At 39.1% G+C, this 144,179-nt stretch overlaps 1 protein-coding gene and 1 pseudogene across 1 annotated transcript; both read left to right on the top strand.

The window, feature by feature from the left end:
• The first annotated feature begins 68,386 nt into the window (after nucleotides 1-68,386).
• LOC138080174 (ankyrin repeat domain-containing protein 26-like) lies at nucleotides 68,387-138,771 on the top strand (annotated as a pseudogene).
• LOC138079886 (serine/threonine-protein kinase 24) lies at nucleotides 138,757-140,052 on the top strand. Its single transcript, XM_068972648.1, has one exon. It carries the CDS (start codon nucleotides 138,787-138,789, stop codon nucleotides 140,050-140,052), a length of 1,266 nt encoding a protein of 421 aa, XP_068828749.1. The 5' UTR covers nucleotides 138,757-138,786.
• Nucleotides 140,053-144,179: the final 4,127 nt, after the last annotated feature.

Below are 144,179 nucleotides of genomic sequence, written 5' to 3'. Positions count from 1 at the left end.
CACACCTCGTCCTTTTCTTGGGCTGCCCTTCGCAGAATCTCCCTCACACCCCGGCTCTGTACTCTGTCTTCTGAGACACAGCCCTTTGTCACAGCGTTCCTTCAGCTTCACGGGCTCACCTGCCTCCTCTCTCCTTTGTGTCCTTCCTGTGCTTGGTCCACTTCAGTTGCAGAGCTGTTGAAGGACGCTTTTCTGTCCTCTTGTTTGTTTTTACATGTCTCTGCCTTGCCTAGAACACAGAACAGAATCGCTCTTTTCTTTACATTTCTAACTTCTCTGAGGACAGCATCTATAATTTCTTAGACAACAGTGAATGTCATCTTACTGATTGACTGAATGACCAAATAAATGAATATGTTTTCTGAAGTTGGGTTTTTGTTTTATTTTGTCTTGTTTTTATTTTATTTTGTCTTGTTTTTATTGAAAGGAGCCACAAAGCCAGAGATTGTAGACAAAGAAAGTGATACAGGTATTGAAAGGGCTCCACAAGAGCAAATAAATCATGACCATCTGAGTTTTGTTGATGGAACACACAAAAATAATAGAAGTGGTAAGTTCGTGAATGTCTGTGGATTTTTTTCTATCCTTAAAAGCTCAGATAAAAACCTTTAAAATGTTTCGATGCAAATATGGCATCCATTTCTTTTTAAGTGTGTTTCTTTTGCTCTCTTTCTTCAGAAGTGTCCCAAGTACTACCAACTTTTTCTTTCTGAAAGTGCTTCAACCCTTTGAAACTCTTTTCCACTAGTTCATTTTATTGAACAATTTATGGATAGAGATAGACATATACGTATTAATTCATAGTAGTATCTGTGATTCTATTTTACAGATATGACGTAAGAGAAGAGGAAGATATAGAATCACCTTGGGATTCTGAGGTACTGTCTTCTGTTATTATTTTGAAATGTAAACAACCGAGTGATGTAAAAACGTAAAAGCAAAAGATGCTGTGACTTTCTCACCTTTGGATTTGCCCGTCAGAAATTTTTTATTTTATTTTTAATCTGATTTTAATCTTTATTTTTAATTATTGATTTTTAACCAAGAAGATAATTCTGTGCTAAATACTACCACATAGTACACTTTAGCTGATTGTCAAGGTTTACCTAATGAAATCAGTGTAATACAGAAATCAAGGCTTAGAAGTCATAAGGAATCTGTTTGTGTTCTGAAGTTACATTTATCTGAAAACTGAAGCATTGTTCCAGGTGAGTCTATGATCAAATGTTCCTTTCTTTCTTTCTTCCTCTCTTCCTTCGATTTTTGTTGGAGTACAGTTGATTTACAATACTGTGTTAGGTTCAGGTGTGCAGCAAAGTGAATCAGTTATATCTCTCTATATGTATATCGCCTCTGTTTTAGATTCTTTTCCTGCATGGGCCAGTACAGAATGTTGAGTGGAGTTCCCTATACTATACAGTAGGTTCTTACTAGTTATCTGTTTTATACACTGTAGTGTGTAATGTGTTTGTGTCATCCCCAATCTTCCAAGCAAATGTATATTTCTTTGGCACATGTGCATGTGTAAAACTGCTAGAGAGGGCCAGAGAGAAATGGGTTGAATTGTGGTTTTTTACCATGTCAACACTGAAAAGATAGTGCTTGAAACTTGAAGGTATTATTACGTTTGGATTGTCAAGTTAATCTGTAAGGAACATTTCTAGAGAAGCAAAAACATAGGGAATAGTAAGAAATATGTGGCATAATAACAGCAGTTAGCTTTGCTTTGTGATGTTTTAGTAAGTACAAACCATTTTGGATAGTTTAACCAGCATGTGCAGAGAACCTTTATGGCAGCCGTCCTTGAAGTAGCATGAAGTAGCAGTGCTCTGTTTGAAGGCGGCAGCTATGGAAGGAGATGAGAAGGGCCTGATCTCTTGGGTGCAGGTAGCTGCTGCCTGCTGATACAGCACCGTGTTTGAAGTCAGCATCCTGAATCTGTCACTTAGCAGCTGTGGATCTTGGCAAACCTGTCTTAACTGGGTTAAATGTAGGCAGTTTTTAAAAGTAAGATATTTTCTTCAAAAGGAATTAGGAAATCTTCCTGCAATTCAGTATTAATTTTAACAGAGTATCTCTGAGAGCCTTCCATGGAAGTATGTGGATCTTTTATCTGGAGATGCTGGTCAAAGAGGGAAAATTACATTAAATGGACAAGTAGAAGGTAGGAACTATATTTTATAGAAAAGTCATTTGACAGAATGTTGATTTAAAATGGAAATGCTGATATATTCTAATAGGCAAAGAAAATCACCTGTCAGAAGTGTAGTGAGGTAAAAGACGAGAAAAGGAGGGAAATAGTGTATCTTATCAGGTGTCAGCCACAGATTAAATTGAGAATCCAGTTTAAGGAGCTAAGTTATTTAGCTCCTGGACTTCCTTGGCAGCCCAGTGGTTAGGACTTTGTGCAGTTAAGAGTCTCCAATGCAGGGGGTGCTGGTTCAATCCCTATTCAGGGAACTAAGATTCCATTTGACACATGGGCCAAAAAAATTAAAAAAAAAATTAATTCTGTTTCAAGATACTCTATGACCTAAGGAAGGTTGAGAAACAAGAGGAAAGGGAATGAGGGATTAGAGAGGCAGAGGGTGTAGGGAGGAAATGAAGGAAAGGAAGCACAGGTCTGTGGGGGAAGGGGGCAATAAGAAAGATAACGCTTTAGAAAAAGGGAGAGTATTTGATATATATGGACGATGCATTTGAAGTGAGCGTCCAGCACCAAAATGTGTCAGAAAAGAACAACAAAGCTTTCCCCTCTTCCTGTTTTTCTCATTGTTAGGAAGGCACTCAGGATTGTGGGCCCTCGGCATGCAGAGCTGTGCGTTATCCTCTGTGGAGGAGCACTGGCATAGGTGCTCAGCTGTAAATGTTTGAAAATTGGTGTCATACAAAATGTTGGTGCTTTATAGGATGGTGTCACATAGGCCAACAAAAGAGAACTAGAAAGAAGGAGCAAACAGGGGGCGTGATAACGAGATCAAAGAACCTACAGCCTGATAGAGAGTCCACTGGAAAGTTTCCAACATGTAATGCAGTTTCACTTTGGGGGGAAGTGTTAGAGTGAGGAAGTTGAGGCTAAGATTTCCAGAGAATAAATTAAGTTGAAGTAATGTAGAAGCAATCTCAGTATAGACCAGAGTTTCTTGGATTTTAACTAGTAGCCTGGGGACCTTGTGTGAAGTGCACATGCTGAGCAGGAAGTCTGAGAATCTGTGTTTCTAACAGGCTCTGCAAGTAGCAAGGGTGTAGCCTTACATTTAGAGAAATCTGGAAGTAGAGCTTTGGAGAGTTCAGGACAAGGAAAGGCATTATTTTGTTTTCTTTCTAAACGTGTCTGTAGCCAGAGGGAAGCAAAGAGTTGAAGTAGCAATTACAGGTGTAAGATGCCATTGCTAAGCAAAGAGGGAAAAAGAAGTGGTGGGGATGATCCATAGAAAGAATGTAAAGGGGGAAGAATTAGGACCACAGATCCAGAGATTACCCTTTATAGAGGAAAGAATCTAGTGAAAGGACAAAGAGAGGAAAGTAAGGCCTTAGGGAGGTGAGTTGGGATTTGAGGAATCTTGAAGGAACTCCTTCTAGATGGCTTCAGTGTATTTGCAATGAGAAGAAGTAAGATCATTGTTGCTCCAGAGAAAACTGGAGTGGGAGGGGGTGCTAGAAGTGGGGGAAATTCCAGCCACTCCAAATACCTATCAGGCATCAAAGATATATGTTGTATCAGTATTTGTTATTCAAATTAGATTAATGTGACTATGGGGGCATGGAGTTTTTTTGACAGTTGTTCCACAGAAATCCTTTGAAGCAGTAACATGGTGCACCAAACCAAACTAAATTTTGAAACAAAACAGATTAATAGGGTTCATTCCCTAAATACTCAGTGCAGTTCTGTTGCTCAGTCGTGTCCGACTCTTTGCAACCCCATGATAGGCAGCATGCCAGGCCTGCCTGTCCATCACCAACTCCCGGAGTTAACTCAGACTCACGTCCATTGAGTCAGTGATGCCATCCAGTCATCTCACCCTCAGTCGTCCCCTTCTCCTCCTACCCCCAATACCTCCCAGCATCAAAGTCTTTTCCAGTGAGTCAACTCTTTGCATGAGGTGGCCTAAGTACTGGAGTTTCAGCTTTAGCATCATTCCTTCCAAAGAAGTCCCAGAGTTGATCTCCTTTAGAATGGATTGGCTGGATCTCCTTGCAGTCCAGGGGACTCTCAAGAGTCTTCTCCAACACCACAGGTCAAAAGCATCAATTCTTTGGCTTTCTTCACAGTCCAACTCTCACGTCCATACAGGACTACTGGAAAAACCATAGCCTTGACTAGGCGGACCTTAGTCGGCAAAGTAATGTCTCTGCTTTTGAATATGTTATCTAGGTTGATCATGACTTTTCTTCAAAGGAGTAAGCGTCTTTTAATTTCATGGCTGCAGTCAACATCTGCAGTGACTTTGGAGCCTCAAAAAATAAAGTCTGACACTGTTTCCACTGTTTCTCCATCTATTTGCCATGAAGTGATGGGGCTGGATGCCATGATCTTCGTTTTCTGAATGTTGAGGTTTAAGCCAACTTTTTCACTCTCCTCTTTCACTTTCATCAAGAGGCTTTTTAGCTCCTCTTCACTTTCTGCCATAAGGGTGGTGTCATCTGCATATCTGAGGTGATTGATATTTCTCCCAGCAATCTTGATTCCAGCTTGTGTTTCTTCCATTCCAGCGTTTCTCATGATGTAGTCTGCATAGAAGTTAAATAAGCAGGGTGACAATATACAGCCTTGACATACTCCTTTTCCTATTTGGAACCAGTCTGTTGTTCCATGTCCAGTTCTAACTATTGCTTCCTGACCTGCATACAGATTTCTCAAGAGGCAGGTTAGGTGGTCTGGTATTCTTATCTCTCTCAGAATTTTCCACAGTTTATTGTGATCCACACAGTCAAAAGCTTTGGCATAGTCAATAAAGCAGAAATAGATGTTTTTCTGGAATTCTCTTGCTTTTTCCATGAACCAGCAGATGTTGGCAAATTGATCTCTGGTTCTTCTGCCTTTTCTAAAACCAGCTTGAACATCAGGGAGTTCACAGTTCACTTATTGCTAAAGTCTGGCTTGGAGAATTTTGAGTATTACTTTACTAGCATGTGAGATGAGTGCAATTGTGTGGTAGTTTGAGCATTCTTTGGCATTGGCTTTCTTTGTGATTGGAATGAAAACTGACTTTTTCCAGTCCTGTGGCCACTGCTGAGTTTTCCAAACTTGCTGGCATATTGAGTGCAGCACTTTAACAGGATCATCTTTCAGATTTGAAATAGCTCCACTGGAATGCCATCACCTCCAATAGCTTTGTTTGTAGTGATGCGTTCTAAGGCTCAGTTGACTTCGCATTCCAGGATGTCTGGCTCTAGATGAGTGATCACACCATCGTGATTATCCGGGTTGTGGAGATCTTTTTTGTACAGTTCTTCTCTGTATTCTTACCACCTCTTCTTAATATCTTCTGCTTCTGTTAGGTCCATACCATTTCTGTCCTTTATCAAGCCCATCTTGGCATGAAATGTTCCCTTGGTATCTCTAATTTTCTTGAAGAGATCTCTAGTCTTTCCCATTCTGCTGTTTTCCTCGATTTCTTTGCATTGATCCCTGAAGAAGGCTTTCTTATCTCTTCTTGCTATTCTTTGGAACTCTGCATTCAGATGCTTATATCTTTCCTTTTCTCCTTTGCTTTTCCCCTCTCTTCTTTTCACAGCTATTTTTAAGGTCTCCCAGACAGCCATTTTGCTTTTTTGCATTTCTTTTCCATGGGGATGGTCTTGATCCCTGTCTCCTGTACAATGTCAAGAACCTCCGTCCATAGTTCATCAGGCACTCTATCTATCAGATCTAGGCCCTTAAATCTATTTCTCACTTCCACTGTATAATCATAAGGAATTTGACTTAGGTCATACCTGAATGGTCCAGCGGTTTTCCCTAGTTTCTTCAATTTGAGTCTTAATTTAGTAATAAGGAGTTCATGATCTGAGCCACAGTCAGCTCCTGGTCTTGTTTTTGTTGACTGTATAGAGCTTCTCCATCTTTGGCTGCAAAGAATATAATCAATCTGATTTCGGTGTTGATCATCTGGTGATGTCCATGTGTAGAGTCTTCTCTTGTGTTGCTGGAAGAGGGTGTTTGCTATGACCAGTGTATTTTCTTGGCAAAACTCTATTAGTCTTTGTCCTGCTTCATTCCACATTCCAAGGCCAAATTTACCTGTTACTCTAGGTGTTTCTTGACTTCCTACTTTTGCATTCCAGTTCAGTTCAGTTCAGTTCAGTCGGTCAGTCGTGTCCGACTCTTTGCAACCCCATGAATCACAGCATGCCAGGCCTCCCTGTCCATCACCATCTCCCGGAGTTCACTCAGACTCACATCCATTGAGTCCGTAAAGCCATCCAGCCATCTCATCCTGGGTTGTCCCCTTCTCCTCCTACCCCCGATCTCTCCCAGCATCAGAGTCTTTTCCAATGAGTCAATTGTTCGCATGAGGTGTCCCAAGTACTGGAGTTTCAGCTTTAGCATCATTCCTTCCAAAGAAATCCCAGGGTTGATCTCCTTCAGAATGGACTGGATGGATCCCCTTGCAGTCCAAGGGACTCTCAAGAGTCTTCTCCAACACCACAGTTCAGAAGCATCAATTCTTTGGCACTCAGCCTTCTTCACAGTCCAACTCTCACATCCATACATGACCACAGGAAAAACCATAGCCTTGACTAGGTGGACCTTAGTCGGCAAAGTAATGTCTCTGCTTTTGAATATACTATCTAGTTTGGTCATAACTTTTCTTCCAAGGAGTAGGCGTCTTTTAATTTCATGGCTGTAGTCACCATCTGCAGTGACTTTGGAGCCCCCCAAAATAAAGTCTGACACTGTTTCCACTGTTTCTCCATCTATTTGCCATGAAGTGATGGGGCTGGATGCCATGATCTTTGTTTTCTGAATGTTGAGGTTTAAGCCAACTTTTTCACTCTCCTCTTTCACTTTCATCAAGAGGCTTTTTAGTTCCTCTTCACTTTCTGCCATAAGGGTGGTGTCATCTGCATATCTGAGGTGATTGATATTTCTCCCAGCAATCTTGATTCCAGCTTGTGTTTCTTCCATTCCAGCATTTCTCATGATGTAGTCTGCATAGAAGTTAAATAAGCAGGGTGACAATATACAGCCTTGACATACTCCTTTTCCTATTTGGAACCAGTCTGTTGTTCCATGTCCAGTTCTAACTGTTGCTTCCTGACCTGCATACAGATTTCTCAAGAGGCAGGTTAGGTGGTCTGGTATTCCCATCTCTTTCAGAATTTTCCACAGTTTATTGTGATCCACACAGTCAAAAGCTTTGGCATAGTCAATAAAGCAGAAACAGATGTTTTTCTGGAAGTCTCTTGCTTTTTCCATGAACCAGCGGATGTTGGTAATTTGATCTCTGGTTCTTCTGCCTTTTCTAAAACCAGCTTGAACATCAGGGAGTTCACGGTTCACTTATTGCTGAAGTCTGGCTTGGAGAATTTTGAGCATTACTTCAGACTTAAATTGTAGAAAGTAGGGAAAACCACTACACTATTCACGTATAACCTGAATCAAATCCCTTATGATTATACGGTGGAAGTGAGAAATAGATTTAAGGGTCTAGATCTGATAGATAGAGTGCCTGAAGAACTATGGAATGAGGTTCATGACATTTTACAGGAGACAGGGATCAAGACCATCCCCATGGAAAAGAAATGCAAAAAAGCAAAGTGGCTGTGTGCAGAGGCCTTACAAATAGCTGTGAAAAGGAGAGAGGGGAAAAGCAAAGGAGAAAAGGAAAGATATAAGCATCTGAATGCAGAGTTCCAAAGAATAGCAAGAAGAGATAGGAAAGACTTCTTCAGTTATCAATGCAAAGAAATCGAGGAAAACAGCAGAATGGGAAAGACTAGAGATCTCTTCAAGAAAATTAGAGATACCAAGGGAATATTTCATGCAAAGATGGGCTCAATAAAGTTCAGAAATGGTCTGGACCTAAAAGAAGCAGAAGATATTAAGAAGAGGTGGCACGAATACACGGAAAAATTGTACAAAAAATATCTTCACGACCCATATAATCATGATGTATTCACTCATCTAGAGCCAGACATCTTGGAATGTGAAGTCAAGTGGGCTTTAGGAAGCATCACTACAAACAAGCTAGTGGAAGTGATGGAATTCCAGTTGAGCTGTCTCAAATCCTGAAAGATGATGCTGTGAAAGTGCTGCACTCAATATGCCAGCATATTTGGAAAACTCAGCAGTGGCCACAGGGCTGGAAACATTCTGTCTTCATTCCAGTCCCCTATAATGAAAAAGACATCTTTTTTGGGTGTTAGTTATAAAAGGTCTTGTAGGTCTTCATATACCGTTCAACTTCAGCTGCTTCAACGCTACTGGTTGGGGCATAGACTTGGATAACTGTGATATTGAACGGTTTGCCTTGGAGACGAACAGAGATCATTCTGTTGCTTTTGAGACTGCATCCAAGTACTGCATTTCAGACTTTTGTTGACCTTGATGGTATTCCATTTCTTCTGAGGCATTCCTGCCTACAGTAGTAGATATAATGGTCATCTGAGTTAAATTCACCCATTTCAGTCCATTTTAGTTCGCTGATTCCTAGAATGTCGATGTTCACCCTTGCCATCTCTTGTTTGACCACTTCCAATTTGCCTTGATTCATGGACCTGACATTCCAGGTTCCTATGCAATATCACTCTTTACAGCATCAGACCTTGCTTCTATCACCAGTCACATCCACAGCTGGGTGTTGTTTTTTCTTTGGCTCCATCTCTTCATTCTTTCTAGAGTTATTTCTCCACTGATCTCTAGTAGCAGTTTGGGCACCTACTGAGCTGGGGAGCTCCTCTCTCAGTATCCTATCATTTTGCCTTTTCATACTGTTCACGGGGTTCTCAAGGCAAGTATACTGATGTGGTTTGCCATTCCTTTCTCCAGTGGACCACATAAATACTAGAATTGTTAATTTTTGCTAAGTACTACACTGATTTTGAAACATGCAAGATTTTTAATATCTAATAATTGTGTGACAGTTAAATTTATTATTTCCTTTTTGATGATTATATTTCAATATTGAGAATTCATTATACATTATTTTCTAGATGTGTCTTATAAAGCTTCTTGCATGATTGGATCGAGAAACTTTAAAATGGCTAACCTAGAGGAGCCAAGACATGTAGGCATACCAGTAGCCCACATGGGTATGACAAAAAGTGAATATTTTTATGAACCATTATCCTACAAGTGTGTATCCCAGCTAATCAGTTCATTATTCTTTCTCTGATGAGCAATGAATTATGCATTCAGTTGAACTATCATCCCAGCTGTGCACTTCTTAAATGACTGGACAGATTGAAGAACATGATAAATACTTGTAGTAAAATGGTGTAAATGATACTGCTGTACTGCATTCTAGATAATGCTGTTGCATTTTACCATCTACTTTCACATTTATCTCTTTAAGGTCATGATTTGTTCCTCTGATTTTGATCACTTTTCTCCTCATCATTTGGCATGTTCACATTGGTCTGTGTGCACTTTAATATTTTATAAAGTCATTGAAAATGTAATGTTACTTTTGAAATCTTAACTGCATGTTTTATTAAACCTTTTAGTTCTATTTTTTATTCACTATGTATACTGGATTCATAGTCTGTCTTGCTGGTGTCCTAACATCCCCCTGAAAACAAGACACTGAAACCGAATGTATTCACTGCCAAGGCCGAGCACAAGGATATCTGCTCAGTACTAACTCTGCATGAATGTAGAGCTGGCTTTCATGTTTACATGTAATTAACTATATGTCCCTTTTGCCTTTTAGATTCTCCTGAGAAATATCCTAATATGAAGGTAAAATCGTTTATGTTTTTATCTTGAATTATGAACTGTGGATTGTATCAAAGGTACATTATTTATTAACCATCTTGTTTCCAAACCCATTCAGCTTGCAGTCTTAGTGAAAGATTCTGTTCCTAGTAAAACGGTCAGAATGAAGGATTTACAAACATCCGCTTCAGGAAAATTTTGCAATACATACATAACTCTGAAAAGAGGGACACTGAAGTATTTGAAATGCTCAGTCTTCATACTGCTAACTTTTTTTTTTTTTTTTGCAAACTTAATTGAAGCATTTGACATACATAAGGCAAACGTTATTGTTGGTATCCATGTTTTGAAAAACAGATAAGTACAAGCATAAGAACAAGAAATTTTAAAAATGTAAACTTGAACTCAATATGTTTCTGTATATGTTTCGATACCCTGAAGTTCTCAGTTTGCAATCTGTATACTTCTTAGGGAATTCTCAGAAATTAATTATTAGATACTAAGATTTTTCCCGTGTCCAAAAATGCTTATTTGAACTCTGACCTTTACCTAGAGTAAAGCTTCTCTTGCTAATATATCAGTTGTATTTCAGCTTATAATTATTTCATTTTAGTGTTGTTATACAGATTAATGTAGGCCAACCAAATGTTTTGTTTTGCAGACTTTGTGTGTGTGTTGTGTTTGTAGTGTCTTTGATTATTGGAAGTAGCAGAAGTACTCATAGTTTAATGACTTTTTGGTAGACATAATCTTTTAAAACAGTGATTCTGAAAGTTTTGGCTTTAGGATCCTTTAGTACTTCTAAAAATTATTAGAATGCCATGGAACTTTTGTTTAAATCAGTTGTATTTATTGATGTTCACCGTATTGGAAAACAAAGCTGAAAAACTTAAAATGCAAGAACACAGAACCATAATGGCTAATTCAATTTGTCATTAGAGTTATAATATCACATATCTTGTCTCTGAAGAACTCCACTGTGCACTCAGAAGAGAATGAGAATGGAAGTAACATTTAGTGTTGTTATGAAAATAGCTCTGACCTCATGGACCCCCTGACCTGATGGTTTCTGAACTTCAGGGATTCTCAGGGCACACTTGAGAACCACAGTTTTAAACTGTTGAAGTGGTTAGATGTGAAATGATAAAGGGGGCCCTGAGTTGAAACGGGGTTTAAAGTTTCACTTATACATTTCTTGCTTGTTTCTTTGACTTCTCTTAAGAAATTTAGTCCTGACAGGTGTGTGTGTGTGTGTGTGTGTGTGTGTGTTTTTTTAAGCAAACATTTTTGTGTTGTATTCATTCTTGTCTCATAGTGCTCTGTGCTGTTTGGATCCAGTGTTGTCCTCGACTTATCCTATTTTCACATGGAAACAATTAGTCACACACAAGCTTATCATTTGTTATATGTTTGTGATGTTTATCCAAGGCTTAAAAAATGGGTTCTGAAGATACTGATAGGTTGAAAAAAGGCTGTCTATTTGTAATTAAAGTAGTTGTTGGTGGTGATGTTCAGTCGCTAAATCGTGTCCAACTCTTTGTGACCCTATGGACTTTAGCATGCCAGACCTCCCTGTCCCTCACCATCTCCCTGACTTTGCCTAGTCATGTCCACTGAATCAGTGATGCTATCCAACCTTCTCATCCTCTGCTGTCCCCCTCTCCTCCCCTCAGTCTTTTCCATCATCAGGGTCTTTTCCAGTGAGTTGGCTCTTCACATCAAGTGTCCAAAGTATTGGAGCTTCAGTTTCAGCATCAGTCCTTCCAGTGTGTATTCAGGGTTCATTCCTCTTAGAACTGACTGGTTTGATCTCTTTGCTCTCCAGGGACTCTCAAGAGTCTTCTCTAGCATCAGTTCTTTGATACTCAGCCTTCTTTATGGTCCAACTCTCACATCCTTTTGTGACTACTGCAAAATCCGTAGCTTTGACTGTATAGACCTTTGTTGGCAAAGTGATGTCTTTGCTTTTTAATATGTTGTCTTGGTTTGTACCATTAATTAAGGTAGTACCTCACACTAAACTAAACTGTGGAAAATTCTGAAAGAGATGGGAATACCAGACCACCTGACCTGCCTCTTGAGAAATCTGTATGCAGGTCAGGAAGCAACAGTTAGAACTGGACATGGCACCAGTCAGAATGTCTGCGATCCAAAAATCTGCAGGCAATAAATGCTGGAGAGGGTGTGGAAAAAAGGGAATCCTCCTACACTGTTGGTGGTAATGCAAACTAGTACAAACACTATGGAGAACAGTGTGGAGCTTCCTTAAAAAATTGCAAATAGAACTGCCATATGACCCAGCAATCCCACTGCTGGGCATACACACCAAGGAAACCAGAATTGAAAGAGACACATGTACCCCAATGTTCATCGCAGAACTGTTTATAATAGCCAGGACATGGAAACAACCTAGATGTCCCTCAGCAGATGAATGGATAAGAAAGCTGTGGTACATATACTCAATGGAGTATTACTCAGCCATTAAAAAGAATACATTTGAATCAGTTCTGATGAGATGGATGAAACTGGAGCCGATTATACAGAGTGAAGTCAGTCAGAAAGAAAAACACCAATACAGTATACTAGCACATATATATGGAATTTAGAAAGATGGCAATGATGACCCTGTATGCAAGACAGCAAAAAAGATACAGATGTGTGTAGCAGACTTTTTGACTCAGAGGGAGAGGGAGAGGGTGGGATGATTTGGGAGAATGGTATTGAAGCATGTATACTATCATGTAAGAATCGAATCGTCAGTCTATGTCTGATGCAGGATACAGCATGCTTGGTGCTGGTGCACGGGGATGACCCAGAGGGATGTTGTGGGGAGGGAGGTGGGAGGGGGGTTCATGTTTGGGATCGCATGTACACCCGTGGTGGATTCATGTCAATGTATGGCAAAACCGATACAGTATTGTAAAGTAAAATAAAATAAAATTAAATTAAAAATTAAAAAAATAAATAAACATAAAAAAATAAAAATGCAAGTTAAAAAAAAAAACCCAAAAACTGGACATGGAACAACAGACTGGTTCCAAATAGGAAAAGGAGTACATCAAGGCTGTATATTGTCACCCTGCTTATTTAACTTCTATGCAGACTACATCATGAGAAACGCTGGACTGGAAGAAACACAAGCTGGAATGAAGATTGCCGGGAGCAATATCAATAACCTCAGATATGCAGATGACACCACCCTTATGGCAGAAAGTGAAGAGGAACTAAAAAGCCTCTTGATGAACGTGAAAGAGTAGTGAAAAAGTTGGCTTAAAGCTCAACATTCAGAAAACGAAGATCATGGCATCTGGTCCCATCACTTCATGGTAAATAGATGGGGAAACAGTGGAAACAGTGTCAGACTTTATTTTTTGGGGCTCCAGAATCACTGCAGATGATGACTGCAGCCATGAAATTAAAAGACGCTTACTCCTTGAAAGAAAAGTTATGACCAATGTACATAGTATATTCAAAAGCAGAGACATTACTTTGCTGATGAAAGTTCGTCTAGTCAAGGCTATGGTTTTTCCTGTGGTCATGTATGGATGTGAGAGTTAGACTGTGAAGAAGGTTGAGTGCTGAAGTGATGCTTTTGGACTGTGGTGTTAGAGAAGACTCTTGAGAGTCCCCTGGACTGCAAGGAGACCCAACCAGTCCATTCTGAAGGAGATCAGCCCTGGGATTTCTTTGGAAGGAATGATGCTAAAGCTGAAACTCCAGTACTTTGGCCACCTCATGTGAAGAGTTGACTCATTGGAAAAGACTCTGATGCTGGGAGGGATTGGGGGCAGGAGGAGAAGGGCACGAGGGAGGATGAGATGGCTTGATGGCATCACTGACTCGATGGACGTGAGTCTGAGTGAACTCTGGGAGTTGGTGATGGACAGGGAGGCATGGCATGCTGCGATTCATGCAGTCGCAAAGAGTCGGACACGACTGAGTGACTGAACTGAACTATTCAATAAAAGTGTTTTTAAAAGCATGGTCTCTAGAACACACAATATTGTCATGCATAATTCAATGTAAAATAAATGCCATAAATTTTGGTAATAAAATATTTGTATGTTGAGGAAAAATAATTATTAATAACATTCTTATGGAATACAGAATATGTAGTAGAGATTGAGTGAATCAAAGTAAGTAATACTAGAAAATTAGCAAGTAGAAAAAATGAGACATTAGTTAACATCACTTCATGAATGGCAGTGAAGTGTAAGATATAATAAGCTCTGAAGGACTAGTGAGTGAGGGGAGAGGAGGGCATGGAACTGATCTCTGAAGTAAGACTGTACAAGTTAGTCAGAGTAGTATTCTTACTGACATTCTAATAAACGGAAACTGTTTTCAGATTCCTATTCTCCTAGTTTGAGCCTCAATAATGAGACTTATCAAAGAGCGGGGAAGGGGGCATTTAAAAGTTGATCAGTGTCCACTGGTGTCACAATCAATGAGCAAAAATCAGTCAGCATCCATAAAATTTGGACAGATGACTGTAATAGATAAAAGATGACTATTGGAGTGGTGTTTCTGGGGAATTACACACTCCATGACCTGTGCCAGTTTCAGCTGCCAGGAAACAGAAAAAGCAAACAAGGTAATGCAGAAGCCCTGGGCACTCAGCTGTGGGCCACCTGGGCACGACCTAACTGTTATTCTGATGCTTCCAAATTAGATTTTGTGGCAAAACCTACCTTGTGCTGACTCCTTTTATGCAACTTACAGCCAGGCAATACCTCTTAGCAAGGTGTTTGCATTCTCTGACCATAGTAATACAATAAATACTAAAAGAGTTAGGACAAAGTAAGTTTTTTTAGCCTAGTATTTAGCATACAGCTGAGAGTGGGTAGCAGGATTATATTTAGACCTCTGGGACTAGTTGGGAGACTTAGGTAGACATCTAGAGATTGCCTTTTCAAAATGTAACTTCATAGCAATATTAAAGGAGTACTGTATCATTTAAAAGCAGTATCAGTTCAGTTCAGTCGCTCAGTCATGTCCGACTCTTTGCGACCCCATGAATCGCAGCACGCCAGGCCTCCCTGTCCATCACCAACTCCCAGAGTTCACTCAGACTCACGTCCATCGAGTCAGTGATGCCATCCAGCCATCTCATCCTCTGTTGTCCCCTTCTCCTCCTGCCCCCAATCCATCCCAGCATCAGAGTCTTTTCCAATGAGTCAACTCTTCACATGAGGTGGCCAAAGTACTGGAGTTTCAGCTTTAGCATCATTCCCTCCAAAGAAATCCCACGGTTGATCTCCTTCAGAATGGACTGGTTGGATCTCCTGGCATTCCAAGGGACTCTCAAGAGTTTTCTCCAACACCACAGTTCAAAAGCAGTATATACAAAGTCAATTCTGATTCTACCCAGTCTGTTGAGTAACCATGTCTAATATATGTTGTCCATAAATACCAACTAATTTAGCACCTTTAATCAGTCATATGGTCAGAGCTATAGTAAGAAATCATATACTGTTTCTTTTTTTTCACTCCTAGTTTTTTCTTTTCTATCCTCACCTATAGGGTTAACTTTGCATTTACAAAAGATTCTCAGTTATTTCCTAGAATAGTGACTACAAGCTATAAATGCAAAGTGTGTTTTCTTTTAATCTATAGAAGTGACTTGTTTGCCCTTGTTTCTCCATTAGCTTGCTATGTCCACGAAACACAAATTTAGATAAAACCTATCCAGTCCCTTCAACAGAGGAAGATGTGAAATAGGAAAACTACAAAATAAATAGAAGCAACTTCAGACCATTCATGTAGATCATTTCTCATCTCAGTCAATACCATTTATAAAGTAACCAGCAGAGTCTACTCCTTCAGGGTCCCTGGATTTGTACATTTACTCATTTCATAAAGATTTATTCTATACTGGACTCAGAAAATTTTATATCCTAAATATTTCTGGAAATGCTCCCCCTGTTCAGTCCTGCATCACCTTTTTTTTTTTTTCATTAATAATGCCTTCAGATCCATCTCCCTCCATTTGTTTGTATGCCCTTCAAATTCATTCCTATTGTAGCATTTAGAGTCACCTCTCTCAAAAGCAAGTGTGACTGTGAACCACTCTTCAAATCACATTAATGTCCAAGCATCATAAAGTGACACATGAGGCTTTCATAATCTGACTTCTGCCTGACTCTTCGTCTCTTGCCCTTTCTGTCGTTTGCTATGGAATTCTGAATTGCTGGTGACGCCCTCCTGACCTGTCTCTGTACTTTCTCAGATATTTACCCTGTTGTGTGTGTGCTTCTCTCCCCGTCTTGTTACAGCCTTGCATGCCTTCCCTCTCCTTCCCTTGGACTGTGTAAGTCTCCTCTCAGGGATTATCTCTAGAAAAGCATTCCCTGACATGTTTTATCTACATTTTTCTTTAAATTCCATTGTCTAGTACAGATCAGAAAGCTGATGAATAATTATTGAATAAAATAAATAAGGGCTAAAAAGTGATTTTTAAGAGCTTGTCTTGTGCAGTTTAGAAGCCAAGAAGATAGACATGTGAAAAAATAATTTACAATTCAGGTGATGAAGATACACTAGAAAAATCTATAAAATACTACGGTAGCTACAAGGAAAGGGATACCTGTTTATCTGAGGAAAGATAGCTGTAATCAAGGACAACTTCACAAAGCAGGTTGAGTCTTAAAAGATGAAAAGTAATTTGTCAGAAGAGTAGAGGGTAGCATTTCAGAATTGATAAAAGCATAAAAAGTAAGGAGAATTTTGTAAACCATGAATAATGTTGCAGTTGAAGCTTGGCATGTTGTTAAAAAGGTACTGTTATGAAGTAGAGAAGAGAATGTATTGTGACTTTATATGTCTGTCCTGTATTTTGAAATTTTGTTTTGTTTCTGATTGTTTTGTTCACTGATGTTTGGATGATTTTGTGAATGAATCTTTGAGCTGTTTGTGTGCCCGTATCCTGGTGACATCTGGTATTTTCCAAATTGTTTGTTGAAATTTTAGATCATTGAAAGTATGTCTTAAAGAAGTAAATATTCAGCTGAGGATTAAGATTGATTTAAGATGTCATTTGATATCGTATTTTAAATACATGTTTTAAATAAAGATTATGTCTTTTATCTAAATATTCTAAGTAATTTTAACTAAACATACAGATTTGTCAGCAGAACTGGACTTAGAAATGACATCAGAGGAAGAAGAAGAAAAACCTGTTGGAGATGAAAATAGCCATTCCCAGGTGTGTAAAAATGCAAATTTAAATTTCTGTTTTAATACTGTTTCTTATGCTTCAACAGCATAATACAGTGTGTAGCAGAGGTCATAACAAATAAAATTACCTTTCAAAATTAGCCTTTTAGAATCAATAGATAATAATTTAATAGTTTTTATGGCACCTTAATTATTAAACTTCACATATTGTTAGAATCTATTATATTTATTGTTTGTTTTTAGAATTGAGAGAAAACAATTCCTGACTATTGTTTACTTCTTCCAGTGTTATAACATCATTACATGATTAAGAAGGTGATATCAAATACTGAATTGTAAGAGTAAACAGTTGCAATTATGAACAATATGACAATGATGATCCCTGACCTAGATACATGTAGAGAGAAATCATTCCCAGTGGTTCAGGGTTTTCCATTGAAATTGCCAGTCAGTGATGCCAAGATGAAAGAGTCATTCTGTCTGTGATCTTGGCATAATTGATTAGGGATGTACATTCAGGGAGAGAGTGGGGTCATAGAATCAACCCAGTTACCTATTAAGAGAATCAAAGCTTCCAGATTGGACCTTTGTTGTTAGGACACAAATAATAACTTTCTATTTTATCTCATTTTGGGGTGAGAAATCAATAAATATTACTAAAAATGCTTTACCCACTTTCATTGGTAGATATTAGAATAGAAATGAATGTAGGGGCTTCTTTGGTAGCTCAGCTGGTAAAGAATCCACCTGCAATGCAGGAGACCCCAGTTCATTTTCTGGGTCAGGAAATTCCCCTGGAGAAGGGTTCGGCTACCCACTCCAGTATTGTTGGGCTTCCCTGGTGGCTCAGATGGTAAAGAATCCACCTGTAATGTGTGAGACCTAGGTTTAATCCCTGGGTTGGGAAGATCCCCTGGAGGAGGATGTGGCAACCTATTCCAGGATTCTTGCCTGGAGAATCCCCATGGACAGAGGAGCCTGGCGGGCTACAGTCCTTAGGGATGGAAAGAGCCAGACATGACTGAGCACACACATAACTGAATGTAAGCAGGTAATATGTATTGATGAGTAACACTATCATAATATATAATTTGCATTAAAATTTAGGGATTCTTTCCTCTTTCTGATTGTTGTTAATTTGATTTTGTGTTAAATTTTAATAATTTTAGATTTCCAACATGGACACTTCAGGATATTTTTAATGACAAATACATGTACTTCCTTCCTTTTATGTATTTAATAACAATAAAAATAAAATTAAAAATAGAATAAACAATATAAAATAAATTAAAAAAATAAAAAATTTAATAACAAATACATGTACTGCCTTCCCAATATATGTATAAGGCTTCCCTTGTGGCTCAGCTGGAAAAGAATTTGGCTGCAGTGCAGGAGACCTGGGCTCAATTCCTGGGTTGGGAAGATCCCCTAGAGAAAGAAAAGACTATCCATTCCAGTATTCTAGCCTGGGGAACTCCATGGTCTGTATAGTCCATAGGGTTGCAAACAGTCAGACACAACGGAGTGGGTTTCACTTTAACTTTCACATGTACTCCCACATATTCTTTAATCTTCACTTGCAGATGTTTCTTTTGAGACAGACTTTTACATTATGTTGTTTAGTAAAATGTAGTAAGTTTTGACACCTGTGATTTTGTCACATAGGTAGTATAAACTCCCACCCCCCAAAAATTATCTCCAAAGAAGAAAACTGAGTTTTGAGATGCTGTGTGATTTTTCTTCCTTCCGGTAATAGATTTTTAAATTTCTTTGCTTGCTTGCTCTTTTGTGTAAGAGGTGCCTTGACTGAGTTTTAACAACGGACAAAAATCTGTGGGTATTGTCCTTTAAAAGGAAAAGGAGATCAGCCCTATCCCCAGCTAAGGCATTAAATTACTTGGGCAGTCATGTTTTTAACTTATCTGATTCATTTGATTAATTCATTTGATAACTTATCAGATTCAAGGTTACAGAATTTTATCATCTCTTTTGGTGCCATAAAATGCTAGGGAATGCCACTTTAGGGGCTTTGAAGAAATCATTTAGTTTATCTTTGTGTATGATGTTAAGAAGGGTTCTAATTTCATTCTTTTACATGTAGCTGTCCAGTTTTCCCAGCACCATTTATTGAAGAGGCTGTCTTTTCCCCATTGTATATTCTTGCCTCCTTTGTCAAAACTAAGGTACCCATAGGTGCATGGGTTTATTTCTGGGCTTTCAGACTTGTTCCATTGGTCTATATTTCTGTTTTTGTGCCAGTACCATAATGTCTTTATGACTGTAGCTTTGTAGTATAATCTGAAGTCAAGAAGGTTGATTTCTCTGGCTTGATTGGACTAAAATGGATTAAAGACCTAAATGTAAGACTAGAAACTATAAAACTCTTAGAGGAAAACATAGGCAGAACACTCGATGACATAAATCAAAGCAAGACCATCTGTGACCCACCTCCTAGAGTAATGGAAATAAAAACAAAAGTAAACATGTGGGACCTGATTAAACTTAAAAGCTTTTGCACAGCAAGGAAACTATAAGCAAGGTGAAAAAACAATCCTAAGAATGGGAGAAAATAATAGCAAATGAAACAACTGACAAAGGATTAATTTCCAAAATATACAAGCAGCTCATACAACTCAGTATCAGAAAAACAGTCCAATCAAAAAGTGGGGAAAATACCTAAATAGACATTTCTCCAAAGATGATATACAGATGGCTAACAAACACATGAAAAGATGCTCAACATCGTTCATTATTAGAGAAATACAAATCAAAACTACAATGAGAGATAACTGCACACCAGTCAGAATGGCCATCATCAGCAATAAATGCTGGAGAGGGTGTGGAGAAAAGGGAACACTCTTGCACTGTTGGTGGGAATGTAAATTGATCCATCACTATGAAAGGCTATATGGAGATTCCTTTAAAAACTAGGAATAAAACTACCATATGACCCAGCAATCCCAATCCTAGGCATATACCCTGAGGAAACCAAAACTGAAAAAGACACATGTATCCCATCATTCATTGCAGCACTGTTGCTATAGTTAGAACATGGAAGCAACCTAGATGTCCTTCGATAGATGAATGGATAAAAAAGTTGTGGTTCATCACACAATGGAATATTACTCAGCCATAAAAAGGTATGCACTTGAGTCAGTTCTAATGAGGTGAATAAACCTAGAACCTATTATACAGAGTGAAGTAAGTCAGAAAGAGAAAGATAAATATTGTATTCTGACACATATATATGGAATCTAGGAAAATGTTACTTACGAATTTATTTACAGGGCAGCAGTGGAGATTCAGACATGGAGAATAGACTTATGGACTTGGACCAAGGGGAAGAGAGGTTGAGATGCATGGAAAGAGTAACATGGAAACTTACATTACCATATGTAAAAAGATAGCCAACAGGAATTTGCTGTATGGCTCAGAAAACTCAAACAGGGGCTCTGTATCAACCTAGAAGGGTGGGATGGGGGAAGGGGAGATGGGAGGCAGGTTCAAAAGGCAGGGGATATAGTATAACTTTGGCTGATTTATGTTGAGGTTTGACAAAAAACAACAAAATTTTGTAAAGCAATTTTGTTCAATTAAAAAATAATTTGAAAAAAAGAAAAAAAATCATTTAACCTTTCTTAGTTTTACTCCTATTTCTAGTAAATAATGGGGCTACAATAGGTAATTATTTCTATACCCTTTAGCTATAAAGTTTGATGGTTATTGAATGTGGAATTGGGAAGCATTATTTATATTCCAGAATTCCACACTAACAACTCATCAGTTTCACTCTACTCCTTGTGTTTTGATAAACTTTGGTTCATATATTTTAGTGAACACCATCACTTTTTTGTTATATCCTGGATCCAAATGAACAAAGAAATGTAAAAGGCAGTGGGGAAAGAATAGCTTTAGTGCTTTTGAGGCACTAAGGTGTCAGATCCTCTAAATCTGTCTGTTTGATGGAAAATCCAGGTGGTAAAGACTGAAGAGGACAGATTTTGTGTGTTTTGTCTTTTTATTTCTGTCTCTGACAGTTAGATTGGGAAGACTGGGGATGAATAATTGCATCATCTTAAGGAAGCCTTTTTGGAAATTTTGTTTCTTTTCGTCAAACAAGAAGAAGTAGGATTTACAAATATTTCAGTGACTTGTTAATGATAAAATTAAAGTAAGCACAAAAATATTTTTTTATCACTTAAAATCAGGCCAAACCCTGAGTCAAATAATAAAATTAATGAAAACAACAACAAAAAAAGATGTTTATAATTAAGTAACAGAATTTCTTAGTGTCAAACTTTCATTAAAGGTTGAAGAAGAAAAGAAGAAGCACAAAAGTAGTGAAGTGGAAGTATCAGACAATGTATGTGATACTGCTGATGAGAGTGGATTGATTCAGCAGGGAAAGAGTGGAGGAAACAGCAATCAGGAGTTTGCTGCTATGGAGAATGAAGGTTCTGATCTGTTCAGTTCAGTCACTCAGTCGTGTCCAACTCTTTGTGACCCCATTAATCGCAGCGCGCCAGGCCTCCCTGTCCATCACCAACTCCCGGACTTCACACAGACTCATGTCCGTCGAGTCAGTGTTGCCATCCGGCCATCTCATCCTCTGTCGTCCCCTTCTCCTCCTGCCCCCAATCCCTCCCAGCATCAGAGTCTTTTCCAATGAGTCAACTCTTCGAATGAGGTGACCAAAGTACTAGAGTTTCAGCTTTAGCATCATTCCTTCCAAAGAAATCCCAGGGCTAATCTCCTTCAGAATAACAGCAGGTCATTTGTTATTTTTCTGTGAAATAAGTTTGGATGTGAGAGTTGGACTATAAAGAAAGCTGAGTGCTGAAGAATTGATGCTTTTGAACTGTGGTGTTGGAGAAGACTCTTGAGAGTCCCTTGGACTGCAAGGAAATCCAACAAGTCCATCCTAAAGGAAATCAGTCCTGGTTGTTCATTGGATGGACTGATGTTGAAGCTGAAACTCCAATACTTTGGCCACATGATGCGAAGAGCTGAGTCATTGGAAAAGACCCTGATGCTGGAAAAGATTGAGGGCAGGAGGAGAAGGGGACAACAGAGGAGAAAATGGTTGGATGGCATCACTGACTCAATGGACATGGCTTTGGGTAAACTCCGGCAGTTGGTGATGGACAGGGAGGTCTGGCGTGTTGCAGTCCATTGGGTTGCTAAGAGTCAGATACGACTGAGTGACTAAACTGAGCTGAACTGAACTGAGCTAATGGTTGTGATGATCACATTTTACATTTTGCTAGGGATATAGTTATTTTTATTTTTTGTCCTTTAGACATAATACTAAAGTTAATTTAACATACCACCATATTACAGTATTAGAGTATTCTGAATTTGACTGCCTACTTGCCTTTACCAGTGTTTGGTATATTTAAATATATTTTATGTCACTACTTAACATCTTTTCATTTCAGTTTGAGGACTTCTTTCAGCATTTCTTATGAAACAGGTCTAGTGGTGAGGAACTCCCTCACCTCTGATTTTTCTGGGAAAGTTTTTATTTCTCCCTCATTTCTGAAACATAACTTTTCTGGATAAAGTATTCTTGGTTGGCAGGTTTTTTTTTTTTTTTCTCATATCACTTTGAGTATGTTCATGGATGGAAGCCAAATTGTTGTTGATGGTGGGGGAACTGATGAGGTACTGGTCTTTCAGCCATAATGCTGAAATCACCCCATCATGTGGGTGGTTTAAAAGTAAACTGCCTTGCCACCCCTCCACCCCAAATATTTCCTTGATTTTTTCTTTCATGGTGTATGTGCCTCATGTCATTTAAAAAGTCACCCAAATTAAGCATTACTTTTTTTTTAAGTTTTTTTTTTTTTCCCCTTTTTGGCTGTGCTGGGTCTTTGCAGCTGCAGTGCTTGGGCTCCTCAGTGTGGTGGTTTCTCTTGATGCTGAGCATGGGCTCAAGGGTGCTGGCTTCAGTAGTTGTGCAGCATGGGTTTAGTTGCCCCATGCCATGTGGGGTCTTCCTGGACCAGGGATCGAACCAGTGCCCCCTCACTGGCAGGCAGACTCCTAAGTACTGGACCATCAGGGAAACCCCTAAATTAAGCATTATTGTATTTAAAAGCAAAACAGAAAATAAAGTGTAAATCTAATTGTGACTCCCATGGGTAAGAGTCGTTGTGTTAGGCAGTGAACTCTAGGTTTCCAGTGTAGCCCTTGAGGTTCTTCCCAATGTCTCTCCAAAGATGCACCTCTCTGCTTTCTATCATGTGTTTCGTACCTTTCCTTCCAGGTTCCTAGGAAACAGACTAGATGCCACGTGCCTGATCTTTGTGCTCCATATTCTAATCTCCAAGTAGAATGATTTTCTCCATTTTTTCTTCTTTGTAACCTTCTCTCTTCACTTCTTCTGTAAAGCCTTCCTTATTTCACTGATCACTTTCATATATTAACTCTTACATATCACATCATATCATAATTGTATATCTGTCTTTGAGGCAAGAATTTGTGTTTTCTTGCATTTGGTTGGTACTTAATAACTATTTTGTGAATTAATCAATGATTTAAGATGGGTAAGAGTAGGAATTTCACAAGAATTGCTTCTTTATTCTTTATCAGTTGAATTATTAGAAAATATTGGCTTTTTGTGGATTTTTTAAAAAGTGATCCTGGCATGCATAGGAAGGAAGTAAAGAAAAAGGACAATAGCAAATGGACACCAGAAGAATGTGTGATTGCACCAATATTTGAAAAGACCGATTCACTGACTGGAGGTCTGCTGCATGTTAATGATGACAGCATTTTAAGTGAAGTGGATCAGGATGATGACAGGTAATATCTACAAATTCTTTATTTCTAGAGGAAGAAATAAGCACTGACTACTTCTTCTGGAAATAGAGCAGCATAATATAGTGTATAGGCCAAGACAACAGATTCCTCAACTATAGTGGACAAACACTGCTGAAAGATTAAAGTGAAGACTGATGCCTTTGGCCAGAAATCGTTTCAGTAAATAGTCTCCTTGAAAGCTGGACTGTACTGAATACATGTAAACATCCCTGTAGGGAATATTTGCTGGGACAGGCAATAGAGAACTAGATGGTAACTGAAGAGGAATGTGGAGTTCAAAGGAGTTTCTTGTTTTATGTTAGATGGGAGCTTTTAGAGTATGTATGCTGTTAGAAATGAGCCAGCAGAGAACGTGTTTATTGAGTTTAATCTTGTTTGCATTTCCAGTATTAGAAAGCTTATTGATTGTATGGCATTATCTTTAAACTATTACAGTAAACTAATTTACATAATACTTCTGTTATATATAGTTTTATGGTAAGGGCTTGTTTGTTGGTTCTGAAGTGTAATATTCCTAAGTAATTGCATGTGTGGATGATTAGTTCAGCTAATTCTATCCTACATAGATTTTAATTGCAAATAGAACTGCATTATGACCCAGCAATCCCACTGCTGGGCATACACACCAAGGAAACCAGAATTGAAAGAGACGCATATACCCCAATGTTCATCGCAGCACTGTTTATAATAGCCAGGACATGGAAACAACCTAGATGTCAATCAGTAGATGAATGGTTAAGAAAGCTGTGGTACATATACACAATGGAGTATTACTCAGCCATTAAAAAGAAAACATTTGAATCAGTTCTAATGAGATGGATGAAACTGGAGCCGATTATACAAAGAGAAGTAAGCCAGAAAGAAAAACACCAATACAGTATACTAACACATATATATGGAATTTAGAAAGATGGCAAAGATGACCCTGTATGCCCGACAGCAAATGAGACACAGATGTGTAGAGCGGACTTTTGGACTCTGAAGAAGAGGGAGAGGGTGGGATGATTTGGGAGAATGGCATTGAAACATGTATACTATCATGTAAGAAATGAATCGCCAGTCTATGTCCAACGCAGGATACAGGATGCTTGGGGCTGGTGCACGGGGATGACCCAGAGAGATGTTATAGGGAGGGAGGTGGGAGGGGGGTTCATGTTTGGGAATGCATGTACACCCGTGGTGGATTCATGTCAATGTATGGCAAAACCAATACAGTATTGTAAAGTAAAATAAAGTAAAAATAAAAATTAAAAAAAATAAATAAAATAAAAAATTATGTAATCATGAACTTACAAACCCTTAGGCTATACTGAATAGGATTTGATCATTCCTTGATGATTCTATTTGATAGTAACATCGTGAGTAACTATGATTTTGTAAGGTACACTGAACCATTACATCATATCAACATCATAGTTGTTTGTAGATTCTAAGGAAGAGGGAAATTTTTTGTTTATATTCAGCAGAAAAAAAAAAACTACTAACAATCTTTCACAAAATAATTAATTTTGGTTTATAAAGTTCTAAATTAGAAAAACTATGCTTCCCATAATAAGAGTATTATCAAAATGATTGTGTCCTCAATAAGTGTATATCAGATTCATGAATAAAGAGCAGAATGGTTGAATGAATGCCTACTGATAAATTTCTTTACAAAAGCACATGTTTAGTGAAAGTAGATTTCCAGCATTGCCTATCACTAAAGTCTTTTTATTTTTTGAGAAACGTGTGAAAATTCAGAAATTATTATTTACGGTTATAACTGGACATGGAATAATAATATAGACTCATTTGCTATCATATTACTTAAGAAGACTTATTTAAATATTACTTTCTCAGCATATTTTTGAACTGCAGTGTTGAAGCCAGATTTCCTGAGTTTGAACTCTGGGACTGTTGGTGACCTGCTGTGTGGGCTTGGGCAACTTACTCAGCCTTTCTGAGCTCCGTTTCTTCCTATGTAGAGGACCTAATGTATTACCTATCTCCCAGAATATTTGTGAGGATTAAAATGCCATTAAGACATATAAAGTGCTTATAATAATGCATAGCAGTTGCATAGGATGTCCTCAGAAGGCTAATATCATGGTTATTAAAACTGGGCTTCTTTCTTATAAGAACTTAAGGAATACTTCCCAGATAGGTTTTATTGCTGTGAAACATAGTTCTTTGAAAATAATTATTGCAAGAAATCCTGGTATACTGGTTCCCTTCACATAATGCAAGTAATATTATGTTTTTCCTTTTCTTTGATCTAAATTAAATGCTTTATTAATATTATAAATGCATTTTGTTTGTCCTTTAATGTTACTCTTCTTTATTGTTTTAATCCTTTTATAAAAATATTACTTACCAATGCAAATGCAAAGATTTTATATAAAAAACAAAGTTTAAGTATTTGTATTTTTAAGTATTTAATATTAGCCTGAAAAGAATCATTTGTTTTTTTAGGCCTGCAAAGATAAAATCTAATGAAAATAACAAGGTATAGTGAAAAAGTTAACTATAAAAAATATTTTCCTAGTAAAAAATACTTTGTAAAAGGAATAGTAGCGAAATATAAAATCTTGCTTTGTTGTAGAGACATATACTTTGACAACTTAATTTAGAAACACATTGATAAAGTTATCCTTTTAATAAAGAAAACCTGTCCTTTTAAAAAGTGTCTGTTTTTGCTTTAATGAAGAGATATTTATCACCTTTGTGCGATTAGTATGTTCTATAAATATTTTAAGGACATTATGAAATAGTATTATTTATGTATAGGTGAAAGAACAAATTAATTCTGTGGATGACCTTAATGACTTAACTCAGTCATCTGAAACAGCTTCTGGGGATGGTGAGTTGCTTTACTATGAGAATTCCATGTTGCTAATTGAACAACTTGACACAGGTATACAGGTAGGACTGCAGTGTAAATATAAATACAATGTCTGTTTGTGTATGCTCTAGTAGCAATACATGTACACCTTGTCTAGTGCTGCTCTAGAGCCAGGGATATGTTACAGTGCTGTGCATCTCAGAAGTAGGTTCTGTATTAAAAGAACATGAACGTGAGTGTATACTCTGTGCCACAGGCCTATGATCATTCTCACTCACTGTACCTTCTGTTGACTCTTCTTTCCTGTGCCTTCACCCAAGGTCAGATTAGCATCACTTTCCTTCTGGAATAACTGAAATAATCTCAGAACTTCTTTCCCTGCCATTCTATCTCCTGGAAGCTCAGTCCACACAGCAACTACAATTATTATCTATTTTTAAAAGTTCAGATCTCTTCATGTTACCCCTTTGCTTAAAGCCCAACTGTTGCTTCTCTTTGCATCATGGTTAAAGGTCACAATTGTCTAGCTTCATCTTGTTTTATTTTTTACCCTTCTTTCCACATGAATTTTAGGATCAGCGTGTCAATTTCCTAAAATGTCTGCTGGTCTTATGTTTTCATTTTCATTCAGTTCAAAATATTTTGTAATTCTTCTTTTCATTACCTCTTTGATCCAAGGGTTATTTAGATCTGTGTGATTTAGTTTCCAAATATTGAGAGTTTTTCAGAGATCCTTCTGTGCTCTTGCTTCTTATGATTTGTTAGGTGCATCCAGAAGGACCCTGGGGCTAGGGCTGATTATTTCCTGCCTTGAAGGCAAGACCCTGCTGACTACCCTGTTCATTCTGCTGGTACCTAGGAGTTTTTCCAGCCTGGCTCATGAGAATAGATAGAATTCCTGGGACTGAGTGAGCACCAGTCACAGGTTCCTGTAGTCTTTTCAGGTGGTTTCTCCCTGGTCTTAGGTGGTTTCTCCTAGATGGGCGCTGTTCGTTCCTCTGCTGAATCCCAAGTGGCTCCTCCTCAGATCTCCAGGGTCCTTTTCCTCTCTGTTCCACTCTCTCCTCTCCGCGGTTCTGCTCTGTGATCTCTGCCCACTTTGGTTTCACCAGACTGTCAGCTTCATCACCTCCTGTCAGGGAGTCTGGTTGACTCAGCTTCCATTCTTCTCTCCGTGTCGGGGCCTGGAAATTCTGTCCAGGCAGTGAGCTGGGGCTTTCCTTAGGCTAATCTCCTGTGTTTCCAGGATCATTGTCTTTCATTCCCTGAAGTCCTTTGTCATGAAAATCATTGTTTAATGTGTTTTGTGGCGTCGTTTTTGCTTTCTCCACTCAGGAAGGTAAATCAGTAGCTGTTCACTCTGTCTTGGTTAAAAACATTTGGCAGCTGGAGACTGTCCACAGGGTTGTTCCTCCTACTCTAGTTACTATTTCCTGCTCATCCTTCATTTCTCAATGTGACAACTCTTCCCCAGGGAAATCTTTCCTGTACCCAATCTATGTCAAGTTCTGTTATGTGATTATAGAACTCTCTTTTCTTAGAGTATCCTTCTGAATTCATAATTATTTTATTTATCCTTCTGTTCTACTATACTTCAAGCTAAACAAGAGCCAGGGGAGTCTGTTTTAATTGCCGAGCTTAGAATAATGTCTTCCACATTATAGACACTTAATATTTTTTCAATGCCTGGATGCGTGAATGTGAAAGGCACAGTCCATTATACTCAAAAATTACTCACATAATTTTTTTGTTTGTTTTTATCTTTTTTCTTTATCATGCAGATTCTGTTAGCTTGTTGAAAATTTGGGATACGATTCTTGCGTATGAAAGATTCACTTCAGTTCAGTTCAGTCGCTCAGTCATGTCCGACTCTTTGGGACCCCATGAATCGCAGCACTCCAGGCCTCCCTGTCCATCACCAACTCCCAGAGTTCACTCAGATTCACGTCCATTGAGTCAGTGATGACATCCAGCCATCTCATCCTCTGTCGTCCCTTTCTCCTCCTGCCCCTAATCCCTCCCAGCATCAAAGTCTTTTCCAAAGAGTCAACTCTTCGCATGAGGTGGCCAAAGTACTGGAGTTTCAGCTTTAGCATCATTCCTTCCAAAGAAATGCCAGGGCTGATCTCCTTCAGAATGGACTGGTTGGATCTCCTTGCAGTCCAAGGGACTCTCAAGAGTCTTCTCCAACACCACAGTTCAAAAGCATCAATTCTTCGGTGCTCAGCCTTCTTCACAGTCCAACTCTCACATCCATTCATGACTACTGGAAAAACCATAAGTGAAGTAAGTGAAGTCGCTCAGTCGTGTCTGACTCTTTGCAACCCCATGGACTGTAGCTTACTAGGCTCCTCTGTCCATGGGATTTTCCAGGCAATAGTACTGGAGTGGATTGCCATTTCCTTCTCCAGCAGATCTTCCCTACCCAGGGATTGAACCCAAGTCTCCTGCATTGTAGACCGACTCTTTACCATCTGAGCCACTGGGGAAGTCCTGGAAAAACCATAGCCTTGACTAAATGGACCTTCATCAGCAAAGTAATGTCTCTGCTTTTCAATATGCTATCTAGGTTGGTCATAACTTTTCTTCCAAGGAGTAAGCGTCTTTTAATTTCATGGCTGCAGTCACCATCTGCAGTGATTTTGGAGCCTCAAAAAATAAAGTCTGACACTGTTTCCACTGTTTCCTCATCTATTTCCCTTGAAGTGATGGGACTGGATGCCATGATCTTCGTTTTCTGAATGTTGAGCTTTAAGCCAACTTTTTCACTCTCCTCTTTCACTTTCATCAAGTGGCTTTTTAGCTCCTCTTCACTTTCTGCCATAAGGGTGGTGTCATCTGCATATCTGAGGTTATTGATATTTCTCCCGCAGTCTTGATTCCAGCTTGTGTTTCTTCCAGTCCAGCATTTCTCATGATGTAATCTGCATAGAAGTTAAATAAGTAGGGTGGCAATATACAGCCTTGGCGTACTCCTTTTCCTATTTGGAACCAGTCTGTTATTCCATGTCCAGTTTTAACTGTTGCTTCCTGACCTGCATACAGATTTCTCAAGAGGCAGGTCAGGTGGTCTGGTATTCCCATCTCTTTCAGAATTTTTCACAGTTTATTGTGATCCACACAGTCAAAGGCTTTGGCATAGTCAATAAAGCAGAAATAGATGTTTTTCTGGAACTCTTTTGCTTTTTTGATGATCCAGTGGATTTTGGCAATTTGATCTCTGGTTCCTCTGCCTTTTCTAAAACCAGCTTGAACATCAGGGAGTTCACGGTTCATGTATTGCTGAAGCCTGGCTTGGAGAATTTTGAGCATTACTTTACTAGCATGTGAGATAAGTGCAATTGTGTGGTAGTTTGAGCAACCTAGATAGCATATTGAAAAGCAGATACATTACTTTGCCAGTAAAGGTCTGTCTAGTCAAGGCTTTGGTTTTTCCAGTGGTCATGTATGGATGTGAGAGTTGGACTGTGAGGAAAGCTGAGCGCTGAAGAATTGATGCTTTTGAACTGTGGTGTTGGAGAAGACTCTTGAAAGTCCCTTGGACTGCAATGAGATCCAACCAGTCCATTCTGAAGCCCTGGATGTTCTTTGGAAGGAATGATGCTAAAGCTGAACTCCAGTTCTTTGGCCACCTCATGTGAAAAGTTGACTCATTGGAAAAGTCTCTAATGCTGGGAGGGATTGAGGGCAGGAGGAGAAGGGGACGAGGGAGGATGAGATGGCTGGATGGCATCATCGACTCAAAGGACGTGAGTCTGAGTGAACTCCCGGAGTTGGTAATGCACAGAGGACCCTGGCATGCTGCAATTCATGGGATCGCAAAGAGTCAGACACGACTGAGTGACTGAACTGATCTGAATATTGAACAGGACCTTAAACGGCCAAAAAGACTCTGACAAAGATGAACACAGCTAGAGGCATCTTCCTCTTCGACTTCAAAGTACATCAAGGAGGTGTAGTAACCATCCCAGTGAGGAACTGGCAGGAACACAGACACATGGACTCCAGGAAAGAATAGAGCCCAGGGATGAAGCCACATGTATGTGGTCAGTTCATGAAAATCAAACCAGGAGCGAGCGAAGAGGAAATGGCAGTCTTCTCAAGAAACAGTGACAGGAAAACTGGTCACCTACATGGAAGAACATCAGTGAAGATCATCCTCTAGATCATCTAACCAAAATCGAACTGAAAACCTGCCATTTTGCACATGTATGAAAGATTAGTGAGACTTAAAAAAGAGCCACTGTGAACTGCTTAACAGAAAGATTAAAAAAGTGGAAAGTAAGGTTTGTGGGCTACAGAAAGAGCTGTTAGAAACCAAAGAAGTGAAATCACAGTTAGAACATCAGATAAGTGGAGTGAGAACGAGAGCTCGGCAGCTTGAGGTACTATATATCTCGCTTTTAAAGAAATATTTGAACTATTGTTTCCTTTAATACTGCAGAGATGTAGACGTGTTATAAGGACTAGCTTATCCTCCAGGATTTTACAGAGGAGAAAGTGTTACTAGTATTGTGGAGTGTGAAATTCTTGGAAATAATATAGCAGGTTCTTAACAGTGAATGCTTCTAATAACTTAATGTATGTTTTTCCTAATCATCATTTTCATGACCATATAGAAGTCCACCATAATAGAAACCTTATTAATTATTTAGCACATTGACTTTTGATTGTTTTTCACTTTCTGTATTATATGTAATACTACAAGAAATGTTTTTTTCTATAAATTCATTTCTACCTTTCTAATTATTTTGAATACGTTTTCTTTAATAATATTGTATTATTTGGTCAAAGTATGAGGACTTAAAAGAGGTCTGTGATCTATATTTCTAAACTATTCTTTAAGAAGTTTATATTACTTTACATTCCCATGCACAGATGTATACAGTAGTCATTTTTCTCAAGACAGAAAAAAAAAAAAAAGGATGGAGTTTTATTCTTAACCCTCTGCATGAAAACTGTGAGAATTATTAAGTGTTTTTCATTATATTTTCCCCCATTTTACTGTTTTAAACATTATGTAGAGGGAATGAAAGTTATTGTAGCAATGAATAATCTCATGATTTTCTAAGAAAAGCTGTATAAATTTTGCAGGTTCAGCTTAAAGCAAGAAGAGCAGAGAAGAAATGCTGATATGTTGTATGAAAAAATTAGGGAGCAGTACTGCAATTCATGGGGTCGCCATGCCCCGTTATCTAGGAGCCCGAGTCCTGACGGCCCCGAGGAGACAAAGCTCCCGCCAGCTGGTCACTGAGCCCAGTCTGAAGGCAAAGCGTCCTATGCCCGCGGGTCAGAGGGGGTTTGGTGCCTCCTGCGGGCCGCCAGAGAAGAGCAGGCAGCCCTGTGCTCACAAACCTCAGAGGGCTCACCCAGAAGCAACTCTGCCTTGAGCACTCAGACTGGAGGCCCAGAATGAAATGGAGCAGAATAGCTCCATGACCCTCCTCAAAACATGGCTAAGGAACAATCCGAGCCTGTGTGCAATGCAGCCATAAAAAGGAACACATTTGAGTCCGTTCTAATGAAGGGGATGAACCTAGAGCATATTAAACAGCGAAGTCAGTCAGAAAGAGAAAAACATGGAATCTAGAAGGATGGGTCTGACGCATCTGTTCACATAGCAGCAATGGAGATGCAGACGTAGAGAACATACTTACGGACAAGGGTGGGGAACAAGAGGGAGAGGGTGAGATGGATGGAGAGAGCAACATGGATGCATGTATACTGACATTTGTAAATAGACAACCAGTGGGAATTTGCTGTATTACTCAGGGAACTCAAACTATGGAAAACAGTGTGGAGATTCCTTAAAAAACTGGAAATAGAACTGCCTTATGACCCAGCAATCCCACTGCTGGGCATACACACAGAGGAAACCAGAATTGAAAGAGACACATGTACTCCAGTGTTCATCGCAGCACTGTTTATAATAGCCAGGACCTGGAAGCAACCTAGGTGTCCACCAGCAGATGAATGGATAAGAAAGCTGTGGTAGATATACACAACGGAGTATTAGCCATGAAAAAGAATACATTTGAATCAGTTCTAATGAGGTGGCTGAAACTGGAGCCGATTATACAGAGTGAAGTCAGCCAGAAAGAAAAACACCAATACAGTATACTAACACATATATATGAAATTTAGAAAGATGGTAACAATAACCCACTATGCAAGACAGCAAAAGAAACACAGATGTATAGGACAGTCTGCTGGACTCTGTGGGAGAGGGAGAGGGTGGGATTGTTTGGGAGAATGGCATTGGGGTTGCAAAGAGTTGCACAGGACTGAGCAACTGAACTGAACTAAAGAGGAAGACCAATATAATAAAGAAGTTGAAATGAAACAGCAACTTGAACTCACTCTCAGAGCACTGGAAATGGAACTGAAGACTGTGAGAAATGATCTGAATCAGGTAGAGCAATCTTTGGTGAAACTTTCAAATTTCTGACACTATGTCATCAATATTATTTATAGCATCCCTTTAATTTAATATGTATTTTTAGGTTTAGAACAGAATTGTTATCTGAAGAATGAACTGTGACATTTAGCGCTTGAGTTATTAATTTCTTGCCATTCTTGGCTTCTCATAGATGGTCTGTGTATGTTTTCTGAGTGGAGGAATGGGCATAAATCAAGCTTAATCATTAACATAATGGTTGGCATTTTTGATAAATTAGACAAAGTAATATTCTTAATTCCAATCCATGTATTAATTTTGGCTTTTTTTATGTTAAAATACAAGCTAACTTGCTTTGACACTGTGAAGAAACTAGTTAAGTGCTTTGTAAAGAAATTTTCCTTCACAATACTATGTCTGCCTATGTTTTTGCTCTGTGATAAATTTAACATGCATTTAAATTAAGATCTGAGTTACTCATCTGGGAATCCTTGTGCTTAAAAAGGCTACTTCCTTTAAACAGTTTTTTTTTTTTTCATTCTAGATTCTTCTCCTAAGCTTTTAACTTTTTTTTTTTTTTTAATGGTATAGGCCCAAAACTTCATATAATCTCTCCCCAGGTTATAGAAGAGTGAAATGACACTCAGAAGCAGCTTTCTCTAGAATGGAATGCCAGAATGTTACAGGATGGAATTCTGGCCAATAACCTTGCCTATATATATATAGAGAGAGATATAGAAATGGCTAATAAGGAAATGAACTGAGGTATTTTCTATAGTCATTTTCAAATATGTGTATATGTCTCTGTGTATGTATATATTTTAGAAACCCACACTATACATCATAGAAAGTGTAGAGGATTTTGAAAGCCTATATATCTATATTTTGAGGAGGGAAACATTTTCCATCTGTTGGATAAAGTAATATTTGTAATTCAAATCCGTTTGTCTGCTGCAGATAGGTAGTGACACACAATGGCCTCATCCAAGGAGAGGCTTTTAATATTTTCCATAGGAATTGATCTCAAAGTTTTTGCAACTATCTTGGAAGAGCTGGCACCCTGATTGTGGTTTAGGCAAGGAAGAGCGTGTGTGGTCCACCATCGACTGCACTACCCGACCAAGTCCCTCTGACTTGGAGTGAACGTGTCATTCACTCATGCACGACAACATCTTCAGTGTCTAAATCAGAGTCCGTTCTTGGCTTCACTGTCATTTCTTTAACCAATACCCTATCAATGACCTTTTCACATCATTTACAGGTTTTCAATTTGTAAAAACTGTGCCATCAGTTGTTAAACCACTTTTGAACACCTTAAAAAGTTGTTTCTATAGAACAAACTTATAAAAGGCCTCCCTCCTCCTCTAAGGAAAACACACTTTGCTACTGACAGTAGATATTCTGATTGTTGGTAGTGATGTCATTTCCTCGAAAGATCACTAGGTTAGTTTATCACTTCCTTGATGGTAAGGAGGAATCTATAGGCAGTTCTGAGACCACATTTTGGATGTCATTCTTCTACTTGTGAGAAGATGAGCACTCTGCTCTGTGTGTCCTGTTTCAGTACAGGGAATTTTGAAAACAGTGATAGATATGCCATAATATATATTAGTGATGATTATTGTGTTTTTCATTGTGTTTCCCCCATGTTGCTATTTTAAACATTATGAAGAGATAATGAAAGTTATTGCTGTAGCAAATAATCTCATGATATTTTAAGAGGAGCTTTCTACATTTTACCTTATTTACCATTAGTGTGTGTACCATGAGTGAAATAAGAGGCTTACTTTGTATGTTTGTACTAAAGAAGTAACTGTGGTTTGATGTAAGAGGACTACTAGAGTCAGAAAACCTGGTGAAAAGCCTGCAGCTTATTTATATTTTTAACTTCTTCCTTTCCAGAATTATAGCTAATGAGTTAATTGATGTTTGTAGAAGTGCTTATTACAGTTATCAATAGGGATAATTCTTCTAATTGACTGTAAAAATGTTAGAAAGATAGCATAGTCTCACAAAAGTTTTTTTTTTTTAATGAAATTTAGTCTATTTAAATATATAGAGAGCTAAGCTGTTACTGTGAGGTAGCTGTATAGGTTAGGTATCAGATGCAGTGTTTTTAAAGCTAGCAAGTAGTGCTCTTCATTGAATTATAGTTGATTTACAGTATTGTGTTGTTTCAGGTATTCAGCACAGTGGTTCAGCTATATATGTATATATATAGGGCTTCCCTGCTGGCTCATACTGTAAAGAATCGGCATGCAATACAGGAGACCTGGGTTTGATCCTTGGGTTGGGAAGGTCCTCTGGAGAAGGAAATGACTACCCACTCCAGTATTCTTGCCTGGAGAATGCCATGGGCAGAGGAGTCTGATGGGCTACAGTCCATGGGGGTTAAAAAGAGTCAGACATGACTGAGTGACTAACACACATGCACACTAACACAAACACACACATATTCCTTTTCAGATTTTTCTTGTAGAATATTAAGTGTAGTTCCTTATGTTGATCCTTGTTGGTTATTTTATATATCAGTTCAGTTTCAGTTGAGTCGTGTCTGACTCTTTGCGACCCCATGGACTGCAGCACACCAGGCCTCCCTGTCCATCACCAACTCCTGGAGTTGACTCAAACCATGTCCACTGAATTGGTGATATCATTCCAACCATCTCATCCTCTGTTATCCTCTTCTCCTCCCACCTTCAGTCTTTCCCAGCTTCAGGGACTTTTCAAATAAGTCAGTTTTTCCCATCAGGTGGCCAAAGTATTGGAGTTTCAGCTTTACCATCAGTCCTTCCAATGAACATTCAGAACTGATTTCCTTTAAGATGGACTTGTTGGATCTCCTTGCAGTCCAAGGGACTCTCAAGAGTCTTCTCCAACACTACAGTTAGAAAGTATCAATTCATATATTTCATATTTACTGGTGTGTATATGTTAATCCCAACATCCTAATTTCTCCCTTCCTATACCTCCCTTTCACCTATGGTGACCGTAAGTTTGTTTTCTGTGTCTGTGAAGCTCTTTCTGTTTGTAAATAAGTTCATTTTTAGATTCCATATGTAAGCAGTGTGATATAATATTTGTCTTTGTCTGACTTACTTCACTTAGTGTGATAATGTCTAGGTCCAACATCCCTGTTGTTACAAATAGCATTTCATTTTTATATGACGTAGTAGTATTCCATTGTACAAATATACCACAGCAGATGCAATTTTTAAGTGTAGTCAGATCTATACATCTTTTGTTTAAGCCTTCCCAAGTTCATTGTAATTCAAAGAAAAGCCTTTCCAGTTCTGAGCTTCTTGAAAAGTCTCTTTGGGGTTTCTTTTTTACTTTCACAGATTCATTGTCTTCAATTAAATTTTTGAACTTTTGGGTATTTGTGCATGTATAAAGTCTGAGTTTGAACCTTATTTTTTCCATTTGGAGACACACTTCGTGTAGTCTTTTCATTGTATAAACATAGAGGTTAGTTTTTCATTTGAGAGGAAATCAGGAAATGTCACTTTCAGTTCAGTTCAGTTGCTCTGTCATGTCCGACTCTTGGCGACCCCGTGAATAGCAGCATGCCAGGCCTCCCTGTCCATCACCAACTCCCAGAGTTCACTCAGACTCACATCCATTGAGTCAGTGATACCATACAGCCATCTCATCCTCGGTCGTCCCCTGTTCCTCCTGCCCCCAATCCCTCCCAGCATCAAAGTTTTTCCCAATGAGTCAACTCTTCACATGAGGTGGCCAAAGTACTGGGGTTTCAGCATTAGCATCATTCCTTCCAAAGAAACCCCATGGCTGATCTCCTTCAGAATGGACTGGTTGGATCTCCTTGCAGTCCAAGGGACTCTCAAGAGTCTTCTCCAACACCACAGTTCAAAAGCACCAATTATTCGGCACTCAGTCTTCTTCACAGTCCAACTCTCACATCCATACATGACTACAGGAAAAACCATAGCCTGGACTAGACGGACCATCATTGGCAAAGTAATGTTTCTGCTTTTGAATATGCTATCTAGGTTGGTCATAACTTTTCTTCCAAGGAGTAAGCATCTATTAATTTCATGGCTGCAGTCACCATCTGCAGCGATTTTGGAGCCCCAAAAAATAAAGTCTGACAGTGTTTCCACTGTTGCCCCATCTATTTCCCACGAAGTGATGGGACCAGATGCCATGATCTTCACTTTCTGAATGTTGAGCTTTAAGCCAACTTTTTCACTCTCCTCTTTCACTTTCATCAAGTGGCTTTTTAGCTCCTCTTCACTTTCTGCCATAAGGGTGGTGTCATCTGCATATCTGAGGTGATTGATATTTCTCCCAGCAATCTTGATTCCAGCTTGTGTTTCTTCCATTCCAGCGTTTCTCATGATGTACTCTGCATAGAAGTTAAATAAGCAGGGTGACAATATACAGCCTTGACGTACTCCTTTTCCTACTTGGAACCAGTCTGTTCTTCCATGTCCAGTTCTAACTGTTGCTTCCTGACCTGCATACAGATTTCTCAAGAGGCAGGTCAGGTGGTCTGGTATTCCCATCTCTCTCAGAATTTTCCATGGTTTATTGTGATCCACACAGTCAAAAGATTTGGGATAGTCAATAAAGCAGAAATAGATGTTTTTCTGGAAATCTCTTGCTTTTTTGATGATCCAGCAGATGTTGGCAATTTGATCTCTGGTTCCTCTGCCTTTTCTGAAACCAGCTTGAACATCAGGAAGTTCACGGTTCATGTATTGCTGAAGCCTGGCTTGGAGAATTTTGAGTATTACTTTACTAGCATGTGAGATGAGTGCAATTGTGTGGTAGTTTGAGCATTCATTGGCATTGTCTTTCTTTGGAATTGGAATGAAAACTGACCTTTTCCAGTCCTGTGGCCACTGCTGAGTTTTCCGAATTTGCTAGCATATTGAGTGCAGCACTTTCACAGCATCATCTTTCAGGATTTAAAATAGCTCCACTGGAATTCCATCACTTCTTTATTGAGTCCTAATTAAAGTCTCCTTTGCTTCACTTAGATTTCTGATAGTTGTGAAGAAGCAAAAGACCTGTTGCCCAAGATCCACATGCTGCAGGATGAAATTGCCATGCTAAGACTGGAGATAGATGCAGTGAAAATTCAGCACTGGGAAAAGGAAAATAAATATTTCGATGACATTGAAATTGTAAAAGGAAAGAATTATGATCTTCAAAAGGCAATAAAACTGAATGAGGAAACGTCAACAAAGACTATATCCCCGTATATTAAGTCAGCTTAATGCTCCAACAGCTGAGAATACAATGCTAAACTCTAAGCTGGAGAATGAAAAAGAAAGCAAGTGAAGACTGGAAACGGAAGTGGAATCCTACCGCTCTAGACTGGCTGCTGCCTCACATGATCATGATCAATGTCAGGCATCAGAAAGAGACCTGGAACTTACCTTCCAGAGAGCAAGAGATGGGTGGTTACATTTGCAGGACAAAATGAAGACCAATGTGGCTAACCTGAAAGATAACAACGAGATGCTTTCCCAGCAACTTTCTGGAGAAGAAAGTAAGTTCAATAACCTAGAAATTAAGCTACATCACACGAGAGATTCTCTCAGAGAAAAGATTTTGGTGTTAGAACATGTCCAGAGAGACCTAAGCCAAACAGAGTGTCAGAAGCAGGAAATTGAACACACGTATCAGAACGAACAAGGCAAAGTGAATAAATATATTGGAAAGCAGGAATCTTTAGAGGAGAGATTATCTCGACTCCAGAGTGAAAACATCCCACAGCAACTGGATGATGCACAAAACAGAGCCGACAGTAAAGAGAAAATGGTCATTAGCATCCAAGACCAGTTTCAGCAGATCGTGAGAAAACTTCAGGCCGAACGTGAGAAACAAGTTCTGATGCTGGAGGAAAGAAACAAGGAGTTAATCAAGGAATGCAATCATTTGAAAGAGAGAATGTGTCAGTACGAAAATGAGAAAGCAGAAAGAGAAGTGAGTATCCAGAAGAAGAAATTCTCAGACTTCCTGAAATAAAGTTCACAGTGATTCTTGATTCTGGCTAAATGTTGAATCTAGTTGAACATAAATAATACATAGGCTGTGAATCTGTGGTCTCTAAACCAGCCTAAAAGTATACCTTGTATCCAGCAAATAAAAATTAGACCCAAGAGATGCTTTACTTTGAGTAGAGACATCGTATTGGTTATGAAATGTTAAGAGATTCAGTTCTAAATTATTAATATAGATAGTGTTAGTAATTTACTCTTTTACTATTAGGATAAGAATTTTAATCTTTATGTTACCACATTTCAGTATCATGATGAAGCAGAGAAATGAAATGCTCAAACCTAAAATGAATATTTCAAAATTAAGTTTCAGTTACATGAATTACCTTGACAGTCAATTCCAGGTTTCCCAGATGCTATATTTTATATATTGTACTTTGCCTTCAGTAGCTTGTCATACTTTTTTTGTCATATTTGTTGGTATAATTTTAATTTTATTTATATAAATTTGAATTAATTGGGGAAAATTTCAGCCTTGAATCATTTTTTATTATGGCCTCTCAATGCTTTAAAGGCATCTATTTGTCATTGACTCATAATTTGGGACTCGAGTGGTGAGCTTTAGCCAAACTATTCCTGATTTAATCTTCCCACTGCTATTTATGTTATTTACTTAGAGCAGTTTTACAAACAATTTGCTCGTAATTCTCGTTTTAAGGATCAATTAGTATCATTTGAATACAAGTTTATCCACTAAAAATGAAGGATGACAGGATTTGTGAGCAGCAGGAATAGAGTGAGTCAGGGAGAAGGTCGTAGGGGCTGCAGTCTGGAGGCAGGTGGAGGCCAGGATATCGAGGCTCCTTGAAGGCCATGGAGCAACCTCATTTTTTAAATTTCATTTTTCTTTTATATTGGAATATGGTTGATTTACAATTTTGTGTTAGTTTCAGATGTACAGGAAATTGATTCCGTTATTCCTACACATATATCCATTATTTTTCAGTTCCTTTTCCCAGGTAGGTGACTACAGAATATTGAGTAGAGTTCCCTGTGCTCTCCAGTAGGTCCTTATGGTTAGCCAAGGACAAAGTTGAAGAAGAGGGATAAATTAGGAGTTTGGGATTAATATCGACATACTACTAGATATAAAATAGATAAGCAACAAGGAAATGGCCTCATTTTTCTGCTGAGGTAGGAATCTATTGGAAAGATCTGAGCACTGGTTGGAATATGTGAAGATCTCCGAGTTAATGAAAGCTTCTAATAAAAAGGAAAGGAAAATGTTTCCACAGTGTGGAATTTTCCATCACTTTTCCTACGTACACATTCATTTCTTTCCGGACGTGAGGTGGTGAAGCTGTGCACATTTATTGTGAGGGGCAGGGCATGGACAGTGGGGTCACATCCTTTGTCTGAGTAACTTAATATCAGGAAGGCTGGAGGGTGGCCCCTTCTGTGTTTGTAACCTAACTCAGTGAGGAGGATAAAGAAGGTGAGTTGCTGTCTGTGGTGATAATTTTCAAAGTACATATGTTGGAGTTATCTATTATTAACATAATATAATAGTAAAGTGATTTGATAAACTCAATGACAGAGCATCTTATTAGGCAGTTGTGAGACGACTTCAACAAGAACTGGCTGATACCCTCAGAAAGCCTCAGAGGCGTCACTGGAGGTTGTCACATTATCGTGCCAACTTAGAAGTTGAGGCACAAGATTTAAAGAAGAAGTCATGTCAACTCACAAGTCAGGTATGTATGAAAGTGAATATGTTGACTGTTTATATGTAGGACAAAGTGTTTTAGGACACTCGTTTTCATGGACAGCTTTCTTTTGTATTTTCATTGCAAGTAATTTACTGCAATTTTATTATCTTTATAATGCACTCATTTCTAAAACTTGACTTTCATTCTGCCATTTGCATTATATATTTTTCTTATATTATTTATCCTTAGGAAAGTTAAGAATTGTGCAGCATTCTTCACAGAAGTTGAGAGACTGTTTCTTTGAAACAATACTTTTTTGTGTGTGTGATACCTGTATTGCCATGATAAGGCAAGCCAGATAAAATCAGAGGATGTTTAATGGAATGTTTCAGGAAATTATCTTTTCTCATCTTCACTTATGTCAATGATTGTAGAGTTATATATATATATATATATATATCACAATTTCAGAATAACTTGTGTGGAAAGGGTATTATACAAACTAGTTGAAGTTAAACATTGCCTTCCTTTCATTTTAGATATATTATAAAAGCCTGGAGGTACTCAGATGGTGTATAGTATGTACATCCAAGATAGAGAATTAAGAAGATTATTTAGACCCTGCCATTGGATTTTTTAAAAAAAGCTATGGAAATATAATTCATGTAGCATATAATTCACCCGCTGAAAATGTGTAGTTCACTATCTCTTAGTGTAGAAAGGTGTCACCTGTGACCAATTTTAGATCCTTTCCATCACCCCGAAAAGGAAACCCTGCATCCCTTAGCCACCCCTCATGGCCCCTGATCTCCCTCAGCTCCAGGCAAACACCAGTTTAGTATTTGTCTCGGGCTTTCTTATAAATGGAATCACACAGTGTGTGCTCCTTTGTGATGAGCTTTTCTCATTTGATGTCATGTTTTTGAGTTTCATCCATGTTATAGAACGTTATCAGTTCTTCTATTTCTGTCAATTGTCAAACAATAAACAGTATGTGGCTAAGCTGTTTATCCATTCACCAGTTGATGAAGCTTTGGGTTGTTTCCACTTTGAGGCTATTAATAATGCTGCTGTGAACACTGATTTACAAGTTTCTGTGTGGACACGGTTTTCTTTTCCTGCGGTTGGATTTTATCCTCAGAGTTAACTGGCTGATTTCACCTTTTCTTGGCCTTTGCTCAGACTGTCCTTTTGGTGTTCACAGTTTTGTTTTCTCTTGGGTAGTCCTCCATTTATTCAGACCTGGTGCCCAGTCTCTTCTCATCCATGGAGCTTTCCTGACTGTCCAGTTCTCATTAAGCCTTTTCTATTCAGCCTTTCTCATCTAGACTGTGAAGAATATTTTAGCCCTTAATTTTATATTGTTGTCTTTTTTTGCATGAGGGAGAATTTTGTCCAAGTATACATTGGTTTAACAGGGAATATTTATTGATATGCACAATACTTGTCTGCATAAATGGAAAACATTTTAGCTTAACAATTGTTAGGATACAACTAAGTACTTTTTACCATACCAATAATTTCTTCTTGGAGATACTGGTATAGTAAAACTTTTATTAAGAAACTAAATTCTATTAGTCTAATAGAATAGAGTTGTTCAATTAAATGCTCATTTTTTTCCCCCTGACTCTGCAATAAAAATGTAAATTTTCCTTCCTTCATTATACAGCCAGAAGTGGGATTTATGGATTTCTAGCCTTTCACCAACTGTGAGGTTCTGGAGTTGGCTTCTCTGGTATCCATAGCTTGTAACCTTAATTTTCTCATCTGAGTACTTGCTATACATTAACAGTTCCTGGGAATGAATTGATTCAGAACTTTGATTTAGCAGTAGGGTAATATTTCTATAGCAGTGACTTCACCCTTCCTCTGATGGTCAAGTTAAGTTCTGTACCACGCCATCCAGGAGGTGCTCTTTGCATATTAACCCATGGTCATTGTCCACTGAGTAGTACAGAGAAGAAGTAAGTTACAAATTATTATAAGTGGAGAATACTGCTAGTTGGTTAGTGGAGTCAGTGAACATTTTTGAAGTATTGGATGCATATGTTCTGGGCCTCGTGCTCACCCTTACTGCCACTTGGTATGGAGAGAGATTTCAGTGTGACTTGTGTTGAAAATGACTTTTGTTGGCATGACATCTGCCTGATATATCAAATTGTTTTGCAGATAAAATACAGTGACCGTAAAAACACCAATTACAAACAGTTCTTATTCTATGCCACTTCCTCCTTTAAATAGTTTATGTATGTGGTTAGTCACTCAGTCATGTCCAATTCTTTGTGACCTCATGAACAGTAGCACACCAGGCTCCTCTGCCCATGGGATTCTCCAGACAAGAATACTGGAGAAGGTTTCCTTCTGGCAATACTGGAGCCATTTCCTTCTCTCAAGTACATTATGTAAACTCCTCAATATAATCTTCCAAACATCCCACTGAGGTTGATGGAATACTGGAACAGGTTTCCTTCTGGCAATACTAGAGCCATTTCCTTCTCTCAAGTACATTATGTAAACTCCACAATATAATCTTCCAAACATCCCACTGAGGTTATCTCTATTTTATGGATGGAGAAACTGAGATACAGAAAGGTTAAGTGACTTGCTCTAGGACACGCAGCTCAGAACTGATGGAACTGTGACAGAGGCCCACACATTTTGGCTCCTGTGTAGCTACTGCCTCTCACACTAGGTTGTCACTAGCAGCAGTGTTAGTTGTCATAACCACTGGAAGATCTGTGGTCATTTACATATATGGATATTTAAAGTGATGGCCGATGTGGAGCCTGGATTAAAAATTTATATATATATATTTGTTTACCATCAGGCAGTTTTCTGTCTTTCTGCATTTGAGTAGTTTATAAATTTGTGTGTAATTTGAGAAAATCTGATTTAAAACATGGATGATGTTGTGTTTGAGTGCTGGAAGAGAGGTCAGTAACCTGCAGAGGGCAGACAGGAAATATTTTCACTTTGTGCACTGTAAGGTGTCTGTTGTAACAACTCATCTCTGCTGTATGGCAGGAAAACAGCTGTTAACAGTATGCAGACAAAAGAGACAAAAACCAATGATGGCGGGTTTACTAGGTTATTAGTAGTTGAAACAGTTGTTTTTTCTTTTTTTTTTTGTTTTGTTGCAAGAAGCACAGGATCAACTTTCAGAGGCTGTGAGATGTGCTGGAAAACACAGGATCACGTCAAGAAGTACGATTTAAAGCAGCACAGAAAATAAGTATAAAGCAGATAAACAGTATAATCTAAGAATAGATCAATAGTGATAATAAACACATTATCATGAAGCTGTGTAACATTTCAGCTTTGAGCTGTTTTGAGATGCATAATTTTCCCCCATTATTTCCATATTTTGCACATTATCCACAAGTGAAAAGTGAAAGTTTTAATCGCTCAGTCATGTCTGACTCTTAGCAACCCGTGGACTCTAGCCGTCCAGGCTCATTTGTCCGTGGAATTCTCCAGGCAAGAATCCTGGAGTGGGTTGCCATTCCCTTCTCCAGGGGATCTTCCTGACTCAAGGATCGAACCTGGGTCACCTGTGGTGCCAGAAGATTCTTTACCATGTGAGCCACCAGGGAAGGTGATTAGTCACAAATAGAAAAACAATACAGTTGCCAAATCATCTACTTTTCAAAATTCTAAGAACCTATGTAATTGAACCTGCAGATGTTTGTTCAAAAACAGTGTGATATGTTAAAAATTTATGTGTGAAAAAATGGCGTGACAGTCCAAGTGTTACAACTATGCCTTCCAAGGCATGGGGTGTGGGTTTGATCCCTGGTTGGGGAGCTAGGACCCCACGTGCCTCACAGCCAAAAAACCAAAACATAAAACAGAAGCAATATTGCAGTCAATTCAATAAAGACTTTAAAAATGGTCTATGTCAAAAAAAAAATCTTAAAAAAAAAACCTATGTGTGAGAATAATTATTTTAAAATCTGCATTTTAGGCTTGAAATTGAAAATGCTGAGTTACAAACTACAGTCAAAAAGCAAGCAGGCAAAAATGAACAGCTTCAGAAAAAGCTGTCAAGTACAAGATCATAAAGTTAACTTCTTAATTTCTGTCATACTGAGAAAGGATTTTAATTTTAATTTTTACTAATAATAAGAATATTTTGGACAATGTGAAAAGTTTCATTGATTAACTTATTGTATTTTTATTGGCACTGCTTGCTACTAGTACTGTGATTCCTCTATAGAAGTCGACTGAATTCATAAAATTAATGATTTTTATAGTAAGATTTTAATTAAAAATTTGTGACAGTCCAAAAGCAATATTTTGTACAGACCACATTTTGTTTGTTCATTCATCTGTCAATTAAATCCCACCTTCTGACTATTGTTAATAATGCTGCTTTGAACATTAGTACATAAACATCTATTTGAGTCCAGAAATTTGAGTAATGATTTGATTGAGAATTTTGAGTTTCTTTTGTAATCCAGATCTTTCTGTGAGATTTTTGAGAATGAATCATTTTAAATATTGTAGTTTGTTCTCTTCATTAAGAATGAATGCTATGTCTGTATAGAACCATTTTTCTGAACGAATGTATTTTTCATTTGTTGGATTTTTTTTTTTTTTAAGAGATGGGGGTTGCATGGGAATTTTTCAAAGATTGTTTTAGTAAGGTGTGACTTAACAAAACCTGGAATATCTTGAACCATTGATGAAAATAATTTTAGAGCATCTCTAGAAAGTAAAATGTAATATAGGCAGTCTTTAAAAAAACTTTCATTAACATTTAGTATTTTATGTTTAAAAGCTTCAATTTCTAACAAATAAATGTTGGCAATTTAAATTCCAGAAAAATGATGAAATGAAAAATCATTTTAAGTTGTTTTAAGAAAAGTCATCATTTTGAAATCTGTTATTGGCATCAGTCAGGTTTAAAAACTGTGTTTACTATAAATTCATGTTAACTTGTGAACCCATGAGAAACAATATTCTTAAGAAAGAATGAGTCTCTCCTGGTGTTTAAAAATAATTTTCTTAAATTGTTTTTTTCTAAGTCTGAGGATAAAAAGGAACAATTAAATACACTGAATTAAAACAATCTCTGGAAAATAGCTTGGACCAAGAAAAGAAGAAAAACAGTAAGTTAGAAAAAGAGATTACTAGGTACGATTTTAATATTTCTGATAATCTCAACTATTAATAAAAGTATAATTTAATTTTATTTAAAACCTTAGACACAAATTCATTTTCACGTGTATTTTCATAATTAAACACATTATCCTATTTCAAAGTTTACTGTGGAAAATCAGCACAATCTGAAATGGTTTTGAGTGAAGCAGTGTTGTACTTATCTGTAATGATTTCTAAAACAGTAACAACCGTGACTCTGCATATAGTAATGTCACTCTCTTCCTCATCATCTATGCTGAATTTTTACTTCTGCAAAGTATCTTTGTTCTTTTTGGTAATCCTGCCTTCTTTTAACTGTGTTCCTTCCCTTCATCATTCAAGTAATTTATTTTCTAAAAACCTACCTATGTTATTGTTGAACAACAGTAAAAAGTATCTTGATTTGGGTTATATTTTCTTTTTGCCCCAAAATTTTAGTTATAAAATGTACATAAAAAAATCTATGTGTAACTTAAAGAACAATAAAATTAGTGACTATGTTTTGATCAGTAAGATAAAACACTGCTTCTGTTATTTTTGCTGAGTACAGTTAACCCTCATCATCTACAGATTCAGCCAACCCAAGACCAAAAGTATTCAGAGAAAAAAATTTGACAAGTTCCAAAAAGCAAAACTTGGATTGGTCTCAAGCTGGCAACTATTTCCATAGTGTTTACACTGTATTTATAACTATTTACAAAGTGTTTACATTATATTACATAATGTAAGTGATCTAGGGATGACTGAAAGTATAGGGAAGATGTGCTTAGGGAGACTTGAGCATCCATCGATTTTGTATCCACGGAGTGTTGGGGGATTTTTGAACCAGTCCTCTGTGGATACCAAGTGATGATTGTACAAAGGGTTCTTCTCTGATTCTTATTAATATTTTTCTCTTTTAATTTTTTCTACATTGCCTTGCATTTTGTTAACAATGTGCTGGGCAAGATTTCTACATCTCTTAAAACAGTCTTGAAGAGACTGGTACACTGTCTCTCTCTTCTGATTTCCTTTCTTCTAAAACTCTCAGCCTGGGTTATTTCCTGCTTAACTCAGGCACCAAAGATTTTTTTTTTTTCAATTTTAAATGAGAATCTTGTTGTTGTTTTTTTTTTTTTAATCTATATTCTTTTCTTTTTGTAGAGCCTGTGGTCAGTAGGAACAAACATGTCTTGTGTCTTTTCAAAAAACATTCATATATCATATCTCTTCATCTTTAGCTTGAATACTGATCTCTGATTTATAACTAATATTTAATAATAAATTAATATTTCACACTAGCTTTCTAAAAATTGACTTTAATTTATTTATAAGAACTCATATATTACATATATCACACACAGTATATTTAGATGTGACAATTTTTTTTCATAATATTTATCTAAGATTAGAATTTAGTTATTATGCTTTCAAGGAATATTAAATTTGAACAGTGACAAAGGATTCTAATTTATAGATTTGTTTGTTTTATCTGATAGAACATATATCTGTTTAATTATTAAATATCTGCTCTTAAAGAACTTACTCATTCTATACATTCCATCACCTTCTCCGCTACAGATTTAAGAAACTCTTAAAAGTTACAAGAAGGAAGTTAAATGAATATGAAAATGGAGAGCTTAGTTTCCATGGAGCTTTGAAAACCAGTCAAACTGAAATGGATATTCAAATTAATATGTAAAACATAAGGTAATTTTTAGTCAGTTTTAGAACCCCAAAATCACTTATTTTGGGGAAATATAAATCATTCCATGCTTTGAGCAGTGAAACACAGATTGGTCTATTAATTTTTTAGGTTGGACACCAGTAAAAAAGACAGCTTTTCCATATATCATTTTTAGATAAAAATGGCACACTGTTGACTCTCTCTGTCTTGAACCCTGGCTGGTGATCTGAAGCTGAGCAGCACAGCATTAATGACCCCAAAGCACCCGTTGTTTTTGGTGACAAGTTTGTGGAAATCTAATGATCACAGCATGCAGTTCATTCATTGAAACTGTACAGTTCAGTAACTTTATTGTGTTTAAAGAGTTATACAGGCATTACCACGTTAGAACATTTTCATCACCTTCCAAAGAAATCACCCTGTGCCACTTTTCCCTTCCCGGTCTCCCAGCCTGAGGGAACCACGACTCCACTCCCTGACTGTGGAGCTGTCCCTTTTCTGGACATTTCGTGTCAGTGGAATCACACAATATGGGATCCTTTGTGACTGCCTTCTTTCATTTAGCATAATATTTTCAAGGTACATCTGACATGTATCAGTATTTCCTTGCCTTTATTGCTCAAAAATATTCTATTGCATGGACGTACCACATTTTATTTATCCATTCATCATCTGATAGACCTTTGGGGTTGTTTCTACTTTTTGGCTAATGTCAGTAATGTTGCTGTGAACATTAATGTCTAAGTTTTGGTGTGAACATATTTTTTCACTTCTTTTGGGAATACAGTTATGAACAGAATTGCTGTATTACACAGCAACTCTGTTTAACCTTTTGAGGACCTGCCATACTGTTTTCCAGCATGGCGGTATCATTTTATATTTTTATCCAAAGTATGTAAAACGTTCCCATTTCTATATATTCCTGTCAACATTAGTTATTACCTGTCTCTGTGAGTATAGCCATCCTAGCAAGTATGAAGTGGTATCTTGTGGTGTTTTATTTCTCTCTCTGAGGAGAGGACAATGAAGATTGAGTTCTAGATTAGTAACCACTCAAAGCTACCCATCTCTTTTAGAATTTCATTAAATTGAGATGAGGTCAAAAGTCTGATTTTGGTAATTAAACTATTTCTAGTTATTTCTTATAGTTCAAATCATAGGTCTCATTGCTTACTAGTCTTCATTGTTTTCAAACTTGAGCAGAAATTCTAAAGAGTCACACCTGCCTATTTGTAAGAAATTGTAATTGAATGGCACCTTGATAAAAAACTTCTTCGTGAATAGTTCTTAAGTCTTTCTTCTAGTTATTTGCTTCTTCTCATCAACATTGTCATAAAAAATTTCACCCTTTATTATATTCCAGTTTATAGGAGATCAGTTTCTACCTGCATGTAAGTTATGCTTTTATTTTCTTTTTCAAAAATCCATTTTTCTGTTTTTTCCTAATCAGCTTTAAGTTTAGTGGCTTCAATAAACAACATTGGTTTTGTTCAAAATCTACACTTAGGAAAAGGTGGCCAGGACGGCTGGCTTCTCGTCCCCTCGGCTTCAGGTGGGTCAGCTCGAGGGCTGGGTCTGGAATTGGGTGAAGGTGTGTTCATTCCCATGCTTGATAGTTGGTATCTGTGGTTGGCTGGACTTTGGTGAAGGCAGACAAGTGAAACACCTACCCTGAACACCTAGGCTCTCTTTGCAGCCTGGGATTACTCGCAGCATGGAGCCTGGTTTCCAGGTTGAGAGCCAGGCAGAAGCTCTGCCGCCTTGTCTAACCTTGCTTTGCAGTTCACATAGCATCACTTTCATCATCTTCCATTCAATAGGATCAAGTCAGTTATACTTGGCCTATATTCTACCTTTTTTACCGAATAAAGATTTTAAAACTGGTGTGTACATTTAAAAACTAGCACAGTTACTCACTGGCCACAATTTTTTCATATTCCTTCCACTGAAAAATACCCTTTTCCCTACTCATTCCCTCACAAGTCTCAGTTGTTAAATGTCAGGCCCAGGCTCAAGTCGAGGTCTTACCATCTTCATCAGGTACAGATGGCACATGGGGATGGGGTTTCTGGGTGTGATTTCTAGAGTGTGACCCTGTGAGCACAACCCTCTCAGTACTAAGACTTGAGAACTAAAGGGGCAAGTTATCTGCCACCCACACCCCCACCATTCTGCTGAATGACTAGACTCTCCCGTCCAGAAATGCGAAACGGGAGGCACCATAGTTCATGGCACCTCGAGGTCCAGTTTGGTGCTGCCAGCTCTTTGATGAGGACTTGGTCCTGCCCATAGGAGTGCTTCTCCTTTGCTCTACCCTCTGAGCTCTGTGTGCTGTCCTTTTCATAAGAAATGACCTCTGTCTGTAGCTGAGTCATGTTTCTTAAGCCAGCTTCCTCTTTATTGAACTTCTAAGAAAATCCCAAAGGCCTATTCTCATTTGTATGTCTTGGTCTCTGTTAAGCCAAGCACTATTTTTTGCTGCCAACGTTATCTTTAAAGCTTTTAGTGTCCTGTGAATTGGATTGGGGTTCACATCATTGGAGAAGCTACCCTCACAAATCTTTTTTGAGAGAAGCTCTGCACCTTGGGCTTCTTGTGAAGCTTTGTAGGATGATGCCTTTAAAATTCTTATGCCTTTAAGATCTTTATAGGAATTTGAGGCACCACCTTAAGTCTTTCCAAAGTCTTAATGAAGGCTTTTACAGTCTACATGCTTCACCTTTAGACCATGTTTTTCTGGCAGCACCCTAGATTTGATCTTAGCCTAGAAGCTGTTTCTCTATTTTAGCATCATGTGACCACTGGACATGTGGAGATGCTGTAAAGGAGATAACAGATATTGAACCCAAATATAATTGAGCCTGGAAGCTTTATATTTAATAGTCCCCTTACCTTTTTATGATAGCTTCTCCCTCTCATTGATGTTACTTTCAGCTGGTTCGTAGCAAGAGTCTCCTTTCTACTGTGTTTCAGTGTCATTTTCTTCTCTTGCCTAGAAGCTGTCACCAGCAGCCTCTTTAAGGGGCATCAGGGTTCAGTTTACAATGTCATGAAGCCCTTTGTGTTTTCATTTCTTTCTCTGCATCCATTCAGACCTCACCTACCTCCAGGTTGAAAGGCATTCTCACATCTTTTAGTTCTTTTCTGTGAAGAAAGCTGAGCACCGAAGAATTGATGCTTTTAAACTGTGGTGTTGGAGAAGACTCTTGAGAGTCCCTTGGGCTACAAGGAGATCCAACCAATCCATTCTAAAGGAGATCAGCCCTGGGTGTTCTTTGGAAGAAATGATGCTAAAGCCAAAACTCCAGTACTTTGGACACCTCATGCGAAGAGTTGACTCACTGGAAAAGTCTCTGATGCTGGGAGAGATTGGAGGCAGGAGGAAAAGGGGACGACAGAGGATGAGATGGCTGGATGGCATCACCGACTCGATGGGTGTGAGTTTGAGTGAACTCCGGGAGTTGGTGATGGACAGGGAGGCCTGGAGTGCTGCAATTCATGGGGTCGCAAAGAGTTGGACAAGATTGAGTGACTGAACTGAACTGAATGGCATTTTTAATAACCGTATCTGTGCCAGGTATTTATTGCCAGCAAATTGTATAATAAACCACATCAAAGCCTAGTGGCTCAAGGCAGCATTTCCTTTGTTCACAAATTTGTGTTGGGGCAAGGCTCAGTGAGTGAGGCCAGCACGTTTCTTTTCCAGTTATCAGCAGCTGGGATGTCGGGAAGGTGGGGAGCAGAGTCATCTGATGATTAGTTCATGCACATGTCTGGCAGTTGGAGGTGGCTTTTGGTTGGGACATTAGTTGGGGGTGGTCAGTGGGGGCACTGACAAGGTGCTCAGTATGTGGTCTGGGTTTCGCAACATAGTGACTGATGCTAAGGGTGGGCTTTCCCACAGAGCAAAAGTCAGTTTCCCCAGACTCTGTCCAGTAGAAATCAGTTACTGAGGCCAGCACATATGTAAGGGGAGGCAATTTCAGAGAAAAGTGTCAAAGAATTTGTAGACAGTTTCAATACCACCACCTCCACTCACCTCGACTTACCGAGTAATCATTCTGTCTAAAGGAAAGTTCTTTGCAACTCGGTGTCACTGAAATTCCCCGCAAAATTTGTTTGTTATTTTGTTTGGTATGTTCTGTTTTGTGAAAAGTAACAAATGGTTACAAAAATGAGGCTTTGTTGTTGTTGTTGTTGTTGTTCAGAAAAATGTATAGGTCATCTCACTAAGCTATTAGGAGATGGGATTTCTTTAACCTTTTGAATTACTTTTCTTTGGAATACAGTTCAAATTAGCAAAAGCTATTCATAGTTCAGAAAAATACTTATGGGATTAGAATCCATGTTTATAAGATTTATCAATGAGAGTCTTATTTTCACAATTTTCTTTTGGGAAACGTTTATTAACTCAGCCCTAGATAACTAAATACAGTATCCCTCAAACTTCTTTAACACATAGGGCATTAATATGGGGGGAAGGAGTAATAGACATTCTGCTAAGAGGTGACTTGTAGTCATTTTATAGAGAAAAAAATAGAAAAGAGTGTAAAATCAAGTGCAAATGTTGTGTGACAAAGATGATGACGGTGAAGAATATATTTTGTGACTCTTGGTGGTTTGAACTTCTTTCTTGATTCTCTGAGTAATCCCTGGTCCCATTCTACAATACAGATACCATCATATCTATCTGATCCTCGGTTTGAGTTAGGCTGTGCTCAATCCACTTGCCTCATTACCAAACAGTATAATTTTATTCTTGCAGATTGATGATCTTACAGCAGAGCTGGAAACTGCATCTTCAAAATGTCTGCACCTGGATGCAAAAAATCAAGTTCTTCGAGAGGAGTTATTATCTATGAAAGGAATGCAAAAGAAATGTGAAAAACTAGATAAGAATAAAAAGAAGTTGGGGCAAGAAGTAGTAAACCTCAGAGGTCATATAGAAATGAACATGGTAGAACACAGTCAAGTAGAGCAGTATAAACGGGAGACTGAAGAAAGGGCGAGACAGGTCTCGTAGAGAAATTAAAGGAAGTCAACATATTTTTGCAGGTTAATTTGTTCATCTGTCATGTGCTTGAGTTCACCTCATTGTAAATTATGTTTTGGATCTATACAGCTTATGTGTTTCCTCTACTTCCCTTAGAGCAGTTGGTTTGGTAGTTTTCTGGAAAAAGGGGGCTACTTGTTTCTCCCTTTAAATATTTCTGTTTCCATCACAGTTATCACCAAATTGACCTATCAGAATGATTCTCACTAGAGAATCCTTTCATTTATAAGACCATTTGGTATAAAACAAGACTACTAGGAGGAAAAGAAAATACTGTGGTTTAGAACTGTTACCATCCTCTTGAATTATTTTTAAGTTGTCTTGTTCAATTTTTAAAATTTTAAGTTGATCCTCTTGTTCTTTGAATTATCAGGTTATATAAGCACCACCATAACAATAATTCCACTTTAATTTTATAATTCATATTTAATTTACTTCACATTGACAATAATTGTTTTAAACTTCTGCTCTTTTTTTTTTTTTACCTTTAAAATTGCTTTCTGAATCATTGACTCAAAACTAAAGGGAGCAAATACCATTTTCCAGGTTAATGATTATTTTAAAAGTGTTATCTTTAAAAATTTGCCTTAGATACAAGCAGCATCTCAGGAGAACTTAGAGCAGTTACAAGAGAAGGGCAATGCTTCCATAAGAAGTCAGATGGAACTCAGAATTAAAGACTTGGAATCTGAACTCTCCAAGGTGAAAACTTTGCAAGAAGATTCTCATAAAGCAGAGTTGGAAAAATATAAGCAACTCTGCCCAGTAGAACTAGAAGTTAGAAAGTGATTGGAAGGTAAACTAGACAAGTAAGTCAAAACATAAAATCACAGAAAGTAAATTTAGTTCGTCAATTTGTCTCTAAAGCCTAATTTTTATAGAGTGCAGTTCCTGAGATTAGTAGAAAGTGAAAGCTAACTAGATGGTCACTGCTAGAGGGCGCCCTAAGACAAACTATTAATACTGTGTACTTTTAAGTTTTACCACAGAATCGGAAACGACTGAAGTGGTTTAGCAGCAGCAGCACACTGCATAAAGGCATGCTTGTGAAATTGGGGGCAATTACCACAGAGGTGAAAGGCAGGATAATTCACAGAGTGGCTAGAAATAGTATGGTGACCTGACTGAGGCGGGGTGTCGAGGATAGAAAGGGCAGGTCCCACCTCCAGTGCCTAGTCCAGGTTTCCCCACTGTCTGAAAGCAGAACACTCCTAGGAAGCCTTTCATAAGCCAAAGCAGCATACAGCAAAGAAGCAGGTACCCGAGCGCACGTTCTGCTAGTTGAAGCCTAAAGTGAATATGCACAAGTGAAGCACAGGTGCTCCCAAATAGGGTTCAGGGTTGTGGTGACTTGACACTGAGATGTGGGGTGTGGCTTCCAGGGAAGGAGCTCAGTGGGGCCAGTCTCCCTGCTTGGGAAGCGTGATGCCTCTCGCTGTAAAACGTACACTGAACCTTTTTATAAATCAAAAAGTCTCTTCAAAAAAAATTTTTTTTTTTCTTTCTAAAACAGATGCTGACATAGGCCTTTCCTAGAAGTGAAGTAACATAAAGTGAACTTTGGAAAAGCAGGGGATGCTTGTAATTGTTCCTGGGGCTGGTTTAGCTCTTTTCAATCACCCATTGACTTTCTTGTCCTCCTCTCTAGATTGTGACTCTAGATGACTCCTCAGAGCCAAAAGCTTAGTTTCTCTGAGGTCATTAGTGAAACCTGTATACAAGGGTGGTGAAAGCAAATGCTTGAATGTGGCTTTGTGGGATGCAGTGTTTCTTCAACCCTGAACTGTTTCCTGGAGGTAGGTGTGTCCCAGAGGGCAGCAGGTGTCACTGTGAGGCCACCTCCCTTTTTCTCTGATGCCCTTTCTCTCCTCTCCCAACTGTGACTTGCTACTTGAAGAGCCCTAAACACATGTGTACTTCTTTAGAGCAAGGATACAACTATCATTGTTTACGGTAGGTCTGCTCTGTGTTTTCAGTGTTCAAACAGTTTATTGGGAATTCCATTTACTATATGGCAGCTTTAAAAATGCAAATCATTAAGCTGGTGTTTTCCATCTTCCTCAGGACTCATGAGAGGCTGGCAGTGATCAGCACCAAGCTTGAGGTGAAGAAAGAGCAGAACAAATCTTTACTCGGCACTCTTAGCACGAGGCCAGTCCTGGAGCCCCCTTGTGTTGGAAATTTCAATAATCCTCTAGTGCCCAACGGAAATCTTACTCTAAGAGCAATCATAGGGTTTCCTACCTCAATTCCACGCCCTTTGAATAACAGCATGGAGACTTACTTGACCAAGGTTAGTTCTATTATCTTTTTTCCACTGGGTTTCAGATTTCTGATATGAATGATCCTTGTTTTTAATTTGGTGAAATTCTGAGTTGTTTATTTGACTTAATGCACACTAAGTAAAAGTCATAATTAGCTGTGCTAATAAAGGAGACAGAAATTTTATGATTATTTTGTCCCAAAGTTCTTGATTTTTAAAGATACTTACTAAATTATTAAATTTCTTGAAAAGCTGCTTTTAAATTCTACTTTAGAAATGAAATCTTATTGCCTAGTATCCAAAAGTATTCTTTCAGATGTTTCACTTCCTTTCTAATTGATTTCAGTTGGCAATGGTTCATAATCATTTCCAAGCTCTGCTGTACCCAACGAAGCTTTTCTACCTCTAAGCATAAGTGAATCACTAACCACATATGGATGCTTTTTGTTTAAAGGAAGCCCAGATAAATCTTTTCTTTGAATTAAATAAACTTACAATACTAAACTAAAACATTAATTTCTAGTTTTAGCTTAACATTTTTTGTCATTTTCTTACATAAATTTTGTCATTTCTTACAAAATGCCATTTTTTGTCATTTTCTTTAATTGCTATTTTACCTATAGCATTTTAATTTAAAATTTAAAAAGACAATTTTGCTGAGCATTTGTAGAATATTTCTAGATATGTAGTTAATTCAAACATTTAAATATTATAAATGAAGCTCACTTTATCTGTATCTTGACATCACCTGGATAAATGGTATCTAACATAGCAATGATGGAGAGTCTTGAAATTGCAACCAGTTTTCATTGTTCAATCATTGTGTTTAAAATATCCATTTTAGTCAGTGCACACAGATTTATAGTTTTAATGGTGTTTTCCTGATGTTTGTGATGCACGGAAAAGTAGCCCTTGTTAAATGCAGCCTCAACCTGTTTTCTCATTTGGTTTCTTGCCATCATAGGAGAGCAATTAAGGTTTCTTTCACAGCACTGCATCTACATTGGGTCTTAGTACTTGAGAGCTGTGAACCTGGAGGACGTGCTTTAGCTGTGCGGTCACAACGGGCCTCCGAACACTTCATCCCAAGTCAGACACTTGCCTACACAGGCCTAAGAGGAGGAAGCAAATGCTTGACCCCCGTCCCAGACACAGGCTGCCTACTGCACACCCAAGTTCATGGTGCTGTAGGCGCATACATCTTTTCAAAGTAGAGATTTGGAGCCAAGCAAGCACTCTCCCAAAACTCAGCCATTAGATAAATCTCCTCACCTCTCATAAGGAGGGTAAGAGTACAAGTCCTCACCTTGAAACTTTTCTCCTTCAAGTTCCCTGATTTATGCTTTATAAATTAATTGTATCACCTGACTGTGACTTTTAGGACTTTAACAATAACTTATTCTTGTTCTTGCCTTTAAAACACGATTTAATTAGAAAGCTACTATGTCATGTCATACCACAAGTATTATTGAACTATGTAAGAAGGTTTTACATATTCATTTTCTCTGCATTATAGTTAAAAATCTATGTGTTTTTCTTAATCTGAGGAAGTAGCTGGCATAGGACTCTGGACTCAGTAAGAAAGTCATTGGTTTTTTTACTTCTTTTGTAGAATTATGAACTTTGCCTAAATCATGACTCTCATACCTTAAAAAAGTTTTTTTTTTTTTTTCCAGAGTAAAAACCTTTCTTAAAAAAAAAAAAAACACAAAAAACAAAAAACTTTTGTGTGGAACCATATTATATAAAATGGAGAAAAGTATAAAGCCTTTTAGCCAAAGGAGTGGCCAGTGGTCCTGTGTTTTTGTTAAATGGAAAAGTTTAAAGAAAACTGCAGATGTGTTCTCCTTAATAACATTCAACTCAAACTACTGCCTCCATTTGAACAGGATCCTCACCTAGAAATCAAAATAAAGGTGTATTTAGGGCAGGAGCTGTTAGGGGGAAAAGATAGTAATCTTGTGGGTCATTCCTAGGATCATGGGTCATTGTCTAATTCTTTGAAATTATGTGTACTCAATAGACTGATATTTATCATACTTTTTACCAGATTAATGTTCCATGTATAGGTTCTCTGTTATTTATAAGCAGAATAAGTAGGAATGCATTTTGTTTTATTTATGTGATTATTTTTCTACTTAAGTAATCTTCAAATTAGGTCTAGTCTATAAAAGTATTATTTAAATGTCACATTTAGTAAGCTATATAACATTCCTATGATAATATATCTTGCCTAACTTAAAGATAAATAATATTTGACTTATTTCAGATGTGGCAGGAGTTGAACAGGAGTATAACTAGAGAACTAAGAGAAGGTATGTTGCCAAAATGTATGAATTAAATTTAGATATTGATTTCTCAAATACACTGTAAATAATAAATGGCATCTCTTTCCATTGTTTGGATAACAGATGCTATGTTAAATGTTTTCTTCTTATACATAGCTAATGAAAAATGTGAAAGCATAAGCAGTCATAGTGAAAAATATTCTTCTTCCTCATTTATTCATCATGTTCCATAATTAAAAAAAATCTCAAAATGTCTCTGTATTTCTATTTATTTCTGGCTGTATCCTTTCTCTACTACTGCCATCACTGTGGAACTGCCCATCTGCACCCTGACACCATTCTCAGAAAGCATGGAGTTCATCAAAGTCTCAAGTGTCTGGCAGTGGTTAAGGCTAGAACACCCAGACTCAAGCAGTCGTGTTTGCGTAGCTGTCACTTGGTGGGTGACTTTATAATTTCTGTGTCATTGACTTTGTCACTAGTTTATCTCTTCCCATCAGGAAAAGCTCCAAACACATGCGTCAATTTGGGTCCTTCCAAAGTAGTTGGCCTTATCTCTTTACCACCTTACTCTGCCCCTTAGCTGTGCATCTAACCAGCCAGACTGTATAGGATCCCACAGATTCGTTTCCTCACCTCTGGTCTTTGTATGTGCTTCTCCCCTCTGACTCTCGTACTTTTTCCTGTCCTTCAGGTAGCTACTTCCATAGCACCTCCACGAAAAAGCTGGCAGTATTGACACAAAGCCGGCTGTCCCTTCTGAGTGTTTCTTGTGCCATCTTGTATACCTGTCTTAGTATTTATGACTCTGTATGGAAATTGTCTATTCATCTATTTTTACAGTTTATTGCATTTATAATTTCCTAGGTAAAGGGTTAATAGGGTAGCAGAGATGTGCCTGCAAACGGGCCTCTTTGCTAGGGCTGGACGTCCTTGCAAACGAGGCATTCTGCCAAAGAGTCTGGACACAGCCTTGAGTTTAATGGTCCCTTGCAAACGAGGGAGCATTCCCTTCTTGTGATAAAGAAGGAATAGAGGGCTTTGTACAGTCTCTGCAGTAGACTAGGATTTTGCTCCCCTTTGCTATACGATAACATGTATGCACCTGCACTGTGCTGAAAAGGCTTATTCATGCAGTCTGGAATTCTGCCTAGGGGGCTTTCATAATAAATGACAATTAGTTTTTTGCCCAGTTGTGTTCCTCCGGCTGGAGTGTGCGTGTTGTCTGTCTTTTGTGTGTCTTGTTCTGTGTCATTTCACTTGTAATCTCCAACATCTGGTGCCCAACGTGGGGCTCGAGTGAAACCAAAAGGGTGAGTAACCCTGGGGGGATTTTAAATCCATAGCAGGGGAACTTTTGGGAAAGTTATGGGGAATTCCTCGCCCTAGCAGAGGGGAGCTTTCAAAAAAAATCATGGGGAATTCCTCATCATCATTACGGGCACAATACATGGAGTTAGTTCAAGGACTTCTCCACTCCATAGGTGTTAAAGCCTCGACTCGTCGGTTGAGTGAGCTCTTCCCCTTGGTGGAGCAATATTGTCATTGGTTTCAATATCAAACTAAGTTGCAGTTAAACTTGAAGGAATGGAAAATAATTCAAAAGGAATTAAGAAAGCAACATCAGAAGGGTAATGTGATCCCTTTGAAGTTGTGGACTTTGTGTAGTACTATAACACAGGCTTTGACCTTGCTCTCTACTGATAATGAAACTAAATCTAATGCTTCAAGGAGGGGAAAAATAATTTATGAGGATGTGTCAGACGTTGGTGGGGCTTCTGCATCACCTGAAGGCAAGGATACAAATAAGCCTCCTCCTGTAAATGGTGAAACATCTGATAGTTCAGAATCAGATTTGGAGGCTTCTTCGGTTTTGTCAGAGGAGGGCAAAGAGATTAAAGAAATGACCTATCTATTCCAGGAATGGTGGAAATCCCATACGGAGGAGAAAAAATCTACACCTTCTGCTCCTCCTTATGCTTCTCTTTTCCCCACTGCGGTTGATCAGCCCGATGTGGGCAGGGAACATTGTCGGTTCTCCTTTCCTTTGTCTATGCTTCATGATGATGACTTGTCTGCTCCCCCTGGTGGGTTTATCAGTCTTCCACAATTGTTTCCCATCCAGAGAAAGCAGGATGGCAATGTGATAAATGTTCAATATGCTCCTTTGGAATATAAATTTTTTAAAGATCTTAAAACTGCAGTAGTGCAGTATGGTCCTCAATCTCCCTTTGTTTTGGCTATGCTGGAATCATTGGGAAAAGGCAAATTAATCATTTCATTAGATTGGGAATCTATTGCCCAAGCTGTCTTGGAGGGCTCTCAATGGTTGCAACTTCATAGCTGGTGGGAAGAAGAAGCTAGAAAGCAGGCTCAGATTAATGAGAGACAGAATCCCCCTGATCCTCTCGAGGACAAGCTAATGGGAGAGGGCCAATATCGGGCTTCAAGAAAACAGACTCAATACTCTGACCAAGACTTACAACAAGTCCGCCAGGTCTTTTTACGAGCATGGCGCCGTGTGGTGCCTACTGGCCACGCCCAGCCCTCCTTTGTTAAAACAATGCAAGGCCCCAATGAGCCATATACTGATTTTCTAGCAAGATTGAGGGTAGCTGTGGAACGGGCTGTAGGGAGGAATGAGATTTCAGAGATATTATTACAAACTGTAGCATTTGAAAATGCAAATCCTGAACTCAAGCGTATACTGGGACCTTTAAAGGGACAGGGTGCATCTATAGCTGAATATATCAGAGCCTGCTCGGGAATAGGAGGGACTGAGCATCAGGCTAATGTCTTTGTAACAGCCTTGGCCAAAGTTATGAGACCACCAAAGGGAGGTAACTGCTTTCATTGTGGAAAACCTGGTCATATGAAAAGAGAGTGTCGGAAATTAAAAGTTGATCAAGGTGCAATTCCTAAAGACAGATCTCTTGCTGGGAAGAATAAGACTCCTCCTGGACTTTGCCATCAGTGCGGGAAGGGGTTTCATTGGGCTAATGAATGCAGATCTAAAACAGAGAAAATGGCCAACCCAATACTGGGAAACTATCCTGCAGGCCTAAGTCCTTGGGGCCCAGGAACAATACCGGGGACTTATCCTCCTTGCCCTCCTCCCATCCCATCTGCCCCAACCCTATTCCCTCCCAACAACCGTTATGAGTCAATGCCCTGTTAAAAGGACCTCAGATGATGATTTTGAACTTATGGTCTGCTACTTCAGGGAGTGCTGCTGCTGATTTGCCACTAGCTGATAATGTTCTTTTGTCACCAGGGGAAAGCATTTATAATTTAAAAACAAATGTATTTGGACCACTGCCTAAAGGCACTTTTGGCTTGATATTAGGCCATAGCAGCGCAGCTTTGAGAGGTTTAACCATAATTCCTGGGGTAATAGACTCTGATTATGTTGGAGAAATTTTAATTATGGTCTCTACTTCTATCACACTTTCATTGTTAGCTGGGGAACATATTGCTCAAATACTTCTCCTACCTTATCACCCCTTTTTGGCTCTTCCTAATGAACAAACAGGAGGATTTGGAAGTACTGGGCGACATATATTTTGGGAAATGCTTGTCAAAGATTCCCGCCCTGTTCTCTCCTTGATTATACAGGGAAACAACTTTGAAGGACTAGTAGACACAGGGGTGGATGTTTCAGCCATTTCTTCTCAACAATGGTCCCAAGATTAGGAAAAAGAAAAAAGCCCTTTAATGCTGACGGGATTGGGCTCCATTGCAGATGTCTGGAAGAGTACCCATCCCTTACAATGCCAATTCCATAATGGAAGATCAGTGTTTGTTACCTTTTATATTGTAAATATACCTATTAATATATGGGGAAGAGATCTTCTCTCTCCTTTGGGGGCTTCTGTAACCATTCTATAGGAAAACTAGTAGCCACTGCTCAAATTCCTCGAGCACTCCCATTAAAATGGTTAACTACTACTCCAAAATGGGTTGAGCAGTGGCCATTACCACAAATGAAGCTCGAGGCATTAGAATAATTAGTACAAGAACAACTCCAACTTGGTCATATAGAGCCCTATACCTCCCCCTGGAATTCTCCTGTTTTTGTTTTAAAAAAGAAATCTAGAAAATGGGAATGTTAACTGATTTACGAAAAGTTAATAAATGTATTGAACCTATGGGAGCCTTGCAATTGGTACTCCCCTCTCCAGCTCTTATTCCTCAGAATTGTTCCTTAGTGGTGTTAGATCTTAAAGACTGTTTTTTTTTTTTTTAACCATTCCCCTACAATTGAAAGATAGAGATAAATTTGCTTTTACAGTTCCTGTTCTTAATCATGCTCAGCCTGTTAAGCATTATCAATGGACAGTCTTACCACAAGGAATGATAAATAGTCCTACCTTATGCCAAGAATTTGTAGCTTGCTCTTTACAATCCCTCCATCAAGAATACCCCAATTATATTATATATCATTATATGGATGATCTCCTATTGGCAGCTCCTAGTATTGCTGAACGTGATGAATTCTTTTTAAAAGTACAGGAGGCTTTAAGACTATACAATTTGCAAATAGCCCCGGAAAAAATTCAAAAGGACTTTCCTATTTCATATTTAGGGACAATATTGGAACAACATAGAATTAGGCCCCAAAAGTTGCAAATTAGAAGAGACCATCTCAAAACCTTAAATGATTTTCAAAAGTTATTGGGAGATATTAATTGGCTACGCCTGGTACTTGGGATTCCTACTTATCAATTACGATATTTGTTTTCTACTTTAGAAGGAGATACAGCTCTGGATAGCCCCCCGGACCTTAACCCCATTGGCTTTACAGGAATTTCAATTTGTTGAGCAACGACTAAATGACGGCTTTTTGACTTACATACATGCATCTCAACCTATTTCTTTTGTAATATTTCATACCCCTTACTCCCTATCTGGTATAATTGTTCAAGAAAAAGGATTAATAGAATGGGTTTTCTTACCTAACTGTTTTTCCAAAAAATTGACTATATATATGGATAATTTAGCCTTCCTTATACAGAAGGGTCACCGTCATATTTTACAATTATCAGGATGTGAACCACACCAGATTGTTACTCAGTTAACAACTGCTCAAATATTTCGATGTTTACAATTTAATGAAAACTAGCAAATTTCTCTTGCCTCATATCCTGGTTCGTTTTCTAATCATTATCCATCATCTAAATTAATTGATTTTCTCCGGACTAACACTATGATATCTCATTCCCTGATTTCAGATGTTCCAGTAAAGGGACCCACTATTTTTACAGATGCAAATAAAAATACTGCTGGATATTGGACCCTGGAAAATTCCAAGGTTCTCCCCCACTCATTTTCTTCTGTACAGCCCACTGAATTGTGGGCTATCTATTTAGTTTTGCAAGATTTTCCCTAACTTCCTATTAACATTGTTTCAGATTCTCAATATGCTGTTCTCTCTTGCCTACAGCTTCCCCATGTCTCCCTTCCATTGACTCTTAAAACAGTTATTGATAAATTGTTTTACCAAGTACAACAGTTGCTCTTGCAGCGTTTAGAGTTAATTTTCTTTACTCACATCCATGCACATTCTGCCCTTCCTGGACCCTTATCATTCGGAAATGCTACAATTGATGTCTTACTTTATCCTATAGAAGCAGCAAAACAAGAACATCTCTTACAACATACCAACTCCAAAGGGTTACAAAAATCTCATGCTATTACTCGAAAACAAGCTCAAAATATTGTTCATTTTTGTTCTATATGTGGACCCTTTGCTTTGTCATTTACCCCACCAGGTGTCAACATAAGAGGACTACAAGCAAATCGGATATGGCAAATGGATGTAATTTACATTTCTTCCTTCGGACAACAAAAATGTGTGCATCATACTATAGATAATTGCACACATTTTCAATGGGCCACTGCATTACATTCTGAAAAGGCTGATGCTGTTATTACTCATTTGTTATCTTGTTTTGCAGTTATGGGATTACCAATAGATTTGAAAACTGCACCTGCTTACCAATCTGCAAAATTAGCTCACTTTTTATCTCAATACCATATAACTCATACTTTTTGTATTCCTTATAATAGTCAAGGGCAAGCTATCATGGAAAGAGCTAATCATAGCTTGCATGATTATCTTGAAAAAATAAAAAAGGGGGAACAAGAGAGATTTATGAAACCTAAAGACATTCTGAATAAAACCTTACTTATCCTAAATTTTTTAAATGTTTGGAGCGAGGGAAATCTATCAGCAGCAGAGTTGCATTTTCAAGGGAAAGAAGAGGATAAGAAGATCTTGAATATGCCTATTTGGTATAAAGATAAAGAGAAAGCTTGGATCCCAGCATCATTAATATATTTGGGACGAGGGTATGCTTTCATTTCTGTTGATAATTACAGGTTTTGGACCCCAGCAAGATTGATCAAAATCAACAGTGGCTGATCCCCTTGTTCAAAAATTCGAAGAGCTTACTATACAGAGAAGCCTTACTTCCCGTACAAGGGATGCAACACCTCCTCCATGGGGTCAAATGAAGAGGTTGACCCAGGAAGCAGAGAAGATGTTAATGAAGGCGGGGCAACCTCTGAATCCTATCAATCTTTTGCTTGCCATGATGGCGGTGGTGACATGTCAGGTAATCGGTGTATCGGCAAGTAATCATACATATTGGGCATATATACCTAAATCCCCCATTAGTAAGAGCAGTTTCCTGGGGGGAACCAGAAGTGCAGGTATGTACTAATGAGACTGCCTTCTTTCCCCCGCTAGCTTGCGGGGGAATAGAACAACTATCTCATCACAAACAACAATATAATATTAGTAATTTGACCATTGCAGTAGAAGGTATTCCTTTATGTATAGGCGGACACCCCTTTTGTCTGTCCACCAAGGAACATTCTCATCATTCTTATAAATACATGGGGGATGAAATATAATAACTACCATTTTGCTACTTTTACTGTGCTTGTTTCCACCAGGGGATTTAGCACCTCGACAGAACTGATAGATATTCATAATGGAAAACACATGTCGCTATGTCCTGTTAACTTTTTTGTTCCTTCTCTAGAATCTTCGGAGGATTGCCGAGGTCATCGACCCTTTAAAGTCATGAGTTATTCTGGGGCCATCATTGTAGATTGGGGTCCAGATCATGGGCAATTCTTAGAAAAATGGTCAAATAAATCTTTTAGGTGGCATCGTGCAAATAGCACTTTGATGGGCGATGGTAATGAAACAGTTAAATGGCAGCAATTTGCACTTGTCCCTCCTCAATTACAATTGCAAGGATATCCGCACATTCAAGGAGATATTTGGAAACTATGGGTGGTTTCTGGTAACCTCACTATCTGGTGAGGAAACTATGCTTTGGACAGTGATGACTCTTCGGGTCCATTCCGTGTTAATTTACATGTTAATAAATCTTATTCTGCAATGGCATGTGTAAAATATCCTTTTGCATTGTTATATGGGAATTGGACCTGGAATGATACTGTGGTGTCTGTGTCATGTGACTATTGTAATCTAACTTAATGTGCAAATCAGTCTTGGTGGGAAGAATTTGAAAGACCAGCCTATAATTCCAAGTTCTCGCTAGTAATTGTTAAGGCTTGGACAGAAGTATGGTTACCTATAAATCGACTCTGCTGTGGTCAGATTCTTTTGCTGTTTCTCATCTAGTAACCGCTGTACAGACTTTGCTACACCGATCTCGAGGTATGCTTGGTGTGGTCATTGCTTCGATTCTAGCAGTCGCGTCAGTAACTGCAACAGCAGCAGTAGCAGGTCTTGTGTTACACCAAGGAATTCAAACAGCTGATTTTATTTGGGACTGGCATAAAGACTCTCATTTGTTATGGCAACAACAGTGAGATTTGGATGCCCAACTTGCTACTGATGTGCTCAGTCTTCAACACACCGTTTCCTGGCTTGGAGATCAATTGGCTGTTTTATCTACACGAAGTGTGTTGAAATGTGATTGAAATTCTTCTCAGTTTTGTATAACACCTGTACCATTTAAGATGAGTGAAGGATGGGATAAAGTAAAACGATCCTTGACTGGGCATCAAAATCTCACTATGGAGATTATGGACCTGGAACGACAAATTTTGTCTACTTTTAGCAGGACTTTATCTGACATTATGGGGTCTAATTTGCTGAAAAGTCTTCAAGAGGGAATGAATAACTTAAATCCATTAGGGCACGTATCCTCACTAATTGGGACTACTTTTGGGAACACTGTGTTTATATTACTTTTATGTTGTGTTGCTTTTCTAGTCTTCCAGCGATGGCGGAAAGGGAAACAACTAAAGCGCAAAGCAGAGAAGATCCAGACCATGCTACAGTTTATAAAAGCAAATACAAAAGGGGGAGATGAAGGGTTATTAAGGTAGCAGAGATGTGCCTGCAAACGGGCCTCTTTGCTAGGGCTGGATGTCCTTGCAAACGAGAAGTTCTGCCAAAGAGTCTGGACACAGCCTTGAGTTTAACGGCCCCTTGCAAACGAGGGAGCATTCCCTTCTTGTGATAAAGAAGGAATAGAGGGCTTTGTACAGACTCTGCAGTAGACTAGGATTTTACTCCCCTTTGCTATACGATAACATGTATGCACCTGCGCTGTGCTGAAAAGGCTTATTCATGCAGTCTGGAATTCTGCCTAGGGGCTTTTATAATAAATGACAATTAGTTTTTTGCCCAGTTCTGTCCCTCTGGCCGGAGTGTGCATTTTGTCTGTCTTTTTTTATGTCTTGTTCTGTGTTATTTCACTTGTAATCTCCAACACTCAGGGTGACTGGGTCACCTTCATCTTGTAATTCCAGTGTTTATCGCAGCACCTTAGCAGATAATTATTGAGTAAATGAATGAAGAATGACAAAGCCAGAATACTCAGCCACATGTGGGACTGTGGGCTGATTATATAATTGTAATCTTGTATTTTGTTTTCTGTCATTTATAGATATGTTTCATTTTTCAGATCACTTAGAAATATCTCAGTTTTTTTTTTTTTTCATGAGTTAACTCAAGTATTTTAGATAAAGAATGTAATCCTTTTTCTTTCCAGCTGCTGCTGAATTTGAATCTGAGTCCTATGGATTGTCTCCCCTAGGAGCTACAGATGGGTCAAATCTTTTCTGATGAGTCAGCTCTTCACATCAAGTGGCTGAAGTACTGGAGCTTCAGCCTCAACATCAGTCCTTCCAATGAGTATTCAGGATTGATTTCCTTTAGGATTGACTGGTTTAATCTCCTTGCAGTCCAAGGACTCTTGAGAGTCTACTCCCAACACCACAGTTCAAAAGCATTAATTCTTTTTCAGTCAGCCTTCTTTATTGTACAACTCTCATATCCATACATGACTACTAGAAAATAGAGTATATATGTTAATATCAATCTCCTAATTTGTCTTTCCCCTCATGTTTCCCCTTTCATAACCATAATTTGATTTTGAGATCTTGTGAGTTGTGTAAATAAGCTTATTTTTATTAAATTCCACATGTAAGTGATGTGATACTTGTTTTTCTCTGTCTGAGTTACTTCACTTATGATTGCAATTTCGAGATCCATCTGTGTTGCTTCTAATGGCATTATTATTTCTTTTTATGGCCTAGTAATATTCCATGTTTGTTGTGTGTGTGTATACTGCATCTTCTTTATCCATTTTTTCTGTTGATGGACACTTAGGTTGCTTCAATATCTTGGCTATTGTAAATAGTTCTGCAGTGAACATTGGGGTGCATGTACCTTTTTGAATTATTGTTTTCTCCAGATATATGCCCAGGACTGAGATTGCTGAATCATATGGCAACTCTATATTTAGTTTTTATAGAAAACTTTATAGAGTTTTCTACAGTGGGTGTACCTGGTTGCATTCCATAAGCAGTGTAGAAGGGTTCCCTTTTCTCCATACTCTCTCCAGCATTTATTGTTTGTATATTTTTTGATGGTGGCTATTCTGATTGGTGTAAAATGATACCTTATTATAGTATTTCTGCATTTCTATAATTAGTGATGGGGAGCTTCCTTTCTGAGCATCCCTCATCTGCTTTTTGGTCATCTGTAGGTGTTCCTTACAGAAATATGTTTTTAGATCTTATACTCATTTTTTGATCAGGTTGTTTGGTTTTTGATATTGAGCTCTTTGAGCTGTTTGAATATGTTGGAGATTAATCCCTTGTCAAATGCATCATTTGCAAATAGTCTGTGGGTTTTCGTCTGTCTTGTTTATGATTTCCTGCACTGTGGAAAAGCTTTTCAGTTTAATTAGATCCCATTTGCTTATTTCTGTTTTTATTTTCATTACTCTAAGGGGTGGATGAAAAAAGATCCTGCTGTAATTTATGTCAGAGTGTGTTCTGCCTATATTCTCCTCTGAGTTTTACAGGACCTGTCTTATATTTAGGTGTTTAGTCCATTTTGAGTTTATTTTTGTGTATGATGTTAAGGAGTGTTCTAATTTCCTTCTTATACGTGCAGCTGTTGAGTTTTCTCAGACCACTTATTGAAGGGCCTGTCTTTTCTCCTTTTATATAATCTTGCCTCCTTTATCCTAGATTAATTGACCACAGATACGTAGGTTTCTCTCTGGACTTTCTGTCTTGCCCCATTGATCATTCAGTATATTTCTGTTTTTTGCTAGTACTCTGTTTTGATTACTGAAGCTTGCAGAGTAGTCTGCAATCAGGGTACCTGATTCTTTCGGCTCTTGCTTTTCTTTCTCAAGATTGCTTTGTCTATTTGGGGTCTTTTGTTTCCATACACAACTGTAAAATTTTTTGTTCCAGTTGTGTGAAAAATGCCATTGGTAATTTGATGGAAATTGCACTGACTCTGTAGATTGCTTTGGATACTATAGTTATTTTGACAGTTATACAGTTATAATGTCACTTACATTTCTGTATTTCAGTTTCCTCTCTTTCCTTCTTAGTTTAGGTAAGGGTTTATTGACATTGTTTGTTTCTTTCAGGAAATGAACTTACAGTTCTTGCATATGAGCACTGGGCTGGCACACCAGGCCTCTGTGCACATGGGCAATGTGTTTAGAGGTGTTGCTTAGCAATGATCATTCTGGGATGAAAGATTCCAAACCGTTGAGCTTCCCAGCTGCGAGGTTGTGGCGGGACGGCTGTGGCTTACCTGTAGTGCTTGTGTTGGGTTTAGGGGACTGTGAAGAGTCTTGGGAGAGGTGAGGTGTGTTTAGAGTCCATAGGCTCTGCGATGAAGGTTTTTGGCTTCGGGAGTAAGAAGGGTGTGTCGCCCTTTGGCTCCTCCACCAACCTGGTGAGAGACAGTGGTCATGGAATCAACTTCCAGCCCAGGTACCACATCCGAGACAAAGACCTCAGAAAGATCCACAAAGCTGCCATTGTGGGCAACGTAGCCAAAGTGCAGCATGTTCTGTTGTTTGGAAAAAATGGCCTGAACGATAGGGGCAAGATGAAGAGGTAAGCGGGGTGGAAGGGCCTGGCAGAGATCCCTCCTGTGAGTTTCCCCTCCAAGGTTCCTGGATACCTTCCTGGGATCCAGCACCCTGCAGACTTTATAGGCAGCAAAAAGCCTTAGCTGGTTTTGGACCCACTTATAATTCCTCTTATAGAGATTTACTGATAGTTTTGAAGTCATTTAACTGCATGTCGGTAATCACAGAAATGAAATAAGCATGAATAGCATCTGTTTTTCCTTTCTTCCTCCTGCTTTTTATTTGCATGGGTTAGCATGATGTACTCATGAGTAAAAGCTCTCAAGTTATATAGCCTTCAAGGAATCTTCTGAACTTTCTGGCTCTCACATTTTTTCTCATGTGATTTATGAAAGCACTTCTTCATGGATCACCTATTGTGGATCATGGCAGTGGAGAGATTTCTGCTGTTGTCAATATCTTATTTTTAATGTATATATTTTTTATACCATAAGGTTATATATTACAGAAAACTGCATAGTGAGCAAAATAATTCCCATGCCAAATCAACTTCTGGATTAAAAATTCTTCAGATAAAATTCAATATCCATTTTATATCAGTGTACATTTATATGTGTTCTTTGATGAAGGACCTTAGAAGACAGCTTTGAAGTTGGAAGCTGGCTGTGTTCTTGCATAGGAAGGCATTTTCTTAGGATGTATGGTCTTTCTATATTTAAAGCAAATCAACATTTCATGGTTTTAAAGATTTGGGGTTACATATACTGTCTTTAATTGTTGTGATGAAATTAAAAGTTTTGTATAATAGAGGAAGATTTGCCCTTCTAGATATCAAAATGTGCTATAAGTGCCCACAAAGTGTTCATTTACTAACGACTGAAAAGATAGATAAATTAATGGAACAGAATGCCCAAACACCCAAATGTATGTAAAACTTTAAAACTTGAAAATGATGACCTTTTCTGTGAGAAATGATAAACTGTGTGTAGATGGTGGAGAAATAACCTGGTAAAAGAGAAAAGTAACTCAATTTTTATCTCACCAAAAAGTTTCAGGTAGAGTATGTATCAAACATTTCAAATATGCACAGTGAGAAATGTATCAGAATAAAACTCAGATTCCTATTTATACATTTTTTATCTGCTGACAGAGACCTTCTGTTTTTTTCTATTTCTGTTTCTTAACCTTATTTTTTTTTAATTGGAGAATAATTGCTTTACAATGTTGTGTTGTGTTCTGCTGTATAATATCATAAATCAGTTGTAAGTATACATATATCCCCTTCCTTGTGAGCCTCCCTCCCACCCCAAAGACCTTTCTAAGAATGATTTCAGAAGGAAGAGTTCTGGAGTTTCCTGGATTTTGGCACACACACACACACAAAGAAACAAAAGAAAAGAAATCTGGATGTTGATTTAACATTTTGACAACACAAACAATTTAAAACTCTCTGTAGATCAAGCTGTCTATAGGCAAGTCAGATTAGCATACAGGGCTTGTCTTTTTGGCACTAATAGGAATGTGGCACAGATAAAAATGATTTCTCACTTTCAATTTTTTTTAAGAATTTTTTTTGAGGATTGATATTTTCTGACAACTTTCAGCCTTTTCAGAAGTCAAGGGAATCTAGGGAGTTCCTCGGTCATCCAGTGGTTAAGACCCACTGCTGTGGGCCCAGGGTTCAATACCTGGTGGGGGAACTAAAATCCTGCCAGCTACTGGGATATATTGTACAACATGGGGAATATAGCAAATGTCATATAATAACTTTAAATGGAATATGACTTATAAAAATTGTGAATCACTATGTTGTGTACCTGTAATATATAATAATATGTAATATGCATCATCTATATTTTAATTAAAAAGAAGAAACCTTAGACAAAAAGATCTTATGGTAATTAGATCAACAGGAAAAATGAGAAATGAGCAAACAAAAATGCTACCAATTATAGTTGTACAGACATTGTGAATTATACATTTCGTTCCAATGTCAGAGACATTAAAATGTCAGAAAATGAATGTATTAGAATTATTGAAGTACAGTGTTGTCTCTAATCCTCAAAATGTATCTGCAAAGGAGGTATGATATCCTTTGACTTCATTGAGATGTTGTCCTTGTGAAATAGTAGTAATAATAATAAGTATGATTATATTACCTAACAGTTACTGAGCTGTTACCTGTGCCAGGAACGGTTCTAAACTCTTTGCATGGATCTCATTTAAGCATCGCAGTGCTGTCCTGTGAGAGAACTACTTCTCTCTCTCCATTTTGTTGTTGAGGAAATTGAGGCACAGAGAGGCTGAGCGACAGGTAAGTGACAGAGTGAAAGTCAAATTCAAACCCAAGTTGAGCTGAATTTCAAGGTCATGGTCATTCAATTCAAGTAAATTGTTCTTTCATTACTGTGTTAAGTGCTAATGCTAATATATAATGTTCTTTCTCCAGAAGGAAATGAAATATTTGTTTTAGAGCGATAAGAATAGCATGCTATTGAATGTTTTCAATCACAAGAACAATTGTTTGTTTTGAAACAGTAACACTACAGTTTCCTGAAAACTCCTCTTGCTTTCATAGGACTGCCCTCCACTTGGCCTGTGCCAATGGCCATTCAGCGGTGGTAACTCTGCTCCTGGAGAGAAAATGCCTGCTTAACCTCTGTGACAATGAAAGCAGAACAGTGCTGATGAAGGTATGGGGCAGCGAACCATGTCCACACGAGGTGGATGTGATTTAACTACTGAGACTAAAGTGAATGCATCTCATTTAGATATAGCAAACCGGTGAAGCTTGTGGACCGTTTACTTTGAATTCCTAGAATTTACACTCTGTTTCTTGGTGCAACACTGACAGGCCATAGAATGCCAAGAAGAGGAGTGTGCAACTCTTCTGCCGGAGCATGGTGCCAACCCAAATGTCACAGATGTCAATGGGAACACCACTCTCCACTATGCGGTCTTTTGCCAGAATATATCACTTGCAGCAAAGCTGCTTTCCTGCAATGCCAATATAGAAGCCAGGAACAAGGTATATCTCAACTAACTTTATTTACAAAATATTTGCAAAGCAGTTTTTTAAACTAGAAGTGTTTTATTTCTAACTATGTAAATAGGTAAACTGAATAGTGCCCATCAAGCCCTGTTACCATGGAAACAACTCCAAAGCCACTGCAGCAGGGTGGGGAAAGATGTTGGAGCTCACAGAGAGGGCAAAGCTTTGTCTCCCAGCCAGCTGTCTATACCGGAAGGAAGATTTCTCGTCAGAACGTGCTGGAGAGTGGGTGGTAGGCTCAGAGCCCACAAATGATGAAGGCCTGGGGTAAGTGAAGTGATGTGAGGAGTGGCTGCTTCCAGGGCCTCAGGGAATGGGTGCCCCTGGAGGTGGGTGCGAGGAGGAAGGAGACCCAGTGCCCATGAGGGGGAGCCGGGTGAGTGCAAGTGGGCCTGGGAGGCAGCAGGCCTAGAGCCCTGAGCCCTCCAAGACCCCGGTTCTGAGATCCAGCCAAGAGGGTCAGGTCATGTTTGACACACAGCAAGGGCGTTCACTTGTGTTGGTGACCGCTTGGTTCACGTTGTACACCTCGGGGTCTCCTGCGTTCAGTCCTGGGGAGCTGCTCGGTGGGGTTGCAGCTGTGCGTGTGGAGCTGGTGGTGGCGAAGCCGCCCTTCTTGCTTTCTCCAGGACACATGTGACGTCCTGCAGCTGCAGCCCCACCAGGAACTCCCTCCACTCTCACAGGTGAGCTCAGTTTTTCGTCTTTGGAAGGTCCAGCCTTCGCTGTGTCAAAGTATTTTGAAGGAACCAAATTGTCTATGATTTCACTTGAAATCATGGTATTTCTCAAGCATTAGAGAGTAAAGCATTCCTTTATGTGTTTATGGCTGGTATTCGTGATAACACTGCACTTTTGTTAAAGGTAAAACATTTTCCAAATATTTTCCCCCACTTAAGGTTTTTTTTTTTTTTTGGTAATCAGTCTAAAATAACACAGTAAAGCAAAATTTGCCTGAGTAGACTTTGTCTTGAAATTCAAACATAATGAAAGCATCTTACAACATATTAGAAATCTTGCTGCTGTTCACAAATTCCCATTTTATGAAAAATGGTTTATATAAACACAGTTTCTCTCTCACTGCCCAAGTCTTAAGAGGGTAAAAGGAAAAGAAAAGGAGCAAGCAAGTGAAAAGTGCAAGCCAAGCTGGAATTTTGACAGTTGGGAAATGCCAAGAGGAGGATTTATTTATTTGACTGAGCTGGGCTTAGTTTCAGCATGTAGGATCTAGTTTCCTGACCAGGGGTCGAACCCAGGCCCTCGTTCCTGGGAGCACTGAGACCCAGCCACGGGGCCACCACGGAAGTCCCGAGATTTTGTTTTGTGTTTTTCATTCCCTTCAGTTTATATATTTCTTATATGCTTTTCAGTTTTCAGGGATAATTGTTGTTATTTTGAAAAAGAGTGTGAGTGAATTGTAAACTTGCCTAGGTGCCAGTTTTAAGAAGACTCTGATCCAAACAGACTGACAGTGAACAGGTGGTGATTAAGTGGGAATTAAGAGAGAAGAGCAAATAACTACCTGATATTACCCTATTCTGGCAGAACCATCCACTTAGGTAAGAGTCTAGACTCTCCTCTCCCATCTAGAATGTCTTGATGGGAAGAAGTAAGGGGTTTATAAATAATGAGATCAGGTGCCTTTTGGTTTTACTAGTCCCTGTTCTACCACTGTTTACCCAGGAAAATTTAAAAAATTGCAGTTTTGATGACTCTTGCCTCTTACACTTTTCTTTTTTATTCAAACCTTTACATAAGAGAAGGAATTGGCCATGTGAGTAAGAGATGATGCTGGAGTGGTTGCTGCACTAATCCTCAACTATATTCTGCTGGTGAGCCACAGTTATTTGGGAAAACATATTTTTAAAATGTATTAGCGTAGGCTGTTCGCTGTAGATTTTGACTGAGTAAATTGAGGAACTCTTGGACGTGTGTGTTTAGTATTATTCCCTTGAGATTCTGATCCAATCCTTGATGAATAACTATGGAGTGAATACATGTAATTTCTAAATGCACCCTTCACAAAAGAAAGTAGTCTCCTGAAGTGTTGGAGTTTTATCAGTGCTAGCTACTTCCATCTGCTCCCTCCTTTCCAACAATATTAGCCTGACTTTTTCTCTGCCCCTGTGTTTGAGACATTAAAAGGAATATCTTTGGCAGTGTATATGGGCTTGAACAATAACTCCTTTTCCTTCCAACCACTCATCATTCAGTGACACTCCGAGAGTCTTTAGCGATTTGCTCATGGCAAAGTCACTTCGTCTGTAGAGTCTGACCCTTTAAGGATTTTGCACCTTCACTTATAGTCCAGGTCATTAGGTCAACGGATGTTTGTTACCAACAGGGTTTTCCTGACTGCAGTAAGAGTAACTCATGAGCCTTTTTTGGTGTCAGCTGCAGGACAGACTCTTGCAGTATGCCTGTTAGAATTGCTGATCCCTGGCATAAGCAGATTAGAGCTTTAAAATCCATGAAGTTAGTAACAGTACAGAGTAGAATTGTTTTAAGCATTTATTTTCAGCAGGCTTGGTAACTCATGATCCATTTTATTAACAATCTAGAAGAATTCTAGAGATAGACTGTAGTTTCAACAGGCAGTGGAAACATTCTTGACTGTGAATTATGAGTCTTTTTAAAATAATTTATGTTTACTTGAATTATGAGTCTTAATAGCCATATTTATTACATACTGGGACCCACACTTTTTGTGAAACATATGATACTAAAGAAAGAAAAGATTTCACATACAAATATTTGCTTTATACCCACCTGTTTGGAAACAGCAAACATAAAACCAAAAGTGGACCATAGACCAAACATGGCCCTTGGATATGTTTAGTTTACCTCCACACATTGAGTCAACATTTCAAATTTAGGAGGCCCATGCAGAAGTTCAGGCTTCTCCAAGGGCCAAATCTAGATCCCCTTGAGCCCATCGTACTGTTTGGTCTGCGTGCAGAGGCTACCCCTTCTGTGTGGAACATGTGTTTTTGGGGTTACCGGTCTCACCTGGCTTTTTCACTTACTCAGGTCATCAGCTTCCCATCCATAAGCATTTGAGTTACCAATTTTTGGTTGACAGTTTATTTTGATAAATATTTGAAGGTTTTTAAAGACAGTCTAATTAATCTATAATTGATTTCATATTTAAAAAAAATCTCTTAAGAATGGGATTGAATTTTTCAAATTAGAATTGTTAAGTTGGTTGTGGCAGTTTTGCACTGAATAACTCTCACAAACACACAGATTATAAGAGACAGTGCAGGGAGAGCTGGTGGAAGAGCAACTCCCCGAGAAAATGTTGAGCATGTATTTATTGGTAATTTTATGCTGCAATCTTTAACTAAGAACAGTAAAGCAAGACAGACACCAGAACTCTAGGATTTTGGAAGCTTCCTCCTGGTCGTCTGGAGGTAAATCACATGAGAGCCATCATGAAGAGTCTTTTAAGATAAGGTGGGGAGGGCACTCATTCTGCATGCAGTTAGCAGGTAGCTAATGCTGACCTCTCAGCCAGAACATCTAACTTAAGGAAGGGCGGTGGAAAGAGCAAGCAAAGAAGAGAGAATGAGTAAGGTTAAATTCCAGGAGACATTTCTGAGAAAGTTGTAAAACAGGGTTCCCACAGTTGATTCTTTGGAAAAAAAAAAAAAGTTTCTCTCTTTGCATGTTCATGTAGAGAGTAACGTTCCCACTGGAATGTCTGTAAACCTTTTGAGTTTACTCATGGTCATCCTTGGATAGGTTATGCATGCTACAGATAGTATTATGTATTTCTGCCTCAGCATTGTCCCTAAAATATGCAGTTGATACAGTAGCTAAATGATACCCATACCGCTTGCACTGGGAGCTTGACACTTAGCCACTGGACCGCCAGGGAATGCCCAGAGGAGGAGCATATTAAAGAGAAAGAAGGTGCACAGGGCAGTGAGGTGGGGGTTCTCTTTCATTTACTTTCTGACTTTTATTCTTAAGTTCAGAGAATCTATTGCACGATTTTAATTTCAACTTAGAAATAGGTTAACTGTGTACATTAGAAATGGTTTTCCCTGTTTTACAGGATGACCTGACACCACTGTTACTTGTGATACATGAAAGGAGAGGGCAAATGGTGGAGTTTTTAGTAAAGAAAGAAGCGAATATACATGCGGTTGATAAGATGAAAAGGTACTGTTCTTTCTCTTTTTAAAACCCTTAGTGCTGTTCTAGGATGGTAATATCAAGATTAAATGAATAAGAGGATTCATTTGTGATCAACACATCATCACTTAGGTAGAAAATCAATTATTCTGACTGGGAATCATGAACAATATATAGCAGGAATGTATAGCAGGTTTCATATTCCTTTATAATATTGACTGATGTCATATGCAACCTCTTTTTGTTTGGTTGGTTGATCTTGTAATAGCTGAGGGATTTCAAATTAGTTTTATTAGCTTTGTGAAATATGGATTCTGCTTTTTAGTTTGCCTCATGACAATATCAAGTTTCTTAATTCTTTAAAAAGAATTCTTTAACCTCTACTTTGTATGTATATATTTTTATAAGATGCATAGTAAACCTAAAAGACTTGATTTTGTCTTTTGGATAACTCTTTGTTTTAAATTACTTTGTTTAAAGAATGCTGATGTTACTAGGTTGCAAAAGAGTCAGATACATCATAATGACTAAATAACAACAGCCACAAAAAGGTGATTATTACTCACTGTCACCAGATCCTGTGGGCTCATCAATTTTTATCCTTTCTCATTTTAGTACATTTTGATATTTTCATTTTTAATGCAGGTAGAAGGAAGAAAGATAGCTTTGATTGGATAAACAGTTCCTTTAACAAAGACAAGTCACAGGTGGACAATATAGATGACAATGATGGGCTTTAGAGTCAGGCTAGGTTCAATTCCTAGGTTTCCTACCGATTAGGGTTATCAGCAAATAAGTTTCCTGATAAAAAAGGCAAATAGTAATGCATCTTTCAAAGGTGCCTGTGTGTAAGAAAGATTTTATATATAGTATTTCATTTTTAATGACTAGCACATTCTTGTCCACATCATTAACTGCCACCATGACTATGTTTATTCTCATTATTATCTATATTTTTTTTATTTAAACCTGCAAGTAGCCTTTCCTTAACCCAACCTCTAACTGACTTTGAGGCTCAATATATCAGACTAAGGAGGAAATGGGGAATTTATCCTTTAAATAGTCACCTGCCTCAGATAAGTGACCTCAGTATCATTTCTTGTCCATCAAGCACTTTATTATTATTTTTAAAAAGCATTTATTTGTTTGGCTGCATGGAGTCCTAGTTGTGGGAACTCTTAGTTGCAGCATATGGGATCAAGTTCCCTGACCAGGGATGGAACCTAGGCCCCCTGCATTGGGAGCCTGGAGTCTTATCCACTGGCCCACCAAGGAAGTCCGCATCACGGACTTTTGAAATAGTAAGTGCTCCTACCTGGCATCCCAGTGGAACAGGAGGCTTCTTTTCTGTCCCTTCATTTTAGCCTTGGAGGTAATTTGCAAAGATGAACACTTGAGCCTGTAAATGGTCAGTACTTCATGAAAGGGCGAGGCGTTCACTTGGTAAAGCATATCAAATTAACTGTTTAAGGAAGTCAACTCAACTTCCTGAGGCTGAAGTCATCTCTCTGTTGTTTTAGAACAGCCCTCATGCTTGCTGTCAAGTATGAATCAGCAAATGTCGTCAGACTTCTTCTTCAGCAAGGTGCTGACATCTTTTCTCAAGATGTTTTTGGATGGACTGTAGAAGAATATGCTGTTATTAGTGGGTTTAATATTAAGTGTTCACATTAAAATGCTAGTTCTCACTAAACTGCAGTCAAAAATAATTTTAACAGTTACTTGCTATGTGACCAGTGAGAGTTCCAGTTTGGTGCAGGCAGTTTGGAGAATGGTGGTGAGATGTTCCCCCTCAAGAGCTGATAGCCAAGCAAAGGCCAATTAGTTACTCTTGGCTGTGGGCTTGGGGTGCTTTATCTCAGGACATGTAGACCTTGATCCTTAGAGAGCTTGACATTAGCCATTTCATTCCGAGTGTGACCTCTCAGTACCGTGTATGAACCGTGTCACAGTTGTGATATTTCTAACTAGTTCTTTGGGTCTCGAAATACTTAGTTTAGCAGCAAATCCTGTTTTCCCTTAAGGACTTGCCTCTCTATACGCTTCCACTTGAATTTTCCAAGATCCTAGAGGATTCCCTAAGGTCAACGAGACAGTCCTGTTCCACAAGTCATTTGGAGGGGAGAAAATAGTTCTTTCTCATCATTCTGTTGCTTGCATTGATTCTACTGCTGCAGCACTGCTGTTCCAGCTGGTCTTGACAGGGTCTACTTGGCAGCTGGATCTGTAGTCTGGATGTGGCTCTATAAAGACCTTTAATAAAATCATTTTAAAAGGAAAAAAAAAAAAAAGAAACTCATCCTGCAGTGGGCTCATGATTGACCTTTGCTCCCAGGCCACCCCTCTGGGTCCAGGTTTCCCAGCCTTTAAGGTGATGCACAAGTCGACTTCAGAGTGAGAGCTCCTTTGTTCTCAAATATATGCTTGTCGCTCAGTCACTGTTGCAAACAAAGCACCAGCACCCAGTTTGGGCAGCTGGGCCGCCTAGCTTCCCCCTTCACTCAGAGACCTTATGTGGAGCCCATGTGGAAGCCTAGATCTTCCCGATGAGGTGCCCTTGAGGCTCTTATTTATCTTTTCCACTAGCAGATGTCAGTGGGGACCATTTTAGGCTGTCAGAGAGGGTCAAGTGCTCCTGCAGAGATTGAGCAGACTACCCTTTCCCCTTTGTATCTAGACTTGAACCTCAAGGCGGCTTTTTGTCCTGTGGGGGCACCTTTTCTTAGGTCACAGGTTCCCTGTCTTCCTTCCCAGAGTAGTGGGTGCCAGCTTGCCTGAGATTCCCTAATTATGCTTGGCCCCTCAAAGGATCTGTTTCCTGTAATAATGAAAATCTTCCAATGGATTTCTCTTTGCCTCAACCTTAAATGTTTTCAGAATCTGCCCCATAAGGAACCCATTCAGCAGAAATCCCTAAATCTCAAGTAAGATAGTTGGAATTCAGAGAGGTAAGCCCTGTCTAGAGCTTGCCAGTACCCACTGTAAGAGTAGGGATATGTCTTCCAAATGAATTGGAGAGGAACATAGAGATTAAAAATCATTGTCAGAAAGATCTGCTGGTTCAGAGTTTGAGTAGGTAGAGAAGGAAGAGTAGTGGTCCAGGGCAGGTCTTGATTGTGATTAGTTTTCTGCCCTTGGTGTAATTAGCTGCAATAATGGGGGATCATTATGTTCTCTAATGTAGTGAATGCCTATGTTATAAATAAATTTAGGTACACATTATCTAACAGCTGAGATTTCTTACATTATAAACCACAAAGAACAGCTAATCACCGGAATTAATAACAGTTTCATGCAACACTTGAATGTTAAACATATGAAAAGGCACACTGAGATTTACTTGGAATTCCAATGTAGTTACAGCAATAAAGTTGAAGATGAAATTACTCCACTCATTGACTGTTTCTGCAAGCATTTTGGGGGTATATTATCTCATTACATCCTGTTAACCCTCTTGTGAAATAAGGTAGTAATATCCCAGTTGTGTAGAGGAAGACTTTGAACTGAAGAGAAACAATTCCTGCAGGAACAAAGAGCAATTGGTTATAGAACTAGGATTTGCAAGCTCGAGAGATTTTTCATATGCCAAGCTAAATCTAGTTAATTATTGGAGCTGTACGGCCCTGAGTTCATGATTATTTCATCTTCCTTTTCTTTCTCCTTTCCGTTCAGTTCAGTTGCTCGGTCGTGTTCAAATCTTTGGGACCCCATGAACCGCAGCATGCCAGGCCTCCCTGTCCATCACCAACTCCCAGAGTTTACCCAAAATCATGTCCACTGAGTCGGTGATGCTATCCAACCATCTCATCTTCTGTCGTCCCCTTCTCCTCCTGCCTTCAGTCTTTCCCAGCATCAGGGTCTTTTCAAATGTCTGCTCTTCGCATCAGGTGGCCAAAATATTGGAGTTTCAGCTTTAACATCAGTCCTTCCAAAGAACACCCAGGACTGATTTCCTTTAGGATGGACTGGTTGGATCTCCTTGCAGTCCAAGGGACTCTCAAGAGTCTTTTCCAAGACCACAGTTCAGAAGCATCAATTCCTCTGTGCTCAGCTTTCTTTACAGTCCAACTCTTACATCCATACATGACTACTGGAAAAACCATAACCTTGACTAGCGGACCTTTGTGGAGAAAGTAATGTCTCTGCTTTTTAATATGCTAAGTTGGTCTAACTTTCTTTCCAAGGAGTAAGTGTCTTTTAATTTCTTGGCTGCAGTCACCATCTGCAGTGATTTTGGAGCCCCAAAAAGACAAAGTCAGTCACTGTTTCCCCATCTATTTGCCATGAAGTTATGTGACCAGATGCCATGATCTTAGTTTTCTGAATGTTGAGCTTTAAGCCAACTTTTTCACTCTCTTCTTTCACTTTCATCAAGAGGCTTTTTAGTTCTTCTTCACTTTCTGCCATAAAGGTGGTGTCATCTGCATATCTGAGGTTATTGATATTTTTCCCGGCAATCTTGATTCCAGCTTGTGCTTCATCCAGCCCAGTGTTCCTCTTGATGTACTCTGCATAAAAGTTAAATAAGCAGGGTAAAAATATACCTTTAGTTTTTCCTTTAGTACATGCTAAATAAAAGTTTATAGAACTTAGAAACTTGAAATGTATGTGACAATTGAAGTTTTAATATTATCTCTGACATTGTCTGAAATGATCTAAGAATTTGGTAGTTGTTTTTCATATCAGTGTTAAAATATAATTTATCGTATCTTTAATACATAGCTTTCGCCAACTGATTTCTGAATATAAAGAAAAGAGATCTAAAATTTCTCCTGAAAATAGCAACCCAGGTACGTCATCTGACACCAAATTACTCTCAGTGATTCTACCATAGATAAAGTAGGAATGAGGAAGTTTTAATAATGAAAGAACTGTGAAAAAAATTAGTGTAAATTGCATGTTAATTTTATTTTTTAAATTAATTTCTTTATACTCTAGTATTCAGAATTCTTTAAGAAGTTAATTGTAGGTCATTTAACATCAAAGACAGTATTTTCTGAAAAGAAATCCATCTCTTTAGTATGACCCCTAAAGTCCTTAGATCTTTGTGTAAATCAGAAAAAAAAAATAAGTGAGTATGATGTATATTTCATCTATAGTCATAGTATAGCAGATTGGACATCTTATGAAAGTGAACTTTCATTTTTAGAAATGGTTTGCATTTAGTGAATGAATAGTTAGTAGTTACTGTGTAGTGATTAGTCTCACTAAAATCGTTACCATCATTAAAACTGGGAACTTGAATAATCCTTTGCTGGTAAGATAAATGATAAACAATAACTGCAAAGCTGAGCCAGTGTGCAGCATAGTAGTGAAAGATTATTTCTGAAAGATACCTACAAATTGTACAGAAGGCAGAAAAGCAATGCCTGGATGAGAACCAGTTATTTTGCCTATTGTACCAAGCAGGTCTAGATTACCAACTTCATTCCTTCAGATTCAGAGATAATGAGATAGGTTGACTTCATTAGGATCAAATATTTTCTTTTGTGTGTTGGACAATTGTCATGAGAATACAGTTTTGTAAGAACAAGATGTTCTCTTGCCATCAGTTAAAAGATTATCATAATAGATATTCAAATAGAACAACTTGGGACTCTGCAGGTTCTAATAAAAGCACAAAAATACTTTGCATTCACAAAAACAGCACTAGGTCCACTGGATGTAGCATCTAGCACATTGTACAAGGTATCCAATGATTCCTTTAACTGAGTCAAGTGAAAGTGAAGTCATTCAGTTGTGTCTGACTGTTCGCGATCCAATCAAAGGGGGCTTCCCAGGTGGCTCTGTAGTAAAGAATCCACCCGCCAATGCAGGAGATACGGTTTGATCCCTGTGTTGGGAAGATCCCCTGGAGAAGAAAATGGCAACCCACTCCAGTACTCTTGCCTGGGAAATCCCATGGACAGAAGGGCCTGGTGAGCTGTAGTCCATGGGGTCACAAGAGTCAGACACGATTTGGTGACTGAACAACAAAAACTGTAGGTTCGTTTATTACACTAGTCAGAGGAGATACAGAGATGACAGTGTCTTGGTCTTCAATACGCTAAGAATAGAGTTCTCTCTGGTTAATTTCTGTATTTTTCTAAAGAAAATTTTCAAAGAAAACATGCTTATTTATTTGTTCATTTGTTCACTAAACAGATAACTTTCAAGTGTCTTTTATGTACTAAGTATTGTTCTGATGTCACAGGGTGCAAACATTGAAAAATAACTGCCCCTGCTTTCCTTGCTCAAGCTTGTAGTGCTCCTCTCCTCGTGGAGTCACTGCATGCGAATTATCCCTCCAGCATCAGATCATGACGACCCCTGGGAAATGTTGTCCAACAGCACCAGAGTCTGTGGCTCCCTCCATCCTTCCCTCCCTCCCCTTGTTCATCAGCTTAGGATGTGATGATGTATGGCTTCCAAGCTGAAAAAGCGTGATTTCTGTAAACATTTGCCATATAATGGGAAGGATTGATATAATGATATCCCTCACTAGTACACACCACTCTTTGGACCATTCTCCTCTGTGTGGTCCAGATACTCTTGAGCAATGGAAGGAGATAGTCTCAAGAGATTCCTTTTAAGCATGGTAGTATATATATATATATATATATATATATATATATATATAGCTGAACTTTTTTAAAGAAGTCCATATATATATATAGTTCTCTCTCTATATGTAGGGAGTCTCTCTCTCCCTCTCTCTCTCTCTATATATATATATATATATAGAGAGAGAGAACTTTTTAAAAAAGTTCAGCTTCTGTGTACCTTACTTCATGCTCACCACTACAAGTCTATTCCCCATTCTCACCACTGAGTTGAGCCCCTTTACCCGTTTGCCCTCCCCCACCTGCCTTTCTAGAGATTATCCTTTCTAAACCTGGAATCACTACATCTTTCATACTTCTCTTGCCTTTGGAAAGAGAGCCAGGAAGAGAAGACTTTTGTTTCCGATGTTTTACCTTGCTCTGAGGTTCAGTGCCTTTGACCAAGCTTCCCTTTGATAGGGCATTTTCATTGTGAACTGAAGAGCCAGAGAAGTTGTCATGTCCCAGCAAGACACCTATAGTCTCTGTTCAGTGCTCCAGGCGATAGAAATCCAGAAATACTGTGCTGTTTAAGCGTGCTATTGTCAGCTTATAGTACTGATTGTATTAATGGTATAATATTTTCTGTTAGTCTCCTGGAATTTGGTTAAGATTATGGTCATTGTAAAGAGCAGTTCTTTCCTTTGTTATTTTGTTTTGCATTTGATGACTCTAAAGGGGAGGAGTGGTTCTAAGGCATTAGTTGCCTACGAGTATAGTACAACCACTGTTCCCTTCCTCTAGTGTGGCCTCTGGGTGTGGTTTGAAAGGAATACGTTTAAACAAAGCCTAAGTCTTGAGGTTTTAATATTCTGTATTTTTCTTCCATTGATTTAAAATGTATCTTGCTTTTTTCTTTAACAGTGGATGAGAGTTCTGAAGAGGACTCTTCAAGGAGGTAGGATTTTATGGATGTTTTAAATTATATGTTTAACTAAGGGAACATGGAGAAGAGAAACTAATGTTTGTTGAGTGTTCTACTCTGGGTTAGACACTGCATTATGTGCTTAACATTTGTGACCTCATAGAGTTATCATCGCAGCTTTGTAAAGTAACTGTGTCCTACTTTTACTTAATTACACAACTGTGGTTTTAGGAGGTTTGACAATTGGCCTTCCTGGCTCTCAGGTCCACTCCCATTGCCCTCAGCAGAGACTGAGAAGTGCCCATGTAGCACATAAGTTAAAGATATGTTAGTTATTTGACTTGAGTACATTTTAAGTTTCGACATTGTGGGGAAACTCCCTGTACTCCCTTAGAGTAAAGGAGAGAAGTGGTGCCATCTCAGTAAGTGGTATCCCTGCTGACGGACCAAGACTCCCATTTTGGATGGACTCAGATTCGTCTCTGAACCTTTAACAGACAATGGAAAAGGAAAAGCCTATTCTTCCGCTTTGTTTTAAGTCATCAGGTTTATTTCAGTTTGGGCAAACAAGAATTACTGCAATCCATCAATTGGATTTTCAGTTCAGCTATTAGAACTTTTAGTGAAAACAAATTATTTCTAGGCTCTGCCGATACATTGGCTGTCACTCTCTGTTATGGAAACTAAGAATGAGTGTTAACTAGATATTTCATAGGTTTGGAGAGATGGATGCAGAAATAGGTAACGGAAAACTTTTTTGGAGACTTCCCTGGGGGTGCAATGGTTAAGATGGTTAGTAAGACATCTTCCAATGTAGGCAGTGTGGGTTCAATACTCTGTCAAAGAAGCTAAGATCTCACATGACCCGGGGTCAGACAGCCAAAAAAAAAAAAAGCACCATTGGAACTAATTCAGTAAAGACTTTAAAAGTGGTCCACATCAAGAAATCTTAAAAAAAAAAAAAAGCTATTTTAAAATAGGGCAAATTTTATTCATGTCAAGAAAGTTCATTTAATATATAGACAAACTTTCACTTTTTTTTTCCTTTTATTCAGGGACATGAGCTCACTCATTTTTATTGTATGTTTTTGCTTTAAATGTTTCCCAACAAACATGGTGTTGATTTAGGGCCTACATCAAATGATGATGTCTTAGATTTTAAAACTAAGGTAAAGTGTTCTGTTGTGAAATTAGTTTTCCTGCTCTGAAATTAGTTTCATGTAGTATTTACTCTTATGATTAGACAGTGGAAGTGACAAATAGATTCAAGGCATTAGATCTGATAAACAGAGTGCCTGAAGAACTATGGATGGAGATTCATGACATTGTACAAGAGGCAGTTCTCAAGACCATCCCCAAGAAAAATAAAAGCAAAGAGGCAAAATGGTTGTCTGAGGAGGCGTTCCAAATAGCTGAGGAAGGAAGAGAAGCAAAAGGCAAAGGAGAAATGGAAATATATACCCATTTGAATGCAGAGTTCCAAAGAATAGCAAAGAGAGATAAGAAAGCCTTTCTCAGTGGTGAATGCAGAGAAATAGAGGAAACAAAAGAATGGGAAAGGCTAGAGATCTCTTGAAGAAAATTAGAGATACCATGGGAACATTTCATGCAAAGATGGACACCATAAAGGATGAAATGGTATGGACCTAAAAGAAGCAGAAGATATTAAGATGAGGTGGCAAGAACACACAGAACTCTACAAAAAAGATCTTTATGACCCAGATAACCAGGATGGTGTGATCACTCACCTAGAGCCAAACATCCTGGAATGCGAAGTCAAGTAGGCCTCGAGAAGCATCACTATGAGCAAAGCTGGTGGAGGTGATGGAATTGCAGTTGAGCTATTTCAAATCCTCAAAGATGATGCTGTGAAAGTGCTGCACTCAATATGCCAGCAAGTCTGGAAAACTCATCAGTGGCCACAGGAGTGGAAAAAGTGTTTTCCTTCCAATCCCAAAGAAAGGAAATGCCAAAGAATGTTCAAACTACCACATAATGGCACACATCTCACATGCTAGCAAAGTAATGCTCAAAATTTTCCAAGCCAGGCTTTAAGAGTACATGAACCATGAACTTCAGATGTTCAAGCTGGATTTAGAAAAGGCAGAGGAAACAAAGATCAAATTGTCAACATCCTCTGGATCATAGAAAAAGCAAGTGAGTTCCAGAAATGCATCTACTTCTGTTTTATTGACTGTGCTAAACCATTTGACTCTGTGGATCACAACAAATTGTAGAAAATTCTTCAAGAGATGGGAATACCAGACTATCTGACCTGCCTCTGGAGAAATCTGTATACAGGACAAGAAGCAACAGTTAGGACTGGATATGGAAAAATAAACTTGTTTCAAATCAGGAAAGGAGTACATCAAGGATGTAAATTGTCACCCAGCTTATTTAACTTATATGCAGAGTACATCATGCGAAATGCCAGGCTGGATGAAGCACAAGCTGGAATCAAGATAGCAAGAAGAAATATCAATAATCTCAGATACTCAGATGACACCACCATGGTGGCAGAAATTGAACAAGGACTAAAGAGCCTCTTGATGAAAGTGAAAGAAGAGAGTGAAAAAGTTGGCTTAAACTCAACATTCAGAAAACTAAGATCATGGTATCTGGTCCCATCACTTCATGGCAAATAGATGGGGAAACAATGGAAACAGTGACAGACTTCTTTTTTGGGGGCTTCAAAATCACTGCAGATGGTGACTGCAGCCATGAAATTAAAAGACTCTTGCTCCTTGGATGAAAAGCTATGCCCAACCTAGACAGCAGATTGAAAAGCAGGGACATTACTTTTCCAGCAAAGTTCTGGCAAAGCTATGGTTTCATATGTTTTTTCTAGTAGTCTAAGCTACGGTTTTTCTAGTAGCCATGTATGGATGTGAGAGTTTGACTATAAAACAGGCTGAGTGCTGAATAATTGCTGCTTTTGAACTGTGGTGTTGGAGAAGACTCTTCAGAGTCCCTTGGACTGCAAGGAGATCCAATCAGTCCATTCTAAAGGAAATCAGTCCTGAATATTCATTGAAAGGACTGATGCTGAAGCTGAAACTCCAATAGTTTGGTCATCTGATGCGAAGAACCGACTCATTGGAAAATACTGGTTCTAGGAAAGTTTGAAGGCGGGAGGAGAAGGGGACGACAGAGGATGAGACGGTTGGATGGCATCACCGACTTAATGGACAAGAGTCTGTAAAATCTCTCGGAGTTGGTGATGAACAGGGAAGCCTGGTGTGCTGCAGTTCATGGGATTGCAAAGAGTTGCACACAACTGAGCAACTGAACTGAGCTGAACTGAGGTTGATATTTTCATAAAATTTGAAGAACAGTGTAGATGCATAAAACTATATTAATAAAATCATATGAAACAGAGGCTTTGCTCATAGTATAAGCATGAGAATACTGAATAGTATAAGGCTTAAGAATACTGATATGTTATTGATTTAATGTATATAAATTCTAAATATATGTTTCTCCACATACATTATTATACTTGTTTTTTTTTTCATAAAGTTTGTTCTTGACTAGAAATGTCTCACTTTTTCCTTTGTTCTTCCTCCTCTACCTTTTTAATTTTTTTTTATAAATATTTACTGTTAACCTAATTTTTCCTTGCAGAATACATTTCTTCAGTGTCTGTTCTTTCAGTCCATCTCTCTCTGTCTCTATTGTGAACATGTTTGCTTATGGCTTTCTATTTAGAGTGTGGCTTTCACTCATGATCATTGCCCTATGGGTTTTACCTTGTTTTTTCCCTGTTTCATGGAAGCAGCTGAATTTTTTTTCCCTGTTTCATTGGTCTCTAGCTGTTTGACAAACAGAATAGAAGTAGCTTATCCTGTTTGCAGTTTTAGCCCATCTAAATAAGGTTCTGTTAAAACCTAAACTTTCATATTTCCCTTCACAAGTGATAATCTATGCATATATTAATCATGGAAGCAAATTTCAAAATACAGCAATTAATTTAAATGTCTTAGTTTTTCAATAGTGCTCTAAACTACCAGGGATAAATTACTACTCTAGAACGTTTTGGAAGAGAAAGTAATCTAGTGGGTGTCCTAGTATTTGTATAGCAGTCAGTTAGGGATAAGGAGGGGAACATCTGGGGCTTCTGATGTCATCTGTCATAATCCTTTCCCCATGAGCAGGTCAGTCAGTGACAGAACTGGGATTTGAATCCACATCTGAATGACTCCAGAGCCTGTGCTCTTTGTGTTAGGTCAGAGAGGAATGGGGGATGTTATAATTCTTTTATTCAGGTTGATACTTGTTACATTCTTCAAGCTCTTATTTTCTTCTCCAGCATGTCCTGAAATCAAAGTTAACGAAACTAATGAAGGCTTCTCAGCAATCCAAGAGAAACAGTAAGTTATTTGAGGACTGTCTTCCTGGTGTTATTCCTTGATTTGAAATGACACATGTTCTCATGTACTCTTTCCTGTTTTCACTGTAGCAGAAGCAAAACGTGGCATTTTGAGACCAGAGAGTACAACTTTGTCTGAGGACAATAATTCTGATAGAAACGTTGAAGATATGGTTGAAACATTTCCCAAATCATCACCCTGGTTGGAGGGCATCTGTCACCCTGCCTTCCCATAGCCTGAACCTGTTTCAAAACTTCTCAAGTCTGTAGCAGGCCTTGGTCGTACCAAGGTAAGTTGTTCTGTTTGTAACTTCTTTCCTTGTATTTGTTCACAAACCAGTCCCCTGATCCTTATGGTGACAAAAAGGATCCCACCACAGAAATAGAAGCCCTCAAAGTCACGATATGAAGTGGTGTGATAATGAGAGCCATACATGTGCGTGATTCAGATTTATAAATATTGTCATACTAACTGGGCTGTTATGAAAGAAGAGAATCGCAAAGCACTGAGGAAAAACAACTAGATGAATATGAAGATGGGGAGGAGGATAAAGGGGAATAATTCCTTTTAGAAGGACAAGATGAATATAAGATGGAATGAGGGTGAAGATGAGACAGATATTATACAAACACAACAGAAATAGTGGGGGTCAGTCAGACCAGGAACTCTATAATATAAATATGCAAGAAATTATTTCAAATTCAACTTAAGAAGAGAAAGTGAGGTTGTAAAAAAACAATGCTCAAACTCTTTTGAATGACATATAGCTGATTTTTATGAAGAACTAAAAAAAAATGTGTTCCTTATTTTTTTTGGTGGTTGTTTTCGAGGTTGGTGGTGGTTCTTGTTTTTTCGTTGAAGTGTAGTCAATTTAAAATACTGTGTAAGTTTCAGATGTACAGGAATGTGATTTGTTTATACTTGTGTATGTGTGTATATATATACATTTTGAATATACTTCCCTCTGGAAGCTCATTTAAATTTGAAGTCATTTCTCTTTTTTTAAAAATTTTCACTTTGAAATTAATGAAGCAATGTCTTCTATTTAACCTAGCAAAACTTTCATTTAGAGATAATTCAAGATGAGTCCTGTTTTAGGCCTTCGGAGATATAGTATGAATTAAGAATTTCTGGCTCTTCTGTTTCTTCTGGTTTCTAACTTCAGTTCAGTTCAGTCGCTCGGTTGTGTCCGACCCTAAATACTTAATGTACTTATCTAATTTATCTTACTGTTTGCTATAACCTTGGGGTTTTTTTTAGATCTTTCTAAAAATAAAGAGGAAGTACATAAGCATTTTATCTATTCTTTTTACTAAAATTATAATTTATAATTTTATAAATGAGATTCTTAATCTCTCTGCATTAAATGAGAAAATTTTCAGCTGCAACAGTCTGAAAGAAGAAATGTAGAAGTATATTTTTTCCTCTGGAGAGATTCTACTTTCTTTTTTCTGAATGTCAGCAAATAATGGGTAATTGCATACATTAAATGAATGAAATCACAATTTATGCTTTTTTCTTAGATAGACTACTTGTTATTATAAAATTATAAGCAAAGAAAAATTACCACCAGAGTTTATAAAGTTATCTGTGGAAGATATTTTTTCTTTTAAAAATATCTCTAGCAACATGTACATTCCACATCATTTTTATTAATTTTTTAATTTAAATGGAGGCTAGTTATTTTACAATATTATAGTGGTTTTGCTGTACACTGACATGAATCAGCCATGGATGTACATGTGTTCCCCATCCTGAACTCCCCTCCCACCTCCCTCCCCATCCCATCCCTCTGGGTCATCCCAGTGTACCAGCCCTGAGCACCCTGTCTCATGCATTGAACTTGGACTGGCGATCTGTTTCACATATGATAATATACATGTTTCAATGCTATTCTCTCAAGTCATCACATCCTTGCCTTCTCCCATAGAGTCCAAAAGACTGTTCTTTACATCTGTGTCTCTTTTGCTGCCTCGCATATAGGGTTATTGTTATCATCTCTCTAAATTCCATATATATGCGTTAGTATACTGTATTGGTATTTTTCTTTCTGGCTGACTTCACTCTGTATAATTGGCTCCAGTTTCATCCACCTCATTAGAACTGATTTAAACGTATTCTTTTTAATGGCTGTGTAATATTCCATTGTGTATATGTACCACAGCTTTCTTATCCATTCATTTGCTGATGGACATCTAGGTTGCTTCCATGTCCTGGCTATTATAAACAGTGCTGTGATGAACATTGGGGTACACGTGTCTCTTTCACTTCTGGTTTCCTCGGTGTGTATGCCCAGCAGTGGGATTGCTGGGTCGTATGGCAGTTCTATTTCCAGGTTTTTAAGGAACCTCCACACTGTTCTCCATATTGGCTGTACTAGTTTGCATTCCCACCAACAATGTAAGAGGATTCCCTTTTCTCCACACTCTCTCCAGCATTTACTGTTTGTAGACTTTTGGATTGCAGCCATTCTGACCAACGTGAGATGGTACCTCATGGTGGTTTTGATTTGCATTTTTCTGATAATGAGTGATGTGGAGCATCTTTTCATGTGTTCGTTAGCCATCTGTATGTCTTCTTTGGAGAAATGTCTGTTTAGTTCTTTGGCCCATTTTTGGATTGGGTCATTTATTTTTCTGGAGTGAGGTGCAGGAGCTGCTTGTATATTTTTGAGATTAATTATTTGACAGTTGCTTCATTTGCTATTATTTTCTCCCATCCTGAAGGCTCTCTCTTCACCATCCTTATAGATTCCTTTGTTGTGCAAAAGCCTTTAAGTTTAATTAGGTCCCTTTTGTTTAATTTTTGTTTTTATTTCCATTACTCTGGGAGGTGGGTCATAGAGGACGCTGCTGTGATTTATATTGGAGAGCATTTCACCTATGTTTTTCTCTAGGAGTTATATAGTTTCTGGTCTTATGTTTAGATCTTTAATCCATTTTGAGTTTATTTTTGTGAATGGTGTTAGAAAGTGTTCTAGTTTCATTCTTTTACAAGTGGTTGACCAGTTTTCCCAGCACCACTTGTTAAAGAGACTGTCTTTTCTCCATTGTATATTCTTGCCTCCTTTGTCATCGATAAGGTGTCCATAGGTGCATGGATTTATCTTTGGGCCTTCTATTTTGTTCTATTGATCTATATTTCTGTCTTTGTGCCAGTACCATACTGTCCTGATGACTGTAGCTTTGTAGTATAGCCTGAAGTCAGGCAGGTTGATTCCTCCACTTCTATTCTTCTTTCACAAGATTGCTTTGGTTATTCAAAGTTTTTTTGCATTTCCATACAAATCGTGATAGTATTTGTTCTAGTTCTGTGAAAAATACCTTCGGTAGCTTGATAGCGATTGCATTGAATCTATAGATTGCTTTGGGTAGTATACTAATTTTCACTGTATTGATTTTTCCAATCCATGAACATGGTATATTTCTCCATCTATTTGTGTCCTCTTTGATTTCTTTCAACAGTGTTTTATAGTTTTATATATATAGGTCCTTTGTTTCTTTAGGTAGGTATAGTCTAAGTATTTTATTCTTTTCATTGCAATGGTGAATGAAATTGTTTCCTTCATTTCCCTTTCTGTTTTCTCATTGTTCATGTATAGGAATGCCAAGGGATTTCTGTGTGTTAATTTTATATCCTGCAACTTTACTATATTCATTGATTAGCTCTAGTAGTTTTCTGGTGGTGTCTTTAGGGTTTTCTAGGTAGAAGATTATGTCATTTGCAAGCAGTCAAAGTTTTACTTCTTCTTTTCCAATCTGGATTCCTTTTATTTTTCTGCTCTGATTGCTGTGGCCAAGACTTCAAAAGCTATGTTGTATAGTAGTGGTGAGATTGGGTACCCTTGTCTTGTTCCTGACTTTAGGGGGAATGCTTTCAATTTTTCACCACTGAGGATAATGTTTGCTGTGAGTTTGTCATATATAACTTTTATTATGTTGAGGTATGTTCCTTCTGTTCCTGCTTTCTGGAAAGTTTTTATCATAAATGGATGTTGAATGGCTTTCTCTGCATCTATTGAGATAATCATATGGTTTTTATCTTTCAGTTTGTTAAGGTGATATATTACATTGGTTGATTTATGGATATTGAAAAATCCTTGCATCCCTGGGATAAAGCCCACTTGGTCATGATGTATGATCTTTTGAATATGTTGTTGGATTCTGTTTGTTAGAAATTTGTTAAGGATCTTTGCATCTATGTTCATCAGTGATATCAGCCTGTAGTTTTCTTTTTTTGTGGCATCTTTGTCTGGTTTTGGTATTAGGGTGATCGTGGCCTCACAGAACGAGTTTGGAAGTTTACCTTCCTCTGCAATTTTCTGGAAGAGTTTGAGTAGGATAGGTGTTAGCTCTTCTCTAAAATTTTGGTAGAATTCAGCTGTGAAGCTGTCTGGTCTTGGGCTTTTGTTTGCTGGAAGATTTCTGATTACAGCTTCGATTTCCATGCTTGTGATGTGTCTGTTAAGATTTTCTATTTCTTCCTGGTTCAGTTTTGGAAAGTTATACTTTTCTAAGAATTTGTCCATTTTGTTGGCATATAGTTTTTGATAGTAGTCTCTTAAGATCCTTTGTATTTCTGTTGTCTGTTGTGATTTCTCCATTTTCATTTCTAATTTTATTGATTTGATTTCCCCCCCTTTGTTTCTTGATGAGTTTGGCAAATGGTTTGTGAATTTTATTTATCTTCTCAAAGAAACAGCTTTTAGCTTTATTATGGTCTCTTTTGTTTCTTTTGCATTTCTTTCTGCGTTAATTTTTTAAGATTTCTTTCCTTCTACTAACCCTGGGGTTCTTCATTTATTCCTTTTCTAGTTGCTTTAGGTGTAGAGTTAGGTTATTTGACTTTTTTTCTTGTTTCTTGAGGTAAGCCTGTATTACTCTGAGCCTTCCCCTTAGCATTGCTTTTATAGTGTCCCATAGGTTTTGGGTTGTTTTGTTTTCATTTTTCTTCATTTCTGTGCATATTTTGATTCCTTTTTTGATTTCTTCTGTGATTTGTTGGTTATTCAGAAGCGTGTTGTACAGCCTCCATATCTTGGAATTTTAAATAGTTTTTCTCCTGTAATTGACATCTAATCTTACCGCATTGTGGTCAGAAAAAAAAAAATGTTTGGAATGATTTCAATTTTTTTGAATTTACCAAGGCTAGATTTATGACCCAGGATGTGATCTATCCTGGAGAAGTTTCCATGTGCACTTGAGAAAAAGGTGAAATTCATTGTTTTGGGGTGAAATGTCCTATAGATATCATTTAAGTCTAACTGGTCCATTGTATCATTTAAAGTTTGTGTTTCCTTGTTAATTTTCTGTTTAGTTGATGTATCCATAGGTGAGAGTGGGGCATTAAAGTCTCCCACTATTATTGTGTTTTTGTTAATTTCCACTTTCATACTTGTTAGCATTTGCGTCACATATTGTGGTGCTCCTGTGTTGGTGCATATATATTTATAATTGTTATATCTTCTTCTTGGATTGATCCATTGGTCATTATGAAGTTTCCTTCTTTGTCTCTTTTCACAGCCTTTATTTTAAAGTCTATTTTATTGAATATGAGTACTGCTACTCCTGCTTTCTTTTGGTCTCTATTTGAATCAAACAACTTTTTCCAGCCCTTCACTTTCAGTCTGTATGTGTCCCCTGTTTTGAAGTGGGTCTTTTATAGACAACATAAAAAGGGTCTAGTTTTTGTATCCATTCAGCCAGTCTTAGTCTTTTGGTTGGGGCATTCAACCAACTTACATTTAAGTTAATTATTGATAAGTATGATCCCGTTGCCATTTACTTTCTTTTGGGTTTGAGTTTATATACCCTTTCTATGTTTCCTGTCTAGAGAAGATCCTTTATCATTTGTTGAAGAGCTGGTTTGGTGGTGCTGTATTCTCTCAGTTTTTGCTTGTCTGTAAAGCTTTTGATCTCTCCTTCATATTTGAATGAGCTCCTTGCTGGATACAGTAATCTGGGTTGTAGGTTTTTCTCTATCATCACTTTAAGTGTGTCCTGCCATTCCCTTCTGGCCTGAAGAGTTTCTAGTGAAAGATCAGCTGTTATCCTTATAGGAATCCTCTTGTGTGTTATTTGTTGTTTTTCCCTTGATGCTTTTAATATTTGTTCTTTGTGTTTGATCTTTGTTAATTTGATTAATATGTGTCTTGGGGTGTTTCACCTTGGATTTATCCTATTTGGGACCCTCTGGATTTCTTGGACTTGGATGACTATTTCTTCCCCATTTTAGGGAAGTTTTCAACTATTATCACCTCAAGTATTTTCTCATGGGCTTTCTTTTTGTCTTCTTCTTCTGGGACTCCTCTGATTTGAATGTGGGAGTGTTTAGCATTGTCCCAGAGGTCTCTGAGGTTGTCCTTATTCCTTTTAATTCTTTTTTCTTTTTTCCACTCTGCTTCATTTATTTCTACCATTCTATCTTCTACCTCACTTATCCTATTTTCTGCCACTGCTATTTGACTTTTGGTTCCCTCCAGAGTGTTTTTGATCTCATTTATTACATTATTTATTATTGACTGACTCTTTTTTTTTTTTTCTTCTAGCTCCTTGTTAAACATGTCTTGAATTTTCTCAATCCTTGTCTCCAGGCTATTTATCTGTAACTCTATTTTGTTTTCAAGATTTTGGATCATTTTTACTATCATTATTCTGAATTCTTTTTCAGGTAGACTCCCTATCTCCTTTTCTTTGGTTTGGTTTGGTGGGCATTTATCATGTTCCTTTACCTGCTGAGTATTTCTCTGCTTTTTAAAACTTGTTTAGATTGCTGTGTTTGAGGTGGCCTTTCAGTATTCTGGCAGTTTGTGGTTCCTCTTTATTGTGGAGGTTCCTCACTGTGGGTGGGGTTGGACGATTGGCTTGTCAAGGTTTCCTGGTTAGGGAAGCTTGTGTCGGTGTTCTGGTGGGTGGAGCTGGATTTCTTCAGTCTGGAGTGCAATGAAGTGTCCAGTAGTGAGTTTGGGATGTCTATGGCTTTGGTGTGACTTTGGGCAGCCTGTATATTGAAGCTCAGGGCTATGTTCCTGCATTGCTGGAGAATTTGCCTGGCTTGTCTTGCTCTGGAACTTGTTGGATATTGGGTGGTGCTTGCTTTCAGTGTAGGTATGGAGGCTTTTCGATGAGCCCTCATCGAGTAATGTTCCCGGGAGTTAGGAGTTCTCTGGTGTTCTCAGGTTTTGGACTTAAGCCTCCTGCCTCTGGTTTTCAGTCTGATTCTTACAGTAGCTTCAGGACTTCTCCATCTATCCAGCACCAATGATAAAACATCTAGGTTAATGATGAAAAGCTCCTCCACAGTGAGTAACACCTTGAGAGGTTCATCGAGTTACATGGAGAAGAGAAGAGGGAGAAGGGAGATAGAAGTGACCAGAAGTAGGAGAGGGGGAATCAAAAGAGGAGAGAGCCAGCTAGCCAGTAATCAATTCCCTATGTGCTCTCCACAGTCTGGATCCCTTGGAGAGGTTCACAGAGTTACAAAGAGAAGAGAAGAGGGAGGAAGGAGACAGAGGTGACCAGGAGGAGAAAAGCGTGAATGAAATGGAGAGAGACAGATCCGGGCACTAATCAGGTCCCTAAGTATTCTCCACAGTCTGGAACACACAAAGAGATTCACAGAGTTGGGTAGAGAAAAGAAGGGGGAGGGAGGAGATAGAGGCGACCTGGTGGAGACAAAGCAGAGTCAAAGAGGGGAGAGAGCAATTAAGCCAGTAATCACACTCCCAAGTAAAAATGGGTACTGAAGATTGGGTTCTTTAAGGTACAAAATTGATAAAAAATACCAAAAAGCAAAGATTAATAATCTAGAGTAGAGGTTAGACTCTGAAAAATACAATATTAGGAAAACAAAACAAACTCATAAAAATTATGAAATATAGATATGAAGTTTGGTTTAAAAACAGGGTCTTTTTTTTGGCAAGGTAATAGTAGGTTATAAAAATGAAAATTAAAGGAGTAATGTCAGGGGATGTTCAGCTTTAAGGAATCCAAATGTTATTCTTTTCTTTTGTGTGCCATTTCTCAAGGATTCTCTATTCCTCATCAGTTGCTGTAGGAACGAGCAGGGCTGCACACAGTTCCCAGGACTGAGATCCTGAGAAAGGGCACCTGCTAGATCCCTTCAGTGACTCCCCCCAGTGACCTCACTCAAACGTGATCTGCTCAGTTATGCCCCTCTCACTCAGGACATGAAATGTTTTCTGGCCCTTTGAAGATTGTTATTTGCTTGGCTTTGTTTTTGTTCAGTTTTTTTTTTTTTTAACTGCCTAAAGCTGCCTTGTATGAAGATATATAAACATGCTTTTCTGCAAACAAAGCACCCTTGTTTCACTCGAAACTTGGGTCCTCTGCATCCCTCTTCTCATAAACTCCAGTCTCCAGGTCCTGGTCTACAAAGACCATGACAGAGTAATGGAGAACTTAAAAAAAAATAAAAATTTAAATAATGATAATAGTAAAACTGTATCTAGGAATTTCTCTGGAGCTGTTGGGCAGTATGGGGTCAGTTCAGTTTTAGATAGTTCCTTTGATCCAGCTTATACTTCTCAAGATCTATAGGCCCCTTCCAATGTAGTTGCTGCTAACTACAGGCTTTTAATCTGTTGCACCTGTCACTTCAAAAGCAGTTCCCTCTGTGTATTTTAGCTTCTTCTGTTTGCTGTTCTCTTCAGTGTCTAATTTCTGTCCTGACACAAGGAGGCAAAGGTGGTCACTTATTTAGGCTCACTTGTTCAGTAATGCTATGGCAACAGAGGAACACTGCAAACAAATATCACTGGGATGTGTGGGGAGTGCTTTCAGTGTCTTGGCCACACTGGGTTTGGCCCTGCTTATGGTGTGTGCACTTTTCCAGTCTACACTTCTCAGGCTCCAGGTTGCTCTGCCAGGGAACTATCTGAGGCAGGCCCTGGGTTGCATGCACTACCGACGTCTAAGCCACTCAGGTTCAGGTTCTCAGGTACCCCACAAAGGGGCAGAACTTGGTTGGGCGTGCCTTTTGTACCCTTCCCAGGTCCGAGCAGCTCAGGCAACCAGGTGCTTGGCGAGCGCTGTCTCCCCAGGTGGGGAGTGTGTCTTATCACCTCCTCGGTCCCAGCTGCTGTTTCCTGGGTGGCAGGGGGGGTGCCATATGTCTCTTCTGGGGAGCTGATCTTTGGCTGTGACCCTCCCGTCAAAAGTCAACCATCCAAAATCCCAAGGGGTTTTGGTTAGCGATTTGGTGCCTGCTTGCTGCTTGGTAGAGGGTGCCTCTCTGGGGCTGAGTTTGCCTCTTTCCAGCTCTGGCTGCCCCCTCCTACCTCCCTGTCTCCAGTGGGGGATGGGACGATCCGCAGCCATCTAGTTCTCCTCTGGTTTTCGCTCAGTCCTTTGTTTTTTGAGTGGGCCTGGCAGTGCCTTAGGTTAGGGGTTTTCGCAGGATAGTTCTCTCTCTCTCTTTTGTTTTTCCTCTCTCTCTCTCTGGCTATCCCACAGTTTGGATAGCTATCTCATGTTAGTTCCCTCAGATTGTCCCCTCAGGGCACTCAGGCCCAGTCTTTACCCTAAGCAGTACAGCCCGCCCCTCCCTGTTCAGCCCCACTTGCTGGTGGTGGATGGAAGCACAGGGAGCTCCGGTTAGGCACGTGATCTGTGGGTTTTATTTATTTATGTATTTATTTTCCCTGCCGGTTGTTGCCCTCTGAGATTCCAAAACTCCCCACAGACCTGCTGGTGAGAGTGTTTCCTGGTGTCTGGAAACTTCTCCCCTTTTAAGACTCCCTCCCTGGGATGGATCTCCATCCTTACCTCTTTTCTCTCTCTTTTTATCTTTTATATTTTGTCCTACCTCCTTTCAAAGACAATGGGCTGCCTTTCTGGGGGCCTGATGTCCTCTGTGAGCATTCAGAAGTTGTTTTGTGGAATTTGCTCAGCGTTCAAATTTTCTTTCACTGAACTTGTGAGGGAGAAAGTGGTCTGCCTTTCCTATTCCTCTGTCATCTTAGGACTGTGTTCCCCCATATTATTATTAGGAAACTTTATTAATTTCAGTGTTTATAGATGTTAAATTACCATGTCAATTCTTTGTTATACATGTGAAACTAACGTGTAAATTTTTCCATATAGAAAAGTTAGTTATTGTGGTTACTTGATTTTTTTAGTTGGTTTTTTCTTTCCCATTGTGAATATTGAGTCTTTGTTGATCATCATAAATGTATTTCAAAACTTTTAAACCACAACTTGGATAATCATAGTTTTACTCCTTTTTTTATATCTAGGTCATTCCTTTAATCTTTACCTGCCACTCCAAAAGACATAGATAAAAAGTTAGAGTCATTAGTGTGCTGTTTACAGGGAAAGAAACAGTAAACCATGTGAATGTTCAAATAGGGTTGTAAAAAAATTTATTCTTAAATGAAGGATAATTGCTTTCCAGAATTTTGTTGTTTTCTGTCAGACATCAGCAAGAATAAGTCTTAGGGACACCCAGGTCCACTCCCTCCCAAACCCCTCTCCAATCTCCCTCTCCATGCCACCCTTCTCAATTGTTGAAGAGCCCCTCTTTGAGTTCCCTGAGTGATAGGGTAAATTCCCATTGGCTATCTATTTTACATATGGAATTGTAAGTTTCCGTGTTACTCTTTCCATCCATCTCACCCTCTCCCCTCTTCCCCTTCACCCACGTCCCTAAGTCTGTTCTCTCTGTCTGTTTCTCCATTGCTGCCCTGCAAATAAATTCGTCAGTACCATCTTTCTAGACTCCATACATATGCGTTAGTATCAGATATTTATATTTCTCTTCCTGACTTACTTCACTATGTATAATAGGCTCCAGGTTCATCCACCTCAATAGAACTGACTCCAATGCGTTCCTTTTTACAGCTGAGTAACATTCCTTTGTATATGTGTGCCACCGCATCTTCATTGGAGAAGGCAATGGCACCCCACTCCAGTACTCTTGCCTGGAAAATCCCATGGATGGAAGAGCCTTGTGGGCTGCAGTCCATGGGATTGTGAAGATTTGGACACGACTGAGTGACTTCACTTTCACTTTTCACTTTCATGCATTGGAGAAGGAAATGGCAACCCACTCCAGTGTTCTTGCCTGGAGAATCCCAGGGATGGCGGAGGCTGGTGGGCTACTGTCTATTGGGTTGCACAGAGTTGGACACGACTGAAGCGACTTAGCAGCAGCAGCAGCATATCTTCATCCATTCATGTGTCGATGGCCATCTAAGTTACTTCCATGTTCTAGCTATCATAAACAGTGCTGCAATGAACATTGGGGTGCATGTGTCTTTTTTCATTTTGGTTTCCTCAGGGTATTCTCCTAGGAGTGGGATTGCTAGGGCATATGGTGGTTTTATTCCTAGTTTCTTAAGCAACCTGCATACCATCTTCCATAGTGGTTGTATCAATTTATCTTGCCACAAGCAGTGCAAGAGTGTTCTCTTTCCCCCCAGACCCTCTCCAGCATTCATTTTTTATAGACTTTTTTATGATGGCCATTCTGACTGGTGTGAGGTGGTAAAGAATTGTGGCTGAGCGGTAAAGAATCTGCTATCAGTGGGAGACCTGGGTTTGATCCCTGAATTGGGAAGACAGGCATGACAACTCACTCCAGTATTCTTGCCTGGAGAATCCAATGGACAGGGGAGCCTGGAAGGCTTCAGTCCTAGGGTGGCAGAGAGTCGGACATGACTGAAGCAACTAAGCAGCAGCAGAGGCAACAGACTTTTGGATGATGGCCATTCTGCCTGGTGTGAGGTGGTATCTCATAGTTTTGATTTTTATTTCTACTGTGGTTTTTTACCAAATCAACATTGACAAGATAGTGCTTGAAGCTTGAAAGTATTACTACATTTGGATTGTCAAGTTGATCTGCAAGGAACATTTCAAGAGAAGCAAAAGCATGTGAAATAGTAATAAATATGTGGGCCTATAATAACAGCAGTTAGCTTTAGTGATGTTTTAGTAAGTGCAAACCATTTTGCATAGCTTAAGTAGCATGTGCATAGTACCTTTATGGCAGCCGTACTTGAAGTAACATAATGTAACAGTGCCCTGTTTGAAGGTGGCAGCTATGGAAGGAGATAAGAAGGGCCTGATCTTTTAGATGTGGCAGCCACTGCTTGGTGATGCAGCACCATGTTTGAATTCAGTATCCTGGTTCTGTCATATAGCAACTGTGGGATCTTGGCAAAACCTGTCTTAACCAGGTTAAAAGTAGGGTATTTCTTCAAAAGTGATTAGGAAAACTGCATGCAACTCATTGTTATCATCCATTCTAGCAGAGTATCTCTGAAAGCCTTCCACAGAAGTATGTGGATCATTTACTTGGAACTGCTGGTCAAAGAGGAAAAGAGACATTAAATGGACAAGTAGAAGGTAAGAACTATATTTTACAGAAAAATAATTTGACAGAATGTTGATTGAAAATGAGAATGCTGATGCATTCTGACAGGCAATGAAAATCACCTGTCGGATGTGTAGTGAGAAAAAGGATGAGAAAAGGAGGGCAATTATGTATCTTATCAGGTGTCTACCACAGATTACATTGATAATCCAGTTTAAGGAGCTAAATTATTAGTTCTTAGACTTACTTTGCGGTCCAATGTTTAAAACTTCGTCCTGTTAAGACTCTCCAATGCAGGTGGTGCAGTTTCGATCCCTGCTCAAGGAATTAAGATTCCATGTGACACATGACCAAAAACAAATTATTAGTTCTGTTTCAAGATACTCTATGACCTAAGGAAGGTCAAGAAATAAGAGGCAAGAGGGAATAAAGGATAAGAGAGGCCAAGGGTACAGGGAGGAAATGAAGAAAAGGAAGCACAGGTCTGTGGGGGAAGGGGGCAATAAGTAATGTAGGTCTTTAGATAAAGGGAGGGTATTTGATATGGACGGTGAATCTGAAGTGAGCTTCTGGCACCAAAACTTGTCAGAGAAGAACAGCAAAGTTCTCTCCTCTTCCTGTTTACTCGTAATTAGGAAGACGTTCAGAACTGTGGTCCCTGAGCGTGCAGAGCGGTGTGTCATCCTCTGGGGGGAGCATGGCCATAGGTGCTCAGCTGTAATGTATGCAAATCGGTGTCATAAGAAATGTTGCTGCTTTCCATCATGGTGTCACATGGGACAAAACAAGAGAGCTGGAAAGAAGGAGAGAGCAGGGGGTGTGATGGGGAGACCAAGGATCCCACAGCCTCATAAAGAGTCCACTGGAAGGTTTCCAACTTCTAATGCCATTTCAGTTCGGGGGGGCGTGTTTGTGTGAGGAAATGGAGGCTGAGATTTCCGGAGAATGAATTAAGTTGAAGTCATGTAGAAGCAGACTCCGTGTAGACCAGAATTTCTGAAATTTTAATTAGTCGCTTGGGGACCATGTGTGAAGTGCACATGCTGAGGAGGAGGTCTGAGGTTCTGTGTTTTTAACAAGCTCTCTGAGTAGCAAGGGTGTAGCCTTGCATAAAGCGAAATCTGGAAGAAGAGCTTTGGATAGTGCAGGACATAACAGGATCAAAGAAAAGCATTATTTTGTGTTTCTTTCCTAGCATGTTTATAGCTAGAAGGAAGCAAAGAGTTAAAGTAGCAGTTATAGGTATAAGATACCATTGCTAAGCAAAGAGGGAGAAAGAAATGGTAGGTGTCAGGGAATGTTTAACTTTAGGACTCCTGTATGTTGTTTTCTGTTTCTCATGAACCCTCTGTTCCTTATCAGTTCCTGGTATACCAGGAACAAGTGGAGCAGCACACTGTTCCCAGGACTGAGGATATGGGATGGAACACATACATGGATTTCCTTCAGTAACTTTTACCCTACAGTAAAACTGTTTAGTCACGACCCTCTTACTCAAGATTTGGATTGTCTTCTGGCCTTGTGATGATTGTTACTCCTAGTTATTCCATTGGTAACTGTTGTTATACGTCTGGCTTTTGTTGTTTTCTTAACTTTATTTTTTTGCCTAAAGCTTCCTTGCATTACAATATATAAACTCACACCAACACGAATAATGCACCCTTGTTCCACTAGAGACTTGGGTCTCCCGTGTCCTTCCTTCTCTCCCTGGCTAGTTCTTTGGAGCATGGAGGCCTGCTGAGCTCACTTTGCCACCCGGGCTGTCAAGACCTCCTTGAGAGGATGCCCTGTGCCTTAGTGAGCAGTGCAAGCCCTATTCTAGGGCTTTATTGGTTTTCCATGTAACCCAGGGAATATTAGTCTCTCTCTTTTGCTTTCTTTTCATCAACTCCGGTCCACCAGGCCCCAGTCTGTAAAGAAGACCACAGGTAGGTATGATCCATAGAAAGGATGTCAATGGGGAAAATTTAAGTCCGCAGATGCAGAGATTACTACCCTTTGGATAGGAGAGAATCTAGTGAAAGGACGAAAGGAGGAAAGGAAGGCCTTAGGGAGGTCAGTTTGGAGTTGATGAGGACACTTGAGAGAACTCCTTCTAGATGACCGCAGTGTATTTGCCCTGAAAAGAGAGAAGATCATTATTGCTGCAGAGAATCTTGGAGGTGGGAGGGGGTGCTAGAAGTGGGGGAAACCACAGCTCCTCCGAGTAACTCTTAGCCATCAAAGGTATATGTTGTGCTGGTATTTGTTATTCAAAGTAGATTAATTTGAAAAAAGAGGGATTGACTGTTGGCTACGGAATGAAACACCAACACTGCAGAGTGGTTTGAATCTTTTTACTTTAACTCTTTGCTTCTTACAGCTGCTTTATTTTATATCTTTTGCACAACAATCTACAGGGCAAGTTGCCAAACACTATGATTTAATGACTATACAGTGCGCAGGCACGGGGCGAGATAACCTTTACCTTAACTTATTTACTGCAGCTAAGACTTTGTTTTGGGGAACTTCCTTATCAACTGAGAATCCGTTTTGTTCCTGGGTCTGTTCCTTTTGAGGAATCAGAGAAACATCCTTGTGTGCAAGAAATGTTATTTTCCCATGGAAACAAACAGAGGATTCTTAGCTGAACATCTCGTTTGCAAGCACTTCTCAACCTTCCTTATACTTTGTTCCCTACAATTGACTTTTTTTTTAAAGATAGCTGATTCTTTGAAAGTTGTTTCATCAAAATCCTTTAAAGCATTAGCATGATGTACCAAACCAAACTAAATTTTGAAGCCAAACAGATTAATAGTGTCCATTCCCTAAATGCTAGAAATACTTCTAATAAATACTACACTGATTTTGAAACATGCAAGATTTTTAATTTCTAATAATTCTATGGCAGTTAAATGTAGTATTTCCTTTTCACTATCTTTAGTGGATTCCTATGTCTGTTTTACCAGTGTCCTAAAATCCCCCTAAAAACAAGACACTAAAACTAAATGTATTCGGTGCCAAGGCTGAGCACAAGGATTCTGCTCGGTACTAACTCTGCATGAATGTACAGCTAGCTTTCATATTTACATGTAATTAACTTTGTGTCCCTTTTTCCTTTTAGATTCTCCTGGGAAATACCCTAACGTGAAGGTAAAAACGTTTATGATTTTATCTTGAATTCTGAACTGTGGATCGTCTCCTATGTGCATAATTTAGTAATCAACTTGTTTCCAAACCCCATTCAGCCAGCAGTCAGAATGAAAGAGTCTGTTGCTAATAAAACAGTCAGAATGAAGGATTTACAAACATCCAGTTCAGATAAATTTTGCAGTACACAGTTTCCTCTGGAAAGAGGGACACTGAACTATTTGAAATGCTCAGTCTTCATACTTCTAATATTTTCTTTGAAAATTTAATTGAAGAATTGGACATACATAAAGCAAATGTCAGTGTTGATACCTGTGTTTTGAAACAAAAGATATTAACAAGGATAAGAACAAGAAAATTTTAAATTGTAAACTTCAACTCAACATGTTTCTGTATATGCTTTGATACTCTGAAGTTCTCAGTTTGGAATCTCTATACTTCTCAGGAACTCTCCGAGATTAAACTTTAGACTCTAAGTTTTTTCTAATGTCCAAAAATGCTTGTTTTAACTCTAGCCTTTCCCTAGAGTAAAACTTCACTTGCTAATATGTCAGTTGTATTTCAGCTCATAATTGTTTCATTATAGTATCATTACACAGATGAATGTAGGCCAATCAGATGTTTTGATGAGCAGACTGTGTGTGTGTTGTATGCGCATGTGTGTGTGTGTGTGTGTGTGTGTGTGTGTGTGTGTGTGAGTTTGTGGTGTCTTTGATTATTAGAAGTAGGGGAAGTAATCATACTTTAATGGCTATTGGATAGATATGATCTTTTGAAGCAGTGATTCTAAAAGTTGTTGGCTTTAGGATCCTATTATACTTCTAAAAACTATTGAGAATTCCAAGGAACTGTTGTTTATGGCTATTGATGTTTACTATATGGGAGTTCAGCTGAGTTCAGTCACTCAGTCGTGTCCGACTCTTCACGACCCCATGGACTGCTGCACACCAGGCTTCACTGTCCATCAGAACTCCTGGAGTTTACTCAGACTCAAGTCCATCGAGTTGGTGATGCCATCCAACCATCTCATCCTCTATCTTCCCCTTCTCCTCCCGTCTCCAGTCTTTGCCAGCATCAGGGTCTTTTCCAGTGAGTCAGTTCTTCACATCAGGTGCCCAGAGTATTGGAGTTTCAGCTTCAGCATCAGTCCTTTCAATGAAAATTCAGGACTGAATTCCCTTCAGATGGAGTGGTTGGATATCCTTGCAGTCCAAGGGGCTCTCAAGAGTCTTCTCCAACACTACAATTCAAAAGCCATCAATTCTTCAATGTGCAGCTTTCTGTACAGTCCAACTCTCACAACCATACATGACTAATGGAAAAACCATAGCTTGGATGAGAGAGATTGATGTTGGAAAAGTAATATCTCTGCTTTTTAATATGCTGTCAAGGTCGGTCATAGCTTTTCTTCCAACGAGCAAATGTGTTTTAATTTCATGGGTGCAGTCACCATCTGCAGTGATTTTTGAGCCCCCCAATATAAAGTCTGTCACTGTTTCCATTCTTTCCCCATCTATTTGCATGAAGGGATGGGACCAGGTGCCATGATCTGAGTTTTTTGAATGTTGAGTTTTAAACCAACCTTTTCACTCTCTTTCACTTTCATCCAAAGGCTCTTTAATTCTTTTTTGATTTCTGCTATAAGGGTGGTGTCATCTGCATATCTGTGGTTATTGATATTTCTTCCAGCTATCTTGATTTCAGCTTGTGCTTCATCCAGCCTGGAATTTTGCATGATGTACTCTGCATATAAGTTAAATAAACAGGGTGACATTATACAGCCTTGATGTTCTCCTTTCCCTATTTGGAATCAGTCTGTTGTTCCATGTCCAGTTCTAAGTGTTGCTTCTTGACCTGCATACAGATTTCTCAGGAGTTAGGTCAGGTGGTCTGGTATTCCCATCTTTTGAATTTTCCAGTTTGTTGTGATCCACACTGTTAAAAGCTTTGGGGGTGGTCAATAAACAGAAGTACATGTTTTTCTGGAACTCTTGCTTTTTCGATGATCCAGTGGATGTTGCCAATTTGATCTCCGGTTCCGTTGCCTTTTCTAAATCCAGCTTGAATGTCTGGAAGTTCATGTTTCATGTGCTGTGGAGGCCTGGCCTGGAGAATTTTGACTATTACTTTGCTAGTATGTGAGATGAATGCAATTGTGCAGTAGTTTGAGCATTCTTTGGCATTGCCTTTCGTTGGGACTAGAATGAAAACTGACCATTTCCATTCCTGTAGCCACTGCTGAGATTTCCAGATTTGCTGACATATTGAGTGCAGCCCTTTCATAGCATCATCTGTTAGGATTTGAAATAGCTCAACTGCAATTCCATCACCTCCACCAGATTTGTTCATAGTGAAGCTTCCTAAGGCTCACTTGACTTCACATTCCAGGATGTCTGGCTCTAAGTAAAGAGTCATCTGCTTATCACACCATCATGCTTATCTGGATCATGAAGATCTTTTCTATACAATTTTTTTGTGTGTGTGTTCTTACCAACTCTTCTTAGTATCTTCTGCATCTGTTAGGTCCATACTATTTCTCTCCTTTATTGTGTCCATTTTTGCATAAAATGGTCCCTTGGTATCTCTTACTCTCTTGAGGAGATCTCTAGTCTTTCCCATTCTATTATTTTCCTCTATTTCTTTGCATTGACCACTGAGAAAGGCTTTCTTATCTCTCCTTGCTATTCTTTGGGACTCTCCACTCAAATGGGTATATCTTTCCTGTTTTCCCTTGCCTTTAGCTTCTCTTCTTTTCTCAGCTATTTGTAAGGCCTTGTCAGACAACCATTTTGCCTTTTTGCATTTCTTTTTCTCTGGGATGTTCTTGATCAATGCCTCCTGTACAATGTCACAAATCTCCATCCATAGTTCTTCAGGCACTCTGTGTATCAAAACTAATCCCTTGAATCTGTTTGTCACATCCACTGTATAATCCTAAGGGATTTGATTTAGGTCATACCTGAATGGTCTAGTGGTTTTCCCTACTTTCTTCAATTTAAGTCTAAATTTGGCAATAAGGAGTTCATGGTCTGAGCCACAGTCAGCTCCCGGTCTTGTTTTTGCTGACTGTATAGCACATCTCCATCTTTAGCTGCAAAGAATAGAATCAGTCTGATTTCGTGATTGACCATCTGGTGATGTCCGTGTGTAGAGTCTTCTCTTGTGTTGTTTGAAGAGGGTGTTTGCTATGACCAGTACGTTCTCTTGGTAAAGCTCTGGTCACCTTTGTCCTGCTTCGTTTTGTACTTGAAGGCCAAATTTACCTGTTACTCCAGGTATCTTGTGAATTCCTACTTGTACATTCCAGTCCCCTATATTGAAAAGAACATCTTTTTTCAGTGTTAGCTCTAGAAGGTCTTGTAGATCATCATAGAGCCGTTCAGCTTCAGCTTGTTCAGCATTGCTGGTCAGAGCACAGACTTGCATTACTGTGATATTGAATGGTTTGCCTTGGAAATGAATAGAGATCATTCTGTCATTTTTGAGATTGCATTCAAGTACTGGATTTGGGACTCTTGTTGACTGTGATGGCTACACCATTTGCTCTAAGGGATTCTTGCCCACAGTAGTAGACATAATGGTCATCTGAGTTAAATTCACCCATTCCAGTCCATTTGGGGTCTTCCCTGGTAGCTCAGTTGGTAAAGAATCTACCTGCTGTGCAGGAGACCCAAGTTTGATGCTGAGGTCTGGAAGATCTCCTGAGGAAGGAAATGGCAAGAGTCACGGGAGTGTATGTTCCTCCGTTCTTTGTCTCGTCACAACAAAGATTTGGAGCGATGGACATTAAAGCCCTTGGCACATCACAGCATCACAGGGTCTTGGACAAACCTTGTTATAGCGCTTAGGCAAATCAGTGTTACAGCTGTTTTATTAGAAGATAGCAGGAGATTCCATCCTCGAAGCATGAGGGCATGCCAACCCAAAGACTTGAAGGGAAGAGAGTGGAGGAGTGCATGGGGGAAGGAGAGAGAGAGAAAGAGCATACGCACGTGGGAGAGAAAGAGAGAGAGAGCACTTTGGCTCCTCCTTTTATATGTTTTTCTTCCACCTGGGCCTGCCCTATGCAAATTGGGCTTAGCAAGGAGTGTTGTTTGTTCTACCTGCAGTCTTCACTCTGGTTCTCGGACTTTCTTTTGTTCTATTTTTGCGGGCTTTTCCCTTCCTTGTCTTTTAGCCACCGCCATTTTGGACTCCTTTTCCCTATTCTACCTACCTAACAGCAACCCACTCCAGCATTCTTGCTTGGAAAATCCTATTGCCAGAGGAGTCTGGCGAGCTACAAATAGCCCACGGGGTCAGAAGCGTCGGATCACGACATATGTCGTAAACCACAAACCAGTCCATTTTAGTTCACTGATTCCTAAAATGTTGATGTTCACTCTTGCCATCTTCTGCTTGACTGCTTCCAATTTGCCTTGATTCATGGACCGAATATTCCAGGTTCCTATGCAGTATTGCTCTTTACAGCCTTGGTCTTGACTCCCATCACCAGTCACATCCATAGCTAGGTGTTGTTTTTGCTTTGGCTCCATCTCTTCATTCTTTCTGGATTTATTTCTCCACCAATCTCTAGTAGCATATTGGACACCTACTCACCTGGGGAGTTCATCTTTCAGTGCCCTGTCTTTTTGCCTTTTCATACTCTTCATGGGGTTCTTAAGGCAAGAATACCAAAGTGGTTTTCCCTTCTCTCCTCCAGTGGACCATGTTTTGTCAGAACGTTCCAGCATGACCTGTCTGTCTTGGAGGGCCCTTCACAGCATGGCTTACTCATAATTTCATTGAGTTAGACAAGTCTGTGGTCCATGTGATCAGTTTGGTTTGTTTTCTCTGATTGAAGTTTTCAGTCTCCCTGCCCTCTGATGGATAAGGATAAGAGGCTTATGGAAACTTCCTAATGGGAAAGACTGACAGAAGGGGAAACTGGATCCTGTTCAGATGGGCAGGGCCATGATCAGTAAATCTTTAATCCAATTTTCTGTTGATGGGTGGGGCTGTGTTCCCTCCTTGTTGTTTGACCTAAGGCCAAACTATGGTGGAGGTAATGAAGATAATGGCACTTCCTTCAACAGGTCCCATACATGCACTGCTGCACTCAGTGACCCTGACCGTGCAGCAAGCCACCTCAAACCCTGGCCTCAGCCAGAGACTCCTGGAAAATAAAACTAAAAATGGTAAAAATATAGGCACACACAATCATAATGGCTAATTCCACTAGTCATTAGAGTTCTGCTGTCACATATCCTGTCTCTGGAGAACTCCTGTGTGCACTCAGAACATAACTGAGCATGGAAGTAACATTTAGAGTTGTTGTGGAAAGAGTTTTGACCCCTTGGATCTTCTGGCCCAGTGGGTCTCTGGACTTCAGGAATTTTCAGGGCACACTACAGAACCACCATTTTAAACCATTGGCATGGTTGGATGTGAAATGATAAAGGGACCTTTGTGTTGACACGGGGTTTAAAGTTTCACTTTTACATTTCTTGCTTGTTTCTTTGATTTCTCTTAAGAAATTTAGACCTGAGAGTTCCCCCCCTTTTTTTTTTGTTAAGCAAATATTTCTGTGTTGCGCTCATTCTTCCCCCATGGTGTTCTGTACTCTTTGGATCCAGTGTGGTCCTAGACTTATCCTATTTTCACGTGGAAACAATTGGTCACCCACAAGAGTATCATGTCTCATATAAGTTTATGATGTCTATCCAGGGTTTAAAAATCAGTTCTGAAGATATTGGTAATCTGAGGAAAGACCATCTCATTGTAATTAAAGAAGTTGTCATTGGTGGTGGTGATCAGTCGCTAAGTCAGGTCCAACTCTTTGTGAGCCCATGGACTGCAGCACACTGGGCCTCCCTGTGCCTCGCCATCTCCCAGAGTTTGCCCAAGTTCATATTCATTGCATCAGTGATGCTATCCCACCATCTCATCCTCTGCCATCCCCTTCTCCTTCTGCCCTCAATCTTTCCCAGCATCAGGGTCTTTTCCAGTGATTCAGCTCTTCACATCAGGTGTCCAAAGTATTGGACCTTTAGTTTCAACATCAATCCTTCCAGTGAATATTCAGCATTGATTTCTCTTAGGATTGACTGGTTTGATCTCTTTGCTGTCCAATGGACTCTCATATGTCTTCTCTAGCACCACTCTTGAAAGCATCAATTCTTTGGCACTTAGCCTTCTTTGTGGTCCAACACTCACATCTGTACGTGACTACTGAAGAAACCATGGCTTTGGCTGTACAGACCTTTGTCAGCAAAGTGATGTATTTGCTTTTTAATGTTGTCTAGGTTTGTAACATTAATTAAAGTAGTAGCATTCATTAAAAGTGTTTTTAAAACCATGGTCTCTAGAGCACACAGTATTATAAGGCATAATTAAGTGTAAAAGAAGGTAGATATACATTTTCTTAAGAATATATTTGTATGTTGAAAAATAGTCATGTATGGATGTGAGAGTTGGACTATAAAGAAAGCTGAACACAGAAGAATTGATGCTTTTGAACTGTAGTGTTGGAGAAGACTCTGTATTGATGTTTTTCTTTCTGGCTTACTTCACTCTGTATAATCGGCTCCAGTTTCATCCATCTCAACAGAACTGATTCAAATGTATTCTTTTTAATGGCTAAGTAATACTCCATTGTGTATATGTACCACAGCTTTCTTATCCATTCACCTGCTGATGGACATCTAGGTTGTTTCCATGTCCTGGCTATTATAAACAGTGCTGCAATGAACATTGGGGTACATGTGTCTCTTTCAGTTCTGGTTTCCTCGGTGTGTATGGGAGGGTGGGATGATTTGGGAGAATGGCATTGAAACATGTCTACTATCATTTAAGAATCGAATCACCAGTCTATGTCTGATGCAGGATACAGCATGCTTGGGGCTGGTGCATGGGGATGACCCAGAGGGATGTTGTGGGGAGGGAGGTGGGAGGGGTGTTCATGTTGGGATCGCATGTACACCCGTGGTGGATTCAGGTCAATGTATGTCAAAACCAATACAGTATTGTAAAGTAAAATAAAGTAAAAATATTAAAAAAAAGGAAATATAGAATATGTAATAGAAGTTGAGTGAATCAAAATCAGTAATACTAGGCAATGAAAAAGTAGAAGAAATGAGACACACTAGTTTACATCTCTTCATGAATGACAGTGACATGTGAGATACTGTAAGTTGTGAAGGACTAGTGAGTTTCAAGGGAGAGGAGGACATGGAACTGATTCTCTGAAGAAAGACTTTGTACAAGTTAGTCAGAGTTGTATTCTCACATTCTAATAAATGGAGACTGTTTTCACATTTTTCAAATTGGGCTTCTGCCGCTCTGAGCCTCAATAATGAGACTTGTCAAAGAGCCAGGCATTTGAAAGCTGATGGTCGGTGTGTGTTTGTGTCCCATTCAATGACCAAAAATCAGTCAGCATCCACAAAATTTGGACAGAAGACTGTAATAGATAAAACGAAGATGAAGACTGCAGCGGTTTTCCCGGTAGGGAATTACTCGCTCCGTCAGCTATGCAAGTCGGAGCTGCCAGGAAACAGAAGAAGCAAAGAAGGCAATGCAGAAGCCCAGAGCACTCAGCTGTGGGCCACCTGGGCACAGCCTTACCATCCTTCTGATGGTTCCAAATTAGATTTTGTGGCAAAGTCTACCTTGTGCTGACTCCTTTTATGCAAGCTGCTGCTGCTGCCACTGCTAAGTTGCTTCAGTCTTGTCCGACTCTGTGCGACCCCATAGACGGCAACCCACCAGGCTCCCCAGTGCCTGGGATTCTCCAGGCAAGAACACTGGAGTGGGTTGCCATTTCCTTCTCCAATTCATGAAAGTGGAAAGTGAAAATTGAAAGTGAAGCCACTCAGTCGTGTCTGACTCTTCGCGACCCCATGGACTGCAGCTTACCAGGCTCCTCCGTCCATGAGATTTTCCAGGCAAGAGTACTGGAGTGAGGTGCCATTGCCTTCTCCGTTTATGCAACCTACAGCCAATCAATACATCTTAGCAAGGTGTTTGCATTCTCCCTCTGACCATAGTAATATAATAAATAACAAAGAGAGTTAGGAAAAAGTAAGTTCGTTCAGGCTGGTATTTAGCATACACCTGAGAGTGGGTAGCAGGATTATGTTTAGAAATCTGAGACTAGTTGGGAGACTAGGTAGCCATCTAGAGACTGCCTTCTCAAAATGGGACTTCGTAGTGATGTTTTTATATGGCCGTCAATTCATAAGTATTAGTTATGATTATATTCAGTATAACTGCAAAATCAACTCTGATACCAAATAGTAAAATATTTCTTGTGTTTTCTGTGACTTAATATTTTTTAGAATTGACTTTCCCAGTGGGAATGGAAGTCATGGGAAATTTGCTATATAGTACCTCCTTCTCAACTGTGTCCACGTAGTATATCAACTTGTTTTAGTATTTGTAATGAATTAAGAGTTCACGAGGTTGGTATAAAGGAGTGGTGTATCACTTAAAAGCAGTATATAGAAAGTCAATTCTGAGTCTACTAGGATGCCCAGTCTATTGAGTAACCATGCCTAAGAATGTATTGTCCATAAATACTAATTAATTTAGCACCCTTAATCAGTCATACGGTCAGGACTATGGTAAGAAATCATCCACTGTTTCTTTTTTCACTCCTGTACTTTTTTCTTTTCTATCCTCACCTTGCATTTACAGAATATTCTCAGTTATCTCCTAGAATAGTGACTACAGGCTCTAAACTCAACGTGTTTGTCTTTTTTTCTTTTAATCTATACAACTGAGTTGTTTGCTTTTGTTTCTCTGTGAGCTTGGTAGTTCCAAGAAAAACAAATTCAAATAAAATGCCTACACGAGTCCCTTCAACACTGGACGATGTGAGATAGGAAAACTACAGAGTAGATAGAAGCCACTTCAGTCAGTTCATGTGGATTATTTTCTTCTCAGTCAATACATTTTATAAAATAACGAGCAGTTATTTTATCCTTCAGGGTCCCTGGATTTGTACATTTATTGGTTTCTTAAAGATTTAGTCTATACTGTACCCTAAAAGTTTTATACCCTAAATATTTCTGTAAACACTCCCTCAGTTCAGGCCTGCATCACCTTGTTATTCCCAGTATTAATGCCTTCAGATTCGCCTTCCTCCGGTTATTCGTATGCCCTTCAGATTCCTCCCTCCTGTGGTGTTTAGAGTCACCAGTCTCAAAAGCACACGTGACCATGAGGCACTCTGAGTCACATTAATGTCTAGACCTCTTAAGGCGCCATTGATGCTCTCATAATCTGCCTTCTGCCTGACCCTTTATCTCTAGCCCTTTCAGTCCTTTGCTCTAGAATTCTGAACTGCTGCTGGCACCCTTGTCACTTGTCCCTGTTGTTGTTCAGTTGCTCAGTGGTGTCTGATTATACGTGGCCCCAGGGATCACAGCACACCAGGCTTCCCTGTCCTTCACCATCTCCCAGCACTTGCTCAATTCACGTTCATGGAGTTGGTGATGCCATCCAAACATCTCATCCTCTGTCATTCCCTTCTGCTCCCGACTTCAACCTTTCCCAGCATCAGAGTCTTTTCTAATGAGTCAGCTCTTCAAATCCGGTGGCCAAAGTACTGGAACTTCAGTGCCAGCGTCAGTTTTTCCAATGAATGTTCAGAACTGATTTTGTTTAGGATTGACTGGTTGGATCTCCTTGCAGTCCAAGGGACTGTCATGAGTCTTTTCGAACACCACCGTTGAAAAGCATCAGTTCTTGGGTGCTCAATCTTCTTTTTGATCCAACTCTCATATCCATACATGACTACTGGAAAAGCCTTTGTTTTGACTAGATGGACCTTTGTCAGCAAAGTAACGTTTCTGCTTTTTAATACGCTAAGTTTGTCATATCTTTTCTTCCAAGGAGCAGGTGTCCTTTAATTTCATGACTGCATTCACCATCTGCATTGATTTTGGAGCCCAAGAAAATAAAGTCTGTTTCTGTTTTCATTGTTTCGCCATCTCTTTGCCACGAAGTGATGGGACTGGATGCCATGACCTTTGTCAGTCCCATCCCTTCACTTTGGACAAATACCTACCCTGTGGTGTGTGTGCTTCTCTCCCCATATTGCTACAGCCTGAAATGCTCTCCCTCTCCTGCCTCTGTTCCCTTGAGCTGTGTAAGTCTTCCCTCAGGCATTATCTCTAGAAAAGCCATCCCTTGCACCTTTTTCTACATTTTTCGTTAACTCCAATGTCTAGTACTGAGCGGAAACCTGAGAAATAATTATTGAATAAAACACAGGCTCTGTATCAACCTAGAGGGGTGGGATGGGGAGGGAGATGAGAAGGAGGTTCAAAAGGGGCAATATACGTGTACCTATGGCTGATTCATGTTGAGGTTTGACAGAAAACAACAAAATTCTGTAAAGCAGTTATCCTTCAATTAAAAAAAAAAATTCTATATATACCGAGATGACTTTTAAGAGCTTGTCCTCTGCATTCTAGGAGCCAAGAAGATAGGCATGTAAAGGAATAATTTACAGTTCAAGTCTATATCTATCACTAGGAAAATTTAGAAAGATACACTAGAAAAATCTTTAAAGGCCTAAGGTAGCCACAAGGAAAGGCATACCTCTTTATCAGAGGAAAGATGGCAGAAATCAAAGACAACTTCACAAAGCAGATTGAGCCTTAACAGATGAAAAGTAATTTGTCAGAAGAGTAGAGGGAAGCATTTCAGATGAAGGAACTGATTAAAGCTAAAAAGCAAGAGGAATTTTGTAAACCCTGAATAATGTTGCAGTTGATGCTTGGCATGTTGTTAAAAAGGTCCTGTTATGAAATAGAGAAGAGAATGTATGGTGACTTTATATGTCTGTCCTGTATTTTGTTTTGTTTCTGATTGTTTTGTTCACTGCTGTTTGGATTGAGAAGGCAATGGCACCCCACTCCAGTACTCTTGCCTGGAAAATCCCATGGATGGAGGAGCCTGGTAGGCTGCAGTCCATGGGATTGCTAGGAGTCGGACATGACTGAGTGACTTCACTTTCACTTTCATGCATTGGAGAAGGAAATGGCAACCCACTCCAGTGTTCTTGCCTGGAGAATCCCAGGGACAGGGGAGCCTGGTGGGCTGCCATCTATGGGGTCGCACAGAGTCGGACACGACTGAAGCTAATTAGCAGCAGCAGCAATGACTGAATCTTTGAGCTGTTTGTGTGCCTGTAACCTGGTGACATCTTGTATTTCTCAAATGGTTTGTTGAAGTTTTTAGGTCATTGGAAGTAGTTCTTAAAGAAGTAAATATTCAGCTGAAGATTAAGATTGATTTAATGTCATTTCACACAATGTTTTAGATCTATGTTTTAAGTGAGGATTATGTCTTTTATCTAAACATTCAAAGTAATTTTAACTAAATATGCAGATCTGTCAAGAGAACTAGACTTGGAAATGATAACAGAGGAAGAACAAGAAAAACTTGATGAAGATGAGAATAACCATGCACAGGTATGTAAAACTGTAAATTTCAATATCTGGTGTAGTACTGTATGAGAAAATGTGTATCAAACAAGGCCAATTAGAATGGAAAGATAAGTTAGAACCCATCACGAATGAGTTAAAGTGGAAGTTCAGTGAAATTTTGTGAGGACTACCAAATTAGCATTTCTCCTGAGGAAGATCCACTACATTGATAACCCTAAAGAAGGGGCAGACCAAAAGGAAATATCTCCTAATCTCAAAAACAATATACCTGATTGTGAGGAAAAAGATGCATTTGGAGTATCTGTCTCTCTAGTATTCCAAGCATTTCCTGAACCAAAAGAACCCAGTCTCAAAAATGTTTTTCTGTGGTCTGTAAAGTCTAGGTCCCTTGGATAGGCTTGTGGGTCATCTTCAAAGCTTTGTGTCCCTGAAAATAAAGTAGACTTTTAAAATTATCAGCTAGACATTGTACATGTGCTTATGAAAATTGAGGAGAGTTTTTGTAATGATACAGAAAATAAAAAAGTAGGGGAGCCGGTAGTTATATTTGAAGTGAAAGACCAAGAGATTGATATGCAGATGTCACAAAAATGAAGCAAGATCCCACTAATCGGAAATTAGACATGGGACAGGCATGTCACTCTAGTCTGTGGCTTGTCTACTCTGGTAAGATGAAACATCGAATTCAAATAAAAATTCACATTCCCCTTGCTGTTGTTAAATACTGATCTAAAAAATAAAGCAATACAGGACTGGTTCCAGAAGCCACTGCATGCAGATAATTGCAGTGCTAGTGACAATAAAAACATGGAACCTGAATTAGAAAATGGGAATTCTTCTCCACCTAATAGTCATAGCGCATCTGAAGTGCATGTAAATGAAGAATTAGAGAAGGATATGCAGAGGTTTAAGAATGAAATAGACATGTTTCAAGTAGAGTTTCTGGCTCTGGAAAAAGAGAAAATTTAACTTCCAAAAGAGTTTCTCATTTTCTCTTGCTTTGGTTTTTCTCTTTCTTGATGATGTGGTCCATTTTGTTTTTCCATTTATGAATAAAGCGGGGTCATCCAAAGAAGTAATTGTGTAGAAATCGATTATTATCTCAATAACAGGAATTCAGGAAACTATTTTCATGGCTTTTGTCCTTCAATCAATTCTAATATCTAATTCTTCTCCATCAGTCTTCATATGGACTGGGAAACTCAGTTAGCTATGTGCTATGTGGTCTTCTGAGCCAGAATAAGCACCAAGGAAATTGCTTAAGAAAAATAATCAGCTAGGGTTTTGTGTCTTTTTTTTCCCCCTTTAACTCTGTTGGGTTAAATATAAGTTATATTTCCACAGAATGGGAAGAATGACTGAGAGATGAGACATGAACATGTGTTCCCTCTAATCTCTTCATTGTGGTTGAATATGTGTGATCTTCTCTGCTTTCTGCAATCGCTGGGCACATAGATTTCTGGCCACTTCAGGATCTTTTAAATAACAAATACATGTGCTCCCACATAGGCTTTAATCAGTATTCTCAGATGTTTCTTTTGAGACAGACCTTTCCATTATGTTGTTTACTAAAATGTAGAACGTTTTGACATGTGTGATTTTGTTACATAGATAGTGTGTATGTGTGTGTGTGTGAAAGTTGCTCAGTCATGTCCAACTCTTTGCAAACCCTTGGACTGTAGCCTGCCAGGCTCCTCTGTCCATGGAATTCCCTAGGCCAGAAAGAAGACCAGAGTGGCTAGCTGTTCCCTTCTGCAGAGGATCTTCCTAATCCAGGGATTGAACCCAGGTCTCCTGCATTGAAGGTGGATTCTTTAATATTTGAGCCACCAGGGAAGACCATAGGTAGTATAAACCCTGAGCAAAAAAGAAAAAAAAAATTAAGGGTTTCTCTACAAAGGAGAAGACTGAGTTCTGAGATGCTATGAGATTTTTTTTTTCAGTAATAAGGTTTTTTAAATTGTTTGTTTGCTCTTTTGTGTAAGAGGTGCTCTGACTGAGTTTGAACAGACAAAAAGACAAAAAAGAAAAGAAAGAAAGAATGAATGAAAGAAAGAAAGAAAGAAAGAAAGAAAGAACTCTATGTATTCTCCTGTTAAAAAAAAAAAAAAAAGGAGATGAGCCCTACTCCCAACTAAGGCATTGAGTTACTGTGCCAAAGTCACGCTTTTAACTTACCTGATTAATCTGATGAATTCAGTTGGTAATATAAAACATTTGACATTCCAGAATTGTATTATCTCTTTTGGTGGCATAAAATGCTTGGGAGTGCCAGTTTAGGGGCCTTAAAGAAAACCTTGAACATTTTTTGATTTTATTGCTGTTTTTGGTAAATAGTGAGGCAATACTAGGTAATTATTTCTATACCCTCTAGCTGTCAGGTTTGATGGTTATTGAATGTGGAATTGGGAAGCATTACTTATATTCCAGGATTCCACACTAACTAACAACTCCTCAGTTTCATTCTGCTCCTTGTGTTTTGGTAAACTTTGGTTCACCGTGACTTTTTTTGCTATCTCCCAGATGGAAGTGAAAAAATAATTGTAAAAGGCAGAGGGGAAAGAATAGCTTTAGTGCAGAGAGAAGAATGTTTCCTTTCTGAGGCATGAAGGTGTCACATCCTCTACATCTGGCTGTTTAATGGAAACTCCAGGTGGTAAAGACCAAAGACGACAGATTCTGTTTCTTTCTCTTTGTATTTCTCTGTCTCTGCCAGTCAGATGGGGAAGACTGAATATGAATAATTGCATCTTATTAAGAAAGCCATTTTTGAAATTTTGGGAATTTTGTTCTTTTCCTCAAACAGAAAGGAGCAGATTTTACAAACATTTCAGTGACTTGCAAGTGATAAAATTAAAATGACGACCCTGTATGCAAGACAGGAAAAAAGACACAGCTGTGTATAACGGACTTTTGGACTCAGAGAGAGAGGGAGAGGGCGGGATGATTTGGGAGAATGGCATTCTATCATGTATACTATCATGTAAGAATTGAATCGCCAGTCTATGTCTGACGCAGGATACAGCATGCTTGGGGCTGGTGCATGGGGATCACCCACAGAGATGTTATGGGGAGGGAGGTGGGAGGGGGTTTCATGTTTGGGAACACATGTAAGAATTAAAGATTTTAAAATTTAATAAAAAAAAAAAAACAAACAAAAAAAAATAAATAAATAAAATAAACACAGAAATATTTTTATCACTTAAATTCAGGGCGAGCACTGAGTCAAATAATAAAATTGAAAATAAAGATCTTTATAATCAGTATATAGCAATTATTCTTAGTGTCAAACTTCCATTAAAGGTTGAAGAAGAAAAGAAACACAAAACTAGTGAAGTGGAAGTATCAGAGAATGTATGCAATGCTGCTGATGAGAGTGGATTGTTTCAGCAGAGAAAGCGTGGAGGAAATAGCAACCAGGAGTTTCCTGCTATCAGAATGAGGGTTCTGATAGGTAATCCTATATCAATATTTAACAGCACGTCCCTTGTTATTTTCCTATAAAATAATTTCTAACTTGAGCTAATGTTTGTGATGTACAGATTTTATATTTTACTAGAGATATAGTTATTTTTTAATACTCTTGGCCTTATTTACTAGAGTTCCTTTGTTAACATACCATCATGTTACATATTGGAATATTCTGGATTTGACTGCATACTTGCCTTAATCAGTGTGTTGTATATTTAAATTTGTTTCATCGCTAATGAACATCCTTTCATTTCAGTTTGAGGACTTTTTTCAGGATTTCTCATGAGGCGGGACTAATGGTGATGAACTCCATCAGGTTTGCTTTGTCTGGGACAGTTTATATTTCTCTTTCATTTCTGAAAGACAACTTTTCTGGAAAGAGTACTCTTGGCTGGCAGGTTTTTCTCTCCTAGCACTTTGAGTGTGTCCATGGATGGAGGCAAGATTGCTGTTGGTGGCGGGAGAATTGATGAGGCATCGGTCTTTCAGCCATGATGCTGCTGTCGCCGCATCATGCGGGTGGTTTACAAGTAAACTCTCCTCCCCTGGCCAAATATTTCCTTGGTTTCTTCTTTCATGGTATATGTGCCTCATGTCATTTAAAATATCACCTAAATTAAGTGTGGCTTTTTTCTGTGAATTCTCTTTTTGACTTATTTTTGGTTGTGCTGGGTCTTTGCTGCCGCAGTTCTTGGGCTTCTCAGTGTGGTGGCTTCTCTGGATGCTGAGTGTGTGCTCTAGGGTGCTGGCTTCAGTAGCTGTGGAGCACGGTTTAGTTGCACCATGGCATGCAGGATCTTCCCTGACCAGGAATGGAACACCTGCCCCCTTTATTGGTAGGTGGACTCCTAAGCACTGGATCACCAGGGAAGTCCCTAAATTCACCATTATTATATTTAGTAGCAAAATAAAAAATATAATGTAAATCTACTTATGACTCCCATGTCTAAGAGTCAAGGTGTTTAGCCAGTGGAATCCAGGTTTTCAGCGTAGCCCTTGAGGTTCTTCTCAGTGTCTTTCCAGATGCATCTCTCTACTTTCTTCCATGTATTTTGTGCTCTTCCTTCCAGGTTTCTTGGAACAACCCAGATGCCCTGTGCCTGATGTTTGTGCTCATATTCGAGTCTCCAAGTAGAATGACTTTCTCCCTTTTCTGTTTCTCATGACCTCCTCTCTTCACTTCTTCTGCAAATCCTTCCTTATTTCACTTATTACTTTCATATGTCAAGTTTTATACATAATATTGTATCATAATCATATCCGTGTTTGAAAGAAGAATTTGTTTTCTTGCATATGGTTGGTACTCTGTAACTGTCTTGTAAATTAATCAATGACTTAAGATGGGTAAGAGTTGGAATATTATAAGAATTGATTGTTTTTTATTCTTTACCAGTTGAATTATTAGAAAACATTGGATTTTTTGTGGACTTTTTAAAGTAGCTATCCTGGTGTGCACAGGAAGGAAGCAAAGAAAAAGAATGATGATAAATGGACACGGGAAGAACGTGTGATTGCACCAATATTTGAAAAGACCGATTCACTGACTGGTGGTCTGCTGCATGTGAATGATGACAGCATTTTAAGGGAAGTGGATCAGGGTGATGACAGGTACATTCTCCAGATTGCTTGTTTGCAGGGGAAGAAATATTAACACTGAATACTTCTTCTGGAAATAGAGCAGCAGTATACAGTGCTCAAGCTAAGACTGCTCAACTCTAGTGGACGAACACTGCTGAAAGGTTAAGGTGAGGACCAGTGCCTTTGGCCAGAAGTCATTTCAGTAAACAGACCCCTTGGAAGCTGGACTGTAATGAATACATGTAAACATTCAGTAGGGGATGTTATTGGGACAGAAAATGAAGAACTGGATGGTAACTGAAGAGGAACGTGGAGTTCACAGGTGTTACTTGTTTTATGTTAAGAAGGGAGCTTTTAGAATATGGATGCTATTGGAAGGAGAAGGCAATGGCAACCCACTCCAGTACTCTTGCCTGGCAAACCCCATAGACGGAGGAGCCTGGTAGGCTGCAGTCCATGGGGTCGCTAGGAGTCGGACTCTACTGAGCGACTTCACTTTCACTTTTCACTTTCATGCATTGGAGAAGGAAATGGCAAACCACTCCAGTGTTCTTGCCTGGAGAATCCCAGAGATGGGGGAGCCTGGTGGGCTGCCGTCTATGGGGTCGCACAGAGTCGGACACAACTGAAGTGACTTAGCAGTAGCAGCAGCATGCTATTGGAAATGAGCCAGCCGAGGGCGTGTTTATTTAGTTTAGTCTTGTTTGCATTTCCAATACTAGAAAGCTTATTGATTGCATGACATTATCTTTAAACTATTACAGTAAACTAATTGTACATAATACTTCTGTTCATGTATAGTTTTATGGTAAGGGCTTGTTCATTGGTTCTGAAGTGTAATATTTCTATGTAATGGAATATGCAGATGATTGCTTAAGTTAATTCTATCATATATAGATTTTCAAAAATTACATAATTGTGAATTTACAAACACTTAGGCTATACTGAATAGGATATGGTCATTCCTTGATGATTCTAGTTGATAGTAACATGGTGAGTAACTATGATTCTGTAAGGTGCTCTGAAACATCACATCATATTAACTTCATAGTTGTTTATAGATTCCAAGGAAAAGGGGAAGATTTTGTTTATATTCAATAGAAAAACATTATTAGCAGTCTTTCACAAATTATTCCTTTTGCATGATAAAGATCTAAATGACAAAACCCGTGCTTCCTTTACTAAGCGTGTCATTAGCACATATTGTGTGCTCAATACATGTATGTCAGATGCATGAAGAAACAGCAGAATGGATGAATGAATGCCTATTGATGAATTTCTTTATAGAAAACAAAACTTTATTGACAGTAATTTGCAGGCTTGCCTACCTCTGAAGTCTTTTTAATTTTTGAGAAATATGTTTTAAGATTCAGAAATCATTACTTATAGCTATAGCTAGACCTGAAATAATACCATAGATTCATTTGCTATCATATTACTTTAAAAGGCATTTCAATATTACTTTCTCAACATATTTTGGAAGAGCAATGTTGAAGCCAGACTTCCTGGGTTTGAATTCTGGGTCTGTTGGTGACATGCTGAGTGGGCTTGGGCAAGTTCCTCAGCCTTTGTGCGCTCCATTTCCTCCTATACCTATCTCCTAGAATGGCTGTGAGGATTAAAATGCCTTTAGGACATGTCAGGTGTTTCTAATAATGCATGGCCGATGCATAGGAAGTCCTCAAAAAGCTAATATCTTGGTTATTCAAATGGATTTCTTTCTTAGAAGGACTGAAGGAATACCTCCCAGATAGGTCGTATTGCCATAAAAGTTAGTTCTTATGGAAAAGGACAGGTGCAGAAAACACTATTATACTGTTTCCTATCACACAACGCAAGTAACTTTATGTTTTTCCTTTCCTTGGATCTAACTTTAATACTTTATTAATATTACTGATATATTTTCTGTGTCCTTTAATGCTGTTTTTATTTATTTCTGCATCCTTTATAGACAATTACTTGCCAATGCAAAGAGTTTATATAAAAAAGAAAAGTTTAGGTATTGTTTGTATTTTTGAATATTTAATATTAGCTGGAAAAGAATCATTTGTTCTTTTAAGCCTGCAAGGAAAACACCGTATGAAAAGACGGTATAGTAAAAAAAAACAATGAACTTTCAAAAATATTATCCTTATTGAAAATACTTTGTCAAAGGAATAGTGGTAAAAAAGAAAATCTTCCTTTGTTGTAGAGAAGTTTACTTTGAACACATCATTTAGAACCACTGTTGATAAAGTTATCCTTTTGATAAAAATCTCTTTTTTTAAGAAATGTCTGTTTTTGTTTTGATACGGAGATTTATCACCTCTGTACACTTGGTGCATTTATACATATTTTAAGGACATTGTGAAACAATATTGTTTATGCGTAGGTCAAAGAATAAATCAATTACGTGAACGAACTGGATGACTTAACTCAGTCGTCTGAGACTGATTCTGAGGATGGTGATGTGCTTTACGAATTCCACGTTGCAAGTAGAACCTCTCGACGTGGTGTGTAAAGGTAGGACCGCAGTGTAAATGTTAACGGAAAGCCTGTCTGTGTATAGAGTAGTGATTTATGCATACCTTGTCAGTACTGCTCTAGAGCCAGGGATATGTTACAGTGCTGTGCATCTCAGAAGTTTCTTTTGCATTAAAAGGACATGAAAGTGAGTGTATACTCTGAGCCACAGGTCTATGATCTTCTCACTCACTGTACCTTCTGTTGACTCTTCTTTCCTATGCCTCCACCCACGGTCAGGTCAGCATCATTTTCCTCCTAGAGTAACTGAAATAATCTCAGGACTTCTTTCCCTGACACTCCACCTGGCAGAACCTTGGTCTGCACAGCAACTGTAATTATTGCCTATTTTTAAACATTCAGGTCTCATCGTGCTACCCCCTTGCTTCAAGCCCAACTGTTGCCTCTCTTTGCTGCCTGGTTAAAGGTCAAAATTATGTGGTTCCATCTGGTTTTAGTTTTCACTCTTCTTTCTACATGAATTCTAGAATCAGCTTGTCAGTTCCCTAAAATGTCTGCTGGTCTTAACGTTTTCATTTTCCTTCAGTTTAAAATACTTTGTACTTTCTCTTTTCATTACCTCTTTGATCCAAGGGTTATTTAGATCCGTGTGATTTAGTTTCCAAATATTTTATTGAGAGTTTTCCAGAGATCCTTCTGTGCTCTTGCTTCTCATGATTCATTAGGTGCATCCAGAGGGGCCTTGGGGCTAGGGCTGATTATTTCCTGCCTTGGAGGCAAGACCTTGCTGACTACCCTGTTCATTCTGCTGGTACCTAGGAGTTTTTCCAGCCTGGCTCATGAGAATAGGTAGAATTCCTGGGACTGAGTGAGCACCAGCCACATGTTCCAATAGTCTTTTCAGATGGTTTCTCCCTGGTCTCAGGTGTTTTCTCCCAGATGAGTGCTGTTCGTTCCTCTGCTGAATGCCCGAGGGGCTCCTCCTCAGGTCTCCAGTGTCCTTTTCCTCTCTGTTCCACTCTCTCCTCTCCACAGTTCTGATCTGTGATCTCTGCCCATTTTGGTTTCACCAGACTATCAGCTTTATTACCTCCTGTCAGGGAGTCTGGCTGACTCAGCTTCCATTCCTTCTCCCCGTGTTGGGGCCTGGAAATTCTCTCAAGGCAGTGAGCTGGGGCATTCCTTAGGCTAACCTCGAGTGTTTCCAGGATCATTGTCTTTCGTTCCCTGAAGTCCTTTGTCATGAAAATCATTGTTTAATGTATTTTGTCGGCATTGTTTTTGCTCGCTCCACTCAGGAAGGTAAATCAGTAGCTGTTCACTCTGTCTTGGTTAAAACATATGGCAGCTGGAGACTGTCCACAGGGTTGTTCCTCCTACTCTACTTACTACTTTCTGCTCATCCTTCATTTCTCAGTGTGACATCTCTTCCCCAGGGAAATCTTTCCTGGACCCAGTCTATGTCAAGTTATGTTATGTGATCATAGAACACTCTTTTCTTAGAATATCTATCTGAGTTCATATTTATTTTATTTGTCTTTGTCTGCTACTATATTTCAAGCTAAACAAGAGCTAGGGGCATGTGTTTTATTTGCAGAGCTTAGAATAATAATGTCTTCCACATTATAGACCCTTAATACTTGTTCAGTGCATGGATGAGTGAACATGAAAGGCACAGTACTTTATACTCAAAAATTACTCACATAATTTTTTGTTTGTTTGTTTCTATCTTTGTTTTCTTCATCATGCAAATTCTGTTAGCTTGTTGAAAATTCAAGATACAATTCTGTCACATGAAAAATTAGTAAATTTTCAAAGAAGCCACTGTGAACTAATTAGAGGAGAATTTTACAGAATGAAAATTAAGGTTCGTGGGCTACAAAAAGAGCTGTCAGAAACCAAAGAAGTGAAATCACAGTTAGAGCATCAGAAAGTGGAGTGGGAACGTGAGCGCAGCAGCTTGAGGTACTGTACACCTCACTTTTAAAGAAATATTTGAACTATTGTTTGTTTTAATACTGCAGAGACATAGACGTGTTATAAGGACTAACTTATCCTCTAGGATTTTACAGAGGAGAAAGTGTTACTTGTATTGTGGAATGTGAAATTCTTGGAAATAATATAGCAGGTTCTTAACACTGAATGATTCTAATACCTTAATGTATATTTTTCCAAATCATCATTTTCATGACCATACAAAAGTCTGCCATAATGGAAACTCCATTAAATATTTACCAAATTGACTTTCAGTTGTTTTTAACTTTTCTGTGTTCTATTTAATACTGCAAGGAACACCTTTCTATAAATCATTTTTACCTTTCTAATTATTTGAACTACATTTTCTTTAATAATATCGTATAATGTGGTCAAAGTATGAGAACTTAAAAAAGGTCTGTGGTCTATATTTCTAAACTATTCTTAGGAAAGTTTTTATTACTTTACATTCCCACCCATAGATTTATGAAGCAGCCATTTTTCTCAAGAGAAAATGAAACAAAATTTTATGCAATTTTTTTCTTAACCCTCTCTCTGAAAACAGTGATCATTATTAGGTGTTTTTCATTGCATTCCCCCTACGTTTACTATTTTAAACATTGTGAAGAGGGAACGGGAGTTATTGCAGCAGTGAATAATCTCATTATTTTCTAAGAAGAGGTTTAAATTTTGCAGATTCAGCTTAAAGCAAGAAGAAGAGAATAGAAGAAATGTCAAGATGTTATATGAAAAAATAAGGGAACATTTAAGAAGAAAAGAAGACAAATATAGTAAAGAAGCTGAAGTGAAACAGCACCTAGAACTCACTCTCCAAGCAGTAGAAATGAAACTGAAGCCTGAGAGAAATAATCTGAATCAGGTAGAGTAATCTTTGGTGAAAATTTCAAATTTCTAACATGATTTTATCAATATTATTTATAATATCCCGTTTTTTAAAAATGCCGTTTATTTAGTGTCATTTTGTTTAGTGTTCTAGGAACTTTTAGGTTAATTGTTAAAAACAAAAGAAAAGAAATTCAAAGTTCCCAAAGAAACAAGGCTAGAAATAAGAATTGTATGATCCTGACATGATGGGTGCACTTTTTCGAGCACAGGGAGGAAGAGGTCACGTCAGTAGCTCACACAATAGATCCTGAGAAACCACAGGGTTGAGAATGGTGTGAAACTGGAGGTTAGGCTCTCAGCTCACCTCAGGCAACCGATCTTTCAGCCTTGACAGACCATTCGTGAGTGAATAGGTCTAGAAGAGAAGGGGTGCTGGGAGGGACCATCATGCCTAATTTTACCTCAGGTTGCCTCTGGCCTTCAATCTGGCAGGTGGCTGAGGGTCGTGGACCCCCCTCCCTCTGTGCCATCACCCTCCAGTCCACCTGCCCCATGAACAGCTCAGAGCTGGCTCCAGCTTCCCCAGCTGCATCCTCCCTCACAGCAGAGTCCTCAAGGACAGGTGTTAACTGGCGTCCTTGAGAGGTGCAGGAATTTTTTTCCAGCAGTTGGTAGAAACCAGACACTCTTGAAGTTGGTTGTCCTTCTTTCTGCAGAGTTCTCAAGTGGCATCTCAGAGCAGAGGAATTTGCTCCCACACCCGATGTCCCTCTCAAACATGGACTGGGTCCCATCCCTGATGTTCTAGCAGCAGATCTCCCACAACGAAAAGCTCTCGGGAAGAGCTCGGGAAAGTAGTATTTGTAATTCAAATCCATTTGTCTAGAGCAGTCAGGTAGTGACATACGATGGCCTCATCCAAGGAGAGGCCTTTAATATTTTCCATAGGAATCGATCTCAAATCTTTTGTGACTATCTTGGAGGAGCCGGGACCCTGATTGTGGTTTAGGCAAGGAAGACCGTGTGTGGTCCACCATTGGCTGCGCTACCCGACCAAGTCCCTCTGCCTTGGAGTGAACGTGTCAGTCACTCCATGCATGTCATCACCTTCAGTGTCTAAATCAGAGTCCATTCCTGGCTCTACTGTCATTTCTTTAACCAATACCCTGTCAGCGATCTCTTCACACCACTTACTGTTTTTCATTTTGTAAAAACTGCAACATCAGTTGTAAAAACACTTTTTAACACTTTAAAAAGTTGTTTCTTTAGAACAACATATAAAAGTGCCTCCCCCACACCACGGGGAGGAAAAAAAAAAAAAGAACTCTTGCTACCAATTAAAGATATTCTGGGTTTAGGTTATGATTTCACTTCCTCGATTGATCATTAGGTTAGTTTATCACTTCCCCTGATGGTAAGGAGGAAACTATAGGCAGTTCAGAGACCACATTCTGAATGTCATTCTTCTGCTTGTGAGAAAATGAGCACTCTGCTCTGTGAGTGTCTTATTTCAGTACAAGGAACTTTTGAAAACAGTGATAGATATGCCATAATATATACTTAGTGATAGTTATTAAGTGTTTTTCATTGTATTTTCCCCATCTTACTATTTTAAACATTATGGACGGATAATAAAAGTTATTGCAGCAGAAGAGAATCTCATAGTTTTCTAAGAGCTTTCTAAATTTTACCTTATTTACCATGAGTGTATGTACCATGAATGAAATAGGAAGCTTATTTTGTATTGATACGTTTGTACTAGAGACATGTGTTTTGACGTAAGAAGACTAGTAGACTCCAAAGACCTGGCAAAAAGGCTGCAGCTTACTCATATTTTTAACTTTTTCCTTTCCAGAATCATTACAGCGAATGAGTTAACTAATGTTTGTACAACTGCCTAGTACAGTTGTTAATAGGTGTAATTCTTGTAATTGCCTATTAAAATGTTAGAAGGTAGCATATTCTCAAGGAAAAACTTTTTGTACAAAATTTAGTCTATTTATACAGAGGTAAGGCTCTTACTGTGAAGTAGATGTATAGGAGGTATCAAATGCAGTGTTTATAAACCTAGCAGGTGGTGTTGTTTATTGAATTATACTTGATTAACAGTATTCTGTTAGTTTTGGGTACACAGCACAGTGATTCAGATACATATGTATATGTGTGTGTATATTATATAAATGAGGCTTCCCTGCTGGCTCAGACTGTAAAGAATCTGCCTGCAGTGCAGGAGACCTGGGTTAAATCCTTGGGTTGGGAAGATCCCCTGGAGAAGGTGGAGAAGGAAATGGCACCCCACTCCAGTATTCTTGCCTGGAAAATCCCATGGGCAGAGGAGCCTGGTAGGCTTCAGTCCATAGGGTTGCTAAGAGTCAGACATGACTGAGCTACTTCACTTTCACTTTTCACTTTCATACATTGGAGAAGGAAATGACAACCCACTACAGTGTTCTTGCCTGGAGAATCCCAGGGACGGCAGAGAGAATTGTGTCTCGCTTCAGAGACACAACTGAAGCGACTTAGCAGCAGCAGCCTGGAGAAGGAAATGGCTACCCTCTCCAGTATTCTTGCCTGGGAAATCCAATGGACAGAGGAGCCTGGCAGGCTATAGTCTATGGGGTCGCAAAGAGTTGGACATGACTGAGTGACTAATACACATACACACTCACTCACACACACACTCACATATACACACATATTCTGTTTCAGATTCTTCTTGCAGAATATTAAGTGTAGTTCCTTATGTTGTACAGTACATCTCTCTTGGTTATTTTATATCTACTAGTGTGTATATGTTAATCCCAACATCCTAATATATCCCTTCTCCTACCCCTCTTTCCCATGTGGTCACCACAAGTTTGTTTTCTGTGTCCATGAGTCTCTTTCTGTTGTGTGAATAAGTTCACTTTAGATTCTACATCAGTATGATATAATACTTGTCTTTTTCTGACTTACATCACTTAGGGTGATAATGTCTAGGTCCATCCCTGTTGCTGCAAATAGCATTATTCCCTTCTTTTTTATGGCTTACTAGTTTTCCATTATATAAATATTCCACATCAGATGCAATTTTTAAGTATAGTCAGATCTATGAATCTTTTATTTTAAGCCTTCTGGGTTTGTTGTAGTTCAGAAAGAAGCCTTTCCAGTTCTGAGCTTCTTGAAAAGTCTCTTGGGATTTCTTTTTTACTTTTGTGGATTCATTGTCTTCCATTAAATGTTTGAACCTTTGGGAATTTCTGCTTGTATAAAGTCTGAGGGTTGAATTGAACCTTATTTTTCCCTGTTGGAGACACACTTGGTGCAGTCTTTTCATTGTATAAGCATACAAGTTAGTCTTTCATTTCAGAGGAAATCATGGAATATCACTTTATTGAGTACTAGCTAAAAATCTCCTTTGTTTCACTTAGGTTTCTGATAGTTGTGAAGAAGCAAAAGACCTGTTGCACAAAAACCACATGCTCAGGATGAACTTGCCACGCTGAGACTGGAGATAGATGTACTGAAACAGCACCGGGAAAAGGAAAAGAACTATTTTGAGAACATGGAAATTCTCAAAGTGAAGAATGATGATCTACAAAAGGCAGTAAAATTGAGTGAGGAAACGTTAACAAAGACTATATCCCACTATACAGGCCAGCTTAATGCTCTAACAGCTGAGAATACAATGCTAACCTCTAAGCTGGAGAACGAAAAAGAAAGTAAACAAAGACTGGAAACGGAAGTGAAATCCTACCGTTCTAGACTGGCTGCTGCCTTACACGATCATGATCAAGGTCAGACATCAAAAAGAGATCTGAAACTTGCCTTCCAGAGAGCAAGAGACAAGTGGTTATGCTTGCAGGACAAAATGAAATTCGATGTGGCTAATCTAAGAGATAACAATGAGAAGCTTTCCCAGCAACTATCTACAGTGGAAAGTATCTTCAATAAGCTGAAAATCAAGCTGCATCACACGAGAGATGATCTTAGAGAAAAGACTTTAATGTTAGAACGTGTCCAGAGAGATCTAAGCCAACGAGAGTGTCAAAAGCAGGAAATTGAACACATGTATCAGAACAAACACAGCAAAGTGAATACATGCCTTGGAAAGCATAAATCCTTAGAGAAGAGATTATCTCAACCCCAGAGTGCAAACGTGTTGCTCCGACAGCAACTGGGTAATGCACGAAACAGAGCCGACAGTAAAGAGAAGATGGTCATTAGCATCCAAGATCAGTTTTAGCAGATCGTGAGAAAACTTCAGGCCGAACGTAAGAAACAAGGTCTGATGCTGGAGGAAAGAAACAAGTAGTTGATCAAGGAGTGTAATCGTTTAAAAGAAAGAATGTATTGGTACGAAAATGAGAAAGCAGAAGGAGAAGTGAGTATCCAGAAGGAGAAATAATTCTCAGACTTCCTGAAAGAAAGTTCAAAGTGATTCTTGATTCTGGCTAAATGTTGAATCTAGTTGAGTATAAAAAATACACAAGGTGTGAATCTATGGTCTCTAAGCCAGCCTAAAAGCATACCTTGTATCCAGCAAATAAAAATTAGACTGAAGAAATGCTTTGCTTTGAGTAGGGACATCTTGTTGTTTATGAAATGTTAAGAGATTTAGTTCTAAATTTTTAACATAGACAGGCACTAGTAATTTACTCTTTATTAAGGTAATAATTTTAATCTTTATGTTACCACATTTCAGTATCATGATAAAGCAGATAAATGAAATGTTCAAACCTGAAATGAATATCTTGAAATGAAGCCTCACTTACCTGGATTATCTTGATAGTCACTTCCAGGTTTCCCAGAGGCTGTATTTTGTATATCATACTTTGGCTTCAGTAGCTTGTCAGAGCTTTTTGTTATATTTGTTGGTACAATTTTATTTTTGTCCATGTCAATTTGAGTTAATATGGAAACATTTCAGCCTTAAATCATTTATTCTTAAAGCCTCTCAACTCTTCAAATGCATCTACTTATCATGAAATCATAATTTGGGACTCAGGTGGTGAGCTTTAGCCAAACTATTCTTGATTTAATCTTCCCACTGCTATTTATGCTTTACTTAACATTTTTACAAACAATTTGCTCATAATTCTCATTTTAAGTATTAATTACTATCATTTGAATACAAGCTTGTCCTCTAAAAATGAAGGATGGCAGGATTCGTGAGCAGCAGGAATGCAGTGAGTCATGGAGAGGGTTGTAGGAGCTGAGGTCTGGAGGCAGGTAGAGGGCCAAGTTATCGAGGCTCCTTGAAGGCCATGGGAGCAACCTCATTTTTTAAATGGCACTTTTCCTTTATATTGGAATATGGTTGATTTACAATTTTGTGTTAGTTTCAGTTGTACAGCAAGTTGATTCAGTTATTTGTTCATTATATCCATTATTTTTCAGTTCCTTTTCGCAGGTAGGTGACTACAGAATATTGAATAAAGCAGTTAGCCAAGGGCAAAGGTGGGGAGGAGGGATAAATTAGGAGTTTGAGATTGACATAGACACACTACTAGATATAAAATAGATAAGCCACAAGGGAATGGCCTCATTTTTCTGCTGAGGTAGGAATCTATTGGAAAGATCTGAGCACTGGTTGGAATATGTGAAGATCTCTGAGTTAATCAAAGCTTCCAATAGGAAAGGAAAATGTTTCCACACTGTTTCCGCAGTGTGGAATTTTCCATCACTTTTCCCACCTACACACTCATTTCTTTCTGGACGTGAAGTGGTGAAGCTCTGCAGATTTATTGGGAGGGGCAGGGCATGGACAGTGGGGCCGCATGTTTTGTCTGAGTAACTTAATATCATGAAGGCTGGAGGGTGGCCCCTTCCCTGTCTATAACCAGATTCAGTGAGGAGGAAGAAGGTGAGGTGCTGTCTGTGGTGATAGTTTTCAAAGTCCATATGTTGGAGTTATCTATTATTAACATAACATAATAGTAAAGTGATTAGATAAACTCAATGACAGAGCATCTTATTAGGCAGTTGTGAGACAACTTCAACAAGAACTGAATGACGCTATAAAATGGAGTCTATGTCGGAGGCTTCACTGAAAGTCATGTCATGTTATTGTGCTAAGTTAGAAGCTGAGGCACAGGATTTGAAGAACAATTGCAAACTAATACAGCTACGTCAACTCGCAAGTCAGGTATGTATGAAATTGAACGTGTTAACAGTTAATATGTAGGATAAAATGTTTTAGGACACTCGTTTCCATGGTCAGCTTTCTTCTGTATTTTTGTCACAAGTAACTTTCTATAATTTTCTTATCTTTATAATGCACTCGTTTCTTTTTTTTTTCTTCCTTCTCTATACAGATGTATTTATTTATTTAAATTTTTATTTTTACTTTATTTTACTTTAAAATACTGTATTGGTTTTGCCATACATTGACATGAATCCGCCACGGGTGTACATGAGTTCCCAAACATGAACCCCCCTCTCACCTCCCATGCCATAACATCTCTCTGGATCATCCCCGTGCACCAGCCCCAAGCATCCTGTATCCTGCATCGAACATAGACTGGAGATTCTTTTCTTACATGATAGTATACATGTTTCAGTGCCATTCTCCCAAATCATTCCACCCTCTCCCTCTCCCACAGAGTCCAAAAGTCTGCTCTACACATCTGTATCTCTTTTGCTGTCTCGCATACAGGGTCATCATTACCATCTTTCTAAATTCCATATATATGTGTTAGTATATTGTATTGGTGTTTTTCTTTCCGGCTGACTTCACTCTGTATAATCGGCTCCAGTTTCATCCACCTCATTAGAACGGATTCAAATGTATTCTTTTTAGTGGCTGAGTAATACTCCCTTGTGTATATGTACCACAGCTTTCTTATCCATTCATCTGCTGATGGACATCTAGGTTGCTTCTACGTCCTGGCTATTATAAACAGTGCTGCGATGAATATTGGGGTACATGTGTCTCTCTCAGTTCTGGTTTCCTCAGTGTGTATGCCCAGCAGTGGGATTGCTGGGTCATAAAGCTGTTCTATTTGCAATTTTTAAAGGAATCTCCACACTGTTCTCCATAGTGGCTGTACTAGTTTGCATTCCCACCAACAGTGTAGGAGGGTTCCCTTTTCTCCACACCCTCTCCAGCATTTATTGCTTGCAGACTTTTGGATCGCAACCATTCTGACTGGTGTGAAGTGATACCTCACTGTGGTCTTGATTAATGCACTCGTTTCTTAAACTCTGACTTCCATCCTGCCATTTGCATTATATTACTTTTTTCATCTATTATTTACCCTTAGGAAAGCTGAGAATTGTGCCTCATTATTCACACAAGTTGAGAGCCTTTTTTTTTCTTTGAAACAATACTTTTTATTATTTTTTTTATTAAATTTTAAAATCTTTAATTCTTACATGTGTTCCCAAACATGAAACCCCCTCCCACCTCCCTCCCCATAACATCTCTGTGGGTGGTCCCCATGCACCAGCCCCAAGCATGCTGTATCCTGCGTCAGACATAGACTGTTAAAGTGATAGCTGTATTACCATGATGAGGCAAGCCAGGTTAGAATCAGAGGATAATATTAGTTTAATGGAGTGTTCAGGAAATTGTTATTTCTCATGTTGCCTTTTGTGAATGGCTGTAGAGTTCTGTATATATCTATTTCATGGATTTCAGAATAACTTGTGCAGCAAGAATATTATACAAACCAGTTGAAGTTTAGGCATTGCCTTCTTTCCTTTTCATTTTAAGGATATTGTAAAAGCATGGAGGTACTCAGATGGTATAGAATACGTACATTCAAACTAGAGAATTAAGAAGATTATCTGGATCCTGCCATTGGATTTTTTTTAAAAGCTATTGAGATATAATTGATGTATCATAGAATTCACCCACTCAACATGTGTAGTTCAGTATCTCTTAGTCTAGAGAGGTGTAACCAGTGACTGCAGTCAATTTTAGAGCATTTCCATCATCCCCTAAAAGAATCCCTGCATCCCTTAGCCACCACCGGTGGCCTCTCATCTCCCTCAGCCCCAGGCAACCCCCAGTCTAATATCTGTCTCTCTAGACAAGCCTGTCCTTGGTATTTTATATAAATGGAATCATGCAGTATGCTTCTTTGGGATTAGCTTTGCTCATTTGACGTCATGTTTTCACAGTTCATCCGTGTGATAACAAGTATCAGGTCTTTCATTTCTGTTGGTTGTCAGCAGTAAACTAAGCCATGTATTCATCATCACTTGATGGAGCTCTGGGTTGTTTCTGCTTTGGGACTATTAACAATGCTGTTGTGAACATTGATTTCCATCATTCTGTGTGCACATGTTTTTATTTCCCTGTGGTTGGATCTTATCCTCAAAGTTAGCTGGCTAATTTCACCTTTTCTTGGCCCTGCTCAGACTGTCCTTTCTGTCTTTATAGTTTCTTTTCCTCTTGGGTAGTCCTTCATTATTTCAGACCTGGCGCCCAGTCTCTCCTCCTTCATGGAGCTTTCGTGACTGTCCAGCTCTTTGGGCCTTTTCACATCAGCGCTTGTTACCTAGTCTCTGAGGAACAGTTTAGCCCCTAATTTTACACCGTTGACATTTCTTCCATGAGGGGGAATCTTGGCTAATTATACATTGATGTAACACGGAATATATATTGATATGCACAACACTTGTCTTGCATAAATGGACAGTAACAAAAGATTACAAGAATGAGGCATTTTTTGCTGTTGCTGTTCAGAAAAATACGTGGATCACCTCTGTAAATTGTTAGGAAATGGGATTTCTTTAACTTTGCAAATAATTCCCTTTGGAATGCAATTCAAATTAGCAAAAAGTCTTTGTACTTCAGAAAAAGGCTTATGGGATTAGAATCCATATTTACAAGATTTATTAATTAGAGCCTTATTCTCACAGTCTTCTTTTGGAAGGGACTTATTAACTTAGCCCTAGATAACTTAATACAGTATCCCTCAAACTTCTTTAAAATCCTGGGATATTAAGATGGGGAGAGAAGTAAGAGACATCCTACTAAGAGGTGACTTGTAGTCATTTTATGAGGAAAGATAGACAAATATTATTGTAGAACAATAAAAGAGTGTAAAATCAAGTGCAACTGTTGTGTGACAAAGATGACAGTGAAGAATATATTTTGTGACTCTTGGTGGTTCGAAGTTCTTTCTTGATTCTCTGAGTAATCCCTGGTCCTACAGTCTACAATACAGATACCATCATATTTATTTGATCCTGGGTTTGAGTTAGGCTGTGCTCAGTTCACTTTCTTCATTAGCAAACAGCATAGTTTTATTCTTGAAGACTGATAATTATCCAGCAGAGCTGGAAACTGCATCTTCAAAATGTCTGCACCTGGATGCAAAAAAAATCAAGTTTATTAACAGGAGTTGTTATATATCAAACTAATGCAAAAGAAATGTAAAAAACTAGAGAGAAGAAAAAGAAGTTGGAGCAGAAGCAGTGAACCTCAGAAGTCATATAGAAATGAATAAGGTAGAACACAGTCAAGTAGAGCAGTATCAACAGGAGACTGAAGAAAGAGCGAGACAGGATCTCGTAGAGAAATGAAAGGAAGGCAACCTATTTTTGCAGGTTAATTTGCTAATCTGTCATGTGGTTGAATTCACTTTCACTGTACATTACATTTTGGATCTATACAGCTTATGTGTTTCCTCTACCTTCCTTAGAACAGGTAGTTTTGTGGATTTCTGGAAGGAAGGGGGCACTTGTTTTCCCTTTAAATATTTCAGTTTCCATCACAGTTATCACTAAATTGACCTTTCAGAATGATTCTCACTAGTGAATCCTTTTACTTATAAGACCAACTGGTAAAAAATAAGACCGTTAGGAAGAAAATAAAACGTTGTGTTTTAAAACTGGTACCATCCTCTTGAATTATTCTTAAGTCGTCTTGTTCAATTTTTAAAATTTTAAGTTGATCCTCTTATTCTTTGAATTATCAGATTATATAAGTACTATTATAACAGTGATTCCACTTTAATTTTATAATTCAGGTTTAATTCACTTCACATTAATGATAATCGTTTTAAACTTCTGCTCTCTCTCTCTCTTTTTTTTTTTTTTTCACCTTTGAAACCACGCGCTGAATCACTGACTAAAATCTAAAGGGAACAAATATACTTTTCCAGGTTAATGATTATTTAAAAAATGTTATCTTTTTCAATTTGCCTTAGACACAAGCTGAATTTCAACAGATGGAACTCATAATTAAAGACTTGGAATCTGAACTCTCCAAAATGAAAAGTTTGCAAGAAGATTCTAATAAAGCAGAGTTGGAAAAATGTAAGCAACTCTACCTAGTATGTGAAGTTATAAAGTCATTGGAAGACAAACTAGACAAGTAGGTCAAAACAGAGAATCACAGAAACTAAATTTAGTTCATTAACTTGTCTCTAAAGCCTAATTTTTATAGAGTGGGGTACATGAGATTAGTAGGAAGTGAAAGCTAACTAGATGGTCACTGCTAAGGGGGTGCCTTAAGACAAACTATTAGTACCATATCAAGTTGTTCCACACTATGTAAAGGCATACTTATGAAATAGGGGGAAATTAACACATGGGTTAAAGGCAGGATAAACCACAAAATGGCTAAAAGTGATATAGTGACCTGACTGAGGGGTCTGGAGAATGGAAAGGGCAGATCCCACCTGCAGAGCCTAGTCCAGGTTTCCCAACTCTCTGAAAGCAGAGCACTCCTAGGAAGCCTTTCATAAGCCAAAGCAGCATAAAGCCAAGAAGCAGGTACCCGAGGACACATTATGCTAGTCAATACATAAAACGAATGAGCACAAGTGAAGCACAGGTGGTCCCAGAAAGGGTTTAGGGCTGTGGCGACTTGATGCTGAGATGTGGGGTGTGGCTTCTGGGGAAGGAGCTCAGTGGGGCCAGTCTCCCTGCTTGGGGAGTGCGGTGCCTCTTGCTGTAAAACATACACTGAACACTGTTTAGAGTTTTGGCTTTTTAAATGAGACCAAAAATTGTCTTCAGATAATTTTATTTTTTCTCAATCATTAAAAACAGCTACTGACATAGGCCCTTCGTAGAAGTGAAGGAACATAAAGTGAACTTTGGAAAAGCAGGGGATACTTATAATTGATCCTGGGGCTGTTTTAGCTCTTTTCAGCCTCACCCTTTGACTTTCTCCTCCTCCCTTGAGATTGTGGCTCTAGGTGATGCCTCAGAGCCAAAAGCATAATTTCTCTGAGTTCATGAGTGAAACCTGTATACAAGAGTAGTGAAAGCAAATGCTTGAAGGTGGCTTTGTGGGATGCGTTGTTTCTTCATCCCTGAACTGTTTCCTGGAGGCAGGTGTGTCCCAGAGGGCAGCAGATTTCACTGTGAGGCCACCTTCTTTTCTCTCTGATGTCCTTTCTCTCCTCTCCCAACTGTGACTTGTTACTTGAGGAGCCCTAGATACGTCTACTTATTTAGAGCAAGGTTACAACTATCATTGTTTACAGGAGGTCTGCTCTGTGTTTTCAGTGTTCAAACAGTTTATTGGGAATTTCATTTACTATATGGCAATTTAAAAAATGCTGATAATTTAGGGAAACATGAGTAAAGTTGGTGTTTTCCAGCTTCCTCAGGACTCATGAGAGGCTGGCAGTGATCAGCACCAAACTTGAGGTGAAGAAAGAACAGAACAGATCTTTACTCAGCCCTCTTAGCACGAGGCCAGTCCTGGAGCCCCCTTGTGTCAGAAATTTCATAATCCTTTAGTGCCCAATGGAAATCTTACTCCAAGAGCAAACATAGGGTTTTCTACCTCAATTCCATGTCCTTCAAATAACAGCATGGAGACTTACTTGACCGGTTAGTTCTATTATCTTTTGTTCATTGGGTTTCAGATTTCTGATATGAATGATCCTTGTTTTCAATTTGGTGAACTTCTGAGTTGTTTATTTGACTTATGCACACTAAGTAAAAGCTGTCATTAACCGTGCTAATCAAGGAGACATTTAATGATTTTTTTGTCCTAGATCTCTTGTTTTTAAGAGATACTTTTTAAATTTCTTGAAAAGATGCATTGAAATTCTACTTTAGAAAGGAAATCTTATTGCCTAGTAACTTAAAGTATACTTTAAGATGTTTGACTTACTTTCTGATTGATTTCACTTTGGCAGTGGTTCATAATCATTTCCAAGCTTTGCTGCACCCACTACAGTTTATCTACCCCTAAGCATAAGTGACAATGGCAATCCACCCCAATACTCTTGCCAGGAAAACCCCATGGACAGAGGAGCCTGGTAGGCTGCAGTCCATGGGGTCGAGAAGAGTCGGTCATAACTGAGCGACTTCACTTTCACTTTTCACTTGCATGCATTGGAGAATGAAATGGCAGCCCACTCCAGTGTTCCTGCCTGGAGAATCCCAGGGATGGGGAACCCTGGTGGGCTGCCATCTACAGGGTCGCAGAGAGTTGGACACGACTGAAGTGACTGAGCAGCAGCAAGCATAAGTGAATCACTGGCATCTAAACACTAACCACATATGGATGTGTTTTTATTTGAAAGAATCCTAGACAAATCCTTTAAACTTGTAATACTACATCGGAAGATTAATTTCTGGTTGTAGGTTAACGTTTTTTGTTATTCTCTTATACAAGTGTATGTCTTTAATTGCTATTTTACTCATAGAATTTTGATTTAAATTTCTAAAAACTATCTTGCTGAGCAGTTGTAGAATGTTTCTAAATTTGTAGTTAATGCAAACATTTAAAAATTATAAATGAAGCTCACTTTATCTCTGTCTTGACATCATCTGGATGAATGGTATCTAAGATAGCAATGATGTGGAGTTTTGAAATTGCAACCAGTTTTCATTGTGTAATCATTGTGGTTAAAATATCCATTTCAGTCAGTGCACACGGGTTTATCATTTTGATAGTGTTTTTGTGATGTTGGTGATGCAGAGACAAGCAGCCTTTGTTCAGTGTAGTCTCAACCTGTTTTCTCATTTGACTTCTTGTCATCATAGAAGAGCAATCTAAAGTTTCTTTGACAGCACTGTGGCTATGTTGGGTCTTAGTACTTGAGAGCTGTGAAACTGGAGGATGTGCTTTAGCTGTGCAGTCACAGCAGGCCTCTGAAAACTTTATCCCAAGTAAGACACTTTCCCATGCAGGCCTAAGGAGAGGAAGCAAATGCTTGACCCCCATCCCAGACACAGGCTGCCTAATGCAGACCCAAGTTCACAGTGCTGTGGGCATATAACATCTTTTCAAAGAAGAGATTTGGGCCCCGGGCCTGCAGGGTGGGGTGGGCGCATGGCCCATCTCTGACTCCGAAGATCCGCGCCCTCCCATCTTACCACCGGGGAGGACCCCTGCCCCCCGCTAACTGAGGCCCCTAGCCCCGCACCCGCCCGCGCGTCCCCCTCCACCTGGTCTAGCCCGCGGGAGCCGCGCGGACCTCTACCCGGCCCGGCCCGGTGGCGGCGCGGACCGCTGCGGCCTAGGGCGCCGGGCGGCCGCGAGCCTCCTCCCCCTCCCGGAAGCGCGGGGCGGGGTCACCGGCCCGGCCGCGGGGGCGGGCGCGGGGGCCGGGCCGGGGCGGGGCGCGCTCGGCGCTCGCGGGGTCTGCCGGCGGTGCGCGCCTCACTCCAGCTCCAGGCGCCAGCGCGCGGGCCCAGGCCGCCCGGTTCCAGTCCAGCAGCAGCGGCGGCGGCGGCAGCAGCAGCAGCAGCAGGGCAGCCGCTCGCAGGGAGGCCCCGCGCTCCTCGCAGCCCGTCCCCGGCGCGGTGCATGGAGACGAGGCCCGCCGTCCGCCCCTGAGCCCGCTGCCCGGCCCAGGACCCACGGGGGGCTAGGGTGGCCTCGGGCTCCAGCCGGCCGGCCCCCCATTTCCCGCCCTCGGCCGCCCGAGGAGGGCTGCGCGCGGCCCGCGGGCCTCGTCGCCCGCGCGGATCGCCGTGGCCCGGCCGTCCCGTCCCAGGAAGTGGCAGTCCTGACCGCCATGCCTCACTCCCCGGTGTAGTCGGGCCTGCCCGGCATGCAGAACCTAAAAGCAGATCCCGAAGAGCTTTTTACCAAACTGGAGAAAATCGGGAAGGGCTCCTTCGGCGAGGTGTTCAAAGGCATTGACAATCGGACTCAGAAAGTGGTCGCCATAAAAATCATTGACCTGGAGGAGGCAGAAGACGAGATCGAGGACATTCAGCCGGAAATCACAGTGCTGAGTCAGTGCGACAGTCCCTACGTAACCAAATATTATGGATCCTACCTGAAGGACACTAAATTGTGGATAATAATGGAATATCTTGGCGGGGGCTCTGCACTGGACCTTTTAGAACCTGGCCCTTTAGATGAAACCCAGATTGCTACTATATTAAGAGAAATACTGAAAGGACTTGATTATTTGCATTCAGAGAAGAAAATTCACAGAGATATTAAAGCTGCCAACGTCCTGCTCTCTGAACACGGGGAGGTGAAGCTGGTGGACTTTGGAGTGGCGGGCCAGCTGACAGACACCCAGATAAAGAGAAACACCTTCGTGGGCACCCCTTTCTGGATGGCGCCCGAGGTCATCAAGCAGTCAGCCTACGACTCAAAGGCGGACATCTGGTCCCTGGGCATCACGGCCATCGAGCTTGCCAAGGGGGAGCCGCCGCATTCCGAGCTGCATCCCATGAAGGTCCTATTCCTTATCCCAAAGAACAACCCCCCAACGCTGGAAGGGAACTACAGCAAACCCCTCAAGGAGTTCGTGGAGGCCTGTTTGAACAAGGAGCCGAGCTTTAGACCCACTGCTAAGGAGTTACTGAAGCACAAGTTCATAATCCGCAATGCAAAGAAAACCTCCTACTTGACCGAGCTCATCGACAGGTACAAGAGGTGGAAGGCCGAGCAGAGCCATGAAGACTCCAGCTCGGAAGACTCTGACAAGGAGACGGACACAGACGGCCAGGCTTCTGGAGGCAGCGACTCGGGGGACTGGATCTTCACGATTCGGGAGAAGGATCCAAAGAGTCTGGAGAACGGAGCTCTCCAGCCATCGGATCTGGAAAGAAACAAGATGAAAGACATCCCAAAGAGGCCTTTCTCTCAGTGTTTATCTACAATTATTTATCCGCTCTTTGCAGAGCTGAAGGAGAAGAGCCAGGCGTGCAGTGGAAACCTGGGCTCCATCAAGGAGCTGCACGGAGCCATCTACCTGGCGGAGGAGGCCTGCCCCGGCATCTCGGACACCATGGTGGCCCAGCTGGTGCAGCGGCTGCAGAGATATTCTCTAAGTGGTGGAGGAACTTCATCCCATTGAAATCCTTTTGGCATTTGGGGTTTTGTTTTTCCTTTTATTTTTTTCCTTCTTCACCCTCTTCCTTTTCAAAACTCAACGAGAGCCTTTGCTGACTCCGCTGAAGAGGCGCACCATCAGGGGCCCGTTCCCGCCACAGGGTCACCTGTCCAGGGCCCCACAGCCCGTCTCTGCTGGCCTGGGACCTGATGGACTCCTGGATGGGGTGGGGGAAGGCCAGCTCCTCCAAGCAATTATTTTATTATTCTCGTTTTTAATTTTAACCATAGTGCACATATCAAGGAAAGTGTCTTTGAAAACAAAAATAAACCCTGAAATGTATATCTGGGATTATGATATGGCGACTGAAGAAATGAAACCTCAGGTATCCTGCTTTGCGTTAAGCACCCCCCGCCCCCCCCCTTACCCCCCCACCCCAGGAGACAGAGAAATCGCTCTGGTGGATCAGTGTACAGACTTGTAAATAGTGTCATTTTTACGGAAACCCTCTCGGCGTGCATAGGAATCACTGTGTACTCATCGGCCAAGTGCTTCTGTAGATACCGTCAGTGGAGTAAATATTTGACAGGCCATAACTTGAGTCTATTGCCTTGCCTTTATTACATGTAAATTTTGAATTATGTGACCAGTGATTTGGGTTTTATTTTGTATCTGCAGGATTTGCCATTAATAATAATTAAATGCCCCTCTTCGGGAACACTCCCTCTGTTTGTACCTCAGCAAATGAAGATTTTTTTTTTTCCTCCTGTGTGCCCTAAGACCCCTTCGGTATACTTAGAAGCTGATTTTCCTGTTTTCACTGATGGTACTATTTCTTAAGTGTTTTAAATGGAAACATATTGTGCCTCATGAAGCTTTAAGTTATTTCAAGTTTCTCCCTGATGAAGCGTCCTTGTCTCACTTTGGCTGGAGTCGTGCCCGGCCCACGTCCCGCCGCACCAGCCGGCCCATCCTCCCAGGAGGGTTTTCTGTTGCATCTTGTAGTGAAACCTGCATATCATCTTTTGAAACCTCAACATGTCTGAATGCTTTGACAAATAAATTTTATAATAGGAAAAAAAACAAACAAACAAACAAAGAGATTTGGAACCAAGCAAGCACTTCTTAGTTCCTTGTCCCAAACTCACCTGTTAGATAAATCTCTCTTCTCATATGGAGGGTAGGAGTATAAGTCCTCCCCTTGAAACTTCAGACTGAGGAAATTAAGTTCAACTGTAATTTCTGATCAGATTTAGATTATAATCGAGATTACACTCATATTTTTTGTATAAACTAACTAATGATGAGAGCTTGGATAGAAGTATGCTAGACAGTAAAGAGAGATCTGTTGCATGTTTTAAATTTTTCTCTAAATAACCCAAAATGTGGATAATTCATTGTTGACTTGTGTTAGTTAATCAGGTTTTATCTGGAGGAAATGAACATCCTTTTAAGGACGAATCTCTTCAGTTTTGACCTGCTTGATTCAAATAAAGATTTTCTCCTTCAAGTTCCTGTCTTGTTTTTTAAAAAATATTTATCCTTTCTAAATTAACTATATCAACTGCTACAAATAGGAATTTGCTATTGATTTATTCTTATTTATGCTTTTAAAGCATATAATTTAGTTTGAAAGTCATGTCATGCCACAAGCATTGTTTAATTATATAAGAAGGATTTATATATTCATTCTGTCCATGTTATAGTGAAAAATCTATGTGTTTTTTTCTTAACCTGAGGAAGTAGCTGGCACAAGACTCAGTAAGAATGCCATTGGCTTTGTTACTTCTTTTGTAGAATTACGAACTTTGAGTAAATCAATGAGTCTCATATCTTACAAAAGTTTTTTCTTCAAAGAAAACAACCTTTCCTCTAAAAAAAAAACTTCTGAGTGGAACCATGTCATATAAAATGGAGACAAGTATAGAACCATTTAGCTAAAGAGTGACTTCTCTGTTCCTCACCCCTGCAGTGACCCCTGTAGGACCTTCCCCTTCTATGGGACATAGTTCGGAAACTAACACTTATGAGAGAATCCTTCTCACTAAACATCTTCAGAATTAAATCTTGCTGGCACATTGTTTCCTTGTATATAATTTTCTCACCTTTCTGTGTTTTCGGTAAATGGAAAAGTTTAAAGAAAATCACAGATGTGTTCTCCTTATTAACATTTGACTGAAACTACTTCCTGCATTTGAACAGGATCCTCACCTAGAAATCAAAATAAAGTCTCAGAAGTACATATTTAGGCCAGGAGCTTTTAGGGGAAAAGATAGTAATCTTGTGGCTCATTCCTAGGATTATGGGTCATTCCCTAATTCTCTGAAATTATGTGTATTTGATAGGCTGATATTTATTGTACTTTTTATCAAATTAATCTAGATAGCATTCCATATATATGGTGTCTGTTATCTATTAGCAGAATAAGTAGAAATTAATTTTCTTTTTTTAAATGTGATTTTCTTTTTCTACTGAGGTAAACTTCAGGTTAGGTCTATTCTCTAAAAGTATTATTTAAAAGTCACATTTAATAAGTTATAAGCATATAACTTGTTTATCTTAAAGATAAATATTTGACTTATTTCAGATGCAGCGGGAGTTGGACCAGGAGCATAGCTAGAGAACTAAGAGAAGATATGTTGCCAAAATGTATGAATTAAATTTAGACATTGATTTCTGAAATCACTGTAAACAATAAATGGCATCTCTTTCCATTGTTTGGATAACAGATGCCATGTTAAATATTTTTTTTACATACATAGCTAATGAAAAATGTGAAAACATGAGCAGTCATAGTGAAAAATATCCTTCTTCATTTATTCATCATGTACCATAGCTTGAAAAACAGTCTTTGAAGGTCTGTGTATTTCTTTTTATTTCTAGCTGTATTCTTCTTCTGCTTCCTCCATCCCTGTGGAGCTGTCTTCCTACACCCTGACACTATTCTCAGAAAACGTGGCATTCATCAACTTCTCAAGTGTCTGGTAGTGGTTAAGGCTAGGAAACCCAGACTCAAGCAGTCACGTTTGTGTAGCTGTCACTTGGTGGGTGACTTTAAAATTTCTCTGTCACTAAATACGTTATCAGTTTATCTTTTACCCTCAGGAAATGCTCCAAACACCCACATCAATTTGGGTCCTGCCAAAGTAGTTGGCCTTATCTCTTTACCAACTGACTCTGCCGCTTAGCTCTGCGTCTAACTAGCCAGGATGTGTAGGATCCCACAAATTCGCTTGCTCACCTCCAGTCTTTGTACGTGCTTCTCCCCTCTATCTCTTGTACTTTTTCCTGTCCTTCAAGTAGCTACATACATATCACCTCCACCAAAAAGCTGGCAGTATTGACACAAGGCTGGCTTCCTCTCCTCGATGTTCCTTGTGCCGTCTTTTATATCTTAGTATGTGTGACTCTGTATGGAAATTGCCTGTTTGTCTGTTTTTCCAGTTTAGGGCATATCATTTTTCAGGGTGGACTGGGTCACCTTCATCTTGTAATTCCAGTGCTTGTCACGGAACCTTTGCACAAATACATGAGTATTCATCAAGTCACTCAATTGCATGAGTACATGAATGAAGAATGAGAAAACCAGGAGCTCTGATACTCAGCCCCACATGAGACCGTAAGTAGATTATAAAATTGTAATCTTGATTAGTATTTTATGCTGTGTCATCTATAGATATATTTCATTTTTCAGAATCCTAGGAAAGGTCTCAGGTTTTTTGTTTGTTTGTTTGTTTTACTAATCTTAGTTAACCCAAGTATTTTAGGTAAAGAATATAATTCTTTCCTTTTCTTTCAGTTGATGCTCAGTTTGCCTCTGATGCCTTTAGAGTGTCTTCTTGAGGATCTACAAATGTGTCAAATATGTGTGATGACCTACTTTTGTAAACAGAAGAACAAGATATACAGTGTTGAAAGGAAAAATACATGATTTAGAAAGATAAATAGGAAAAGCTTCTCTACTGGACCGTTTCCATGACATTTCATTGTTTCCCATTAAACACGATGAGAAAATATTTATTAAAGGAAACTAGTTTTGTATTATGTGTGTATGATGAAAATTTATATAGCATTTTAAGTGATGTTTCCCTGCATCTACCTTACTTTTTAGCAGATTTAAACATCAGCACTGTTGAGTTTTCTATATTCTA

Source organism: Capricornis sumatraensis, chromosome 5, assembly GCF_032405125.1.
Source record: "Capricornis sumatraensis isolate serow.1 chromosome 5, serow.2, whole genome shotgun sequence".
Lineage (NCBI taxonomy): Eukaryota > Metazoa > Chordata > Mammalia > Artiodactyla > Bovidae > Capricornis > Capricornis sumatraensis.
Note: the sequence above shows the minus strand (reverse complement) of the source record. Positions and strands in the feature narration are given on the sequence as shown.

Bases quoted from the DNA above. Each gene is read 5' to 3' on its own strand.
- LOC138079886 (XM_068972648.1), top strand. From the start codon at position 138,787: ATGCAGAACCTAAAAGCAGATCCCGAAGAGCTTTTTACCAAACTGGAG.